Source organism: Microtus pennsylvanicus, chromosome 1 (assembly GCF_037038515.1).
Source record: "Microtus pennsylvanicus isolate mMicPen1 chromosome 1, mMicPen1.hap1, whole genome shotgun sequence".
NCBI lineage: Eukaryota > Metazoa > Chordata > Mammalia > Rodentia > Cricetidae > Microtus > Microtus pennsylvanicus.
The window spans coordinates 51512403-51633142 of NC_134579.1; the positions used below are offsets into that span (position 1 = coordinate 51512403).

The following is a 120740-nucleotide window of genomic DNA, read 5'->3' on the forward strand; positions in this document are numbered from 1 at the left end:
CCTTTGTGTATTTTAAGTAGCTAGGCCACATAGACAGAGCACAGAGGATTCTAAACCTCCAGGACTTCCTAGTGGACATCAAGTTGATCTGCACATGCATGACATAATGCTGATGGACTGGGAGCAGGAGCTGGCTGCTAGACTGGACGTGATGCTAAGAGGAATGCACCATGGAGGGAGTGAGGTTCCACTGTGAACATTCAGGTACCACTCACTTAAGGATCCAATAACCAGGAACGTGCTGGAACCATCCCCACCCCAAGCAAAAAAAATCTATTCATCATGTAGTACATGCATGTGTGTGTGTGTGTGTGCATGTGTGTGTGTGTGCATGTGTGTGTGCATATGTGTGTGTGTGTGTGTGCTAGCATGTATTGGGGCTTGCATGCGAATGTGGAGATCAGAGGTCAGTATGATGTGTTTGCCTCCATTGCTCTTCACTTTGTTCTCTCTCTCTCTCTCTCTCTCTCTCTCTCTCTCTCTGTCTATCTCTCTCTCTCTCTCTCTGTCTGTCTCTGAAGTTGGAACCCATGAGTTCTGATACTCTAGCTAGCCCATTTGATCCACGGATGCCCTGTCTCTGCTCCCATTGCTAGAATTACAAAAGGGCTACCATGCCCACACCTACTTGCCTTGCTTTTATAGGGATACTGAGGATTGGAACTTCTCACGTTAGTAAGGCAAGCATTTCCCACTAAGCCATCCCAGCTTCCCAGCTTCTGAAAACAACAAATTTCTGTATTTTATATCTCCTACACAGAGAAAGAAATAAGATATTTGGAAAATCTCTTTCACTTACAGAGACAGCACATTCCAAACTTAGGTATATTAATTTGGTGGGCATACAGGATGATGTGCAAGGCTTCCAGCTCTAAATGAGGTCATTAGACTGCCTGGCACCATAGAGACTGCTCTCTCCAGCCTACCTTCCTTTTGATTCTTCTCTTGGCATTAGTCTTATACCACGGTCTAACTACAATCCTAGTCTTTGCCAATTTCATTCCCATTTTCTATCTCAGGCATACAGCCTAATAAAATTCTTATGTGTCCTAATCCCATTTTTGGCCTCTGTTTCTTGGAGGACCCAAGCTAGCAGAAATACTTTAGAGAAAAAAAATCACCAAAGAAATAAGGAATTCACTGCTCATTTTTCAAAACAGGCAGCAGAGAAAACAAAAGCGGGAACAGGGAGTCACAGAAGGAAGTAAGGATGTTTGCATGGATGAAGAAAGATGATGACAAAATATGCGTACCAAATCCTTGAAGCATGATTAATAAACTCCGAGAGAAAAAGTAGACTCAACCTGAAGGTCAGAAAAGCAAAACGGCCAGACACCAGCTCTTACCTCGACCTCAGTCTGATATGGAGATCCTGCATCCAGGAATTTCAGAATAAGACTGTGTCTGAGAGCTGTCTCCTCCTGATTTATAATCCTCTCTAGGGCTGGGATTAAAGGTGTGTACCACTGGGATGAGAGACATAGACCACTCGGTTTCTATGGTAACTGGTGCGGTACTGGGATTAAAGGTGTGTGTTATCACTGCCTTGTCTGTAATGCTGACCAGTGGGGATGTTTTACTCTCTGATTTTTATTTTTAAAATACAAATGACTCCTATCACTAAATCATCTCTAATCTCAAGTGGATGGAAACTAGAGCCTTTGACGTGAGGGAGTGAACCATGAGCCCTGCCAGCATGATTTTAGTTGTGTCAACGACATAGCCAGACAATGCTGTGAGAGACGCCAAATCCAATCATCCACCATTGAACTATTACCAAGAATATGGCTCATCACAGCAGAAAAACTGTTAAATAAATATTTCATCCAGAAACTGGAGAGTGAGTGAAGGAAGTTAGTAGCTACCAGAGTTACATGTTGCAACCTTATGTTATAGAGATATATTTAACTTAATTTTATTTAAGCAACCTGAGGATCAAACCCATTTGAAGTCAATGTTGTCTAAAGATGATGGGCCCAATATCTCCTCTATCAAGGTAACTATAAGAAACATTCAGTGCATTGCTTTCATGTTAGAAAGAAATTCCCTGGTGAAACTCAGCAACCTCAAGTCTTGATTTTAGTCAGCAATAATAGAGCTACCAGCAAGTTCAGCTTGTCAGTTACTTGTTCCTTAATCCTGTTCATTATTTATTGATCCCGTAACCTCAGCTCATTTGAGATAATTAAGCAATTCCCTTAATAGAGAAGGTATACCAGGAGACTGGTTGAATGTATGCCTTAGGGAGGCTCATCCCAAAGGCCCTTTCTAAAGTCCAGAACCTGAATTAGAATTCACACTTTTTATTTCATCTTATGACTTCTACCCTCAGCTGTATGAGCTCTGAGCCTCACAAAGCCTGAATTTGTCCCTGGAGGCATATATAGCAAGCTAAGAATTTTGCTGTCCTGAATAGAGGGACCATTAAGCGATAGTAGCAAGTCCCCATTTGCATTCATTTGTAGGAAGATTACTTTGGGAACAGTGTAGACAAAAGACTGAAAGAGGACCAGATCTGGAGGGGAAAGCATAAGGAAGTCATCATTGTACTTCAAGTAAGAATAAAGACCTTTTTGCTTTTTATTCGAAAAAGGCAACGTCTCTGAGGGTTTCTGATATGACTTGAGAAAGCACTCCTCCCTCTACCTCATTTAGGAAGTGTTTTTCTTCCTGAAAGAACCTGAGCAGAGTAGAGAATCTTACAGTCAGTCTCTGCCTTCCAAAAGTGAAGTGTGAGGTTTCCGTGCTCAACACTGCACACCTTAAAGGAAGCAGTGTCTATCATAAGATGAACTGTCAGCTTAAAAATAGAAATAATAGAAAACGGGGAAATTTTCAGTGATCTCAAATGAGAGGTGGGTAGTATAAGCTATGTCTCTGGGTGGTAGATCCAGTATACTTATATTTAATCCAGTATAAGTATATTTACAGCATGTTTTAATATTCATAAATGTGACTTCATTTAACATCAAGAAGACAGAGGCCCAAAAAAGGATTTCTACCAGACATTTAATCTTATTTTACTTATTTATTATTTTCGAGACAGGATTTTATTGTGGAACAGCCTTGGCTGTTCTGGAACTAGCTCTGTAAACCAGGCTGGCCTTGAACTCACAGAGATCTGCCTGTCTCTGCCTTCTGAGTGCTGAAATTAAAGGCTCGCACCACCACCACCAGGCTTAATCTGTTTAATCTTGTTTTAAAATCATGAAGCAAAACAACCAAACAAAAAACAGTTTTACAGACCTCAGCCAAGAAATTCACCGAAGTTAACAAGAAGCTTGAATTCTTCAAATGAACCAAATAAATGTAAGCATTGCTCATTAATTTGGAAAAAAAGAAATGAACTGGTAGGTGTTCAGCTAGTTTTCACAAGTATGGGGTGAAGGAAAAGCCTTTTTGTTCCATGGGTGGGAGAGTTTTCCTGTCTTCCAGGGGCTTAGACAGCTGCACAGTCTATATACAACTCGCTGTATTCTTGCAAAAGTTTCTCTGCCTCCGATGTCAAGAGAAGTCTCATGCAGAGATATGAGTATGCCTCTGAAGCCTGCATTATAATTTTTAAGTCTGTGCTTGACATACAGAGCATGCCAAAGAAAAACTGCATGAAAATGACAAGTTGTTATGAAGTTGCAAGGAGAGATGGGAGTTTATTTTGCTTCCTGATGTGGGGCTATTTTGGAGAGAGTGCTTTAGAATATACTTGAATATACTTCGATTTGAATTCTCAGTGGCTAGATGAGAGATTCCTGTTGACTCTAGATTACAGAAATACCTGATTGAATATGACAGAGCCTTTACTGAAGTTTTCAAACACACACACACACGCACACACACACACACACACACACACACACACACACACCAACTCACAGCCCTGCTCACCTAAGCCAGGGGCTGGAGGGCAGCAGACCCCACACTGGGCACACAGAGCAGATCCAGGCACTTAGCTCTGAAGTTGGACTTCTAAGAATTTCCTCTCATTGTTCTCACCTTTTGAAAACAAGAAGGGACATTGAGACTCTTAATGGAGACCATATCACAAGACATAGAAGAAAAACGGAAGAGCAGCCAAGTCTTTTGGGAAGAGCTGAAAAAGAACCTGGCAGGAGAGCCTTTCCCCCAAAATTTGGCTTACTCATCCATGTTCTTCTATGCTTGCAATATTCAACTATATAGATCTCCAAAATAAAGAATGACTGCTGGGCACAGAGACCAGGTTCATGAATGTTTTTGTGTTTAATACCCAGTGCCTAATAGTGTAGTAAGGAGGCCGCTGGTTTATTCCCAGCTGCTAGCCCAGAAATAATCACACAGAAACTGTACTAATTAAATCACTGCTTGGCCCATTAGCTCTAGCTTCTTATTGGCTAACTCTTACATATTAATTTAACCCATTTATCTTAATCTGTGTATCGCCACGTGGCTGTGGCTTACTGGCTAAAGTTCCCAGTGTCTGTCTCCAACAGGCTTCATGGCTTCTCTCTGACCCTGCCCTTCTTTCTCCCAGCATTCAGTCTTCCATGCCAACCTAAGTTCTGCCCTGCTATAGGTCCAAAGCAGTTTCTTTATTCATTAATGGTAAACACAGCATACAGAGGGAAATCCCACATCATAATAGGTTATCAGTATTCAAATGAAAGAAAGCAACATTAGAAAAGCACTGTCTGTCCATGTAAAAAAGTAGCAGAATGCTGTATGTATGAATTTGGGCTTTCACACCCACATCTTCAAAATGAGAGACCATTCTTCCATTCTTGAAGTTAGCCATATAGATATTGAATAAAGTAATATCCACTAAAGATCAAGGAACAGAAATAAAGAACATAAATTCAACATTTTATTGCAATGTAACAGTTTAGGCAACAGATTCTAAAACCCAAGACAAGAGGCCAATGCTTGGTAAAACAGGCAATCAGAAAGACTAGCACACTGAGTACTGAGATGCAGGGTTAGACCATGAAGGTGTGTAATTCCACCTGAGATAGCATCTAGCAGACATTTTTATTACGCTCCAGGGAGCCCCATTAAAAGATGTTTCTACTATAGCATTTATTATTTACTCTCCAGCTTAAATTAATTCTTCCCAAAGACAAGTCAGTGTCCCAGGCTGTAAAGTAATTGGATCTTTTAAATCTGGCTCTTGAAAAATAAATGGGTTTCTATTTAACCTTCACTACTCTGACAAATCAGATCAATCACTCTAGTTAGCATCCAACATTTATCAAATCAAAGTGTTACTATCATATGTGGAAGAATAGAAGCCTCATCAGGAAACAAGGTGATTGTTGGAATATTTGGAGAGTGACTTGATTGCTCTTCCTCCTGTCTGCCAGTTTATACCTCATCTTTTTTTGTTATACACCTAAGAATACCTACTTTGGTGAGCATATATCCTTCCTCCTTCCTCCCTCCTTCCTTCGTTCCTACCTTCCTTCCTTCCTTCATTCCTCCCTCCCTCCTTCTTCCCTTCCTTCCTCCCTCCTTCCTTCCTCCTTCCTTTTTTTCTTATTTGAGACAGATTCTCATTGTGGTGCTCTGGTTGTCCTGAAATACAATATGGGGGACCAGGCTGATTTTTAATTCTCAGAGCTCTTTCTGCATCTGTATTTTGAATAAATAGAAATAAATTGTCAGCTGTTGGAACTGGAGTGATAGCTCAGTAGTTAAGAATATGTAGTGCTCTTACAGAGGAACTGAGTTTGGTTCCTAGTACCCATGAGTTCAGATGCCTTCTTCTGGGCACTGTGGGCATCTGCACTCAGACGTGCACATTTCCACATGCAAATATACATATCTGTTCATAATTAAAAACTAACATAAATCTTTAATGTCAACTGCTGTCTCAAAAGAATGACCTTCATTCACCGGGCCCATGTTGCCATTGCCCAGCTAGTAAACATTATGTGTTTTCAGCTGTTTTTTTTTTTTCCATCAACAAGCCATTCATAGGTGCTTGGAGAAGCTCAACACATTCAGTGGAACAGAGCCATAAGAGCTAACATTTTTTCTCCTACATGAGGAAACTTTGTAGTATTACCTATGTTCTGGAACATCTTACACCAGATAAAAAGTTCTTTTCCTACGATTTGATAACTATCATCCTTCCCACAACTCTAGTTGCCAACTGCCCCAGTTGAAGAACATGTTTACCCTAGCTAGGAAAGCTATCTTTGGAATCAATTTTCACCTTCCTGTATTTCCTTTTATACTTTGTTGCCAAGCACTAAAATGCATATTGCAAAGTCATCCATCTCCCTGAGAGTGTGAACAAGTGGGTCTCTGATTCTTGGGCCTTTTCTTCGACTCTTCTTCTTTGGTTTGTTTTGCCCTATCAACGCTTTTGTTTTACATTATTATATTTTATTTCATTATTATTCCTTAGAAGCCTATTTGTTTTCTAATGAGAGATAGGAAGAGGGTGGATGTGTATGGGAGGGAAGATGGAGAGGAACTGGGAGGAGTAGAGGGAGGGGAAACTGTAATCCGAATATATTATAAAATGTTCTATTGCTGTGAAGAGACACCATAACCATGGCAACTCTTATAGAAGGAAATATCTAACTGGGCCTTGTTTACAGCTCAGACAGAGGTTTAGTCCTTTGTCAACATGGTGGGAAGTGTGGCAACATGCAGGCAGACATGGCGCTGGAGAATAGCTGAGCGTTCTCCATGTGGATCCACAGAGAGAGAGAGAGAGAGAGAGAGAGAGAGAGAGAGAGAGACAGAGCGACAGAGAGACAGAGAGAGAGAGAGAGAGAGAGAGAGACAGAGAGACAGAGAGACAGAGAGAGACAGAGACAGAGAGACAGAGAGACAGAGAGACAGAGAGAGACAGAGAGAGAGAGTCTGGGCCTGGCCTGAGCATTTCAAATTGTGAAGCCTACCCCAGTGAAATACTTCCTTCACCAAGGTCCCACCTCCTAGTCCCTGTCAAGTAGCCACCATTTCCTAATAGGGCTATGGGGCTACTTGAATTTATGGCCTTATGGGGACCATTCTTATTAAAAACCACCACATATTATGTGAGAAAAAAACTATTTTCAATAAAAGGAAAAAAATCTAAAAATAAAAACTCATCCAAAACTCTACTCAACACACACACAAACATACACAAACACACATATACACACACATGTACACACACACACTTCTTAACTTCCTTAAATAGTCATTCCTATAACCTACACAACTGTTACATGCTCGACACTTCACATGTGTGGTTCATTTTTCCACAAGAAAATTAAATCACTGAACCCATCAAAGCGTTAAAGTATATAAAGCAGCTGGGTGATATTTATCCACCTTGAGAGTCAAAATTAGTTGACACAGTTAAGTGTAATCTTAATGGGGTTAGAAAAATTCCATTAGCAGAAAACAAGCGCAAAATAAAATAAGCCCAAGGGAACAGTTTATAAAATCACTTTCCTTCCTAACTCAGGGGAAAAGTGCACATTAGGGCTTGATGCTCGGGGTCTTATCTCTTCTACGCCCGACCCAGGACTCTCGGCACACTGAATGGGAAACTCTTTGGTCACAGGTTAAAATGACATTTATTTCCCAGATTAAGCATACTTAACTTATTAAAAGTTGTGACATTAAGTGGAAAAATGACAAAATTCAAGCTCATAGTAGTAATGGTTATGCTAAAATAATTACCTGTACGTGTTTAATATCTACCATATGGGATTTGGGTCTATTAGAAAAACAGACTTGTGATTAAAGTTTAACGAATACATTGTCTTAATCCATTCTGTGCTTCTGTAACAGAATCCTGAAATTAGGCAATTAAAATAAGTCTTACCGTTCTATAGACTAGAAAGCCCAAGACTGCAGGACCCATGCCTGAAAAAATCATTTGGGTGAACCAGCCCTTAGTGCAAAAGGGAAGAGCAAGAACATTGAAAATACACTGTAGATGAAGTGCAGAGGGAACCCTGCTTGTTCATCAGAATGGAGGGCTGCCTCCCCATCTAAACACCGCCTCCCTAGTGGCCCTACCACCCAATGGGTTTTCCCAAATGTCAAGTTTGCGACAGTGTTACACTAATAATCAAGTCTGCAACATGACATTGAGCATGCATATTCAAACCATAGCAGAAACAGAGCAATTTATTAAAAATCTTGCCTTTACACTGACATCTATAGCTGTGTGTTAGAATACTCAATAGAATTTATCCTCCTCCCTTCCTTTACTTTCAGACTGGGAAGAGTAATCCCTGCCTGGATTTTTTTTTTTTTTTTTGCCAGACACCATTAAAACAAATTCGACAGATTTGTGAGCAGTTTAAAAATCTGCATAGAAATATAAGCTGTAATTACTCCCTCATGCTTGCCTGCAACAAATCTACATTTGCAAACTGAATAAGATTTGAATAACAAACTAAAAACTTGAGAATAATGCTGTTCAAATTAGAGCTTTAAAACATTACTAAATCAAGACCCTTTAATAGTAGAAGTAGCCCCAGACATATCTTCTGAGCACAGAGGCCATTCTCAAGCGTTTGATTCTCACACTGATGTATAACATTCAGATCTTTACAAAATCAATGTAGCAAAATCAATTCTTGTATTGCAAAAATGCCCTGACTTTGCGAAGGTGAGTTTTTCTATTCTCAATAGTCCACTCACACAGGGCATTCATTAACCTTTGGCCTCCAGCACTTTAAAAGTCATTTGCAATATCAAACCTGCGTTTTTGAACAGTGGTTCTCTCCCAGAAGTGATTCCCCGCCCCCACTAAACACACACCATTAAAGGACATTTGACAATGTCTAAAGACATGTTTGGTCATCAAAACTGGTGTACGTGTTGCTGCAGTATAATGGGGTGGCAGTCAGGTAAGTTTTCAAGTCCACGGAACAGAACAGTTCCCACCCACATATGCAAACCAAGAAATCATCCCGTCTAAAATGCTAATTGTGCCAAGTCCAGGAGACCTGAATGTAGATCACACCTACAGTTCCCTAACATGTATTTGTAATGATCAATATGTGTGCTTTATAGAGCCGAAGCCACAGACATTATATGGGTCACAAACATCTTTCTTCTTTGGTTATTACCTAGTCTTATTTTATACCTTTGAAACTAAATTATCATGGGTTTGTCTTTTCAATTTTCATATTTATTTATTTTACAAACTCCTTCACTGAAGTAAGCAATCCTCTAAACCAGTGGTTCTTTCCTAACACTGCAATCTTTAATGCAATTCCTTTTGTTGTGGTGATCACCAACCAAAGAATATTTTTAATGCTATATCACAGGGGTAATTTTGCTACCATTATGAAATGTAAAGTCAGTATTTTTGGAGACAGAGGTTTGCCAAAGGGGTCAAGACCCACAGGCTGAGAACCATTGCTCTAAACACATCAGAAAAATTTTGCAGTGCTGTCTTCAGCACAAGTGGAATTTAAATGATGGGAATCAGAAATGGGATTGTTTCTATGTGCGTAGCCCATAGCCTCTTACCAGCTTGTGACTAGTTCACCTTTCCCGCCTCTTTTGTGTACTGAATTCCCTTGGAAAGTTGTGTCTATTCTCAGTCTATTTCCCAATACTCCTGTAATAAGTTTCACCTTTATTAGGCAATTTACTATATTCTATTGTAATTCCATCCTTATATTTCTCTAAAGTATACTTTCCTGTATAAAGCACCAAATCAGAAGTTTTTGAATGACCCGGAATTTATAAACTTTGCAATTATACTAATTTTTTCATTCATGAAAACTTTATTATATACTTAGATTTTGGTAAGGTTTAACAATTTTTTTCTCCAATAAATGGTAGACTCATTCCTAGACTTATGTGGTTTTGGAATTGACTTTATTGTGTGTTTTTCTGTCTCCAGGAGCTTTTCTTTAGTTTGGCGAGGATAGGTAGAAAACTCTGAGCCCTCCCAGTAGTTTCTTCCTAGACTCTGGATCCCTTTGCTGACGTCACCAGAGAGTCCAGCTGTAGTACACAGTGCCCTGGCTGTATGTTTTCATCATGTTTAGGGAGATCATTCTAACATTCACATTTGAATATGACCTTTTTTCTTTCTAGAATTTTCACAGCACTTACCAGACGGAAGGAATTTAAAAATTTCTACCCAGATACTGGTGTTGCATATTGATTGGTTTGAGTGGGTGGCACTCATAAAATATCAGATACACACTCTCTCTCTGACCTCAATTACGACTTAAAAGCAGATCTGAGGTTGCCCATGAGAAAGATTCCTTTCTGTACTAAGAGGAGAATGATGATTTTATTATTGGACATTAAAAGTTGCTGCTGAAATCAGTGTGTATAGAGAAACCTATGAAAACAACCTTTTCCTCCATTTTAAACAGACATTTTCTAGTCATTTTTCCTACAGTTTATCATACTTTAAATTCACTTTCCTTTGTCTTTCTTCTTTGCTACAAATGTATTATTCTTTGTGTTAATAAAAAAATCAGGGAGTGTATATGCTTTTGATCTTACCTAATTTTTTCTAAGCAGGATTCCATGAGCATTTGATGCTATTAAATAAAATGTGTGTGCTTCTCTTCTGTTAAGCCATTAGTATGTAATTTAATTTTCAGGCCTAATCACAGAACCCAAAAGGAGAAAAAAAAAGGAGGAGGAGGAGCAGAAAAGGAAGGAAGGAAATATTTTCAGTTTCAAAAAAATTGTATTTGATTAGTGTTTTTCTGACGTTTTAATATCTACAATGGGTGGAAATGAATGTATTAAAACCCAAAGGAGGTATTTTAGTTGGTCTCTGTTGCTGTAAGAGAATAGCTAAGATTAAGAAATTTATAAAGATATAAGATCCATTTGGGTCATGATTGTGGAGTCTGGGACATCCAGAAAGATGACGTAAACATTTAATAGCTTCTTGTGATAGTCTCACGTGTTGCCGACTCATGGCAGAAGACAGAAGTCAAATAGAGCATGTGCAAGGAGAGAAAACAGATCAAATCCCCACTATAGCTAATCTATGCCCATGATAAGACCATTATTACAGTCAGGAGGGCTCTTTCTTCAGGACCCAAACCCCTCCCAAACTGGCCAATTTAACAAAGAAATAGGTTTTTAAACCTTCCCAGTCTTGCAAGTCTTATTGCCTGTATTTGGAGGCTCATCAAGCAAGCCCCCCTCCTTTTTACTGTCAGGTTTGCTAAGCACCTTTCGGGAAAATCCATTTAGCTAAGACCAGCTTTGGCTGGGATTCTGCTTAGTTTTCCGAGATTAGCTTGTATGCAGACATGGAATGGCTTTTAAAAGTCTTATGAACTACTTCCAATCGTTTCAGAGATGGTTTGTGAGAAATAAAATCATCTGAAGGCTGCCACAAATAATGGTCTAAAGGGGCGTCAGGGTAAGTCTTTGTAGGAAGTACACACATCTGGCCATATTTCCTTCTCTTTAAGCTCTATCTAGCTCCTAAGTCAAAGAGTTAGTCTTGCAGAAAAAAAGCTATTAAAAATACAACGTGGAGCTTCCAAGTGACTTGAGATAAGTAGGAGAGGATTTGAAGGGAATTGCTCCATCAAGGAAAAGGCTGTTGGTTGTTGGCAACTATTGTAGATAAATAAGAAAATGTGAAAACATCTGGGCCTTTTAAAGATGAATCATATTACTGTGTTCTTTACTCTTTTTCTCCCATGGAAAACCATAATGTGTTGAAGAATTGGATTTTCTCTCTTTTTATTCTCTGTGTGCCAGAATTGGGGATAGTTTATACTTTGGTCTTTCTTTCCTTCTTCCTTCCTTCTTCCCCCTCTCCTTCCCTCCCTGTCTTTTTTCCTTTCTTTTTTTTCTTTCTTTCTTTCTTCCTTTCTTTCTCCGCATTAACAGTGGAAAACTGATTCTTTACCTGCTTGCCAGCAGGTAAAGTCAGGGAAGGAAATGGCTGGATTTTGGAAGAGTTATTATTTTTCCCCAAGTCAGGATATACACATTATTGAAACTCAGCAGGGAAGCAATGTTTGACAACTTCCCACTGTGCTGCATAACCTTCCAAGCATCCAAGCGTGTCAGAACATCTTATGCAGGCGGCATGTTCCAGGTGGACCCCCACCCCCTGGGTATGAAGCGCACATTCCCACTATTCGAGAGCCTTTCAAGAATCATTTAAAAGCTATGGGCTGCTTGTTAGTTAATGAAATACCCCAAAACATATATATGTCTAGATAATTATGGCTATTATTTTATTCCTAAAAAGTTTCACATTCACCTTGTAATCCTCTCAACTTCCACCTGTGGTCATTGGATGTGGATGTGTCTGGGGGTAATCACTGCTGTAGGACAGCAGAGAAAATGAGAGACTAATTTGACAGGGGGCTAGAGGCAGACTCAATTTTCCCATCTTTACTAATAGCAACGGGTTCATGACTTATAAACAATGTTATTTAAAAAGCAATTCTTAGCCTGTGGATTTGGTTCAGTGGGTAAATGCTGTGCTACAGGTGTGTTGACCTAAGTTCAGATTCCCAGAACCTGTATAAAAACAGACACTATAGTGGTCTGTAGTCCAACAATATGAGAGGCAGAAACAGTAGAATTCCCTAGAAACTTGCAGGCCCTATGCCGAAATTTGCTTAACAAGTGACCAGAGGCCCTGTCTCAAAGTGGGGGTTGAAGACTGAAAGTATAGGTTGTACTCTCTCTCACACATGAACACACACACATATTCATTGCACACATATTTATTACATGCATAGATAGATAGATAGCAGGTAGATAGACATACAGACAGATAGAAGATGTAAAGAAATGCAATTATCCAATTCTCTGTGGAATCCTCCCCTTTACTTTGTTTTCTACATAAATCAGTAGAATCATTTTTCATTTGGATACCTTTATTAGTATTAGACGAGGCTGATTAGAATGAAATGTATATTTTTCATTTTATCACAAAGCAAAGGTTTTACAAATATATTTCAGGTTTTAGTTATGCAAATAACGTGATTCTTCTACGTTCTTAAGAGTACGATACAAGATGTAATGATCCCTTAACAGTCACAGGATTAAACTCACAAATGTTTGTCTCTTGCTTCCGAGTTACCTTTTAAGAAGCGAGTGAGCATCTACTTTGCTTAACTTCTGACTTTAACTATTAGGAAAGCTGTCTGATGCACTGTTTTCTTAGAATTTGAAGGATAAGTCACACCCGTGCTCAGTTATGTCTCCTTTGTATTTTCTAGGTCAATACCTGCAGACAGAGTATCAAAAATGCCCTCATCAATCAATCCCAAGGGCTGCAGTGCAGACGTTCCTTTCCAGATAGTCTATTTTGTTGGACTTCACTTTTACTCAAAAACTTAGGTCGGTATGAGCTTGAAGCAGATGAATAAGCAGGGTGTGAGGGTGGTACAAATCCTTCCCCAAAACCCACTCTTCCCACTTCAACCTCCACGTGCCCTCCCCCGCTACCCCCTTCCAATTAACCACTTTCGTAACATTGAACATAGAGTCATAGTATGACCTCAAGTTTTATTTAGCTATTAAATCTAGCACTACCTAATAAACTATTAAGTTAGGAAATAGACAAAAGAAGTCTTGTGGTTGGAATTTCTGAGATGCCTTGAAACTAAGGACAGCGAGTTTCACAACTACGAAAACTGAGGATCAGTGGGCGAGTAGCCTTCACTACTGTGTTCCGCTTCGTGTCAGTCCTTGAACCCAGGTGACCAGATATCCACTCTCATTAATCAGCCCTGAGCAAAGCACCAGATCTTGCGCTTCCTCTAGGCTGCACTGAGCTTGCAGAGCTGAAAAGCCGCTGATCCTGTGCCTTTAAAGAGCGAGGGAGAGTCGCCAAAGAGGCGGAAGAGCTGTAGCCACGCCCTTTGGGCGGGGCCACCTCTCAGGATGGGGGCGGGCATAGAGCGACGTCATGTAAGAATTCAGTCTTGGTTGGCGAGAATTTAGAAAGGGAGGCTGGGCGTGAAGGAGGCGGGGTCTCGTTGCCCTGGTGACCGTCGGCCCTGCGGTCGCCAGGTAACGGTGGCGGCTGTGCGGGGTACGAGGTCCTGGCTGCAGAGGCCGCGAAGATCCTGGCCCGAGCCCACGCCGGGCGCTGTGGATCTGAGCTGCGATGGCTGCCGCGGCAGCGGTGATTCCGCCGTCGGGCTTGGAGGATGGGGTGTCTCGGGCTCGCGGGGAAGGCGCAGGGGAGGCGGTGGTGGAGCGCGGGCCCGGTGCGGCCTACCACATGTTCGTGGTGATGGAGGACCTGGTGGAGAAGCTGAAGCTACTCCGCTACGAGGAGGAGCTCCTCCGAAAGAGCAATCTGAAGCCCCCGTCCAGGTGCGTGCCTTGACCCCCCCGGTGTCCGGTGCTGCCCGGACCCAGGGGACTCCCCTCCGTGAGGTGAAGACCCTGGGCTCCGATCCGCACTTTCTCTACCTTCCTTGCTCAGGAAAGGAACTTCTGCACGGAGCGAGGTGAAGTTTCCAGACTTGGTCATTTTGTGGAGAAAGTAAACAAGTTTTGTAATGGCCTGGGGAAGACAGCCTGCCCATTCTTTAAAACATATACGCACCATAAACCAAACACAAATCTCGTTTTAAAAGTAATAAAATACCCACAGTAGAAAGGATAGAAAAACTAATCTCTAGAGACAAATGCCCTTATCATTGAGATCTCTCTCCAGTTTTTGTTTTCTTTTGCTAGACTTTGTAAACTAACAACTGTGGGTACTTATGATTTTGCTGAGGAGCACTTTTTATGTAGTAAACTTGAGGACTAATTACTGCGGTTCAAAAGACTTAATGCTTTTGCAGCAGCAATACTCTTAGAAACTGGAAAGCAGAGAAGGCAATTGAAATATAAAGTGTTGGAATGGTCCGCATTATAGAACCTAAAGTCCCGTGCTTGCTGTGGTAGAAAAAGTTGGGAATATCCGGAAGGCAGTGCCGTTAGTTGCCCAGAGTGAGAGGCAGCACCCTCTCATGTAATCATGATAGCTTAGTGATAACTGTGATTCATTGTTGTTCCTATAACGTTTGTATTTGCTTTATCCTGTAAGAAGCAAATACAAAGAATTATCTAGAGTACTTTCTTTTACTGTCTACAGGTAGGCTCAAATAAATTGCTCAGTCAGTTTTCAGATCTTGCTCTCTTTCCAGACACTCGTGTTGAAAGATACTTAGACTCTCCATGGTGCTAAGTTAGTCTGTAAAAGGAGAAAAGTTAGAGAAGAAAGTGCATCTTGATCCTGATCCCTGATAGAAGTTTTAGGATTGGATTGTTATTTAAAACGAATTGATCATAGTAATATAGATGGCTAACATTTTCGGTGTCGATAAAACTGTGTTAATGGTTTCCAAATGCATTTGTCAAACAAAAGGATTTTGGCCTTATGTTACTATTAATACTTTGCTGTACTGAACCTCAAGTTGTGAGTGAGGTACTTTGTACCATGGATTTGTGTGTGCGTATTTTATCCAGTGGTTGACGGTGTCACAACCTGCACGTCAGTATCACCTGGGACTGGAGAAAGACATTCCCCAGCACTTGTCCAGGTGTCCCTTTTCACAAGGTCTGGAGAACAACATCCCTCTGGGTGGTTCTGATGTGCCCTCATGCTTGGGAGCCAGCATCACAGACCCACAATACCTGTCAGGGTGTCCATCCCTCTGTCTGTGAGGCATGCCCATTGATAAGGAAAACACAGTTGTTAGTGGACAGAATTTTTTGTAAGCCTATTCCTGAAAAGACTTCGTGACCCTTTAAAATTTCCTAGGTTTCTATTTTCTTTTAGAACATTAATAATTTCTTGATGGAAAAAGTTTAGAAAAATAGAAGTATAGACCACTGATTTTTTTTCCATTGGTTATAATGGCTGTATATATGTATCAGTTTAATAGTGATAGCTGCACAAAGAAAGCAAAGCAGATCTCTGATTCAACTTTCTTGAGTAATGTTGTTTATACCTTTTATATCCTCTTCTATCCTCTATGGGTCTGTATAAATCATATCCTCACTGGAACATGTTCAGTACAATAAGGGGTATAACAAAGTTCAGCAGTTGTGATGCTGGGGGATGTGGCAAAGGTGCTTCATCCTTGCTGCACCCCTGGACCACCTAAGTTGGGAACTTTTGAAATGTACCTGTTACGTTCTGTACCTGAAGTTTTGATTATCCATGAATGGGGCAAGACCTGACTCTCACCATAGCAGTGCTTAGAATCCAGTTTGAGTCTGCAACAAAGATGAAAACAACTGTCTGACATAGCTGATAGGTCACAAACAGCATAAACACAGTACGTTATTAGTGGCTCTTAAATTCCAATATCCTCACAATCCAAAATTGTCATTTTTTAGGGGAACTCACTTATAATCAATCACCTAAGTTGAGTTTGACAAAAGCTTGATGTATTTATTCTCCAAAATATATTACCTTCCATGCCCTGGTTGGAAATATTTTGTATATTTTAGTGATTGCCCCTGATACTGATTTGAAACTTGGGGAGTTCAAGAGTGTTGATGAAGGCTGCTTGAGATGCAAATTTTGCAGCTCTGGACTCGACTGTGTTACTTATTCCTAGTTGGTTTGCTTTTTCTCACCCTTCCCCCCTCCGTTGCTTTGAAACAGACACTACTTTGCTCTGCCTACCAACCCAGGTGAGCAGTTCTACATGTTTTGCACTCTTGCTGCGTGGCTGATCAACAAAACAGGGCGTCCCTTTGAGCAGCCTCAAGAATACGACGATCCCAATGCAACTATCTCTAACATACTGTCTGAGCTTCGCGCATTTGTAAGTATTCTGAAGCTGTGGATTTCGATATTAGCATCAGTGACAGATGTTAGCCTTTTAGATGACTCTTCTGGAATAGCAGACAGACAGATAATAGTTGACTGATATATGGTGCTTTTTTAAATTTAAAGTAAGACCTTCTCAGTATGGTTGATATTACATATAACATGAATTTCACTTCTAAAAATGTTACTCTAGACTCTCTTTAGCTGAGAGTAATAACATTTGTCTTATTTATTTATTTATTTATGGCTCTCAGAAGTGAACAGTTATTTGATTGGTTAGTTCTTCCCCTCAAAGGGAAATTACGAATTGCTAAGCCAAACCCTGCACTTTGAAAGGATCTTGAATTTATTAGGTGTCCTAAGTTGTATTTTCATTTTTGACTTTTTCTGGAGAAAGGCAATGAGACATTTTGGTACAGGTTGCTAATTTTTAATAAATGAGTCACTGAGTCATTGTTTAAAAAATATATTTTGACATATGAGTAGTTTTACTGCTTTTTTATTATTAATTTGTATTTATGCTTTATGTAACTGCATTTTAATTTGGTACTTTGAACAATAAAATACCTGATTTTTCCTTTGTGTAACTGTATCAATGGATTGAAGAGTCTTAAGAAATGAATGTCAAAGAAGAAAAGCAACTACCTTTTTCTGAAATCATTGGAAAAGTGGAAAATTATACATGTGCTCAGTGATTCTTTGCTAACACAACCTTGACATCTAACAAATAATATCTTTATCTTTTCAGGGGAGGACTGCAGATTTTCCTCCTTCAAAATTAAAGGCTGGTTGTGGAGAACATGTATGCTATGTTCTTGACTGTTTAGCTGAGGAAGCATTAAAATATATTGGTTTCACTTGGAAAAGGTAACTATTACCTGACAGGAAGATATGCTATGTAATTACCATTTTTCTGAAGTGCAGAGCTGTTTAATTGAGCCGACAAGAGCTGACTGTTCTGAACTGACAGTGGTTCCGATTGTTAAGTCTAGACGAACATCAGGATGTCTTCCAAATCTATTCTGAAGTAATGTTGACCATCCCAGGGCCACTTCCCTGTTTGTAATTATTGAAGGTTTAACTATAACTGCGCACATCCTTGCCGATTTGGAAAAACTTTCTCAAATTCTCTTTATTTTGTTTATACCCACGACCATCGTGTGTGTTGATTTAACTAAAAGCCTCGTATTTAAATGGAAAAGGAAGTTTATATAGTAGCAAGTGTGCGATTTTCTTTTCTCTTTGCTTGGTGACTAGAATAACATTAAAGAAGCCACTTGACATCCTCTTGGACAGTGTCCATAGCTTTTCTCTGACCTGAAAGTACATTGTTTATATTTTGTGCTATTAATATAATTTATTTACCAGTGTAGATTTTGTTGTTACAGATCTTGCCAATCATTCATCATACGTATTCTGTGGTAATTAGCACAATATACAAAATATACTTAGTTTGTCATATATATTCAGTAAGTATTGATGAATGAATAAAATCAGAAACTATTGGTTTATATAGTGTATGATTAAAACATATACAGTTCATATTTTGAAAGTTTGGATTGTTGATAGGTTAGAACGTGAAAGACATGGTGCAAATAAAATATGACATAGTATTGGATTTATACTTGAACAAAATTCTGTATATAGAGAGGTATATATTACTCCATGTTAATATATTAATACATATGCAATTGCATTTAGGTGAAAATCTACTTCCTTTTAGGAAGTATTTTTAAAAACTTACAAAGATGTGTGTGTGTGCAGGAAAGATTATGCAGACTGAACAACTTGTATTTATGTATTTAGGAATATTTATACACACATACATACACATACACAAACAACAACAATAAAAGAAAAAGAAACCATGTATTTAAAAGAGAACAAGGGAGTAGGTATATGGGCGATTTTAGGGGGAAGAATGGGAGGGGGAAATGATGTAATTAATTTCAAAATTTAAAAAAATTTCCTTGATTTATGATACCATTGGATTGAAGTATATTAAATAACTGATATCCATTTACTTTAAATCTAAATTGTTATAGTTTCCTTTACATCAACCCAGACATGTCCATTCAGTACATTGTAAAGAATGACTCTGCAACGGCTAATACTGTTGGTTAGGTGTCAAAACAAGATAAATTACATATGGGCTGCCCTAGATTCTCAGTTACTAACTCCATAGCCCAGTATATCATTATTGCATTCCAAGCTATTACTGTCTCAGCCACTATTCAATTTGTACTTCCTTTGTCTCTAGTAAAATCTTTGTCTCGGCCTAAGAGTTATCACTTGGATAATTTGTAAGAATTATATATGCATGGAAGAAGAAAGGAGAAAGTTAAAAAGTAATAAAAATTGGAAACTACATCACCTCTGTAATACATAAACTACACAGAACATTATTATGAATGATTATTTTATACAAATGTGGAACTATTCTTAGAAGAACATTTTTGAGATAATTATCTAATTCTAACTAATAAAAAATTGGGAAGTTTATTGTACAAGATTGATTTGTTTAATAATACCTTCCTTGCTTCCTGTTCCATGTTAATTTTTATATTGTCTTAATAGGTTTGAAATACAGATTCTTAAAATTAGTTGACAAAATAAATGTGAATGCATCTGGGTGTTTTTAATGTGGAAATAAGTGAACCTTAAGGGAGAAATGGTTGTCCAATACTTAATGTTGGGAACACTAACTGGATTTTAGAAATAAGAATCAATCTTATTACCTATATAAAAATAAACTGCAGATTTCAGAGATGTGAATTGAAAAACAGAGCCGTAGGCACAGTGAGAGATCAGAGGGCTGTCAGAAGGTGTGGATCGAGAGAGCGCTGTAAATGTGTAATGTAAAGTCTAGGGTCTGGACAGGAAAACGCTGTCAAATCTATCCAGTAGTAATTATAACAGTCTTGACTATTCAGGATTCTAAGTAATGAAACTAGGCAACATCATAGATTGGGTGAACATTGATTTTCTTAATTTAGGGAAGACAAAGAGTATAAATGTGTGTCTCAGAAAAAAATGAATAATCAATTAGAATTATAAAGTTCTTGTTCCATCAGTCTCATGCTAAAGTAATTCAGTTATAAAACGCAATGATTTTTTTCATTTGTTTTATTGGCACAGATTATTTTACACATATTGGTGAACATATTGAAACAGAGATGCCATCCCTCACTATTCTTGGGAGTATAAATTAAGGTAGCATTTTCGAAGCCAATTTTGTCAGTACTCATCAAAACAATAACATGTACAAAGTTGTTGATGTAGCCATTCCACATGGACAAATCTATTTTAAAGATCTGTCTAGTAATAAATCTACAAATATGATTTTTGTAATATCATTTAACAAACAATAGAAACAATCCCAATGTTTTAGTCTTAGACTGATAGTTAAATCATAGTACTGCTGTTCATTGGAACATAATGCATATTATATTACATATTATATATAATCTATAATACATATTATATAGTGTGCATTTTATGTGTATATATATATGATAGCTAATAGCACATATATATATGTTTTGTATATGATAGCAGTATAATCAGAATCAACTTATTTTTGTCAGTGTGCTTTTTATGTTTAGAGATAGGTATCTTTGCTTTTTTTAACACTGAAAATTTCAGAAAGAAACAAAACATTGACTGGCCATTAGTGAAGGGAACAGAGCCTCATATGGAAGCATCTTTCCCATTCCTCATTAGACTTGTATTTTTACTGAATTATTTTTAAACATTCACTGTATCTTGGTATTTCAGGCCATCATACCCAGTGGAAGAATTAGAAGAAGAAACTGTCCCAGAAGATGATGCAGAATTAACATTAAGTAAAGTGGATGAAGAATTTGTGGTAAGTGTGGAGCTGAGCTGCCTAGCCTTGCCCATGGCGCCCTTTCCCTCTCCTCATTCCCTACTCCATTTTTCTGTAATGCATTTAGTTGTTCTACGTCCAGTGCCATTATCAATCCTTTAGGCCTTTGCTTAAGTTCATGTTCATGGTCGTGAGTCAGTTCTAGAAGAGTTTCTAAATCTGTTTTATATGTATATATATACATGTGTATGCATATACGTGTATATAAATCACTAATTATATGAACAGTGTTTTATTAACAACTGAGCCTGACCTTGAGAAACCATAACTAACAAAGAATCTAGAGCAGAAAGCTAACAGTTCATCTTGTGCTGAATGTGGTGGTGTACACCACATTTTAGGACGCAGAGATTAGAGAGTCCCCAGTTAAAAGCCTGTGTCTACTGCACAGCAAGTTTTGGGACTTAGGCCACATAGCAAGATAATATCATAACAAAACACATCATCTTCAGAATGCCCTAAGGATTTATAATTAGTGTACCTTCCTACAGTTACTATTTGTTTTTAAGGAATTCCTTTATTTTTATCAATTAGGGTGAATACTGCCGCTGAAATTTTGTTAAAATGCTTTTAAGTGACCAGTATTATTTAAGTTGTTTGGCTCCATCTACATATTTTCCATGTTTAATTTCCTATCCATGGTATGAAGCTAAATAATCAGTTCTCTACAGTAGTTGATGTAGTAAGACAATAGAAACCGAAAAGCATTTCTCAAAGTGATCCTTTCATAGAACTGGACGTGGGTTGAGCTGAATGTTTTAGAAGATATCCATGCAATCTGAACTGGACACATGGTGGGGGAAAGAGTTTATGTAGTATTTTGCTGTCACAAACCAATTCAAGATTTCATTTTTTTAATCAGAAGATAATCCACTCTATATTTTAACTTAAATAAACTAGTATAAACTATAAAGTTGCTAGTTGTTAGATTATCTAAATAGTAAAAGTTAACAAGTAGTCATAGAGTTAAATAGAGTTATATACAAATAGAATATTATGTAGATGGCATGTCTTAATTACAGACATTACTGATATGAGAATGACAATTTGTACTTCATTTTACAAAATTTGCTGGCATCATGACTGTAATTATGTAAGATATGTAAAAATACCAGTATATTAATGTTTGTTATAAACGGATAGAATAATTATGGATGATTCTGTTTAATATTTCTTTGTACTTTCAAGCTTTTTAATGTATATTTTATTAGAAGTATTAAGGCTACTTTTAACCATATCAAGATACATAACACTACGTGACTGTGCTGCTTTTTTAGCTCCCAAGGTTGAATCTCGCTGTAGCCAGGCTGGCCTAGAACACTCACCATGTAGTCCAGGCTGGTCTCTGCTTCTCAAGCTAGACCACTATAAAACTAGTCAGTTTAAAACAAATATTTTTTAATATGATAAAATTTGAAAATCAAGGCAAAAGAAAGCACAGCCATCAATTCTGCCTGTAGCTATGGAACTCCTGGTGTGTGTTTAACAGTCAGTAGCTGTGTTAAAGTGTGTTCTGAAGCTTGAAGGCAGGAAGGAACCAGGTGTGACCCAGCAACTGTCAGAAAAGCAGAGCTTCTAGGATCAGGTGGGGATGCTTCAGGTGAACTGGAAAGAGAATTTAGGCATTTAAAGAAGTTTAAACTATTGTTCAATAAGTTTTCCACTCAGGATCAGAATTAAAGTCCTTATATATTCTCAATTTTTCCCCATTTACTTGGGTATGTCCATGGTCTTTTTAATAACTAATAGAGTATCAATCTATACCTGCTTCTAATATGCCAACATTTAACTTCAAGGCTGTCATTCAAAAGTACTAGTCTCACTTTGCTCGCCCTCATGGCCCCAGATTGCCATTAGGGATTTGGTGTGTGTCAAGGTTTTAGTGTTTGACTACAGACTCTCTCAGGGATACTGTTGTGTAACTTTTCAAAATCTTAGCTAATTTTTTCTATGAATTTTTTAAAGGTCAAAGTGGAATTATTGTGTTTATGAAATTAGGGAAATAAACTAGACAAGATCCTCTTTATAGTATTCTCCCAAGCCAGGCGGTAAAGACCTCCCAGTATAAGACCAAACCACAGGCCTTCCTCGGAGGAACTTCCTCTGGAGCTTCTCGTTTGCTTTCTGTCCAGTCTCTGGATGTGTTCCTTTCTTTTCCTCCTCCTCCTCACATCACTCTGCTATTCCCTCTCTTCCTTCTCCTGTCATCTCCTGTCACTGTTGCTAAGGAAAACTGGCCTTGTGCTTGCAGAGCCCTGTAAGGGACCCACTGATGCTGTTGGCAGAGTTTTGGGTGGCTCAAGGATAGCGCAGATAACTTCTGACACGTCTGCTCTTGTCATCCGGAAAGTAGAGACCTGCATCTGGAAAGCGCCAAATCAAAATCAGCCACCCTGCTAATTAGTCCTTCAAAGTAATGATGACGTGGAGTCTCACTTTGTATGAGCATACCTTTCAGAACAAGCAGGAAGGGAATTAAGGTGCAAAGTTAAGCAAAGAAATGGTAGGAAATTTGCTTTCTGAATTCCTGAGATAAATCATGGAGAATCCTAACTTATTTTAAAAATTATTTTCTTCTGAGCCCATTTATGTTTGAATTCCTTTGGAATGTTCTCTTCATAATATTTAGTAAATTAGTTTATTTTCTGATTAGTCTAGATTCTCTAAGAAACTAGAACAGTAGGATTCATGCACACACACACACACACACACACACGCACGCACACACATACACACCTTTAGAGAAAGAAAAAAGTTCCCCTGGAGAGCTGGTAATTGGATTGGAACCAAAGCCTCACTCCCTCATACCATATGAGTATTCTCCCCTGAGCTGAGCTGGAACACCTTTTTGAGATCTGTTCTTTGTATTTTACCCAGGGTTAAGTGGACCTTGCTCACACTATAAAGTCTAGAAGGGCCTTAAACTTTGGATATTCCCACCTCAGCTTCCTGATTAACTAGAAGTGCAGTTATGCACTGCAAGCTTGGCTGGGAGAAAGTGTTTATGTGGAACTGAGTAACTCGGCTATGGGGTGTGAGAAGTCCCAAGGCCTGCTCTTGACAAGTTAGATCCAGGATAACTGATGGCCTAATTCCAGTGTGAATGTGAAGACCCCAGGGAGAGTGATGCCTCAGGTTTCCGTCTGGATCTTACACCCCAGACAGAAGGCCGATGCCCTGATTTAAAGCAAGGGGAGCATAAAGCCTGTTGGTGGCTTTTCCTCTTCAGACTTTGCAGGCTGGAGACACACCCACCTTGGAAAAGACAGCCCCTTCGCTCAACTCCATTGTTTCAAACATTTATTTCACCTAGAAGTATCCTCAAAGATGCTTTCTGAATAATATTTAATAAATTATTTCAGCATCAATGCCTAATCAAGTTGACACATAGAATTAGCTACTAGATTTCCATCCCTTGTCAACTTGCAGCCCTTTAAATCTCATTTTATCTCCAAATAAAGGCAGTAGCAGGAGCATAATTCTGCTTAACTATACCGCACACTTAAAGTATCTTATAGTTTATGAGAAAGGATAAGACAGAAATATATTTGCAAATAAATGTGGAAGAAATATGCATGACAGTGTGGTCCTTATTCCTACACGTAGTTACATAGTTAGCGACTTCTTAGAACCGCCTTCATTCACCATCAGTTCTCCACCCCTCTACCTTCAGCACTGCAGCTGACTGTGGTTGTTTACCCGGTAGTGATCCAAACCTTCATTCCTAAAGGGTCTGGGACATCAGAAGTCTTGTCTGGATTAGGTCATTATAGTTTCCCAGTGGCCCTAATTACTGGGCATGGCAGTGCTAAATGATAAACTGAAGGCTTGCCTGTGGTCCAGACACCCACCCCTCTGTCTTACCTCTGTTGTAATGGCAGCATAATTTCCCTTTGGCAGCCAGCACAGTAGTTCTTCCCATGGCTATTGATTCGGAAGTGTGGGGAGCCCTAAGCAGCCAAATAGTGTTCTTAGCATGCAGTTCAGTAGCGTCATCGTTGTATCTCCTAGTGGAGTTAAGACCTGTAGGCTAACGGAATCATTAAGTCACAGGAACCAGAGCAAAGATTTTCCTAGTAGCTAATTAGAAGTGATGGTGCTGCCAACATTTGCACTCCTTAATTCTCGAGCCGTCTGCTGGGTGATGGCGCATGCTGGTATCTAGTATTAAAGCTTTGTCCTTAGTGTTCAATGGAGTATACATGTCTGCTCATGTCCTATGTGAACAGTACTGATGAGGTCATGGTAAAGTACGGTGACCTTGTTTCTCCTAAGAGCACTGAGTCATTGGCATTTCAATGAATTACTCTTGTTAAGTAGTAGAAACACAAAATACACCTAAGTCACTTTTCAGAAGTATAAGTATTTACTTGTCTTGATATATAAACAAGTCAGTTTTGTCTGCACATCTTTGCCCCCATTATTCCCCATCTCAAGAAAAACAAATGTCAAGCCAGTGTATCAAGTGTGTCCATACTGTCTTGTGAGTTACTGGATTCTTTTCAGTTCTCCAAGGCTTAGGGCATAGTTCTCAAGTCTTACTTTAGTGGGACAGATCTAGGACTTTCATTCCAGCAAGTTCCCTGGCAATACCAAAGTTCCTGTTCTCAGAATCACATTTTGAGAACCACTGGCTCTCCTTTCTCAAGTCTGAAGACAAGGGCTCTTTGAACCCTCCCACTGCAGCTCTGAACACTCCTACCTGTAGAAATGTTTGCCAGCCCACACTCACTTTTGGCCTAGTTTGCTTGTATTTTTGTTTACAAGATCAGATGACTCAAAGATCGTTTTTTTGTTTTGTTTTGTTTTGTTTGGCATTACTGTGATGCCCAGTGTCCATAAGATTGAAATATTCTTGTTAGCTTACTTTTCCCTACTATGCCACTTGTCACCACAATGAATGACATTTGAAGAGAAGGAGATGCTTATGTTTTCTATGCTAATAGAACCCCCTGCTTATTTTCTTATATAGAGCATATTGTATCTCAAAGGGTCATTTCCTAACCACACCTCCACAACCAGCTGCTTTCAGATGAGGCCAGGTTGGGATCCCTCTGGATGTGAGGACCATACACCAAACATCAATATTATCCATTACCTTCACAAGCCTGAGCAGCCAGGATGCTCTTCACACAGTGAAAAGTGTATCTTCAATGCTGGAGAGATGGCTCACTGCTTAAAACTTGCTGTTCTTCCCAAAGACCCAACATCCAGCCTTCCCCTCTCTCCCGTGAGCCCCAGCACACATGTAGCACACAGAGGTACAGACAGAGACACAAACAGGTAAATGAAATATTTTTTCAAGCCCATCTATATGTAGTTAGTCCTTGAGACAAATGAAACTACCTGTGTCTTTCAGCCTTCGTTTTTTTTTTTTCATTTAAGTCTTGTTGCTCCAGTAAAATTTTCCACTGTTTCACTTCGACCTATTTTTCTCTTGTTTTTATGTTTATTCATGAATTGTAGCAATTACTCCTCCCCTCCCTCTTTCTTCCCTTCTTTCTTCACTGTCTGCAGAAACAGGTTCTTTTAAATGGCACCATCAAAACTTCAAAGAAATTATGGGCTGTTAATAATTTTGTGCCCTACTTTATGAATATTTATTAGGCTTTTAAATATGCTTTACTGAGTCAGTCATATTAAGCTTAGCTAGCTTAGAATATTATGTATTTACAAATATATATTTAACTTTTTATGAATTTAAAATTTTTATTTTTCAAAGGAAGAGGAGACAGATAATGAAGAAAACTTTATTGATCTCAACGTTTTAAAGGCCCAGACCTATCGATTGGTAAGTGTCATTGGCTAAACAAGGAATCGGCAAGCAATAAACAATACGTATTCTGCTGAAAATGTGAGAAGAAGTCATTTGCCAGACATTATTTTGTGTAATTCTTGCAAAGTAGCTACGAAAATTGTTTTCCTATATATATAATGCTATGCATAGGAAAATTATATAATATATGCATATATGTATATATACATGTACACAATTATATGTATACAATTATAGCAAGCATAAAAATCCAGAAAGGTGAGTAAGGCTGCTTCCTGCTTGTGGAAACCAACACAGTGCTTGTAGGGCAAACTGAAAATGTATTTGAAGGCATTTTTATTATGAAAAGCTGTAAATTTTTCTCTCTCAAGATATTATCCATTGAGATAGACCAGGAGTGGATGGTTTTCGTTTGTAGAAAAACACTTAAATTGTATTTCCATGAAGTAAAATAAATTCTATTATGTGGTCAAACATTGCTTTAAGACAGATTTTCCCTCTGTTTTGATTACAAAATTAATACAGTTGATGAGAGTATACATACTGCCAATGAGCTATTTTAAATGTACATGTGGCATTTTTGCATTTTATACATATATTACATTTCAATAAAGTATGTACCTATGTACCCTCAAAAATGTTTGTGTACAATATATTCTTACTTGCCCTCTATTTTCATGTCTGAGTCCTCAAAGCAAGTTTGGATCTAGTTCTAGTTTTATATGAAAACTTCCTCAAGCTACCACAAGATGTTTTGTTATTACTCACTATTTCCTGCATTAGTATTGCTGATTTTCAGTAGCTATCACCAGTGTGTGTGTGTGTGTGTGTGTGTGTGTGTATTAGTGTGTGTGAGCATGAGTGTGTATAACCATGTGTGTGTGTGCATGCCTGTGTGTGTGCACATATGTTTGTGTCCCAGCTTGAAATGGAATGGAATGTTGTGGCTCTCTTGACAAGAACTCAGTACTTTACTAGGATTTTAACCTTGGACAAATCTCCAAACTTGTTGGAAAATGTTAGTTAGCCCATTCATAAGACTTCTGTGAAGAAAATGGTTATAAACAGAGCATAAGAATGGCATCTATCATATAGTAAATGTTTATCACATGCTAGCTAAGAGCCAACCTTTCCCATGTTCTCATATGTCTGATTTATAAGTTCCTTCATGACAGGGATAATTGTCCCTTTTATATTTCTCAAGCCATAAAGCACAAAGTGCTGAATAAATAAATACATGTTCAATAAAGGAAAACATTTTAAACTTATTTTTATTTTTTAAGTAAAATATAATTATGTTATTTATCTCCACTTAACTTCCCTTCCTCAAACTCCTCCCATGTCTCTCCTCCTTAGCTACCTAAAAATCCCTGGTCTCCTCTTTTGTTGGTTGCTATTGTTACACACACACACACACACACACACACACACACACACACACACTTATGCATGAGCATAAATACAAACTTCTGAGTCATTGTTACCTGTATGTAAATTATTACAGGGATGACCACTTAGTTCTGAATAACCAATTAGGAGTCTCCTTCATGGGGAAAAGCTTCTCCTGCTTTCAGCATCCCTGAGATTAGTTCCTGTAGCTCTTTGTCTGGGGTGGAGGCTGTGAGATTCCCTTTCTGCCTTAGCAGATCTGTTGGTGTTGACCTTGTTTGGGTCTTGTTTAAGTAGCTTTATCATTGAAGTGTCATGGATGAAGTTTCCCTGTCACTTCTAGGAAACATAATCTCACTACAGATTTCTTGGTCCTCTGGCACTTCCAGAAGAGGTGCCTCCTCTTCGGCAGTGCTCCCTCAGTCCTAGGTGCAGGAGTTATGCTGTAGATGTATCCACAGGGGCTGATGCTCTGTGGCCAGCTGTTCTCTACATTTTGATTGGTTTTGGTATTCTGTAATGGTCTAGAGAGAGAGTAGGTTTAGTTAAGGAGATGCCGCCATATAAATGCCAAAGGAGACAGATGCCAGAACCTTACCAGTAGGTCACAGCCTTGTGGTGATACATAGATTAATAGAATGGGTTAATTTAATATGTAAGAGTTAGCTGAAAATACACCTAAGCTATTGGCCAAACAGTGTTGTAATTAATATTGTTACTGTGTGGTTATTTGGGTCTGGGCAGCCAGTAGACGAACGAGCAGTCTTCATCTACAATGGTTTCTGTTGTAAAGAACTTCTTTAGTGAGGGTTGGGAACTATATTTACATGTGGGTATAAGGATAAAAACTTAAAAAGCAGTTAGGATTTATGCTGGTTTAGTGACATAGCAGTAGTAGCTTCTCCTCTAATTTTGATGACTTTCTGGCCCCAGGTAATTTGCTAGGTTTCCAGGACCAGGAATCCTATTAGAGAGCTGTTGGTTACTGCCAAGGTATTGCAGTTTTAGGGAAACTTTGCCGTGTTGGTCAGTGTTGTGGTTCATAGGCTTCATATCTGGTTTCTTCCCTCCTTGGTAGTATAGCAAACATTCTTAATGTTATAGTTAGTCCCTCCTCCCTTTCTGTCTGTTTTGACATCCCTCCCTCTCCCTAATTAAAGCCCCCATTTCCCAATTTCCCTGTGAATGAATGTATTTTTATTGATTTTTTAAGATTATATAAAGTAATGTTAACATTTATGTTCAAATAAACTTATTTATATCTTACATTTTCAGATCCCTTTTTAGTATTCAAATTATTTTAATACTGTCTACTCTTTTGATGTATTTGTGTAGTATAAACATTAACATTTATAACTTCAAGGTATTCAAATTTTTAAAAGTTAATAAATTATACTACGAAGTTTAAAATATTTCTTCAAAGTCCAAGTCTTTTCCCCCTTCCACCACATAGGTTTGACAAAGTTTGAATATGATATGATTCCTACTTGGAGAAAGTACAATATGATGCTCGTATTCATTTGATGTATGTGCTGGAGATGATGAGGACACTGTCTTCTAAAATAAGGAAAATAAAGTAGAGATGGATCCACAGTTATTCTTAGAAGCTTGTGTTATTGATGTCTGTTGGGGTGAATAGTCTGTGAAGGTGGAGTTCCCTTTGAGCAAACAATGTGAGTGTTGAGAAGTACAAAAGTAGCCTCATTTGCTTCTACCACTAATTTAATTTGTCACTGAAGTCGGGCTATATGAAGAAGTGTTTTCTTCCTATATGTGTGCTTATAAATTATTTAAATATCAGCTCATTTGGCAAAGATTACATAATATATATCCTTTGGAATTAAAACTGTGACATTTTCATGGGGGGAAAAAGTCTGAACACCAGGTGTTTGTGGATGGTCAACCATGAAGTACTAATGAGACAGAAAAACCCTTTCATAGTTTGACAAACCTGGCAGGCTTATCATATTGCCCACTAAAGCCATCTGCCTGGGACAGCTGTGACAAACTCCAGCTTCTAATGGCATAGACTGTTCTTTCCCCAAGACAGAATTGCTGTGTAGGTTGGTAATATAGATTTAAGATCTTATGTTTAATATAGCAGGTGGGCTCGCAGCACAGCAGAAATACCCTTTCAGTAAGGTCGCTAGTCTACCAAGGAAACCAATGCACTGAGCATGTATGTGACTGCAAACCTGGGAAGGTGTTGGCTAAACCAAGCCGTCCTTTCCTGGGGCTTTAAAACAGTGGATGCTTCCAGCATCGTTCTCTGACCTCTCGCCTTCTCTCTCTCTCTCTCTCTCTCTCTCTCTCTCTCTCTCTCTCTCTCTCTCTGTATTCTACCAGTATTCTATTATACTAGTTACTGGCTTGTTATTATCTGTCTCATCTCGAGAATGCACACTCCTCTACAGTAGGAGCTCATTACTGCCCTTTAAAAAACGTGTGCCTGCTGTGTGGAAGCTGCTCAATAATCAATAATACTGAATGAACATGTGCTGAGTATATAATATATATGGAATGTTTTAGGCAAGGTGTAATTTAGACTTCATAGAGAAAAGATCTTCAATAGTAGTTGTTTCTTCTGTGTACCACGTATGAAATACAGGAAGAATATATATATACCAGAACCCTGAAAGTGTGCTAAGTAACACAATTCCAGGATTTAGAAAAAATGTCTTTTTTTCCCGAGTTTTGGTAAAGATGGAGCAAGAAGAAAAAAATGGCACATCACACGGGTCATGTTCTCAAGAAGAACTCAAGGAAGACAGAGGTTAGAGGCAAGGTGCTCATGTCATTGGAATGATGGAATGAAGGGCAGAGGGCAGAAAAGGGCAGAGAAAGGAGTCTGGTTGTGATACAGTGCAGACAACCTGGGGAGGGGCACTGGAACAAGCTCCTGCCTGGCTCAGTCCCTGGAGGCTGGCTGCCCTAGAAGGTGAGACAGCCTGGGGAGCAGACAGTAGGAGGCCATTTGCTGTTCACACTCCCTGCAGCTTGGTAGGCAGGTCCTTCCCTGAGAGTGGATCTGGTGACTGTCTCTTTAATGTCTTAGTATATTGAAGCCTGCACCTACCAACTTGAAGACTGTGGCATATGGAATTAGTGTTCTCAGCTGACTTTACTTGCAAAGAAATGCCTAAGCAAATCACAGCACAGCAGATAGCTCAAGCTCTGGAGAACACAAGGCCCTTCCTCTGGTGGTCAGTGCTGAGGGCTATGAAGATGGTTTGTTAGGGGGAGGCGTGCTGCTCAGAGCATTCATTAGATCTAAGACAATGTCTTTACAACCATTCTTATTGTTTGAGTTCCCATGCGACTTCCTTATCCCTGATTATGAGTTTGCCAAGCATCCCCTTGGCAAGCAGCCACAATTAATGAGAGATGCATGATTCCCCAAAGTTTCATCTGGATTTTGAGATAGCCTTTCTTAGAAAAACCTTATGAATTGATATTTGGCTTTGAGACTGGACCACAAATTTCCACATTCTCCAATTTCAGAGTGTTCTTGAAACTGGCGTCTAGCTAAGCTCCCCCAGAAGGAGGTCGCCAGTGCTGAGCTGAAGTCCTGGGGGCCAGGCAGGACCCACTGAAGGTCGTGTGTGCAGTAGCATAGCGTGTTCACTGATAAGAGCGGGCTTCAGGAGGGCAGGTTGTGGTGGCAAAGTGTCAGTGAGCTTTGCGGGCATTCTGTTTCCGCCTCACATTTGTCAGTTGGGAAAGCTACCAGCACATCCATGGTGGCCTTGCTGGCGCTCACATCCGTGCTGAAGCCTACAGAATCACAGCCACCCTGTTCAGTCTGCAGAATGTAGGCGTGTCACTTTCCCGCCCCTGTGGAAAAGAACTGCAGGGGCTGTGCATGCTCTGCCGAATTCTATTTTTAAATGCCCATCACTTCATTTCAAAACATTTTTTCAAACATGCCATAGATACTATTCTTCCTTGAGATGCTAAATTTGAGGTTTTAGAAACCCAGTCCTGAGTTATGCAGCATAGACGAAGTCTTTCAAAAGCCTTAAACACAATTGGCTTTTAATTACTTAGAAAAAGAAAAAAAATGAAAGAAAAAACTCATTGTAAAAAGGATGAGAGACTATTTAGCTTAAAAAGAAAAAGCTAAAGGGAAGTTTAAAAAAAAAAAGCCTGAGAATGCGAGCTTCACTGTAATGTTAGGCTGCCATCCAGGCAGGTCTGCTGTGCTGTAATCAAAGCAGGGACAGGGACAGGTTTGCCTGGTGAATGCCTTAAATGACTTGAATGCTATTTTACTTCACCTTATTTACTTCACCTGTTCTTTCTCAGCCAAAAGTCCTTTCTGAGTAGCAGGCGGAAGCTCTGTTGTAAACACTAGTGGTGTGGCGTGTGTGGGAGGCGGGGGGGAGGGGGGGATGCTGCTTTACTATACAACTTGCCTGCTAATCTACCATGGAGTCAGATCCTGGCTTGAAGGAGCCATTTCCGCCCTTTCCTAAACCATTGATGTGAATGGTAGGGCTGTCTGTGTTCCTGAGAGAAGTCTGTGGTTGGTAATTTGCCAGAGAAAGGATTAAAATGCCTCACATTTGACTGGGATGGGACTTGATGGCTAAGTAAATGCTTTTATTTCTCTAGCAGCTAACCTGTACCAGCCGTCAGTTTTACATCCATGGCAGAATAGGGAATGTGGGCTAGAGAAGAAAGCTCAGCCTCCCTCGGCTCCAAGAAGGCTCAAACGGCAGTTCTTGCTGGGTGTCAAAGACAGTGCGCTTGATCTTTCATTGGCTTCTGAATCTCCACTTGAATAGACATCCTTATTTCCACCTTGGTCCTTGCAGACTTAGCAAGAATAGGCAACAGGGAACAAGGACTTTTCAAGGTCCTTGCTCAGCTCCAAGTCCCAGCCTTAAAGGTAGATGCTATGACCAAAATAGCCTTTGATGGAAGTCCTGACGGTATGTTGCTAGCCACATGACCCTAAGCAAGTTAATTAACCTCTCCTTGATGCTGTTTCCTTATCTATAATGTGGGGACACAATTTCTCCCAGGCTGCTTTTGAGATTAATATAACCTAACTTGTGGACAGACGGCACCTGGCGTGGAGCTGGCACAGACCACATGTGTTTGCTGTATTTCTTAGTTTGTAAAAATGTTCACCTTTCCTCAAGGCTGGAACCGGTTTCCACATTTGTGTGCGCAGTTAGAAAACGAAAAAGGCATTACTCCCTTGATACAAACAGCTCTCTAGATTGCTGTCGTCTTTAGTAAGATTCCTGCATAGGGGACAGGCTATCAATAAGCTTGCATCTCAGTGTAAATTAGGAAACGCTGGTAATATCATAGCTTTACTTTCATAATCTGTCACATGGATTATTACTGGAGGCCCCTAGACTGCATTTTCTGTCATAGAGTCTCTCCTACAGAAATGATACAGGAGAATTTATTGAAAAATAATGTGTTTGTTTTTCAGGTATCATTTGTAAACTGTTCTCATATAAACGAAAGCATTATGTTTCCTGAATCAACAGTAGGAGTAAATATTTACTGTATAATTGAGTATTTTAGATGAATGCGGGTGTAGTCCTCTGTGCAGTGCCGCCAGCCCGTCTTCATGACTCACTCCTGAAAACAGTGGTGTATTGAGTTGCTGACTGATCTGTTTCCACCCCAGACACATATGTAGTCACCATGACATGTGGCTGCTACCTTTGAAGTGTGTCTCATTTTCAACCTCTCAGCTGTATTTCAGGGCCGTGTTCTCTCCCACCTGTCTGACCCCTAAGTCAGGTTTTAATGGTCTTCCACACTCCCTTCCACCGCTGCCCTTTTCCGAAATATTGTCACCCTGCTTAAACATTTGAACACCAGTGCATTACTTTTATAAGATATTCCACCTTAACTAACTTTTGAGGCTCTTTTTCTGCCTGTGAGTTTCTGTACATAGATTGTGAAACAATAAGATTTTGACCAGGCTTCAATTTACAGTTTAGTAACTAACTGTTGATGTACCTAACCTTGTTCTTTCATTCACAAACCTTTATGGGTTAAGTCCGTTCCCTCGTCTTTCCAAGTTTAGTTGTCTAACTAACACTCTTTCTCTATTCTCTGTTTCTCTGTGTGTGTGTACATGTGTATGTTATGTTGTGTGAGTGTGTGCTGTGTATGTGTGTATGTGTGGCTTTGTATGGGGTTGGTGAGTGAATGAGTGGTGCATATGTGTGTGTGCATGTTGTGTGTGTATGTATATGTGATTGTGTGTGTGCATGTGTGTGAGTGGGAGGGATGAGTGGTGTGTTTGTGCATGTGTATGTGTGTGGAGTCTGTGTGCATGTTGTGAGTGTGAGTCTGAGTGAGTGGGTGAGTAGTATGGGTGTGTGTGTGTGTGTGTGTGGGTGTGTGTGTTTACCTTTAACTGTGGAGGATAACCTAGGCTGTTATTCTTTAGAAACTATCCATCTTGGGTTTTGAGATAACATCTCTTGTTGTTTACTCAGGAGTAAGCTGGGTGGGCTGGCCAGTGAGGCCCTAGGAGGCACACACAGGTCCAGCCCAGGCCCCCATGCCTGACTTTTGTTATCTGGCTTCTAGGGGTTAAACTTGGGCTCTGTGCTTTTGAGTCAAGCACTTTACAGACTGAACCACATCCCACCCTTCCAAGTCACCCTTCTGTTTTTGTAGTTTATTTAAATGTCTTTATCTCTCCTGATAAGTTGAGCTCAGATTCTCCCTCCGGAGTGACACTTCTCCTTAGCACTCCATCTCAGTCAGCCCTGTGGCCCACAAACCCACAACACGTAGATCTTTCTGAAACACAACTAGGAGATTCTGCAAGAAGGTTCTCGTTTTACTCATTGTTCCCAGACTAGCACAGTATGTAAATATTTATCTGCTATGTGAATGAAGTCATCAGACCTTCCTTGTAATTCTGCCTCTTCTCTGGCCCAAAGAACAAAATTCATATACTGTGACCTAGATTTTCAGTGCTCTTCTCTCTAAGCCCCTTGCCACTCTTCTCATTGTGATTTTTTTACAGGCTGTGTTCATTCCTATTTCAGCATTCTGGCTTAAGCTATTTCCACAATTGTAAACACCTGACTTTCTCTCTCCTCTGCTGTCTATATCTTCCTAAGGATAAATTTAAATCTCACTATTGCCATAAAACATACTTCCTCCTTTCTCAGTTAAACCCTGAGTTTCTCAGTTAGAGCCTGTCCTATCTATATTCCATCTTATTTCTAAAGTTAGTTAAACTTATATTTGTAACTGCTTATATTTTACTCCTACCCCCAACAGGCACCTTCATACACACACACACACACACACACACACACACACACACACACACACACGGTATGGAGAGGATACTAATGTAGTCACACACGTTTGAAAGCTGAGGAGGGAATTGCCTTACCTTGAATAAAAAGAAATTGTGTGTGTGTTAGGGGTGAGGGAGAGACAAGGTTATATACATGATCAGTTGCCAAATTTGCAAATTGAAGCCTAACCAAAACTTTATTGTTGCCACAATCTATGTACATGGATGTATAGGCAGAAAAGATGCTTCAATTTTTATTATTTAAAAAGCGAATGTTTCCTGTAAACTAGAGCACAAAATAGTACTGTAGGGAAAATGCAAAAATCTCTCCACATCTCAGCACTAAACATAAACATTCTACCTGTATTCTCTTGTTGCCCTCAGCTTATGTAAGATCCTGCTATTTCAGAATCTACTGAAGGGTGTATATAATTGTTCGTGTTTTTTATGTAAGTTAGGTTGATTATGACTGGCATAGAGGGTGGGTATGGCTGGTGTAGAAATAAAACAATAGACTACTTTAGGATTCATGAAATAATCCAAATATGTGGCAAAATCAATATATGAAATGATGTCGTTCGGTGACAAAAGTTGAACTTTTTGGTTAAGGGGTGGTGGCATATCAAGCTGTTAATGTGGAGAAAAAGCTAGATTCTTCCCTCATTTATTATGTCCATGTAAACTCATGTGGATCAACAGGTGGAAAAAAGAACAAAAGCAATAAATAGAAACATGAATGACAGTGTTAAATGGGTATAGTTAGACATGATAATACATGATATGAAAAACAAAGCATAAAATAAAGAAATTTTCATGTATAAAATCTCATATTTTATAATAAGGAGCAGTGGGGAGGGGTTGGCAGAAACTTAAAACACAAGTGGTAAGAGATGAGATTTGAGGTCACCATTGTGTCATGTACAATGTACCATGGTGACTCTCAAGATGGTGTTGTTTCCTGCACAGAGTCTCAGGACTATTTCACTTCTTTTTTGTTTTGGACAAAGAGTCATATAGACCAGGCTGGCCTGGAACTTGCTCTGTAGCACAGGCTGTTTGGGTTGCCAGCCTGAGTACTGAGATTGCAGTCGTGTTACCACACCTGGCTGGGACTATTTAATCTTGGCAGTAAATGCCATTTGAAGTTTATCTTGGTAGGTGTATGAATTGAACTCTTCAGATGAATTTAAGTTTCTTCATAAGATTATTATATGTTTATAAGTATGCGTACATGTTACATAACCATTTTTATTTGGAGAACACACACATGTACATATGCAGTCTCTTTAGGTGTATATGCTGTCATGTGTTAACTGTCTTGTCTTACTAATATGACCTGGGAGAGAGAGACGACTTTCTGACACACGCTCTGTGCACACTATTAACATTTCACGTTTGATCTCTGAACTGGCTTTGATCTTGTCCCCACTATTTGATCCCAAGGTTACTTTATGGGATGGTTTGGACTATTATCTTCATTTCTTCCTTTCACAGCGAGGATCACCTCCTTTTCATCCATCCCCCTTTTACCCAAGACCAAATTCACTCCCATTAGCTGACCTCAAATGCTTTATAAGAAGCTGTAAACCCCTTGCAGGCAGGAATTAAAGCCTTTTATCTTCCCAAACCGTGTACAGTACCTGGATTCTGGCCTCAGATCTTCTAAGAATTTAACAGATGAATTATTGGTGAAGCTAATTATGGAAGGAAAGCTGCTGGATAGCCTTGTCTCCCTAGTGTCTAGTTGTCCCTTCTACAGCAGTAACTGAAAAATGCAGTTTCCTGAGAGCCAAGCATGACCTCAGTCAATACGGCTCCAGAGAAGGACCCAAGATTTTGATCATATCAAAGAAGCAGTCTTGTCTTTTACTAATAGCCACACATAAATTACCATGTGTTAAATGAAAAGAAGTGATTTTCTCCAAGCGTTCTAATCAACTGAGGCACAGGATAGAATTTTACCTGACTTACTGTTAGTTAATGTGTGCAGTTCACAGATGTTAAGAGATGTTGAATGGAGAATAAGGTTATGAAGTAAACAAGCAAATGTGCAAGCAGGAGCTGAGTGAGTTCGTGCTACTCTCCAAGCCTGAGCTGCTCTCGTTCTCAAGCTACCTTCTCTTCTCAGCAACTGGGCTGTTTCTCAGTATATTAAATATGGCCAGAGTGAGGAAAAAGGCTGAGTTCCTATATTAAATTATCTTTAGACATTGACAGTGAGAGTTAGCAAATTAGTGCAGAAGAGAACTAAATAAGCCAGGAATAGTGAGCACAACTTTTTAAGAGGGCCAATTTTTTTTGAAGAGTAAGATTGGATATTTATTTACTGGATTATAGCAGGGGAAGGGAGAAGGGGAGAAGAGCAGAGAGACAGAGAGAGAGAGACAGAGACAAAGAGAGGAGAGACAGAAGCTGCCTCTTTGAGAAGGAGACAGAAAAGGAAGAGCTAAAAGGGCCAATGTTAAAGTTCATGTTTTAACATGTACTGGGGTATCCTAAAGCAGCATTTAGTCTTCATCCTACAAGTAAGAGCACTGTATGAGAATAAAAGTAAGTATATTCACAGACAGTATATTCACAGATGGAGATGATATACCCCTAACTAAAGAAAGTTCAGCCAGTGGTCCTTTCTTCCCAACTTTGGCAATTCTAGAAGTCACCCCTTGAAAGGCAGACAAGGAGAAGTGGCAGGAATGAGGGAATGAGGTTGGATAGCACCAGCTCTGGCTTTAATCTACCACATGTGGCTTCACTTAATCTAAATAATAGCTCCATAATTTAATTTTTTTATATCAGTGACCACAACATCTACATTCTATTAAGAACCAGTCTAACTTGCTACTGAGATGTGTCCTCTTTGGTTCGGTCTGGTTTTGTGGGACTGCAATGTGGGGCCCTTAACCCTGGCAGGAGCTGCCTGTGTAGCCCACCCACCCAAGCTTCACATAGTTAAGGATTATATATTACGTTACTCAGTGCACACAGCCTCACTTCCACCAACCCTGCCACTCTAGCCTGTTTGGTGCAAGTGAACTAGTCAGAATTTGGGCTTGTGTGAGCCAGGGCAAGTAGCCAGATGTGCTAGTGAGTGTGTACCATGCTGCTCTCCCCAGAGCATGCCTGTTGTGAGTGCCAGTGCAAACCAAATGAGAGAGAACCTTTCCCTGCCATGACCATGCTCCCATAGACTCCTCATGTGTCTGCCTTGTGAACACTGCAGCCCTCTCCAGTTCCCAGCTGTGCCACCCTGTGTTTAGTTATAGACCATATAGTAGTCTTTTAAGTGCTCAAAACGAGGGGTCCAGTGTTTAAATGGGCACTGTGGTACCTGAGGTTCAATCTTGAGTTATTTTCACTTTGATGTCCACGTTTTACTGTGACAAATACTTATACTTTAAAAAAAGTACTTTATTGTTTAAAAAACAATCATTTTGAGGCCTTCTAAATAGAATAGATCTGAATAAATGCAAAATATACATAATAAAGTATGTATGCACACATTAGTTATCCATCCTCAGATAGTGGGGATAGGAGTGTGAAGCAGTATGTGCTCTCTTGAGTCTATCAGGACTTGCTAATAGGTAGGGGATGTAAAGCTGTTTCAGCAGTGCTGCAGTCCCGTGAGTGACATCAGTTACTAGAGACCTCAGGCTTCCACAGAAATGCAAACCACTGTAGGTAGACATTGAAGAGATGTCTTTCAACGGCCTACAATTCACATTGTAACTTCACTGTGTTATTTACATCGTTTCTAAAGTTTTATGTTTGTATAGTGTTTATTGTTGAATTTTATATTACAGATCATTTCAAATGTAACAAAATTAGAATTAGATATGGCCCCTTATGCACCATTGCCTTTTTTAAAGTTGTTAATATTTTTTTCAGTGATGTTTTACCTATGCTTACTTTTTTTTTTGTCCCAAAATATTTTCAGGTGAATTTCAAACATCATTCAACTCATCTCTAAAACCTTGGCATATATTCTAACTAGGAAGGTTTGTTTTTAATATTATCAGCACACAAAGCTGTACCCCTAGAATTAATCATTTTCTAACATCCAGCAATTTCTGATATTTTGACTGTCTTAACCCTATCACTTCGTGGTGAGAGGGGTGGGGCTCAATCAGTAAAATGCTTTTTATGCAGACATGAAAAAAGCAAGGTGCTGCAGTTCACATCTGTAACTCCGGCACCGAGGAGCAGAGGCACACATGATATCAGAGGCTGCTCATTCATTTCTGACCACTCTGACTTGAAGTAATCACACACAAACTATATTATTTGAATCACTGCTTGACCAATCACTTAAGTATATTGTTGCTTCTTGTATTTTAAATCAACCCATTTTTATTATTTTATATTTTACCACGAGGCTTGTGGCCTACTGGCAAGGTTCCTGCTGATGGCTCACATCTTTCTCCTCTGGCGGCTACATAGCACCTCACTTACTCCATCTTCTCTCTCTCTCTCTCTCTCTCTCTCTCTCTCTCCATACACATATACGTGTGTGTGTGTGTGTGTGTGTGTGTGTGTGTGTGTGTGTGTGTAATGTAATGATCAGGTATGTTGGCAAGCCCCTAGAACCCTAGTACTAGAGGGTAGAAACATAGTTTCTGACAGCTCCCTGGCCAGCTAGCCTAGAAAAAAAAAATCAGGTGCTCCAGGTTCAATGAAAGTCATGTCTCACAAAAAAAAAAGGAAGGAAGGAAGGAAGGAAGGAAGGAAGGAAGGAAGGAAGGAAGGAAGGAAGGAAGGAAGGAAGGAAGGAAAAGGAAAAGGAAGAGAAAGAAGAAAGCAATGGCATAAGATACCTCATTTTAAGCCCTGACCTTTACTTATGCACTTAAGTAGCAGGCATACACTCACCACACACACACACACACACACACACACACATACACTCCCCACACACATACATATTCACAATCACTTGGGTGCAAAAACCATATTTTTAAATTAAAATAAAATATTTTGCATATTATTTTTAATTAGAATTCATATAAGGTTCATGTACTTAATTCTTATGCTTCCTGTATCTTTTATCATATATAACTATTTAATTTTTCTTTAAAATCACTTATCAAGGAGTTTAAAGAAGAAAATCTGCCTTCAAAATTAATGCTTTGGGCTTTGTTTTTAAATCATTAAAGTGTAAATTCTCTACAACCTTAGATCCTGATATCTAATGCTAAAATATGAAAGGCTGAGAAAGCAGAGGGGGAGAGAGTCACCTTTGTTATTCAAGGTCAGAAGCCACAGGCCCCTACCCTTTGGAGTTCAAGCACGTCTACTTCATGTCACATTTTAGAGTGCCCTGTACTTCGACTTAGCCAAAACATTAGTCTAGTTATGAATATATAGTTTGTAAATAATAAACACTTTGGGTCTGAAATTGTATCTCTTTTTTATTTCCTATTTTGGCTTTGTGTTTCTGTATCACAAATCCCCCTAACATTTCCTTACCAAACCTGAGTATTTGTATTTCTTTACTGATAGCAGTTAGAATTCCTAAATGGCATGTCCATTTGGTAAAATCATCATAGAGTTCCATCCAATATTTCCAAAGCATTATCCATTATGAAATGTTCGATATTCACCTCATTTTAAAATACTTCTTTTGCTATTCTACCAAATTTTCTTGCAACCTGGGTAGGACGAGAGAAAAGAATTTCTACTGCACTGTAATTTTAACACTACTATCCTCGATTTAAATTGTGCAGTGCTGCTTAAATGCCTCAAGATTTTTCCAGTTCTTTTTATAAACTCCAAATCTTGTGATATCTTTCCTTTCTTAGGACACAAACGAGTCTGCCAAACAAGAAGATATTTTGGAATCTACGACAGATGCTGCGGAATGGAGTCTAGAAGTGGAGCGTGTACTACCGCAGCTCAAAGTCACGATCAGGACCGACAATAAGGTACCAGAGAGAGCACAGTTGCTCCAAGAAACCACCTCATAAGGTGCTTTTAGGTTGAGAACACCCACGATTTTAAGAATGGGACAAGAGGGGCGTTGGGTTAGTATCCAACCGGCCGGCCTGTGATTTTCCTGTCTCAGCAGCTCCAATGTTGAAATTATAGGCATGTGCCTCCTTGCCTAGTCTGCTCTTGTCTTAACAAGAGTTTAACAAATTATTGAATGAATACTGTAATACAGTCAAAGGAGCAAGAAAAATCTGTGGAAGGATTTGGAACATATGCTATTTCACTTGGATTGAAGGACTTTTGTCAGTAACTTTAATGTAATTTGTTGAAAATTGTACTCTCTTGAGGTGAACTGGAATTCTGTGGTGATACCAGTTGATTAGAGTGAAAGAGGTTTTAGAACTTGCTGCCTAGCTCAGTTTCGTGTAACGTGGATGTTGTCTTTGATAATCTGTACTGCACTTTGTGAGACTGGAAGTTAAAGCCGGGGCGAAGTTTCAGCCTGTATTCCTAGCACTCAGCTGGTTAAGGCAAGGGGATCATGAATTCTAGGTCAGTATTAAGAAGACAAGAAATATATAGTAAGACATGGGTTGGATAATTGAGCAAGGAAGCTGATTCTGAATCAAGGTACTGCTTTGTTTTTCTTTTTTATTTACGGCACTGTAAGTAATTATTTTAAAGCAAGAAATTCTCATGAACATTACTAATAATCTCTGCAAGAAGTACTAAAGAGACAGCTGGGCTGGATAATGAGACCTGGAGAGGGATTTTCATCCATGGGGCTAAACATAAACTCAGAATTCATGAACAAAGTTCTATGGAAGATCATTACTGAAAACCATGGTTTTATGTCTATGCTCAAAGTAGACACTCTACAAAGATTGATGTCTTGAGAATCGTAGAATATTCTTCCTTTACAAATCTCAGAACCCTTAAGAAATAGCCTAGGCTGCTATAACATCCGGCAGCAGGGTGAGGCTACAAGAGTTATTCAGCAGTGAAATGTACACAAGTCTACCATGATTAGTGCAAGAATCCTGCAGCCTTGTCGCTCTGCTGACCCAGTCATTGTGGAGAACAGTAAGTGTGCAGCCATACTGGAGGTGAATGCTTTGTTCTCATCGCATGTGCAAATTATCTACTATTAAGATTTTTTTCTCGGATTAGATCTCTGCTAGAAATCAGGCTTTTCAAAAAGAAGTAATGTGTTTCCTTTTTTTTATAAAAGCATGCCATTTCTAGGTTTTATTTTTATTTTGTGAGAACAAACTTTCTTTTTGAAATTAAAAGTCACTATTGTTGTGATTCTAGATATAATAACATGTTAAAATAATTGTGTGGCTGAGAACAGTTTAATCCCAGAAGAAAGCAAATTTAACTTGTTTGCTTTCATTCTAAGTATACTCTTAGAGCCAGACTTGTCATTTAGAACCTAATGGGTTTCTGTTTGTGTTTTAACTGCAGTCATTGCCTTCCGCACACTAGAATCAACCAAGAAAGACACTCTTGCTTGGCAGAAGTAAGTGCAGTTCAGATTCTACAGTAGACCAACTCAGAATCCTGGATTTGCCAAGAATCAGTGCCCTTCTGACTTGGGAAATAATTAACTGATTTAAAATTGGACACTGACTCCCACTGCATGCCACCAGCTTAGTCTCATGGAAACTGACTGTGGCAAATTATTTATACAGTCATGTATGTAAGCAACATCCCCAAGAGCAGATGTTTTGATTTCTCAGAATTTTTTTAGGATATGAGGATATTACTTTGAATATTAATTTTTATGATTAAAATATACTGATAAATCCATAATTGATTGCTTTGTCAGAATTATTTTTTTCTTTTTTTTTCCTTTTTCCCATTCAAAAATTTACACCTCCTCCCCTCCTCCCATTCCACCCTCCCCTGCTTCCCCACTTACCCTCCTCCCTCCCCTTCCCTCCTTAAGAGAGGGCAGGGAATCCTGCCCTGTGGGAAGTCCAAGGCCCTCTCCCCTCCATCCAGATCTGGGAAACTGCATCCAAATAGACTAGACTCCCAAAAAGCCAGTACATGCAGTACAAACAGGTCCCTGTGCCATTATCAATGGCATCTCAATTCACCCCCACTTTCAGCCACATTCAGAGATTCCAGTTTGATCACATGCTTGTTCAGTCCTGGTCCAGCTGGATTTGGTGAACTCCCATCAGATCAGGCACACTGTCTCAGTGGGTGGACCAACCTCTCATGGTCCTGAATTCCTTGGTCATCTTCTCCCTCCTTCTGCTCTTCAAATGGACTTTGGGAACTCAGTTCATTGCTCTGATGAGGGTCTCTGTCTCTGTTTCCATCTGTCACCAGATGAAGAGTCTATGGTGATATTCAAGATAATCATCAATGTGATAGTGGGGCAAGGCCAGCTCAGGCACCCTCTCCTCTGCTGCCCAAGGACCTAGCTGGGGACATCCCTCTAGAGCCAGGTCTCTTGCCAATCCTAAAATGGCTCCCTTAATGTAGATATCTTCTTCCCTGCTCCTATATCTGCCCTTCCTCCATCTCCACCCTCCCACTCCCCCAAACACTCCCCAGTCTTTCCCTTATCTTTTCTTTCTCCCACTCTCCCCTTCTCCAACCCCACCCCTACCCTCACCCCCATGCTCCCAACTTTTGCCCTGCAATCTTGTTTGTTTCCAATTTCCGGGAGTATCTATATATGTTTTTCTTTGGGTTCACCATGTTATATGGCTTCTCTAGGCTGTGAACTATAGGCTTAATGTCCTTTCTTTATGGCTAGAGTCCACTAATGAGTGAGTATATACCACATTCATATTTTTGGGTCTGGGTTATCTCACTCAGGATAGTGTTTTCTATTTCCATCCATTTGCATGCAAAATTCAAGATGACATTGTTTTTTATTGCTGAGTAGTACTCTGACGTGTAGATGTGCCACACTTTATCCATTCTTCCATTGAGGAGCATCTAGGTTGTTTCCAGGTTCTGGCTATTACAAATGGTTCTGCTATGAACATAGTTGAACAAATGCTTTTGTAGTATGAGTGGGCATCTCTTGGGTCTATTCCCAAGAGTGGTATTGCTGGATCCTGAGGTAGATTGATTCCCAACTTCCTGAGAAACCACCACACTGATTTCCAAAGTGGTTGCACAAGTTTGCATTCCCACCAGCAATGGATGAGTGTTCCCCTTACTTCACATCCTCTCCAGTGTAGGCTATCATTAGTGTTTTTGATTTTAGCCATTCTGTCAGGTGTAAGATGGTATCTCAAAGATGTTTTGACTTGCATTTCCCTGATCGCTAAGGAGGTTGAGCATAACTTAAGTGTCTTTTGGCCATTTGAACTTCTTCTGTTGAGAATTCTCTGTTCAGTTCAGTACCCCATTTTTTTAAATTGAGTTAATTAGAATTTTAATGTCTAGTTTCTTGAGTTCTTTATACTTTTTGGAGATCAGACCTTTGTCTGATGCGGGGTTGGTGAAGATCTTCTCCCATTCAGTAGGATGCCTTTTTGTCTTAATGACAGTGTCCTTTGCTTTACAGAACCTTCTCAGTTTCAGGAGGTCCCATTTATTCATTGTTGCTCTTATTGTCTGTGCTACTGGGGTTATACGTAGGACGTGGTCTCCTATTCCCATGTGTTGCAGTCTACTTCCTGCTTTCTCTTCTATCAGTTCAGTGTGTTGCATTTATATGGAGATCTTTAATCCATTTGAACTTGAGTTTTGTGCATGGTAATAGATATGGATCTATTTTCATTTTTCTACAGGTTGACATCTAGTTATGCCAGCACCATTTGTTAAAGATGCTTTCTTTCTTCCATTGCATAATTTTAGCTCCTTTGTCGAAAATCAGGTGCTCATAGGTTTGTCGGTTAATATCTGGGTCTTCGATTTGATTACATTAGTCGACGTCTCTGTTTTTATTCCAACACCAAGCTGTTTTCATTACTGTAGCTCTGTAATAGAGTTTGAAGTCAGGAATGGTAATGCTTCCAGAAGTTCCTTTATTGTATAGGTTTTTTTGGCTAACCTGGGTTTTTTGTTTTTCCATATAAAGTTGATTATTGTTCTCTCAAGGTCTGTGAAGAAAAAAATTTTTGGAATTTTGATGGGGATTGCATTGAATTTATAGATTGCCTTTGGTAGAATTGCCATTTTTACTATGTTGATCCTACCCATCCAAGAGCATGGGAGATCCTTCCATTTTCTGGTGTCCTCTTCCATTTCTTTCTTCAAAGCCTTAAAGTTCTTGTCAAATAGATCTTCGCTTACTTGGTTAGTGTTACCCCAAGATACTTTATGCTATTTTGGCTATCGTGAAAGGTAAAGTTTCTCTTAATTCCCTCTCTGCTTCTCTATCCTTTGTGTATAGGAGGGCTACTGATATTTTTTTTAGTTGATCTTGTATCCTGCCACATCACTGAAGTATTTATCAGCTGTAGGAGTTCTTTGGTAGAGTTTTTGTGGTCACTGATGTACACTATCATATTATCTGCAAATAACGAAGTTTGACTTCTTCCTTTCCCATTCGAATCCCCTTGATATCCTTATGTTGTCTTATTGCTACTGCTAGAACTTCAAGCACTATGTTGAAAAGATATGGTGAGAGTGGACAACCTTGTCTTGTTCCTGATTTTAGTGGAATGGCTTTGAGTTTTTCTCCATTTAATTTGATGTTAGCTGTTGGCTTGTTGTGTATTGCTTTTATTATATTTAGATATGATTCTTGTATCCCTAACCTCTCTAAGATCATTATCATAAAGGTGTGTTGAATTTTGTCAAATGCTTTTCAGCATCTAATGAAATGGTCATATGGTTTTTTCTTTCAGTTTATTTATATGATGAATTACATTGATAGATTTTTGTATGTTGAACCAGCCCTGCGTCTCTGGGATAAAGCCTACTTGATCATAATGGATAATTTTTTGGATTTGTTCTTGAATTCAGTTTACCAGTATTTTATTGAGAATTTTTGCATCAATGTTCATGAGTGAGATTGTTCTGTAATTCTCTTTCTTGGTTGAGTCTTTGTGTGGCTTTGGTATCAGGGTAACTGTAGCTTCATAAAAAGAGTTTGGCAATGACTCTTCTGTTTCTATTATGTGAAACACATTAAGGAGTATAGGTATCAGCTCTTCTTGGAAGTTCTGTAAAATTCTGCATTAAAACCATCTGATCCTGGGCTTTTTTTGGTTGGGAGGTTTTTTATAACAGCTTCTATTTCCTCACAACTTATAGGTCTATTTAAATTATTCACCTGGTCGTGATTCAATTTTGGCATATGGTATTTATCTAAAAACAAGTCCATTTCTTTTACATTTTCCAACTTTGTGACATATAGAGTTTTGTAGTAAGACCTAATGATTTTCTGAATTTCTTTAGTGTCTGTTGTTATGTCTCCCTTTTCATTTCTGATCTTGTTGATTTACATGTTTTCTCTCTGCCTTTGAATTAGTTTGGATAGGGGTTTGTCAGTCTTGTTGATTTTCTCAAAGAACCAGCTCTTTGTTTCATTGATTCTTTGGATTGTTTTCTGTGTTTCTATTTTGTTGATTTCAGGCCTCAGTTTGATTATTTCCAGTCTTCTACTCCTCCTGGGTGAGTATGCTTCTTTTTTTTTCTAGAGCTTTCAGCTGTGCTGTTAAGTCTCTAATGTGAGCTTTCTCCATTTTTTTAATGTGGGCACGTAGTGCTATGAACTTTCCTCCTAGCACTGCTTTCATAGTGTCCCATAAGTTTGGATATGTTGTGTCTTTGTTTTCATTGAATTCAAGGAAGACTTTAATTTCTTTCATAATGTTACGTTTAAAGTCTATTTCTTCTATTTCTTCTGGATTAGGGTGTTCAAGTCTTCCTTTAGTATGTTCATTGGATTCTGGTATTATCATGTTTCTTTTCAGATTGCTGGAAGAATTCTTGCATTGGCGCCTGCCCTTCTCTTCCTTCAAATGCTGTTAGGAGAGTCTTGGAGGCTTGGTCTGATCTTTGCTGTGGCTAACTGTATACTTGGGGGTTTTTCTTGGTCTGCCCACTCTTAGGTCCCCTCATTACTGGAGTTGGCTCTCAGATCCTCTCCATCCTGAAGTAGGCTGTGGTGGTGGATCTAAGGACCCCGCAGATGGAAAGAAGTGCTTGGGGGGCAAGCTGGGATGGGATAAGTAGAAAAAGGCAGTAGCTGGAAAAAAGCCCCACTAAATGGCCAGAAATTTTAGGGGATTGGAGGCTGCCTGTGCTCCCTTCCCATGGCGTCCAGCCGGCCGGTTGGGCACACACTCACCCTTCCAGATGGATCTTCTGGTACAGGATCAGGGCCACTTGCTGGCCAGGGACCTTGCAGACAAAAGGGTGGGTTTGCTAGGTGCAGGCTCAGAGGAACAAAGAAACTCCTGCAGAAGTTGCACTCACCTCAGCCACCTTTGTCAGAATTCTTTTCTGGGACATTTGATCCTTATAGCTAGTGCTTCACAGCAGCTTTTCTCTGAGCCTTTCAGATGTGCCAAAGGGAGAGCATAGCACTTGCATCAATATGTTTGTACCTTAAGAAAATGAGATTTTACAATGACTTAAAAGCCTTAAGAATCTAGTGAATAGAAAATGGGTTATTGTTTTTCAAAAATTAAAAAAAATCAAAAGTAACTTAGATATATATGAGGTGTCCTCTCAGACCCCTTGTCATTGACAGTTGCTGCAGCTTCAGGGCATGTCCTCCTTTGCCCTCACTCTTGACCCTGTCCAGATCACAGTCTTTATTTGGCCAATAACCTTTCACTCAGCACAGGCTACTTGGGGCATTTAGAAACCATTTTTATTTCATTTCATGTCTGAGGGAAGAAAAAAGAAATTAAATATTTGGTGAGTCAATGTTTTACTGGTTATGTATTAATATTTGAATAGCTTAGAGATTCTGGGAGGCATATAATAAAGGGTCTCATTATTTAAACTCATTATAAATTTATTTTAAATGACCTTACATTAGTAGTAAATAAGTCTCATATTTGTCTGCCACAGGATAATTTTTTTTTACTTTTCCTCTCAAGCTAAGTTTATTGCTTCTATGCTTTCTTGCAGAGAATTAAAAAGAAAACAAGAAGGGACTCTTTTAGTTTGGGAATATGCTTTTTACATATTGCATTTGTGTCCACCAGATTCCATCATATGCCAATATTTTCCTTTGTATCCTTTCCATTATGATGCAATTGGTTCTTTTTGCCAAAGTAGCATGTATCTGTTATATTGCACTACTTGCTACTGTTGCCTGTTCCCAAAGAATAGAAACTAATTTTAATATTAGCAGAAACAAAATAGAATTAGGAGAAGAAGTATGTGCCAAAAATACAAATAATGTGGTAGTCGGCTGAAGACTGAGGTCTTGCTGGATGCTAAGCTGAATAAAATTAAAAAGCTTCAGGACAGAAAAGGAAGAAGTCAGAGGAAGAAACAGCCTAAAGGATTAGAAGAAGAAAAAAAACGGCCAGGAAAGAAATATCCAACCTATAGGATTGGAAAAGATATATCTAACACAGAATTATTATCTAACATCTCTTTAAAAAAAAAACTCAAAACCTTGCCAAAGAAAACATCCAGTCAACAAATGTGCTAATGAGACAGACAGTTCCTCAGACAGGAAGTACAAATGGCCAATAAGCATGCAAAGTAAAAAAAAAAACTACAACATTCTCAGTTATCAGAGAAAAGCAAATTAAATCAGCATTAAAATTCTGTCTCATCCTAGTGAGAATGGCTATCATTAGGAAAACAATAACAAACACTAGCAAGGCTGGGCCCTGGTAGGGACCCTTATTTACTGCTGATGGAAATATAAACAGATGAAACATTATGGAACTCAGCGTCAAAGTTCCTCAAGACAAGCTTTAATTAGTAATGCCAACTATACAGTTCCTGGCATATTCCCGAAGGACACTAGGTCAGCATACCACAGAGACACTTGCACATCCATGTGCATCACAGCGCTTTTCACTTATACAGGTTCTAGAAACAGCCTAGATGTGCCTCAACAAATGAATTAGTCAAGAAAATGTATAAATGTGTAATAGAGTTTTCTTCAGCAGTAAACAAGTAAATTATATCATTGGCAGGAAAATGGATGCTACAGGAGATCGTTATATTATGGAAAATAGAAAATAGTAACTCAGATGAATATTGCATGGTAGAATATGGATACATAAAATTGTATTATGCTTGCTAGTTTTATATCAACTTGACACAAGCTAGAGTCATCTGAGAGGAGAGAGCTCAATTGAGAAATTGTTTCCATACTATCAAGCTGTAAGCAAGCCTATAGGGCATTTTTCTGAATGATTCATGGGAATGGGGTCCAACCCATTGTTGTGGAGGCAGCCCTGGGCTGATGGCCCTGGTTTCTAAAGAAGGCAGGTTGAGCAAGTCATGAGGAGCAAGCCAGAAAGCAGTACCGCAAGCCAGTAAACAGCCTTCGTAGTGGCTTCTGCATCAACTCCTTCCTCCAGGTCCCTGCCACCTTTGAGTTCCTGTTCTAATTTCCTTTGAAGACAAATAGTGCTGTGGAAGTATAAACCAAATAAACCCTTTCCTCCCATGTTGCTTTGGACATGGCGTTTTATCACAACAATAGAAAACTCCAAGACACACATGTGCATGTGCACACACACACACACACATGACTATATATTTTTTTCCTATAGCATGTATATATGGAAGTTGCAGAGACATTGTCTGAGGGAAGGAAGGAAATTAGAAGGAGGGAGGGGTCAAGTCTCCATGCCACAGCATGTATAGCTAGAACAGTATCTAGGCCACAACATACTTTCAGTCAGAAGAGTCTCTAGGCCTCAGCATGTGTAGTCAACAGTCTTAGGCTACAATATGTACAGTCAGAACAGCCTTAGACATAGCATGTACAGTCAGAATAGCCTTAGACAACAGCATGAACAGCCAGAACAGCCTTAGACAACAGCATGTCCAGTCAGAACAGTCTTAGACAACAGCATGTCCAGTCAGAACAGTCTTAGGCTGCAGCATGTCCAGTCAGAACAGTCTTAGACAACAGCATGTACAATCAGAACAGTCTTAGACAACAGCATGTCCAGTCAGAACAGTCTTAGGCTGCAGCATGTCCAGTCAGAACAGTCTTAGGCTGCAGCATGTCCAGTCAGAACAGTCTTAGACAACAGCATGTCCAGTCAGAACAGTCTTAGACAACAGCATGTACAATCAGAACAGTCTTAGGCTGCAGCATGTACAATCAGAACAGTCTTAGACAACAGCATGTACAATCAGAACAGTCTTAGACAACAGCATGTACAATCAGAACAGTCTTAGGCTGCAGCATGTACAATCAGAACAGTCTTAGACAACAGCATGTACAATCAGAACAGTCTTAGACAACAGCATGTACAATCAGAACAGTCTTAGGCTGCAGCATGTACAATCAGAACAGTCTTAGGCTGCAGCATGTACAGTCAGAACAGTCTTAGGCTGCAGCATGTACAGTCAGAACAGTCTTAGACAACAGCATGTACAGTCAGAACAGTCTTAGGCTGCAGCATGTACAGTCAGAACAGTCTTAGCTGCAGCATTGCAGTCAGAACACTCTTAGCTGCAGCATGTTCAATCAGAATAGTCTCTATTTTGAAGCTAATTTACTTCAGAATCTTTCTATGAATATTATTCATGATAATTATTAAAGGAAATTTTTTCCTAAGTAACTGAATCATTTCCAAAAGTATAACAATTTTTTAAAAATTTTAAGTGTCTCAGTTGACAAGGTCCTGAGATATTCCAAAGAATTCTGCATGCCCAGCACTTCTGAGACGTGAATAAATGTTTGTTTAGATTTTCATCGTCTGTGTTACTGATGACTTGATAACTTTGAATCTCTAGAGTATTCTATTTTCTTTAGAGATCTCTCTCTCCTCTTTTTTTCCTCCTATTCAGATGGGACCAACCAGGGCTCTTTTTTTCTGAGCTCACTATATCAAGGGGCTCAGCCACCATCTCTTACTTACATTTGACAGAGCCTCAAAGGCTGATAGGGAGGTTTAAAATATTCTGTTATCAGAACAAATGGACACTTCAGGGACTGGGAATCTGTAGTACAGTAAGATCTGAAGCAGGCATCCCACACAATCGGTTGTGTAGGGCAGTGTCTTAATAAGGGTTCCCTGTGGCTGTGATAAAGTACCCTGAGGAAAGCTCCTTAAGGAAGAAAAGGCTTTTTTTTTTCTTTTGACTCACAGTTCAGGAGTGCAGTGCATATTGGGAAGAGTCAAAGCAGCAGGAACTTGAAGTTGCTGGCCACACTTCATTGACAGCCAAGAAGCAGAGAAAAATGGATGAAGGAAGGCTGCTGCTCAGCTTTCTTTCTTCCCTTCCACAGTTAAGGATCCTAGCCAGGGAGTGGCACAACCTACTGTGAGCTTGTCTTCTCACCTCAATTGACGTGATCAATATAGTCACCCACAGTTACCCAGATGACCGCCTCCTGATGATTCCACAGTCTTACAAATTGACAAGTGATACTCACCATCGCAGGGAGGACGTGGCTTTGTCTGCAGGCTAGTTCCAAATTGGAAGGGCTTGACCTAGGACTGGGAGGGGCTAATTACTACAAAGTCCATGACTTAGTTTCTTGGACCAGATGCTGTACCGGGTGGATTAGAATTCTGGCTTGGTGTGTCTTGGCATTGTCGTTGCCTATTTGTGTACTAGTTGACCTAAGGGAAAATGACTTCTAATGGTGTTTTGTTTTCTTTACTACAGTAGAAACCAAGTGATAAGTCTGGAGTGTAGCCTCCAGCCCCTGGCATCCATCCCAGCCTCCCTGACCTGGGAGTTGCTTTGGTCTCGACTCCAAATCCCAGTATGCCAGAGATCAGGACCTCTCCCACAGGGTATTTAAGTGGGCTCCCAGAGGAGAAACACATGGTTCTGGGTTTGCATGCGCTTGGTCACCCGAGAGTGCTGTACTTAATAAAATGATGGGCATTTTGATTTTGATCTAACCTAATTGGATTTCTTTGCGCCAACGGAGCTGCCCTGTCTTATTATTTTTTCTTAACACCAAGTAAATACTACTAATATTTATTCTTATTCCTCAAAAATGAGGAAAAACAGGAAGTGTGAAATCAGTTTTCAACTAAATTTTAACATAGGCTTTTTTCTTCAATTATGCAGTTCTTATTTCTAAAAGATTGTACATTACGATGATTTAATATTAGGTATTTAATGGAATGAACAAATGTTCTAATATGCTTCAATGCCCCATGGATATAGTAATTAAAAATTTGATTAATGTCTTAAATAGATTTTTTCCAAATTATAATTAAATGTTTCCTGCTTTGTTTTTCTAAGAGATAGTTGGGTAGGTACCTCCTTCCTTTTGCCAAAATGTCTCAAGTAATTATGTAAATCTTCAGATTCATTACAAGGAATTTAGATGAAGTGATTATTTTTGAATGCTTTGGAAGTATTACAACATATATTTCTAATTATTTTAAAGCTCTGATTCACTGAACTGTTTTTATAGACCTTCCTGTCCTGCGGCATCTGACTTTGCTGAACTGTCATCAGAAGAACCTTAAATTTTAAGTTTCAACTCCACACAATTGAATTTTGTTTTGAAGTAAATAAAGCACCCAGGTGTTGCCTTAGGTGACTACAGCGGGAGACCTTTTGGGAAGAGTCATTGTAATAGGATAAAACCACTGCAATAGTTTTGAGCCTTTGGGCTCCTCCATCACCATGAGAGCTAAGAACCTAAGAGGGAGAAGAGGGCCTTCATTAATCAGCAGGTAGAATTCCATTTAAATGAACCTGGAGGGACTACAGAATTACTATATTAGATCTCAGTCTCTTCAAATCGGAAGCTAAGTCCTGCAGAAAGTTACAGGGGGAGGCTCTTTCTTTTTATTATTGCAGACAAATCTGTACCTGGGAGGAACTGAGAGCATGTCTCTCATTCCAAAGCAATAGAGAAACTAGCTTTCTTGGCTTTATGCCTATCAGCATTTGTATACAGCGTGAGACGGTGTTAGCAAAGGTTAACTTTTCTAAATATTTATGTATTGTTATAGTTTGGGAATGGGAACATTTCTTAAGACTTATTCTTTCATTTTGGGTGGGAAATAGTGATAGGATTCTTGCATCCAGAAGCCAAGAGATATAATGTATTCTGTGGGCTAGAATACAGGAATGGATTTCATCCATGTACGTGATCATTATTAACACAGGATTCTGTCTGATATTTGCATAGTGCAGAAACTGCATTTATAATTCTTAGAGATTTTTCTGGTAGGCCTTCTATTAAAAAATATTCATGTAATTTAAAGAAAAATAAGACACCCAATTTTAAAAGTCAGCTTTAGCAATTATAGCAACAAATGTAAATACAGGTGGCAATAAGTTGATCTCCATGAGGCTCCATGCAGGAGTAATAGCTCCAATTACTGTCACAAATGTTTGTAATTGTATCTATTGCCGCCAGACAATAAATGCTTTTTAATATAACAGGGCCATAAATGTACATGGTGCTGTTGTTTAAACAAAATACCATTTTCAGTAAATTTATCCTTGAAACACCTGCTATAATCAAAAAGAGGTGAATGCTATCAAAATAAACTGCCTAAATTAACTAGACACACATACATTTTTAGAACAGCCGGCATGATTACTCAGCTGCCACATCATCTCAGAACGAGGGAAAATACTCGCTGATGGACTTTTATAGCAAGCATTCTTCAAAAGAGATTGCACAAAGCAGCTATTCTTTGGGACTGATGTATTATTTCAAGCAAGATATGATTTTGTGCACTGGAAGTTGTATTTGCAAGGTCAGCTGTTTGATTTGGGTTTTGTGTTTGCTTTGTTGCATATCATCATGGATAGATACCACGTGGTGGAAAAGGTTTATTGTGCTTAAAATTGTACAGCATAATACAGCAAAGGAGTGGAGACAAAGCCAGTCTCCCCGATCAACCACAAGATCCTAAGTTGTTCTGTCTTTGCCTTGCTTAATGCTCTGGATATTGTTTGTTTAAGCATGGCTGCTGATGCCTGCCTTTCTGTTTACCTTGAATGTGATAAATGTTTAAACGGGACCAGGTAAAGGTCCCATGTATCACAAATTAAAATAAAGTCAGAATAGTTTTGCCTTAGTGACCACCATTAGCTGTAACTAAAGAGCATCAGCAGTGATGGCATTACAAAGAAATAACCAGTGAAAACTGCATGCTCCGTTAGTACTGCAGCGGCAAGAGACTAATGCCTCGCTGCCCACAGACCTCAGAAAGACACCTGTGATTGAGAGCAGTGAATTAATATATATTGATTATAATTAAAATGTCTAGACTGCCTAAATATTTCATTATTGCAAAGTATGATTTAATGTTTCCCTTGAATTGCTTGATATAAAATATGAATTGAAGCAGAAACCATTTGTCACATGGACATCCTCAAAATGTAGTTTTTATTGGCTTGACTCATTTTTCCTAATCAGCCTGTTGGAGTCATTCTCACTATTACTATGTTTTATTTAAAATTTCTTAATATTTGAACAAAATTTTATCCCCATGGTTTTTATTTCATTATTTTTGCCTGTTTTTTTTTATACCAAAGAAATTATTTCTGTTTCTTGGTTCTTTGAAAATATAGAAGATAACTATTTTTTGTTTGTTTCCTGGAAGGATGTTGAATGTTGGTCTGAGATCTAAGTTTTGATTGGCAGACTCTTTAACTTGGGTGGAACTGTTGTTAGAGCCTTGATGCAAATGGAGTCCCCTGGGAAGAGGGACTCAAGGGATGGCCCAGATGAGTTTGGTCTGCGGCCAAATCTCAGAATGAGGGAAAATTGTTTTGACTTGTTGGTTGATTTGGGAGGGCCCAACCCTCTATGGGCAGTGGCACTCTTGGGAAGGCTGTCCCGGGTTGTGAAAGAAAGCTATCTGAACACAAACCAGAGAGAATAATTCAATAAGCAGCCTTTCTCCATGGTTTCAGCGTCAGTTCCTGTGTGGGCTCCTGTCCTGACTTCTGTCTCTGATGAATCCTGGAAGTGTAGCATGAAATGAACACTTTCCTCCCCTAGGTTACTGTTGGTTGATATTTATCCCAGCAGGCACCCAAACGGGAATGAGTGGCAAGCTTAATCACCAGTTCTCCACAGTAGTTACTCAGCATCTCATGAGATCAGTTCTTATTGCTAACCTGACCTGTGAGTGTTTTCCCTGGGAGATCTCGACTCTGGGCATTTCTTTCTGATGCCTGGAGGCCCTCAGCAAGGTGTGCACAATCATAGAAAAGAAGTGCAGCCTGGAATCGCCATGAATAACAAGTTTCAGTTAGCACATGAAGGCTCTTCAGTGGCAGGTGGTATTCGGTAAAGATAACCACTGCGCCAGTTAGAGGTGTTATTATTTAACAGACAGGATTTTACCTTCAGAACTCTGGATCTCCAGTTTGATTTCGATTATATGTGGGTGTAAGGATACCTGTGCTCATTCTGAAAGCCAGGCTTTGCCACTGTGTACATGCTTGAGGGTTCTCTGCATTGAGGAGAATAGCCAGAAAAGACGAATTTTCACAAACAGCAGTACTAGTGGTGATTACTCCCACACCCCTGAAACAAAGCAGCTACAACACACACTACATATATGTACAGCAGCTGTCTCCATGTCCATAGAGTTGTGTTCAGAGGTCCCCAGTGGGCGCTTGTACTGGCCACAGGTCTGAAGGCAGCGAAAACAGCCAGCCATGGATTAAAACCATGAGGCCAAAGAAAGCTTTCTCCCTTAAGTTGATTTTTCTTGAGTCATTTGTCAAATTGATGAGGAGCTGACTAATGCAATGGCTCACTCCACTTAACATAATGTCCTCTGTTTCATCAAAATTACAGCGGCTGCCAACCCCATTCCTGTTCGTGCCACCAAGCATTCTGTTGTAATTATGCACATTTTCTTTATGCATTGCTCCACCTCTGGACTTCCCACCACGTGCCCCTTTCAACTTCACGCCCTCTTTTTTTGTTTAATAACTCACTGAGTCCAACCAGTGCTGAGTTCTATGCACTCAGTTGTAGACGGTCACTGAAGCACGATCCACCTGCTGTGGACCACACCCCGAAAGAAAACCGACTCTCCTTTTTTCAGATGCCATCAACTGTCACTATCTGCTCGCTTGGCTAGGGGTAGAGGCTTCCTTGTCCCCCCCTACCCATGTCAGGATGCTGACTGCCTTGACTCTGTGCAGCTCTTGTTTAGACAACCACTGCTGCCGTGTGTGCCCACACTACCAGGAGCACTCATGCCACCGTGTGCATTCAGAGGTCAAAGGACAACTTTATGAAGTTGGTTTTCTCTATCCACTCTTAAGTCAATTCCAGAAATCAAACTTTGGTCACCAGATTTGTCTTATAAAAAGGAACTCTACCCACTAAGCCATCTTGCTGGTTTGATGGATTTCATTTGATCATGGTGAATGTGTGTGCGTGTGTGTGTGTGTGTACATATGTACATGCAAACATACATGAGACAGTAACTTTCTCTAAACCTGGAGTTCATTATTTCAGCTAACCTGGCTGCCAGCAAGCCCCTGTGATCTCCCTGTCTCTACTCCCACCCCTGCAGCCCCAACACTGGAGTTAGAGATCAGTGCCTACGTGCACAACATTGGGTGATGATCCGAACTCAGACCCTCATGCTTGCATAGCAAGCACTTTTCCATTGAGCCATCTCCCCAACCTATTATACTTTATTTTATTGAGACCTCTTTATATTTGCTAAATTTCTTCCTCAGATTTAAGTTCTTTTCTTTATTTTATTAAACTTTTCAAATTTCTTATATTTCCTTAAGCTTCCTTTAAAGTCATCCTTTAAAATTTTTTTTCAAACAACTTGTCTATTCCCTCTTCTAGCTAGGGTCCATAGCTAGAAAGTTACTATGTTTCTTTGAAGGTATGATTTAACCTTTCTTTTTCATACTATACATGTTATTTGTGCATCCGATCTGTTGACCCTGTCAACTCATATGAAGGCTTTTATAGATAAAGGCTTTCTCTTGGCAGCATGTCCTATGGTATCAGTTATATATGGTACACTGACGTGTGTCACAGATAGACATGGTAGTACAATCACTATATATATGTTTCAGCTGTAATAAGTGTCGGCAATGCCCCAGCTGCAGGAGTCTGTGCTATTGCCTGTCCAGCTAAGATGCAGCTGTTTGGAGTGGAGCAGGTCGCTAGTGGTCTCATAATGATACACATCAGTGGAGCTGGGGTTGCCATCACTTTGTGAAGGATGCACAGAGGAAGGGGATGTATAGGCAAGTTCAGGTAGGCATGATACAGTAGGTTCAAGAGCAAAGATGGGACACCTATAAGATTAATGTATGCATGCAGAATGGAGGATCAGGCCATTCTGGTGATCCTCAGTAGATAGTATTCCTGGCAGCAGGAACAAGGTGTTTATCAGTGTTTATACGCCCCATAGTCCGGACCACACTAGTGACCTAAAGGGGCTGGGTGTCTGCTGTTTCTCAAGCGCTGCACCTTTTGCAAAGATTAGTGGGGTTGTACTTGCTGCCCAGTACCTGAGTCTAGCTCAGCGTCAAAGGTGCTGACGTCCCAGAAAGGTTCAATGTAGAAAAGCTTGAGAAGACACATAGTCTAAACTTTTCTCCAGGCTGTTGAAGGAGCTTGTGTTCTCCAGCTGCTCCCTAAACTGTGCTAGCACTTGAAGGATAAATGCAAGTTTCTCAATTAGCAAATGTCTCAAGAGTCCACGGTATTAGTAGGAAATTATATTGACCCCCTGTGAACCCAGTTTTGTCGAGTGAAGTTCCTCTGGGTTCGGGATATATTAGGCTAGGAAACAGGGTGACTGATATGTATTCTGTCCCTTTCTCTCTAAGACCACATCTTTGACACATCCCTATGGAACTTCAACAACCTTCCTCACATTCTTGTTGAACAACAGACTTTTTTCGGTCCTTTTTGTGTTGAGGACACATTTTTGAAATTTCAAGTTTGAAATAAGAAATTTGCTCCTAACTTGCTGTGTCATCCTTCCTTTTAAGTGCTGATTGTTAGTGTGAAATCAACCTTATATTCTGAAATAAATCCAAATACAAATTCATTTTGAGCATGTTAAGTTATTGCCTTTTTATCTTTTTTCATTACTATGTTTGGTTTGGTAATATTTTGTTTAGTATATTTATAACTCTTTTATAAAAGGTTCAAATGGTATTTATTGATCTGTGACTTGATGTTGCTTGGTTGGTTGCTTTTGGCTTTTCATACCCTTGTCAAGTTTTAATGTAATGCTATATGGGCCTCATAAAACAAATTGACTCTGTTTCTTTCTTGCTCGCTCCCTCCTCTCCCCCTCCTCCTTTCCCTTCCTTTCTCCCTCCCACTTTCCACCCCTTTTTTTTCTACCCTGCAATACACTTTATACATGATTGTTATTTCCTTTTTAATTAAATGTTTGGGAAAATTCACTGTTCAAGCCATCTTGGTCTAGATATTTCCTAATAAGAATGTTTTTAATTATATTTGTTGATTCTGTGAACATTTTAAATTCATTTTGGACAGTTACTATATAGATTAACTCTTGTAAATTTTCAAATATTAAAAACCGTGCTAACTTTGCCTTTACTAACAGAAGCATGCTAGCCAGCTTGTAGAGAGAAGGCTCCTTTGGGCAACAGTCGGTGACGTCTTCTGGCCTTGTTGCTGTGGGGCAGCAGCAGATCATGCTTTACATTTGTTGTAAAGTTTGGGAGAGAGAAGTTGTTGAGATCCCACCGCCCTTTTCGAGAGCCCAGAGATCTCTCACATGCCCCACTTAAAGCTTCTACCCCCTCTGATGCCTGCTAGCTATCAAGCCCCACGACTTGCGACTTCAGAGGCTATGAAGATTCAAGTTTTGCCACAAATAAGAGTAAAGTCATGCTTACCCATTGTCCTCTTCACATCTGGACTCACATTTAGTGCATTTCATTGGGATATTTATGTGATGAAAATCCACATAGCTTTGCCCTAGATGATGAATTTGCCTGTGTGACTCGGGGCTTCTACTTTAAAGTAGCTAAGCCTTTCTTATCTGCATCTTAGGAGAATCTCTAGACAAAATATATATACCGAGATTCCAGCAGTTCTTGGCATAATGCTTACATCTATAAAATACAATGCTTGTTAGCACTATAGTTGTCTTCATTAGAGTTAGAGAGACTGTAGAGCCATATGACTGTAGAGATCCTAATCTACACTAAAGCAAAGATGCAGCAGAAAGACTTCTGACTAGCCAAAATGCATGTGCACCCATATGTTATGTGTGTGTTTGTGTATATATATATGTGTGTGTGTGTGTTTGTGTGTATACATGAACTATATATGTAATGTAGATATGTATGTGTCTATGCATGTGTCTACATGCATTATATATTTTTGTGTATGCATGTGTATACATACGTGTACATGTTTACTAAAGCTCATTTATTGTAGGAAAGTACTGTAATCTGTCTTTGAAACTTGTTTATTTTGTTTTAAAGATAGTCCTAGCAGGGTTATCTAGTTTGTTCATCTGGAGCAGACTAGAAGCAATAAGATTCCCCAGTGTCCATACTTTAGCCAAACAACAGAAAAATGATTTCATTCAGTGTACATGTTTGAATAGGGAGTTCTCATAACCTCTGTTTTTCTTACTGAAATTGGGGGACAGGATAAAAAAATGAAAGTGACTGCTTGATATAAAAGAAAATCTGTGACAGAAAAGCACATTTGGTTTCCTTTTCAATTAATGATAAACTAAAAATCAAACAACCTCAGTTTGTTTCCCAGCCTGTGAGCTGGAATGCAGGATTACTTCCTTCATACACTGCAGTAACTATGAAAACTTCTAGAGGAATTCTGAACTGAAACCAAGCCTTAATGGGGAAAATGAGATAACTATCTAAAATAGAACCTATAAGAGCTAATATGCCCTTTTGATATTTATTAAAATGCAACTGCAAAGCCTCATTGAATTGAGATTTCACTGGTAATTGTCAGTAGTGGATCTAAGACACAGACAGTAAGAACAGAAGAGAAAGGGGACACAGGGAATTACAAAGGTGACATGGTTGCCCTCTTTCTGCTTTGAGGGAGAAGCAAAAGCTTCCAGTAGATCCTATGAACTAGTAGGTTCTTGTGTGTGGTGCCATGGGTTTTCCATTAGCCTGGAACACATCCCAGCACACAGACTTTAACTCTGTGTCTGTCCATGAGCACGGAAGCTCATGCCTGAGTTAAGATGGAAGGGAGAGGCTGACATTTTACAAGTTATATGTTAATGGTACTTAATGCACGGACGTACAATGACCATAACTCATGGTATTATTCTTGCATCCCTTGCCCCATAGTTTCAGAGAGAAGCTTTTAGCCATTCAGTTGGAACCACAACTCACCCATCCCCCCAAAAATGAAAAAGACACTAAACTAAACCTCTGATTACAAAGGAGACCAGTCAGATGATGTTCTGCTGAACTGCAACTCAGAGAACCATGTAGCCTTCAGTCACCTAACAGCCGCAGCCAGACCACGTCCATTTTGATTGTATGCTGTACTGTGAATCACCAGCTAGAGCTACTTCTTCACAACTCTCTACTTTCTGAAAGGGAGAGATTCGGAATAAATTAATTCAATGCCAAAGAATTTAGAGTGGGGGGAAAGGATATGGTTATAATACCTTTGTTATTTACCCTCACGAGTGATAGAATTATATGAGATTTTGTGTGAGGTGATTTTGAAAAACAAGAAGCCTAAGGAATTGGGACTATGGATGAGTGGTTGAGTCCCCAGCATGCCCAAGGCCCAGGGCTCAATCATAAACACTGTGAATAGAAGTGAGTCTAAGGAAGTTATTTGCTGGGTCATTACTGCTCTCCATTCCACTGAGAGAGAAAGTTTGTAAAATTAGGTGAGACACTGATCTTCAGCAGACAGGATAAATGTCTGAAGAACACTAAAATGTCTTTTAGATGCCTGGAGGAGGAGGGTCTACTTGTTCATCGCGGCCGCCCGGCTAACTTAGTCCCAAAATAACCACACAGAAACCGTATTCATTAAATCTCTGTTTGGCCCATTAACTTTAGCTTCTTATTGGCTAACTCTTACATCTTAATTTAGCCCATTTCTAGTAATCTGTGTATCGCCATGTGGCAGTAGTTTACAGGGTAAAATTCCTAGCGTCTATCTCCCATGGCTCCGTAGTAGCTCCCTGACTCTGCTTTCTTCCACCCAGAATTTAATTCCATCTTCCCCACCTACCTAAGTTCTGCCCTATCAACAGGCCAAGGCAGTTTCTTTTTTCATTAATGAAAGCATCACACAGAAGGACCTCCTACACCAGATGCCTCAGAGCACATAGGATACTGGCCAGTAGACTCCAGTAGCACACAGTGCTCACTGGACACATAACAATAAGAGGCCGTAGTTCAACCTTGTAAACTCCTCAGCAGTCTGTTTTATCACAAAGATGTATATGATGTATAAAAGTCCACAGGTTTGGAAACACATATGCTAGACATAACACTGACACCTAGTTTGTCTCAGTATAAATTGTATATGTAGTTTTATCCTCTGCAATGAACAACCTCTAAACCACAGTGCCTTACAATAACCGCAGCACATTATTGTGACTCGAGAAAACTTTTACTGCAGCTTAATTCTAGTGGCACCCAATGCTTCTCAGTCCCAAGCTCAGGCTAAAAATGAATGGAAGGAGTGAGAGTATGAGCAAGGAATTCAAGACCATGGGGGGCTCATCCACTGAGACAGTTTGCTTGAGCTAATGGGAGCTCACCAACTCCAACTGGACTGGGAGTGAACGAGCATGGGAACAACCAAGCCCCTCTGAAGGGGGTTGACAGCTGGGAAAGACTGGGGGGCCACTGATAGTGAACACTGGGATGTGTCTCTACTGCAGATACCAGCTTCATGGGATCCTGTTCTCTTTGGATGTAAACCTTGCTCAACCTAGATGTAGTAGGGAGGGCCTTGGACTTTCCACAGGGTGGGTTGCATGGTACTCCCTTAGGGTTTGAGGGGTGGGGGAAGGGTCTGTGGAGGGAGAAGGAGGGGACTGGGAGTAGGGGAGGAAGTAGGAATTTGGATTGGTATTTTTTTAAGTAATAATAAAAAAGAAAGAAAGGGGAAAAAAGCATCAGAGTAAGACAGCCTCCCTATCTCAAGTGAAAGATAGGACAAAGGCACTCTTAGATGGACACCTCTTCCAACTTCTATACAGTCCACCATTCCACTGAAAAAGAATCACACAGCCAAGACCACCAGGGGAGCAGGGAAGTCCATTCCTCCAGTTAGTAGCCAGCAAGTTTCACTAAACTGTATTAGGAAGGAAGAAATGGATCAGAAAGGATGACAGTATCTACTTATCTCTCCAAACCTTTGTGTTTCAAATATGTAAAGTTACATTAAAGTGGCTGTAACTTAATGCGTCCTCCACCAATGTTTGAATTGCTAGCACTGTTGAATAGTTCCTTTTAGAGTTACTTATTTCTAGGATCCAGGTAGGCTTCAAGTCCTTACATATCATTAAAACCCATCACTCCTTCATTCTTACCACACAAACCTTTGTAAAGCTTTTAACCATCTCAGTTGCCCGCCCTCAAATGTATGCCTTTCTCCTTTTATATTCATCTTTTTAAAATGTCACAGTTATAGTCACATTTATTTCCCATTATAACTATGTTAAAACCTTAAAACCTTTTCAGGAACTTCTTAGACAACTAAGAGATTATTTTTCTTTATTTTTCCTGTGATAATTAATGTGATAAAATTTGGTAAAAAGCTTAGAAAAATTAAAGAATAAAATAAAACTTATTCTATAATTATAAAATATAAATTATATATAAACTATAATTATAAAGAATAATTATAAAAATTGTTCTATATTCAAACCTATGTGTTAATGTAAATACATACAAGCACATTTATAATATACATATATATTAAATATATATAATACTAACTTTTAATAATTTAAATGCCTAGTGTTTGGGAACTGTATTTTCTATTATCTGTATGCTATTAAACATACATTTTTGCTGATCATTAAATAAAAAAGAACTTAGCGTTTAACACATTATGTATGTAATGCAACACATATATATGTAATGCAAAATACAGAGTTTCAAATCTCAAAAATAAAACCAGCCATTTTTCTGGTTTGAGTTTGGAGCACCCTGAAGTTACCTGTGTGTTTCTCTGTATCTCTTCCTTCCCCATCCATTATAACTACCATCCCCAAGTCTGTGGACTTGTTCTTAGCTTCCTTCCTTGTTTTTCTGGGTATTTTTACCTGTGTGTATCTCTGAACAGTGTATTGCTGAGTTCTGCTTAGCTTTGAAGTTTTTAAGAATCATTTTATACCGTGTGAATTGTTTAAAATGGTAGAATGAATTATACAAAATTAGGAATATTATTTTCTGGTGCTTTAACAGAAAACATGTGCATGAACCTATGTGTATTTCCAATTTGTGGTAGGAATACTTTCTGGAGTTACAGTTTCTGGATTAAAAGATAAGAATATTTTAAAGGTTTGTTTGTTTTCGTTAAAAGCAGTGTTCATCAGGAGATGTGTCCTTGGATATTTTAATAAGATATTTATTTGGATTTTTCTGGAAGATAATTCTAAATCATGACTAGTGTTGTGCTTTAATTGCCTATAAAAATTAGAGAAATTTAGTAAGTCCAAACCCAATTCCTTGCCATTTTTGGCTACCCCACTCTGTCCTGTTCTTGCTACATGTTGCACTGGTCCCTATTCCATTTATCTGTCAATCTAGAACCCAGCAAGATTATCTTTTTCCTCCTCACCTCCATTCCAGCCACCCCATCCTCACACTTCCCCAGGTAAGGATGCTCTGACTGTCGTGACTCCGCAGATCTTTTGGATGTATCCAGCTCTTCCTTTCAGACCTGTGTGAGCTGGATCACTGCACAGCCTCCTTACTGGTCTCCTCCCAGTCTTCAGAATCTTGTTTTTCTAGTGGGTCCTTATTCAAAGCCCAGGCTTGACTTGAAAATTCAAACCGACATTTAAGAACAGGTCACTGTCCACGTGGTTCTTACTTATTAAGAACAAAGCTCTGGAGCAATTTACTCAACCTCTTCAGTTTGATTTCTTGATGATCAATCCTTTCTACCTCCCACTCCAGAATTTTGTGTTTTAGACTTGAGCCAGCCTACACTGATATGTTCCTTTTGTTTTTCTTGTTTGTGTTTCTCATTCATCCTAACCTCTTCTCTTGTATATCCCATTGAGATGTTTCTTAGGCTCCATAAGATCTCTAGCTCCAGAGTTTTATATCAATGTAAGTTATCATAATTAACATAGAGAGTCAAGTGTTGTTGCCACTCTCAAGCCATTTTGAATGGCAATGCTTGCAGTATATTTGTGCATATAATTCTGAACAGAAAAATGAGACCATAAAATATCTTATATGTTTCCATTATAATAAATAAGGACCATGTGTGATAGATAAAAGTGCATGTGTGTGTGTGTGTGTTTCTGTATACATTTATTTGTATACAAAGACAGAAATAGAGTGATAGGTGGAGAGAAAGACATGTAAATATTTAATCTTTGTATTCATTAAGACTTCTAAAAGCATTTTTAGAGCCAAGGTATATGAATAATTTGGGAACGTGTTAGATCATAGTTTCTCTTTTAAATTGTTGTTTGTTCTTTGATAATTTCATATAATGTGTTTTAATTATATTTACTCCCTCCCAAACTCCTCCCAGACCCACCCCCTTCAAGTCTAATTTGCGCTGCCATTGTTGTAATGAATAATGCTGCTCATCAGGTGCATTCTTCTCTGAGGAGGTGTCATCTGAACTGACTGAGCTCCCAGCTCCTGCTCCTGCACCCACTTCTCCAGTGCTGGCTGCTGAGTGGGAAGGGCCTTGTCCTTTACCAGATAGCACAGTCAGACTTGGGTGAGAAAGAGGTCTTTGAGGCATAAAATGAAAATGTTGAGCTACCTAATTGATAAGTGGGTAAGGAGATAACCTTGAAGGACCTTTCCAGCCTTTGTATTTTAAGATGTTTTGTTAATGAGGCAGAAAGATCCAGGAAAGGACAGTGCTTGTTTGTGCTGTTTTTCAGTCCTCACTAGGGTCAGGTGACAGTTTTTGTCCCCTTACCCCTGAACTGGCAGTATGTGTCAAGCAGGAAGTTACACTGCTATGGAAGTGTTCTCCACCGTGCCCTCTTCTGTAGCCAGGCCACTACTTGTTATTCTGTGAGGTTGTGAGTGTGAGATTAGACGCTTTTTGAGGTTCCCTGAAGCTTAAATATAAGTTGATATTTGGTTCGCTTGAAGTGCCAAAACATTTGTACACCCTGTTGCTATGGGCGTGTTTTAAAGTGGAAAAGTCAGTGCAGTGAACTATTCACAAGTTTTTCTTCAGGAAATTCTGTGGCTCGCACAAACAAGCCTGTCAGTTTATGCAAACAGACTTATGGGATTGAGAATAGCCATCATTTACTTCAGTTTACCTCTCCTGATTGGTATGTCTGAAGTCATTTAAAGTGTTTCCTTATAATGATATAAACTGAAGTGTTTTAGGGGATTACACGGCTGACATCAATTTACAATAAGGCCTGTAGCATTAGGCTCCAGCAATCAGTATAGACTTCCTTTATTAAGGGCGATATTCAGAAGTCTTCCTGAAGAAAAAGCTTATTTTCATTTTCAGGAGACAAACTAATCTTTGATACATGATATTTGAGGAAAGAGTTGAAAGTTGCTTCTGGCAAACATAATCGTTAGTGCTTAAGCAAGTATTTCTTTGCTAATAATTAGATTTTCTTTCATTTTGATAGATAGTCATAAATATTAACCACCAGCAGTGCAGGAATAATTTATATTCAAATTATCAGATATCACTATGTGAACACATAAAATAATTTACATTTACTTAGGACATTTTCTCCAAAAGTGCCCCCCACGTGCTTCTTTCCATTCTTGATTGCGAATTGTATATAGGACTCTGCCACCCGAAATAGGACAGCTACCGAGTAGTGAGGATAAAGAACACAACTTCACAACAGACCGGGCAAAGGAGAAAGTGTGGTCTCTTTCACTTTGTTTCTATGTGTGCTTGTACTAATAGGACTGGAGGGTCCATGTTGACCAAATGCACCAGCACAAAAGTGGAATTGAATCAGCTCTAAAGGAAACCAAGGTATGTGAATCACTTCAGACAAACCAACATGATTTACTCATCTAGATCTACTGTGGTAGAGTTTGAAAGGAGAGCAGATACAATCCTCATCTCTCAGGGGGTGATTAATTATATATACCACATCACATCTTCACGACCCTAGTGCTTACACCAAATAAATCAAGCTACTTATGTAAAAACTATGGTCAGTCATGGTAGTATGCTCCTGTAATCCATTTGTATTTATACACACACACAGACAGACAGACAGATAGATAGCACATGTTGCACATATATATCTAATAGATGTTTTAGACACATATCTGTCTTTCTCCTGATTCCCAATATTGCATGCACTTTAGACTGACAATGGCTGGGACTTGTAGCTCTCCCAGGCTTGTTGACCTGGCAGAAGTAGGATCTTCAGAGAATGCCACAAAGACGCAAGCTCAAGTGCAAAGCTGTGGATCCCAGGCTAGACCAGGTCCAGATCTGGGACTCTACTTCTAGCTGCAATATTCACATCAGCTTTGAACTGTGACTTCATAAAGCCATATTATCCCTTGGCTACTTTGATTTTGAAGTTTATATGCAACTTATTATAATGACATAAGCTTCAGGTGTTTTGGTGTCCATGAGGGCAAGAGGTGACTGACACTGCCAGGCTCTTCTTTTCTGGAGACAGGGTCCCCGGGGCAGGTTCCCTTGCTTCAGCGTCCAGGGTGCTTGGATTACAGAACTGAACCAACATATCTGGCTTCTTAAAAAATAAAAACAGTGTGATTGAAGTGTTTCTAATCATACATTGTTTGCTGCCGAAGCTTCAAACTGTCGTCTTCTGCACACACGATTGATCATTTGTGGAGTGGGTTAAAGAATAGTTAAATTGTTTTAATGAGTTTTGTAAAACGTATTTGTTCCTTTATCTAATAAAAACCCATGGAATTTCTAGGGATTTTTGGATAAGCTCCATAATGAAATTAGTCGAACTCTCGAAAAGATTGGTAGCCGAGAAAAGTACATCAACAATCAACTTGAGCACTTGGTTCAAGAATATCGTGGGGCTCAGGCCCAGCTGAGTGAGGTAACTTAAAAATGCTTTTCAAGGATTTATTCAAAATCATGACCCTAATCCCTAAAACAACGTATTTTGTTTATAAATTGTGAAACGGGAAAGGGGGAGAGCTTGAGGTGGATATGATCTAAATACATTTTAAACAAGCGTGAAGGGATCAAAGAATATATAATGTTTAAAATTCTTCATCAACAGAAATATATGCATTCTGCCCACTTGAAGCTAAGGGGATGGGGGTGGGAGAACTCTCGGTTTCATATGTGATAGAAAGGATTATTCCCCAAGGAGTCCCTAAACATACTTCTTCATTTTATTTAGATAAATATAGGTTTGCTGCTGGTGATCATGGCTTAGAACTAAGAGAGAGAGAGAGAGAGAGAGAGAGAGAGAGAGAGAGAGAGAGAGAGAGAGAGAGAGAGAGAGTCAGGATGCTATGTTTCATTTCGAAGTCTGTCGCTAATTCACTGTGAAAGGAAGAGAAAGAATAGTATGCATTGCATGTGTCAGAGGGAAGGAACAGCCCTTGCACAATGGCGTTCAGCTACATACTAAGGAACATGAAAGCAAGATGAATTCAGAGACAATTTTATTTACTTGTTTGTTTGATTTTTCAAAACAGGGTTTCTCTGTGTAGCTCTGAAGACTATCCTGGAACTTACTCTGTAGCCTAGATTGGCCTTGAACTCACAGAGATCCGCCAGTGTCTGCCTCCCAAGTGCTGGGATTAAAGGCATGCACCACCACCGCCCAGCAAGAGACAAACAATTTAATTAATCAAATGAAATCCGTTTTTCATTCTTTCAATGTTTTAGAATTTTGTTCAAAAAATAAAATCCCAAACCCCTAGTTTCTGCTGTGGAAATCCCATAGCTTTCTTTGGGAATGTATAAGAACAATCCCGTATGTCCTGATGCTAAGATAGTCTAGTAAGAATACATGCAAATCGGGGTTCAGCAGGGTGGGGACTGGGAGAAGGTAATGAAGGTAAAAAAAATGATCAGAATACATTGTATATACACTTATGAAATTGTCAGTGGATGATCATTTTAAAGAATTACTGTAGAAAAATAATGAAAATAAGTTTGAGATAACTCGTGTCTTCAGAAGTTCCCAAAGACCAAGTCAAAAATAATTTACACTTTTTATTATATTCTCTTTGAATCTATTATTCCCATATACACATGAATTCATGAGCATTTTTACTTTAAAAATGTCCTCTGGTTAAAGGCACTGTGTAGCTAACACTAATATTGAATAATTGATTGCTAGATTAGTTCCTGAGAACATATTCTAGTTGGCTGCACCGTCATCCACTTTATTAATCCTTATTAATTGCTGAACTTCATACTCTACTTTGATTGATTTTTTTTTCTAGAACTAATTTTCTCTTGCATAGCACACCAATTAGATTGACCGAGAGTCACCCTCCCAGAGTGTTTAGGAAGGGTGGAGGACAGTTTTTATTGTCAACTGTGCCATGCAGGTTGCATGGAAAGGCTGCAGTAGTTCGTCATTTTATAGTGCTTCACTTAAATGCATGGCGCCTATTAATAAGGACATGAAATGGCTACAGTTAAATGTCACTTTCATAAATGTGTTCACAAATAAGGAGGTATCATAAAATGCCGTGCAGAAACCACACACACACACACAGAGGTCATATTTAAGTAATCTACTCCTGCTCGGGATTTGTCACTAAACACAGTGTTCTCCTCCTCAGGCAAGAGAGCGCTACCAGCAGGGAAATGGTGGAGTAACGGAGAGGACCCGCCTCCTGTCTGAGGTACAAACCAGCACGTTGATGCACTGCTCACCTGTCAGCTGGGCCCCAGGCAGCCGAGCCCTCCCCTGACTGAATGCTGCTGACTGCAGTGAACCCCCCTCCCAACGTCCAGCCATCAGCTTTAGGAGTTCACTAACGAGTGAACCAATTATCCTTCTCTTGTTCTTTTAAGGCGTCTAAAGTTGTTGAATTAAATTAATCATTAAACTTGCTCTTATTATTAGTGCATTGATAACCTTCCTAATCTTTATTTAACGTAGTAATTAATACTAGAAGAGCGGGGAAAGCACGAGGGAGGAGTCTGCAGCCAGTGTTAATGTGACTCTTGGATGGACAGCGCATTGTTGGCCATTACTGTTAGTGGTGTGTGGTCCAGAGGACACCTCTGTCTACACCTGAGGGACTTCTAAAATATTTGCAGCGTGGCTGCATTTCTTCCTTGGTCTTAGCAGAGAAGAGGGAGCTGATATATATTCTCATTTTACACGGGAGATGATGGGTAAAGACAACGTTGTCAGGAGCCAGTGTGAGACTGAGATGTGAGACTGTCTATAGTTACAAGGCAGCACGATTTTCATAAGTTCTGGTGTAGAAATTAAGTTACTCTTATGAAGAGTGTTTCAGAAATATTTATTTCAAAATATACCATTAGAAATATTTAGACTCTAGTCCCGTTGTGTTTCTAAGCAAATAAAACATTCCTCGGAAAGAAAGTGCTCACTAATGGGGGGTAAATGAACACTTGAAGGGCGTCCAGGGACCACTTAGTCCTCTGGAGTCGGTAGTTGTCCCCAGTTGTGATGTTTCAGGTGCCTGGAAGAAATTAATTTGCTTTGCCGGGATGAGCACTTTATTCCCTGGGAAGACTTTACTCACCGGCACGATGGAGATAAAGCCGACTAGGTTACAGTAATTACAGCCGAGCCCTAGATTATGTAAAAACAACCTCTCACGGTTTAGAGATTATATTTTCTATATAATTTTAGAGATTAAACTGCTGACATAGAATTTTGCCCGCAGAGGCTACAATGGTGTAATCTTGATACCAAGAGCAGATTAATCTGAAATCTTTATGATAGCGCTCATGTCTCTTAGAGTTCAGAGTTCCTGGTTTAGAGAAAGCGATAGAGCATTTTTGTATCTCATCATAGGATATAAGCGTTTTCTTACTGGTCTAGACAAGTAAAGGTGACATGGTCTCCAGATAAACAGATATACTGTTAAGAAAGACCCTAGAAAGCCAAGGTTCTAGTCACATTGTATTTACTAGTAAGCATCTTTTGGAGCGCGGCATGGGAAATGCTAGTGATAATTGCACAGTTTGAGGGCTTCATACTGCAAACAACTTGATTTTCATTCTATAATATCGCAGCATGAAGAAGCTAATGTGAAAGTAATTTGCGGGTGTTTTATAAGCCGTTCTTTAAAAATGAAAAGCTTTGTGTATCTGCATACATTGTCTTTATTGAATAGTCTTAATGTTTTATTTCCTTAGATCTAAATTGATTTTCCTCAATACGGCGTTCAAAAAATTTCAAGGTTCATTAAAATTTAGCATTCACAGGACTTGTTTTTTCTTCCAATGAAAGGTCACAGAAGAATTAGAGAAGGTGAAGCAGGAAATGGAAGAGAAAGGCAGCAGCATGACAGACGGCAGTGAGTACTCTCCTCGGGGCTGGACCCAGGCAGTGAGTACTCTCCTCGGGGCTGGACCCAGGCAGCGCTTCCCGGAGGCCTTTGCACAGCAGTGCCGGTCGGCTGGCGTCTCTGTGTGTGAGCAGCGCGGCTCCACTAGCCTGCAGCCTCCGTTCTGTCTCAGACGCCACGATGGGAGGAGAGAGCCAACTCCTGAAATCTGTTCTCTGACCCGCATGCATCCATGCACATGTGTGCACATGCACACCTGCACACACGCACACGCAGATCTAAAATAGTCCGTTTTTTCTTGTTTTAAGAGAGATGCGTGGCACAAAAATGATGTCTGATGCTCAAAATACTAAGTTCATTATCAATCAACTGAGAAAAAATATTTTCACTCTAATTTAGATTTTATTGATCCAAGCCAATGACTCAAAGATCGAGTGGGAAATATTTAAGTATTGCTTTCTTCTAACAGAGTTTTAAAATATATTACTTTGTTTTCATCATTTTATGCACAAAAAGACCTTAAGATTATCCCAAATGACACCAGGATAGTGATGGGATGACTCTAGAGGCTTCCCCCTCCTTCTTGGAAGTCCTGACAGAGCAGGGCTCAAATAGAGAAGAATTAATCTCTCCGTAATTATCCTCCATTACAGACTGTTTAGATTGACCCAGGCCAGTGGCCATCGCCCCAGACATTTTATGTCAGAAAGTTTGTCTAGGGTCCTGATGCTCCGCAGGCTGGGAATCAAGCAAGATGTGGGGATTTTCTGGCAGTGTTTTCAACTGGCTCGTTGTTTGTATCTCAACTGTATCTTTCTTCTCCCCTAACTATTCTGTTCCCTGTTCCTGTAGAAAAACCATGTTGAACACCTCCTTAAATACCCACTTAGCACTTCTTTTCCTAGAAAAAGTTAGAAAATTCAGCCTCAGTACATCAAATATTGAACCAGTTCCCATTCTAAAAGCCTCAGGTGTTTAAAATACCAGTGCAAATCTGTGTGAATGTCAGCGAGTCACTGGCTGCGTTTTTAACCCTATTTCTGGCTTGAGACAAAGTGGGGAAAATGTCAGGCAATTCTCTAACAAACTGATACTCCAAGTGAACATTTTTATTCTGTGCTGTTTTTATCCCCAGCTCCTTTGGTGAAGATTAAGCAGAGCCTAACCAAACTGAAGCAAGAGACTGTTCAGATGGACATTAGGATCGGTGTTGTGGAGCACACGCTGCTGCAGTCCAAGCTGAAGGAGAAGAGCAATATGACTCGAGACATGCATGCGGCTGCTACCCCAGAGTCAGCGATAGGCTTCTATTAAAACATGCGGGCTTTCATGCTTCTGATTGTTTTTTATATGAAATGATTTTTTAATGTTGCATGGATTTCCAATTTATACCTCTCAAGCATGTTCAGTGGGTATTTTTGCACAGGTATTGTATCATGGTGATTATGATGGCTAAAGCCTTTACAATGAATATAGTATTTAAAATAAAGTACTTAAAAATTCTCCGGTTCAGAGTCGCTTTCACTGTCATTGCCCGTGTCCTTCTGCTCGTGTGGCTCATTATCTTCCCATTCCTTGTGTGTATGACCGTGTGTCATATGTGTGCTGCTGCTGGCGCAGGCCTGGCGCGTCTGGTGACCTCCAGAGCTGCTCTCCTTCCACAGTGCCTATCTATTAGAGGAGCTGAGACGAGGTGGTGGAATTCTTCATAGGGAGCCGAACTTCCCTTGCCGCAGCTCTACAGTTTCATTATCACCTTCTTAACTTGAAAATAAACAAAGCCAAAAAATAAAGCCAGTGTCCATGTTGACATGTACAACCTATTACTTTTCTTTGATTAAGTAATAGTTCCACCATATTTGACTGAGCTTCTGGACTAAAGAGAAGATGAGTGTGCCTGTGTCTACATCCTGCTGTTTTGTGTAGAGTCAGCTATGCTAAGCAGCGTTCTGTGGAACCGCCATAATGGACTTCGTGATCAGCATCTGGTACCGACACTATTTTTTTAGGAAACTTTCTCAGCAATTTTCTAGGCCTGAATTTATAAATCGGCCAATAAGCAATATTGAAGAGCAGCTTTTAGGGGCTGGGGGCGGGCCGTAGCTCAGATTACAAGAGTTCTCATCTATGAGGCACAGAGCCCTGGGTTTGATCCTTAGCATTATATGAACCAGTCGGTGACTCACATCTACAATGTAGCACTCAAGAGGGAGGCACAAGTTCAAACTCATAGACCTTCAAGATGACTCAGTAGGTAAAAGCATTGCTGCCAAGCCTGCTAACTGGAATTTTATTCTCAGGTTCCAAAAGTTGTCCAGTTGTCCTCTAACCTCCACACGAACACCATGGTGCACATGGCTGCACACATGGACGCACAGAAAGAAAGGAGGGAAAGAAGGAAGGAAGGAAGGAAGGAAGGAAGGAAGGAAGGAAGGAAGGAAGGAAGGAAGGAAGGAAGAAAGGAAGGAAGGAAAGAAAACTTTAAAAGTTCAAGATCATCTTATTTTTTGGTTTGGGGGGGGTTTGTTTTTTTGTTTGTTTTTTGAGCATGTCCTGGAACTAGCTCTTGTAGACCAAGCTGGTCTCGAACTCACAGAGATCCGTCTGACTATTCCTCCCAAGTACTGGGATTAAAGGCATGTGCTACCACCTCCTGACTAAGGTTATCTTAGACTACCTTAGTCAGGGTTTGAGGCCAGCCAGGTATGCATGAGATCCTAAACTAAAGAGCAGTCTTTCACCTGGGGGAGAAAAACAGATGAGAGGATCACAAAGCAAGAAATGGTCTCATTATTTTTAAGAAGCAACAAGCACTGGTAGTAATTTTGATTTAAAAATAGTTTAGAACAACATATTAAAATATCATTTTTAATCCTAATACCTTTCTCCCCTAAATTTTTGTCTCAACACTTACTTTCTAGACAAATACCCCAACACACACACATATACCAGCACATCTTATGTGTTCACTAAAACTCTCTAAGTTTGAATAAGAGAAAATTGATATCTATTATAAACTACCACCCAAGAGGATGCCAATCAACACGATGGCAAATAAGAGAGCTTATTTGATTTGTAAAGAGGACTAACCCACAGTGGGAAGATAGGCACTGAAAATCTAGAATCCTCCAGCCATGTGCTTAGTGGAGGAGCCTAGAGGGAAGACAGGCACTATGAAAATCTAGAATCCTCCAATCCTGTGCTCAGTGGAGGAGCCTAGTGGAAAATGGGAAGCATAGCAGTTGGCCCTGGGAACTTCCTTGCCTAGATTCTGTCTTAGTTGTGTATTCCAGAGGTCAACGTTAGGTACCTGGGTATCTACCTCGTGGGTCTCCACCTTCATTTTGAGACAAAGTCTCTCACTGAACCTGGATGTCACCAATAGCCTGTCTAACAAGTGAGCCCCAGGGATCTTCCTGTCTCCTCTGTCTCAGCGCTGGATTTGCAGACACATTGGGCCACACCAGACTTTGTGTTAGGTGCTAGGGATGTTCATGCTGGCACAAGCAGTTTACCCACAGAACTATCTCCCCAACCCCCGTTTCCCACTTACGTACTCTGCAAGGGTCTGGAGGCAGTGACTGACCAACTACAAGGATGTGTAATAGCTAGATGTCAGACCTTGATATCTAAATTTTCTACTTAGAAAAAAAATAAAAATAAAACCAGTCCTTTTAGAAAACTGATTCCCAAACAAGGAAGGAAAGCATTTATGTGCCAAGAATATCTGTCTCTGCTGTAAACGAAAGTCCTCAAAGAATGATGGGGAAATGTCCAATGGACAGCCAGATTCAGAGGAAGCTTCAGCATCATAGTGATGAATTAGAACTTCAGAATAACCACCGGCCATACAGATAAAAATAGATGAGGGGTAAATGAGGAGATGGGAATGCACTCCTTACAATAGAACGGCTGATGTGTGAAATGAATGCTGGGTGTAGAAAAATACCAGCTGGCAGCTACCACGGGAGCTAATTGGGGTGAGAATCATCAATGAGTGCTGAATCTACTAGGTGGAAGTTTGACCAGAAATGGAGTGACCGCATGGTTTCAATGTAGGAAAGATAAGACGCAAAGAAAGCCTGTCAGTTTTTCACTAGAAAATCTGCTGCGCACCACTTACATGAAGTTGATCAAAAGTGAGCATCACCAGCCATGGGCAGATACCATTTTCCACCTGGAGAGAGCGTACATTCGTGTGGGTCCTACTGGGAATGCATAACCTGAATCTACTAACGGAATGTCAGACAATGTCAGACAATGGAGAGACTTGTACAAAATGGCCTGGATGCTTCAAAGATGGTTAGGTGAGGAGAGATAATGACCAAGGAACTGTTCCTTATGAAAGGCATGATGACAACTGGATGTAACCGCAGTTCTGGACTGGACCCTGGTCCAGGAAGTATATAGGGATCATAGCTACAAAGGATATTTTGACAAAACAGAAAAAAAAATTAGTAAGGTCTGTAGATTAAATAATCGCATCTCAATTTCTTGAGTTTGGATTATTTGAACTGTGGCTATTGAAAAGAATTTATGCATAATAATACACTATGATTTAGGTATAAAGGGTCATGGCAGCAACTTAAATGGCTTCGGGAATGAAAGGGTGTGTGTGTGTGTATGTGTGTGTGTGTGTGTGTGTTGTTGTTGTTGTTGTTAAGCATGTACACAGAAAGATGAAGTGATAAATCGTGATATAATATTTAAGTCCCAATTACCTTGATTTGATTTTGGTGCACATTGTATTCATGTGTTGAAATCAGAAATCACACACTGTACCCCATTAATATATGCAACTACCTTGCTAATTTAAAAAACAACAACAACAACAAACCAGCAGTAAAAATGCTTCTTTCCTGAAACTTTGGATTCTGTTCCTCGAGTCTTCCCAGCAGGTGCCTAAGATTGTTCTGAATTTCAAAGACTCACTGTGACATGATATTGTTAACTAATCATTAAAGGCTTTCATTAAAAACAATGGAAATTATGATAAATTGTTAACATCTTGAGAATCTGGGGAGGGAGATGTAGAAATCAGACTCTTTCAACTTTCTTACAAATCTGAAGTAGTAGTTCTTACAGGTGATACAGGCTTCAGGCAACTTGGCAGCCTCTCCAGCATTCAAATGCCCAATGTATTAAAACAGTGCGGCCTTCCATTGAAATTCTGTAGTTCACTGAGTGAAACAAAGTTAAGTTGTATTTGCCACTGGCCAAGCAGAACAAAGACTTGATCACTTCAAATAAGGTTTTTTCCTCTTCTGTCCTCTTCCTTAAATTTTCCAGTAGTGCTTAGTTAGTATTATTATTATTATATAGTTTTTTAATAGTGTCAGAACATCTTTCATAAGAATTCACAGAGAATGAGCCTGTGTTAATAGGTGTGGTAACTGTATGCAATCTTGTTCCATGTTCCATCCCTTCATTGGTTCCAATAGCTCGTGTGAGAAGATGAGACACCTGTGGATTTGACTCAGAGCTCCCAGCCTGGATGATGCAAATATTCCATGCTCCCCATTAGAAACAGCACAGAGATGTAGGGAATATGCTGGCCAATTTAAGATTACAAGGCCCAATGTTGTTCTTAAAACTTTGTGTACAAGTAAGAAAGGTCTTCAGGAGACAGTGGTATAATTCAGTGGCAAAACGCAAGGATATTATGCATAAGGCCATCGACTGAAGTCCTAAAATTCCACCTTCCATTTTATATTTTTTAAAACAATATTATAATAGAATTTTAGAAGCCAGATATGTGGCCCTGTTTGTGGTCAAGTTGCAATGATTATCATAGCTTCATTTAAAAAAAAAAATCACGTTTTTTTATAACAACCAAACTACAAACCTTAAGCAGTTTATTATGGCTTTAAATTAAAAATTTACTCTTAGGTGAGTAAAAATGATTTGAATTCCTGTTTTTACAAGCTGTTTTTCATCACTTAAAATGCAGGAGAGGAGAGCATTGATGAGCATGCTCATATTAACATGTCTAAGTAATGTCTCAAGGATTCAAGTTCTGTGATTGTGTGCTTCTCATTCAGACACAAAATTCCAACCTGATTTGCTGCCTCATGACTAGCACCTTATTTCAGGCCTGGGCTGTCCCCTTTAGTCTCTGTCCTTATCCTAGGTAGGACACTGACATTCAAACTGGCCATCAGACAACTGCACCCTACAACCATCGCTACTGCACCCTACAACCACCACTGCCCAAACTTTGCTCTGAGAAGTTCTTGGATGTCTTCTGAGCCCTGTATGACTCAGCAGTCACTGCCCAGCTACTACTCAGACCCTGCCCTGCAGACCGTTCTCCTTAACAAGCTAGAAAGTCCTCATGTTGCCTGTGTGTCAAAATCAAGTGAGCAGCTTAATCAAAACTCCTATGTGTCCCCATCCCTAGATAAGGAACTGTTGGAAATTGTTAGCTTCTAGGAGGGAGTTGTGGCTTGCATGAGGATGACCTATATAGGCTCCCACATTTGATTGCTTGGGGCTATTAGCAGGTGGTCTGTCCCTGGTCATAACTAACCATTCCAGTTGGCTCTCTTTGTCTTCTGGTGGTTGTCTCAGCTACTGTTTCAGTGCTGGGCCTATCTCCTGCTTCCCTGTTCCCTGCCATGATGGTCAGCAACTCACTCTCTGGAACTGTAACTCCCAATAAATTCTTCTATAAGTTGCCTTGGTTATGGTGTATCTTCACAGCCATAGAAAAGTAACTAAGACAGAGGAGAAGCTCCAGTTTTCTTCAAAGGCATGACCCTTATGGGTCTGTCATGTTCTAGGAGAATTTGGGCAACACAAATTGGGCTCAGTGGGTTTAAAAAGAAACGAAGTTGGCTAAGGAGGTGGAGCTGGATCTGGGAGGAATTCGGGGAGAAGTGTGATAAAAATAATTATATGAAAGTCTCAAAGAACTAGTAAGACTATTTTAACAGATACCTGAGTCCCCTTCTCAATTTGCACCTCTTAGCAATGGGTGTGGTTTTTTTATTCGATACACAATTATCTAAAGAATCACCCATCGAACGATTTTTTTTCCTCCTGGGTAAGAGTAAGCAAAACATTTCAGTGTGAGGAGACCTTTAAATAGGACCTGAAGTCATTTTTCTTAAAACATATCCTATGGGTTGCCTTAGTATTAGCCCCACCGTGGGGCATGAGTAGCATAGAAAGATAATACACAATGGTAAAAATGAAAGAGAGAGAAAGAAAAGAAAAAAAAAAGAAAAGAAACAGAAACCGGCTGCCCATTTAGAAACCAAAGGCTGTCACTATCTTCATTGTTGCCAAATAGCTCTCCCAACGTCGCCCCCCCCAGGAGAATTTTGGGTCCACATCTCCTCCCTCTGCCATCCCCACTCTTCATCAAGATCATGCATCCCATTTGCCCTCGTGCCCCTTAGTCACCTTTCCTGCTGTCTCTCAAAAGCTTATGCGCAGGACACTGCCTCAGAGATTCAACCAACCAGATTCCAGTTCCAAGTTTGCTAGGAAGAAAAATATTTTTTATATTCCCAACACTTCTATCATCAAATATCTGGACGTTTTCACACCCACAGCTCAATTTTCTAAAATCTAATTGGTGTCCAGCAACTCGACCCTGACACTACCTCTAGAAAGCGGCTCAGTCCTGTGAGTCGGCCCCCAGGGCAGGCACCAGCCTAGAGTCCTGGCCTCCTGCACTTCTTCTGTCTTGCACATGGTCACTTGCCCTTCTACCATGTTGTGACTCGGCATAAAGGCTCTTGTCAGATAACAGTGTGATGGATGTTCCTTAGACTGCTTAGTCAGAACCATGAGCCTAAAGAGCTCCTATTGTTTCTCAGTTATCCAGGCCATCCATTTGCATAATTCTGTTACCGCAACAGAAAACACACCAAAACAGTAAAGTACACCGACCGGGTAGATTATAAGAAAGGGTGTAAATCCTTCTGCTGTCCATAGACACACCTAGCATTTCCCTGTGTCCCCTGACTTGAAAGACTCTGAACCCCTGTAGTTTTTGGTAGAGGTTTCATTATGTATGCTCCAAAACCTCAAAGTTTCAGGAAATTGCCAACCATTTGGAAACTCGCGCCAGGAATTACAGGCAACAGTCAAATTTATTTCTTCTCATCTCACAATATCTCCACCAAGAACTTTCTGCTCTGCTTTTTGAGCCCTCACTGGTGGTCAGTTTTCTCCTGCAAGGGAGTAGAGATATATATTCATTCGTGTCCAGCTACTTTTCTGTAAGCAAAAGCTTCTACACGGGACACTACACCATGGGTTGAGATGTGTTAGTTCAGGCACAAAGCATTCCTAAAGTGACTGGGAGAACTGGGATAGCCCAAAGGCTCATAGTCCCCATACTGCACGATTTCCAATCTTTTTCGGTTGTGTGCATTAACTTGTGGTCTTCTGGAGTCAGCTCCTCCCATCTCTGAAGTTAGCTGTTGGCTGTTTACAAATTTCAAGAGCTGGGTAACAGTTAACCACTTAACCACCGGCCCATTACCAGTGTTTATACCATGGAAAAAGAAAATAGCTACAAATCAGAGCTTTAGAAAAACAGCCAGTTTACTTACAGACCACTGACAACAAGCAATACAATATTCCATAAGCCAGACCTAAACACAGGAAATACATAGCAGTATGGTTGCACCATATTTTAGGGTAAATTATTACAGTATTGGTTGAATTAGGTCAGATTTGTAAATTGTTTTAAAAGCTCATTAAGTCTACATAAAGCCATTCTGTGTGTCAGATGTGTATCCCCTGAACCATTCTATTGATAATACTTCAAGGCCTTTCCTAACTATCACCTTTTACTGCTTCTCAAACCAATGGGTTAAAACAGTCCAGACATTCTCCTATGCGATAGGCTCAAAGATCGTGCTTGTACATACTAAAATACTGTAGAATGCACAGCTAGTCCAATTATTTGACTATAAAGAAACTAATTTAGCTCACTGCATCATTGATCCATTTAATTGCACAGCAGTTTCCTATTGATAATAGGAAATGTCCCTGACCCAACCGTCCTGAAAAAGGAAATGTCCTCTTTTCTATAACCACACATTTAAAAAAGGACTCTGTCTTATGTATGATGACTAAAAAGCATCATAGTCAGGGTTTACTCAGTATTTCTTATTTTTCCTCATCCATTTGTCTTGCATATAACCTGATTTCTCATGTGCTTTCTGGACTCTGTATGTCATTAAGGATGAGCCCCTGCTTATGCTCAGCACTGGACGTTTTAGTTCAGGTAGACAGTGTGATGAATTCAAGCCATCCTATTCATTCTGCCCTTGGGAAGCATTCAGCAATCTTCCAGCATCACAGAGGTTGCTGGTGACCTAGAAAAACTACCGTCAGTTGTATTTCTAGCCTCTCGGTTTAGGCAGCTGCTGTTTCGTACATATATGTGAGGCAGAGTCAATAAACATTTGACAGATAACCACTTTGCTATGATACACTATGAGGTATTAAGGGAACCGGATACAAATGAAGCATAATCATTTCCTTCAACAGCTCACAGTCCGATGGGAAAGATACATACACATAATTAAAATGTTTATAATAGTAAGTTTCATGATAGAGAGATAAACAGTAGTTGGAACCGGGGTGAGGAAAAACCATTCTAAATTTAAGAAAACAAAAAAATATTCACAGAATTAGCCTTGAAAGATGGTAAGATTCCACTAGCAGGGAAAAACAGACATGCCATGCAGACAAGACATGAAGTCGTGAAGGTGTGGGTAGACACAGTGGAGTCACAGGGTGAGTGCTAACCGGACATTAGAAGAAAAAGGAGATGAAAAGAAGGGTACTTGGAGGCCAGGAAACCCAGCAGAAAAAGCTTACAAAGGAAATGGACGCTGAATAATAAATCATGATCTGATGGGAGAGCTGCATGCAGCAGAACACGGTTGAAGATGTGCAGACACGAGGCTTCTAGAGAAGAAGTTCCAGGAAGTGGGACCAGCATGAGAGAAGATACAAGAAGAGAACAGTGATGATTGCGCTGTACTGTGCTAGCCATGGTATTGTTATACCTTGGATTTTAAAAGTCTTCTGAAAGCTGTGTGCTAAATGCTCGAGCCTCAAGCTGGAGAGATGACTCACTGGAGTAATAGCGCTTGCTGCTGAGCCTGGCCACTTGAGTTCAATCATGAGGACCCATGTGGTAAAGGGAAAGAACCAATTCCTCTGACCTCCACCTTCAAGCTGTAGCACAAGTTGACATCTCCCATCCTCCCCCCCCCCAACACACACATATGCAAACAGAGAGATGGAGAGAGAGACAAAGAAAATGCACAAATACAATCTTTCTAAAGAAATAAAAGCTTGGTCTAAACATGACACCTCTATTGGAAGATGCAAGACTCCAGAAGATGGGACCCAACTGGAGATATAAGCGTAATGGAGTAATGGAGGTTCAACTTCTGAAGACTGTAGTCATCCCTGGCTCTGGCTTTCTCTCTCTCTCTCTCTCTCTCTCTCTCTCTCTCTCTCTCTCTCTCTCTCCATCTTTCTCTGTGTGTCTGTCTCTCTGTCTCACTTTCTCTCCTCTCCCTCTTGTGCTTTCTTTTTCCCTCTCTCCCTCTCCTCCTCTCTCTTTCAAGGGCACAGTGAAGCTTTTCCCATAACCCCTTCTCCACCATGACATCCATACACATCTCAGGCTCAGAGCAACAGAATCAAACAACCACAGACCTCTGAAACCAAGCAAAAATAAATTTTCTTGCCTGTAAGCTGCTTTTCACGGGTATTTTGTCACAATAATGAAAAGCTGACTGACACATCTACAGTCTCACATTTTATTGTGTAACCAAGGGAGGTGTCATTTCCATTTGCACATATGAAGAAGATCCAGAGACGCTAAGCTAAATACCAAAGGATGTAAGCCCATCATGCCGTGTCTGTGATACGTGAGGACAAGAATAACTCCAGTTGTTTACAATGGAAAAGGATTTTTCAAGTTATAATTACCCTTCATTGAATGAATACTGTCTTACAAGGACCTTTAGACATGTATTCAACCATCACAATAATCATGGGGGGGGGGCAAATTAGACATCAGAAATGTCAAAATTAGAAAATCTTCCCACACAGAAAAAGCAGGGAGATTGGTGATGGGAGAAAAGAATGAAGAATACCATTGATTATGATTGTGCAGAGAAGTATCAAATGAGGAGCAGCCAAGAACTTTTGAAAGAGACAAATGACTACACTTGTATTCTATAGCCACTGCCATCGGCTCTTCTTATGTAAAGCCCACAGCACAGGGAGTTCCAGCAAATAGAAACCTTGTTGAACACACTAATATCTGGATATTTGCCAGGGGGTGGTGGCACACGCCTTTGATTCCAGTACTCAGGAGGCAGAGGCAGGCTGATCTCTGTGAGTTCAAGGCCAGCCTGGTCTACAGAGTGAGTTCCAGGACAGGCTTCAAAGCTACAAAGAAACCTTGTCTTAAAAAACAAAAACAACAACAACAAAAAATATCCAGGATATTTGATGTGAGAAGGGAGACCCTATTCAATGTGAATGCTACTGAAGTCTATTGAAAGCATCCAAGTGGATATAATTTTAAAAAAGAAAGAAAAAGACAACTGCAGATACCGTCTATCAAAGGTTGGTGTGGGACATTTTAACATGAGAGATCGTAGGACAACTTGACTACAAAGTAAAACGGAATATGAGAACTTGGGCCAAGCTTCCATTTCTTTAGATGAGGCTGACAGACCAAGAACCAATCTGCCCACGGCTGTCATGATTAGCTCCAGAATCAAGACCCGGCAGTGCCGGAATCTGAATCAAGGGCTAATGACCCAGGAATCAGAGTTGGCGCGGCACAAAACGCAGACCTTAAGGTAATGCCAGCACACAGAAGGAAAGCGAGATGCGCCTTTTTCAGGCCCAGGGCTGGTAGGAAAACGGGAGGTAAGTAGGGGTTAGGGTGGGTCTGATCCCCTCGTTACTAATTTGTGCACAGCCCTCAGAAACCATTTGTCAGCCAGGAGCTTCCCCAGGGATGGAGCTGACCTAAAAGTGCTACCTTTGGTAATAGTCTGACCTCTTGATTGAAATAGATGCAGCTTAGTCAGATCTCACTGGGGCTGGCTCCAATACTCACCACTTGCCCACGAGCAATTAAACCCCACGCATGCGGGTGGTGGCTGAGTGTGGCAGGGGTTGGCCAGACTTTATGACTTAGAACAGAGCCAGGGCTAGAGTCTGATTGTCCTGCCTAGAAACTGCGTCTTGAGCTGAGTGAAACTGCTCAAAAAAATGCACAAGGCCAAGAGCTGGCAATCCCTGCTCTTAAAGACGGGCGCGGCGTGGGAGCAAAGGGCTGGATGTTGGCAGACAAAGAGAAGAGAATATGGCTTCCTAAGCTGGCCTTGTCTTCTCCTCTCATCTCCCAGGTAGCACATTATGAGTTTCAGCCTTAGCTGGTAATTGGAATGAATCTTCTAAAGGAAAACCCCTTCGATGTGAGACAAGAGTCATGCTGCCTCATTACAGGGAAGTCACAAGGGAAAATGTACACAGTTGTACCTTTGACTTGTGTTCCTTGGAACCACCTCCAGTGCTGGGGCCCTCGTCCCCCTTCCCTGAGGTTACACATCTTACTCACTGTGGTTTATTAGTCCTTTGATCTTATCATCAAACAGAAATAGGCCTGATTTAACTGGGTGTGGGTGATTTCTACATACCCCAAGAGAAAAAGAAAAGAATCAAGTCTTTGGTTTCCAAATCAGTTTTTAGCGTACAATGGAAAGATGTTCTTTGTCTCTGCCCTTTCATGGGTGAGAAAATTGAGGCAATCAGGGGAACTGAAATGCCTTCTTCAGTTTCCTTCCTGTTGCTTAGCGTTCAGGAACATTTCATGGAGGGAAAGAAACAAGACAATGAATCATTTAGGGCTACTTATTCTTCTAATGCTGGAACAAACCAGTTCTCCAGAATCGTTTTGGGAGAGGTCTGTTGCTTAGCTGTCTTACCTCCACAGGGCCATCGTCCAACTACAAAGGTGGTAATAACCATCCTGTTAGTTTCCCCCATTGCTAGAAGTAGCTTGGTGCTTGTGATTATAGGGGCGTTCATGAGTCCTGCTTCACGGTCCCACCTTTTTGACAATCTAGCCTGTATAGTTTATAGTAACCATATATGTTTGCAAAAATGCACACAGCCTTCAGAGTACTTCAGAGTATCCATTAGACACATTAACTCCCTGTAGTCAAGGAATCCAGGATAAAGGACGAACCACGGAGAAGCTAAAGCATTTCTGAAATAACCTCTCTTGTCTACCAGTCCCTAGAAAGGGACAGGCTTTTGCACAATGACCCAGAAGGCCTCCACTTTGTCCCTGGAGGTCACATGAAGCTCCTGGAAAGAAATGAGAGAAGCAGGTAGAGTTAGTGCCACCCTTGGTGCTTAGTGGCAACCCAGGTCCCATGCTACCTTCTCTCCACCACCACAAGGTCCCCCAAGAAAGCCGCTTCAGCTTGCTACACATGACTGTCTGTGGTGCCCAGGCACTTGTACACACACCCTAATATTCAGAAAAGGAAAACCTCCCATTCAAATCCAGATCTGAGCAAGCAGGGCAACGCTCTGCACTGTACTTCAGTCCTCCCCACTCCCTACTGTCTCCTGGAAATGAAGCAGTGCCATTCTGAGCACTAAGCACAATGAAAGCGAATCATAACAGTGCTGCCTTTACCTGCTTTCCTCTTCTGCATTCGCTGCCTGGCACCTGTAGGCGTTTGAGTGCAATCTGGGGAATTCTCACTTGCCTACTTGATTATAAACTCCACCACAACTACCAGATTACCAGCCCCCGTTCAGCCAGTCACTGAAGTTTTTTTTTAAAAAAGTAGATCCATAGGTTGTTTTCCTATTATGTTTTACTAGAAACATGGTACCAGGCTCCTGAGAGCATCCAAGAGATGCTCATGGTACTATTTCCGGGGCAAGGAATACATTCAGGAAAGACTTGAGCCTTGCACTGGGTCCTTCGACATTTCCTAACTCTTTCAGGTGAGAGAGCTCCCTTCCTATCCCAGGTCATTTTGAACCAACTGAATACACTTTTTCACTTTCTCCAGAGATTTTTAGACAGGACCTCACTATGTAACCCAGGCTGGCCTGAAATCACTATGTAGATCTGGCTGGCCTTGAACTCACAGAGATCTACCTGCTCCTACCTCCCCGGTGCTGGGTTAAAGGCATGCATGCAACACCATGCCTGACTCTGAGTATACGTTCTATTGTTGTTGATTGCGGCTGTTGAATTATTGGTATCCTTATACTTTGTATTCATATTGCATTTTATACGTATATTTATGTATAGATAAGCACATATGATATCTATACATTAAAGTGAAAATATAATAATTAAAATAGTCTAATTGAAGGCTGGGAGTTTTGGACTAAACATGTAGACTCTGTTTCACAACATCTCAATTTTCTTTACAATTTGAGAAAATATTCTATGTAGACAATAATAACCTTAAATTTTAATTGATTTTCTGCTGAACATATTTGTGTAATAAAGTTACTCCTCATTGATCCGTGAGATGCGAGAGGCATGCTCTGTGTTTCTGTTTGAGTCATTGATCTGATTCACTGAGAAAGGAACCAGGACCCTTCTCAAGTCCATTCAGTTGGTTGGGGTGGAGTCAGACAAGAGTAACTTCCCAGCCTGACAGACCCTGGCTCTTCCGGAGACTGATGTATCCACCAGAATTGAGGGAGCATTTAAAAAATGTCTGAGTGAATCAACGCCACAGTTTCTGGAAGTGGGCACTTGAGAAACTAGAGCAGAATATTAAAAACATATGTGCACTCTATTGGAAAGTTCACAGATGTTGTGGTGGAGGAAGAGGCTTCGAGCAGCTGTCAAGGTAGTCTATAATGAAAAATGGCCATGGTTGGAACGTATTCCTTTATCTCAGTAATTCTATAACCCAGTTTTATCAAGAAATTCAGGCCTGAGGAGCTCCATCGCTATTTGAAGCATCTGTGATTAATATTCACCACCACACCCTGCAAGGGCGTGGGCGTGTGCCTCTATCTTCCCATTTCACTTGCAAACACGGCTTGAAAGAAGCATAGCATGTGTGTCTGGCTGGCTTACAATTCTAAGCCTTTTGTTTTTAAGCACTGTCACCCATGTCTGATTCGGCTTTGCTCTCCCTTGCAAGAAGAAATGCTGAGATAAAATGAAGAGGAAACTGTCATTTCAGGCTGATGTCCCCAGAGTGAGAATCTGATCAAAATAATAAGCTCAAAGCCTCAAGCTATGATGGGGATGAAAGGCTATGATGAAGGAAGGTGGACTAAGGAAACATTACGGATTGGCCTGGGTACCCAAATGCCTTTGTAAGCATTAGAATCACAGATGTGTAATGTTAGACAGTGGCATTAAAACCTAAACCACCGTGTGCAAAGTCAGCTTAGTAATCCAAGCAGGGACCACCCAGGAGCTGGGCTTTCAGGTTTGATTTCTGCTGTTATCATTGGACATGATCTTGAGTATCCTGGCAGCCACTTCCCCAACTCCAACATATCACAGTCTTTCCTATGAGAAGTGTCATGCAAGATAAATCTCTGTCTATCTGATTCAGACCCTTACCACTGGCATTTGAAACATTTGTAGAAGGGCATGGCTTCTAAAAACCTAGTTTTGTAGTTGTAAGAACTTTACTTCACTGATCCAGGCACCGCAAAAGTATTTATGGCAGTGATGTTTGTAACGGCAAAAACTTAGGAACAAACCAAGGGTTCATGAATAAGAAATCAACTGGGCAGAGTGTGGGACATCCATATGATGGAATACAAACCAGTTCTTAAATGTGTGTGTGTGTGTGTGTGTGTGTGTGTGTGTGTGTGTGTGTGTAATATGAATGTGATCTTTTTATACACATCCGAGTGATCTCCAGGATAGTAAGCCAATGAAGGAACATGAGCATCTTCAAGTACAGCTACACTCACATGAGAGCTGTGGGGGAACATTTCCAATCATTCACACCACCTTACTGACATCTACAACTGAGGAGATGTTCTACTAATGGGGATACAACAGCAAGGAAAAAATGGACCAGATTTCCCGACCCTCAAGAAACAAGTACACATTTGTTCTGTAAGTAGCTCTAATATCTTAGAGAAGTCACAAGACACCTGTAACAGTGATTCCTCCTAGGAGAAGCAGAGACTAAGCCTATATTGGAATTTTATATCTTTAAAATAATTAGGGCAAGATGTTATTGGAGGCTGCTTGTTCGTTCCCGTCCACTTAAACCAGAAATAACATAGAAGCTGTATTAATTAAAACACGGCTTGGCCTATTAGCTTAGGCATATTTCTAGCTAGCTCTTTATATCCTAAACTAGCCCATCTCCATTAATCTGTGCATCACCACGAGGTCGTGGCCTACTGGCAAAGTTTTGGCAGGCTCCAGCAGAGGTGTCTGTCTGCCTCTAAGGGCAGCAACATGTCTTCTCCCTGACTCTGCCTGCTCTCTCTATTTATCTCTTTCAGTATGGCTTTCCTTTGTTAAGCCATTGGCCAAAAACGGTTGTTTTATTAACCAATGGCAATAAAACATGTTCACAGCATACATCACCTCCTACATCACTAAGGAAAATACAAATTAAAAAATGAATAAATCATAGGAAGTATTTTCTCTCATTCACTTTCTCATTAATTTTCTAATTAATATGGGGTTCCACTCACTAGTTTGTCCAAATTTGTCTTGATTTTTTAAATTATTTTAAGATTCTATTATGACTATACCATTTCCACCTTCCCCTTCTTTCCTCCAACTCCTCCCATGTAACCCTCTTTCCTCTCTTTTAAACTCGTGACCTCCTTTTACTTTAATTTTTGTTATACGTGCACATGAAAATTGTAGGTCTATGTCTGTGTGTCTGTGTGTCTGTGTTTATGGTCCTAAATTGTTTTTGTTTGTTTGTTTTTAACTCTTTGGGGGCCCACCACCCAGATCCCAAATGAATACATAGAAGCTTAGTCAGTACGTTTTACCTCTGGGCCTTCTGCCTTGCTTTATTCCACATTTCTTTCTTTCCTTCTTACTCTGTGACTGACCGAGTGGCTCGGTGGCTGGCCCCTGGCACCTTCCTCTCCTTCTCCTTTTCTTGCTCCTCCTCCCTTTCCTAAATTTCTCCTTCTATCTGCATGCCATCCCTGCTTATCTTTTCTCCTGCCTTGCTATTGGCCATTCAGCTATTTATTAGGCCAATCAGATGTTTTAGAGAGGCAAAGTAACACAGCTTTACAGAGTTAGACAAATGCACCATAAAAGAATACACCACATCTTTGCATCATTAAGCAACTATTACACAGCATAAACAAATGCAACTTATCTTAAACTAGTATTCCATATCATTCAACCTGCTCAGTCCTTATAATGTTACTCATGTATGTGTTCAGGGCTGACCATGTGGTATTATTGGAAAGGTAATTGATGTGCTCTTTACTGAGAAAGACTATTCCTCCCACTCTGAGCATTCCTTGACTTCCAGTAGTTCTTTGTCTAGGTTTGAGGTCTTGTGAGCTTTCCCTCATTCAAACTAGCAAGTCTGTTGGTGCCATCTTTGTTCAGGTCATGTTCAGACATCTATGTTGAGTCTTTGGAGGTGTAGCTTCTCTGACGTTTCTAGAAGGCACAATGTCATAGCAAACTCCTGGATTCTCTGGTTCTTACAGTCTTTCTTCCAACCTTAACAATTAGAGAAATCCAAATCAACACAACTTGAGATTGCATCTTACACCAATCAAAATGGTTCTGAAGTTCAACAAAACAACACCAAATGACAGAGAGGACAGGGCAGGAAGGGAATCCTCATTCATTATTGGTGGAATTGCAAACTAGTACAGCCACTCTCTAGAAATGAATGCGAAGAACCTTCAAACAGCTAAAACTAAGTCTACCAACAGATAGAACAGATAGACCACTCTGGCTTATATCCAAAGGACTCAGCATCCTACTTCACAGGTACTTACTCGGCCACGTTTGTTATTCTATTCACAATAGCTAGGAAATAAAAACATCCTAAATGTCCTTCAAACAATGATGGAATAATGCAAACATGCTACATATACACAATAGAATACTATTCAGCTGTAAATAAAGATAAAACCCTGAATTTCACCTGTAAATGAATGGAACTGACAAAGATCATACTGAGTTAACCCAGAACCCAAAAGACAAGCATGACAAACATTTGAGTTAACCCCAAACCCAAAGATGTTCTTCATACCTGAGGTTCCTAGCTCCAAATTCTCAGAAGTGATTATATTACCTGAAATAACTGAAGAAACCAGGGGAGAAAAGGGGATCTTTGGAGGGGGGAGCAATAAAAAGAGAGAATATCGGGGTATAAGTGACCGGAGAGACCAATGGAAAACAAGGGAACAAAAATTAGGAAGAGAGGAAGGAGATAATTGGAAAGGAGAGAGGAGGGCAAAACAACACTGAGCTTGTCTGAAAAAGTCATAAGGAACCATTACTATGAGTTATCTACCTAGACATGCCTGTGATACCTGTAAATCTGTATATATGTATACCTGTACACATATACACATACATATACTTATACTTATACTTATACATATAGTTTAAGTCAACGTTTCCCATCTGGGCTGATCTGGATTCACATTAAGCGCTACGCCCTATTAGCATAGTTTTTCTATGTGTCTCCCTGTGGGGATTAAATAAAGTAGGATTCTTCTTGTTTACCCCTTTAGAATTGATTTCAAAAACCCCTTTTCATTTAATAGGCTGAGATCCACTGAACATATGCCTTTTTGCTGCTCTCAACCCATGCGTTTTTTTTTATAATGCTTAGTATAATTTCCCCTTTGATTCCTGTCACTGGAGAATTTTGATTCCTGATGACACATGCCTTATTTCCATTATGCTAGCAACACAAACTGATTTAAGTAAAAGTCCTCTACTTGTGACAAAGACGACTTGGACTCTGTGCCTCTCTCCATTGAACCACCAGCAACTATCCTCAGCTCCCCTATCTCACAGCTTCATTTTCTCCATAAATCTTTATCTCTCAGAAAATATCTATAAAGCAGTCCTTCTAACTTGAGATTTCCTCTTACTGAATTCTTACAGGTAAGTCCTCTCCTCCATTTCTCCATCTTCCTTCTCTCTCCCAGTTTCTGGACAGGCTTGTGTTCTTTTTACATCTGCAACTGAGAATGATATCGTGTCTAAATATTCTTGAGTAACGTACTCCAGCCCAGCTCTTAGGCATAGCACGGTGGGCTAGGGTTAGGGTCATTCCTCCCTTTCCTCACCTATGCTTATACTTGCCAAACTAAAAGATGTTTATCACCTTCTGCCCTTCTACAGTGTCTAAAACTGTGTGAGTCCATCTATATCTGTGATAGATGGCAAGCTGTTATTATTAAAAGTGGACTGTTCTCTCTTGGCCTCTAGCAAGCATAGCCTCCTACATGCCACCTCTGGAGGAGTCTTGGGTCTCATACTAGTTTGGAGACATTTCTACATCCATTACAGACGACACCATCAAGTTCTACCCACATCCCCTGAGATGGTTTCCTGTGGTGACCAACTCTTCCATTTGCCCAGGATTCTGAGTTTCCAAAAAAATGATATTTGGAGCTAAATGTGAACACTGTAAAGATGATCAGTATATATTACCCATCCAGCCTCACCATTTCTATATCGACTGCCTAGGGTATATATCCATCCCCAAAGCCTGTCACCTGTCCCCTTGTCAGAGGGCTTCCTTCCTACTTTTCAACACGTGTACTTCCTCCTCAAAGAACAAGAAGTGAGAGTCTATGCCTCTCTCAGATAGCCCTTAGCCAATGACTGAAGGGTAAGGGAGTTTGGGTTCGCCAGAGTCTTTGACCTAGATGGGGACAAGGGAAACATGGCTAATACTGTCTCGAAGGTTCCCCGAAGGATTCAGACAAACCTGTCCTCCCCAGATTTTCACTAGATACTAAATTTTCACTTTTTTTTTTCACATGCCGTTGTCACTCTTCTCCCATACTGCTTCAAGTTTCCTCCAAAAATAATCTTCAAATAACCGCTTCCTGTTTTTAGAACCAGCCACTGAAACTGAAACTGTTCCCAAAACAATCATTATTTGACCTTTCATAATTAAGGGTATTGACTGCACTGGATGGGATGGTTCTTCTGTGCTACCTGATGACAGCTGGAATTGTGAACATCTGGAGGCTCAGCTGAGCTAGGATCTCTAAGACATCTTATGACAGAATGTTCATGCACTTGAAGCCCTTAACAGTTCTGTTTATTCTTAGAGTTCTCTCATGTAGCTGTGTCAGATAGAAGTGAGGTTACAGACATCTAAGAGACTAACCCTAGGTTGCTATGAAAACAGGTCTTTATTCATTTTTCAAGCAGTTGCAAGACTTCTTATTTCTTGAGGAACCACAAACTGGGTGTTTTGAAGCAATGGGTGGCTACTCTCTCAGTTCTGAAAGCCAGAAGTCCAAACTTGAGGTGTGTTTCTGAGAACTCTAGCTAAAAAATTTTCCCCTGCTCTTGGCTGCCAGGATCTGTGCACAGCTGTGATGTTTCTTGGCTTAAAACTGTGTCACTGCAGTGTCTGTCTCTGACACCACAGACCTTCTCCTTATTGGTCTTGATATTGACTTCTGAGAAGGAAGCCAGACATTGGATTTGGGTACAGCTAACCCACTTGGACTTCATTTTAACTTTATTAACTTATTTAGAAACCCCTAATTCCTAACACAGTTTTATGAATAGGTTCTTGATGGGCAGGTATTTGAAGAGGATGCTATTCAACTGGGTACACCTACATGGACTTGGACAGTCAGTTCTAGGTTTTTTGAAGCACCAAAGTGGAAACTACCAGGCCTTCTAAAGACTTGTCAAGGGCTCAGAATGTGTCTATCATTATACAACATGATGAGGTTACCATGACAATAGCATAGGCAGCACACTGGAACTTGAGACAATATCATTAAACATGCCTTGTGCCTGGACCTCTTTACATGACTTTGGGACACTGTAGAAAGAATAATGGACTATGTTTGGCACCTAGACTTTAGCTTTGCTTTGGGTTCCAGACATAATAATAGATGGTGCATTGTTCTCCTTGCTTGATCATGTTCCTGGACCTCTATGTCTTCAGATACAAAATGAAAGATGTGAACTAAACCATCTGAGATTCACCCAACTCCTGATGCGTCTACTTTTTACATAGATTTTTCCCTTTGCTCAAACATCTTCATTAAGTCTTGGGAAATCTAATGCTAGCATTTGGTATGCTTGAGACAGAGGGGAGACAAAAAATTCAAAGCCAATCTGGGACACATAGTGACGCTCTATCTCAGAAAAAAAAATAGATACAAGCAAACAAAATATCATTGGAAGTATTTAATACTTCTAGAAGATTAAGGAGAGAATGGGAGCTTTAAAATAGGGGGAAAAAATTAATGAAGTTCCTAGGTAGTTTCAAAATGTCTCTCTCCTTCCCTCTCTATTTTTGTGAATTTCAACTGTGACAGTTCCTCAAATTATTAACAGACATCTGCTCGATGTGTGGCTTCCATCTCAACTGACCCATTTGGCAGGAGTGACGGGCTGCAAGTTGTGATCTGGGCTGACATCATATGATTTGTTTTTGTCCTTTCAATCACTAGCATACACCTGTTATATAGAACAGCAGGTGCTGGTGGGCAGATGTTCCTGGGAATCAGAGCAAAAACAGGTAGCTGCTCCTCTGTGTGTCTAAAACATAATGATACCTATTAATTAATATGCCTTCTTAGGAAGGTCTTAGATGTCAGCCAGGATAGGACACGTGTGTGCCAAGCAAGGAAGCTGAAAGCAAAATAGAGAAGAGAGGTTTTGTTTCTGTCTTTTCATTTTGTTTTGCTTTTAGATTATGTGTTAACATTGTTTTGAATAAAAACTTTCACTGTGGCAATGTTGGTTCAAGCTGCAATAAAGGAACCATGTGTATCAAAGGGGTGGGCTGAAGGCAAATGCAGATTTCAGAACGCTTTCAGAGAAGAGGAACTCATAGGTCATTTCCCCAACGTAGCCAGATAAGGATCATTCTTACTAATGCCCCTCCCTTCCGTGTAATTCTATTACTCCGCGCTTTCTTCAAGGTCTCTTGGATTTCAGGTCGGACATTCACACGCTCAGGAATTAACCCAGCAGGCAGGATCACCACCAACAGTATCAAGCCCACCTTTCCCCATTCTCAGCAAAGCTGCAGAGACACAAACCCCAAGAGTAAAACCAGAAGAGAATCTTAAAAATCTCTCCAGCCAAGTAGGTCCCAACATGAAGGCAGCAAACTGGGAATCCGGTGGTGGTGACCCAGGCCAGCTGCTTCATGCTGCCACATGCTGAAGGCCATTGAGAAAATAAAAAGGGGTTAGGAGCCTTTTGGAGGGTTATTCTTCAGTGAGATATTTAGAGTATGTTTCAAAGGTCAAAAGGGAAATTTTTGACCCAGAAAAAAAAAAGTTAAATTCCTTGAAATTGAGTATTGTTACCATTGTTTAAAGACAAAAACTCCACTCCAGGGGTCCTAGCAGCTTAGGTTCAGCCACTCATCTTACCCACCAATTAAAGAGACAAGCAGCAGTGAGAGATGGAGAAAGAAGGGCTATTTAATGTGCTCACACTGGATGATGTGGATAAAACGGTCCTGTGACCCCAATTCCATCTTTGAGCTACTGACATGAGCTTCAGGTTTAAAAAGAGGAAGAATCATGTCAGAACAAGAGGCATGTTTAGTAACAGACTCGTGGTCAAAGCACGTTCTGGTTGATTATTAATTCAGTTCTTGTTCAGCAGTGTGGTCCTGAAGAAGGCTTTATTTTATTACTTGAGGATTATATTTATTTCCATGACATGACTGTTCTTTCTGAATGAATGTCTAGACATCTGCTGTTCCTGGAATCCATGATAGCTGTCAGTTTAGACAAAGAGCAGAAGTTTCCAGGCGTATTTGTTGGGGTTCTGGAATAAGTGAGTGATGATGCTTAGGCGTCTAGATCATACCACCAAATGGAAGATGGCTTCCTTTGCTGATAGAGGAATACTTAATTAAGAAGACTGGGAAGACAGGCTGAGGCAGGGAATTACACATTCAAGGCCAGCCTGAACTACAGGGCAAGGTACCAAGGCATCAAACCAAAAAAAAAAAAAAAAAAAAAAACCAACAACAACAACAAAAAAACCAAAGAGAGAAGTGCATTTGGAGAGAGGAATAGACCATCACTTTAATGTGTGTTTAGTTTAAACTGTCCCTGAGATATTGGAGCGCAGGTTTTTGGAGGTAACTGAAACTTGTAAGCCCTCCATGTTTTGAAGGTACTTGGACTCTCAAGTGTGACTGAAATCACCTCATGATCTCTACACAAGTGAGTAAGTGAGTGGCAGCGTGGTACACTGGTTCAAAGCATAGAATCCAAACTAGGCCCCTTGTGTTTGTGTCTACCATTGCTACTTATTTTTTTAAGATTTATTTATTATATGCACACAGTGTTATGCCTGCTTGTATGCCTGCAGGTCAGATGAGAGCACCAGATCTCATTACAGATGGTTGTGAGCCACCATGTGGTTGCTGGGAATTGAACTCAGGACTTTTGGAAGAGAAGGCAGTGCTCTTAACTGCTGTGCCATCTCTCCATCCCCCATTGCTACTTATTGCCATGTGACCAGGAAAAAAAAACTACTAAAAAATCCTAAATTAAATTTCTTTTATCTACAAAAAAGAAACACGCATTCACTCCTGCTCTCTAATAGTACTGGGAGCTCTAAATGGTTCAATTCGTTTAAGCTTTTAGCTCGGTTCTGAGTATCTGGTAACTATCAATTACTCAAGAGGAGCAGACCTCTGCTTTCAGAGAGCACACAGTAAGTATGACCCAAGGCCAAGACTGAGGAGACACAATGTTTCATAGTTAGCTCAAGAAGGATTGATGTATGCTAAATTGCATCTATAAGCAAGAAGTTGTAGTGTGCACGGTAAAGTAAGCACAGATAACAATGACTTATTATACGTTTCAAAAATCTAGAAGAAAGGAGTTTGAAAGTTTTCATCATAAACAAATGACAAATGTTTGGGAAGATAGGTATATCTGAAATGGTTTGAACATTATATAATGTATAAATGCATGAAAATATTACCTGGTACCTTATAAATAGTTCTTTTTCAATGTATCCATTAACAAATTTTAAGTGACCTATATTATATAAATTCTGTTATAACAGTATGAAATTTTAAGTGGCCTATATTGTATTACTGTATACTGTTATAACAGTATGAAATGTTTATATTTATACCTTGTTCTTATATGTTATCTTTAAAGGTGTATATTCTGTTTCTGGTTGTGTTGTGTCAACTAAGAAGTTTTTACTTGATCTAAAACCCAGCTGAAGGAGAAATTTAGACTGTTTTAGAAATGAAATGTTTATTGAGATGTTGATAATGATGGGTAGTCATGTCTTATTATCAACAGTAGCCTAGTCAGATGTGGTATCTGGAGAGGGAGAGAGGGAGAGAGAGAGAGAGAGACAGAGAGAGACAGAGAGAGACAGAGACAGAGAGACAGAGAGAGAGAGACAGAGAGAGAGAGAGAGAGAATTCAGAATGACAAGAAAACTTAATTAAAATGGAATTTGGATTGGCATCAAATATATAGCAATAGAATTGGCATTGATAAACAAAGTGCTGATATTAAGCTCATGCTCCTTGAAGTCTTTTCCCATTATTAAGAGAGCTTTTATTTTTCCCGTTAGATTGATGGATTGCTGAAGGGAGCAAAAAGTGAATCTGTCCTGGTAAGCAAAACTCATTTTACTGCATGTGAGTTTCTTTGGGTTGGTTCCGATGCTGAGACACTCAACGGTTGACTGTTGAGTGGTCTCTAGCGTAGGTCATTACCAAAGGCAAGCATGGGGTGAAGAGTACTTGTTTAAAGGCAAAAACTGTGTCACCTGGAATACAACAAAGATCTTGAACATTTAAGGAAAAACCACTGCTAAGTTGTTTTTTTTCCCCCTGAGTGGTAATGCTTTGCTGAAAGGTCTTCAGGCTGGCACTGTCTGCTTACTTATTGATTGCCTGGTTCCCACTGCGCCAACCATATTGTGGCCACATAGAACGCTGTAAGATGCAGCTCTTTCATTTCCTTAATTAGGACAATCTAATGTATTAAAGTCAGGCAGCTAACAAAAAGCAGGGTTTTCCACACCCACCCACAAGAGTCCACACTAACTATCCCTTTTTCCTCATTCCCAATCTCCTTGCTGCCCTGCTTCTCTTCAGGAAGAAATCCTTGCTTCTGTTGAAATTTGGTGGCGGGGGAAAATCACGCATCCAATCATCATGTCCCTTACAGCTATGGACCTGGCGAAAGGGAAAGGCAGAGGAACAAGGCAAATACCAGCTTTACCAGTTTCGAAGCTGGATTGGATAACACAGTGTGCGGTCCAAATACAGGGTCAGCTGGGCAAATTTTAGTGCAAGTCTCTTCCTTAAACCACACAGGAAAATCAGCTGAACCCCAATTTCTTCTGCTGCACATCAATATCTAAACACTTCAAAAACACTCCTAGTCACCTAAGTACAAGTGGAAAAGCAAAGTCAAGAGATGAAGCTAGAGCAAGCTGACCATGGGCAACTTGAGACAGGCTTGGAAACTTCTACGAGACCCCAGGAACAAAACTAAACCCAACAATGCCTCCCCTAGGAAAGAAATGAGTTACTTGGGAAAGGCAACCCTGTGTTATCCAAGAAGGGCCCTGATGATATGGCCTGCCTATGGAGACAGTCTTATATTGTGTCAACAGAAACAACATACTGCTTTTATTTTCTTCTCTTTAATAGCAACCACTGTTTATAGCAGGATATGTGGGATGACCTAGAATTCTACAATGGGCAAGATTTTACTGAAGTAATGTGTAATTTTTTTTAGGGTCATTGTTTTGGTGGTGTTAACCTTCCTTTTCTTTGGGAAACAAAGGGTTTCTAGAGACTGACTAATTCCACCTCTTTGTGGAGCTGATGCAGTTTGCTGTAAATGTGTTTTGCTCTGCAGACAATAGTGCTGTGATGGAATGGTTAGTCAGAGAGTCTGTGCAGAAACGAATAAATCACACACCTGTTAAATCATGTGCTGAGCAGAATAAAGAGTTTGTGATCAGTTTTTTTTTTCTTAAGCAAAATGTCTCATCTCTCCATTTGCCACTTCTAAACACTTTCTCAGTGCAATGTCTTGGGCATCTCCTCTTTGAGGGAAGCTCAAAGGACTTCATAGTGTCCACACAGATGCACTCTTTTTCCTGTTCATCATCATCTTGATCGTCATGATGAGGTAGCATCATGTGATATAGCCCTGGCTAGCCTGGTTCGTGCTATGTATCCAAGGGTGAGATCAAATCTGTGGTAATCCTGTCTCAGTCTTCCACGTGCCGGAATTGTTTGCATGCGCCAACATGCCCGGCCCATGCATAGGAATTCTAAATTGTTGGTCCCCAGCAATCCTAAGAGTTGCAAGTAAGAATGCTGGTTTGTCCTAGAAGCACATCAAATGATAACAATGTTCTGTGTAAGCGAAAGATGGAAGAGTAGGAGTAACAGGATCTATCTGTAGTGAGACCTGAAGCATGCCACTCACCAGGGAAAATAGGCCATGGAAGGTCATGAGGTACGCTGCACTGGACGAACACACCAAATCCTTGATGCCCTAGACTCCAGTTCAAGAACACTGACGTGGCTAACCTCTCGAGGCCAGGAATGCAGACATTCTATCCGCCAGCCCAGAGCAGTCTCAGAAGTATGTCATGAAGTTGTTGGGGATAGAACTACCTTAGCTTCTGGGTTCTCGAGTATATCTTACAATTTTAAAAACAATGTTCTCATCTAAAATTGAGACATGTAGACCACAATGAAAACATTGCATCATTACCCAAGGAAAACAATGAATAAACCCTTGAATGCTGGCGATGAGACTCAGTAGTAGAATTCCTGCCTAGCATGTGTTGGGGCCAGCATTCTAGTCTCCAGTACCACCAGAAAAAAAAGTATTTACTCTTTACCTGCTTTGTGTCTGTTACGTCCCAAAATCTAAATGGAAAAAAAAAAAAAAGACGAGGTCCCCATAGCCCGCCTGCAGCAAGCAGGGTGGGCCCTTTGTCTGCGAGTGAACCAAGCAGCACGGAGTTTCGATCAGGGCACCTAGTGAGACATCATTGTGCTTACATCCAGATCCCCCCACCCTCTGTTTCTCTCCCCCCTCCCTTCCCTGGTGGCAGAGCGCCTAGTGCTCAGCCTGCTTGGGCGCTGGGTCCTAACCCCAAGCGTAGGGTAAAGGGGAGCTCGGGGGCTTCTTTGTCCCCATAGCCCGCCTGCAGCAAGCAGGGTGGGCCCTTTGTCTGCGAGCGAACCAAGCAGCACGGAGTTTCGATCAGGGCACCTAGTGAGACATCATTGTGGTGAGTGAGTGCTGCAGCACCCGGGAACAGCCCGCCTACACTTCCTGATCAACCTACAGGGCTACACTGCCCGGTACCTCCTCTCTCTTCCTATCCCATCCAGCTTACATCCAGATCCCCCCACCCTCTGTTTCTCTCCCCCCTCCCTTCCCTGGTGGCAGAGCGCCTAGTGCTCAGCCTGCTTGGGCGCTGGGTCCTAACCCCAAGCGTAGGGTAAAGGGGAGCTCGGGGGCTTCTTTGTCCCCATAGCCCACCTGCAGCAAGCAGGGTGGGCCCTTTGTCTGCGAGTGAACCAAGCAGCACGGAGTTTCGATCAGGGCACCTAGTGAGACATCATTGTGGTGAGTGAGTGCTGTGGCACCCGGGAACAGCCCGCCTACACTTCCTGATCAACCTACAGGGCTACACTGCCCGGTTCCTCCTCTCTCTTCCTATCCCATCCAGCTTACATCCAGATCCCCCTACCCTCTGTCTCCCTCCATCCCTCCCTTCTTGGGGCAGAGTGCCTCCCTGTTCAGCCTGCCTGGGCGCTGGGACTGAACCCGAAGGTGAGTGCAAAGGGGAAGGTGGTAGCTCCTTTGTCTCCATAACCTGCCTGCAGCAATAGGGTGGGCCTTTGTTTGCAAGCTAACCAAGCAGCAGGGAGATCGGAACTGGACTCCAGGAGAAACATCACGGGGGAGTGACATCACTTGGAAGGTACATCAGTTGGCAAGAAGACCTGATCCTGTAAAAGAAGATCCATAGGAGAATATTGGAAGGAAGAGATGGGGAGACGCCAATGCAAGAATTCACCCAACAATCTGAAAAACAACACGAAACCACCAGAAGCCAGCGACCTCACAACAGGAGGACATGAACACCTTAATCATGAAGAAGGAGAAAAAACTGACTTCATGACAGGGATTGACACCCTTAAACAGCATATAAAAAAACGCCCTTATAGAAATGGATGAGAAGTATAACAGAAAGTTCGAGGAATTGAGTAAATCAGTGAATGATACCCTAGGAAAGCAAGGAAAAACAATCAAGCAGATAATGGAAACAGTTCATGATTTGAAAAATGAAATGGAGGCAAAGAAGAAAACACAAACAGAGGGCCGGCTGGACATGGAAAATCTAGGTAAACGAATAGAGACTACAGAAACAAGCATAACCAGCAGAATACAAGAGATAGAAGAAAGAATCTCAGAGTCTGAGGATAACATAGAGAAAATAAACGCACTGATCAAAGAAAACAGCAAGTCCAACAAACTCTCATCACAAAACATTCAGGAAATATGGGACACAATAAAAAGACCAAACCTAAGAATTATTGGAGTAGAAGAAGGAGAAGAAGTGCAGCTCAACGGTCCAGAAAATATACTTAACAAAATTATAGAAGAAAACTTTCCCAACCTGAAGAAGGATGTACCTATGAAGGTTCAAGAGGCATACAGAACCCCAAATAGGCTGGATCAAAAAAAAACATCCCCTCGCCATATAATAATCAAAACACAAAATATACAGAATAAAGAAAGAATATTAAGAGCCGCAAAGGAAAAAGGCCAACTTACTTATAAAGGTAAACCTATTAGACTTACACCTGACTTCTCTATGGAAACCATGAAAGCCAGAAGGTCCTGGATAGATGTACTGCAAAAACTAAGAGACCATGGATGCAAGCCCAGACTACTATATCCAGCCAAGCTTTCGTTCACCATAAATGGAGAAAACAAAATTTTCCAGGATAAAAACAAATTTAAGCAATACGTAGCCACAAATCCAGCCTTACAGAAAATAATAGAAGGAAAATCACTAACCAAGGAGTCCAACAGAGACCTCAATAACTCAGACATCTAGAGACCCTTCACCAGCGCAACTCAAAGAAGGGAAACACACAAACCCTACTACTTAAAAAGTGACCGGAGTTAACAACCACTGGTCATTAATATCACTTAATGTCAATGGACTCAACTCACCTATAAAAAGGCACAGGCTAAGAGACTGGATACGAAAACAGGATCCAACATTCTGCTGTCTACAAGAAACACACCTCAACCACAAAGACAGGCACCTACTCAGAGTAAAGGGCTGGGAAAAGGCTTATCAAGCAAATGGACCTAAGAAACAAGCAGGTGTGGCCATACTAATTTCTAACAAAGTTGACTTCAAACTTAAATCAATCAAAAGAGATGGAGAGGGACATTTTATACTCATAACAGGAAAAATTCATCAGGAAGAAATCTCAATCCTGAATATCTATGCCCCTAATATAAAAGCACCCACGTATGTAAAAGAAACATTGCTAAAATTCAAGGCAGCCATCAAACCGCACACACTAATAGTAGGAGACCTCAACACTCCTCTTTCACCAATGGACAGGTCAATCAGACAGAAACCTAACAGAGAAATTAGAGAATTAATGGAGGTAATGAAGCAAATGGACTTAACAGACATCTATAGAACATTCCACCCAAATAGGAAAGAATATACCTTTTTCTCTGCAGCTCATGGAACCTTCTCGAAAATTGACCACATACTTGGTAACAAAGCTAACTTACACAGCTACAAAAAAATATTACTAACCACCTGTGTCTTATCAGACCACCATGGATTAAAGTTAGAATTCAACAACAATGCTACCCCCAGAAAGCCTACAAACTCATGGAAACTGAACAGTCAACTACTGAACCATACCTGGATTAAGGAGGAAATAAAGAAAGAAATTAAAGTCTTCCTTGAATTCAATGAAAATAAAGAAACAACATACTCGAACTTATGGGACACTATGAAAGCAGTCCTGAGAGGAAAGTTCATAGCACTAAGTGCCCACTTAAAGAAAACAGAGAAAGCACATATTGGAGACTTAACAGCCCACCTGAAAGCTCTAGAAAAAAAAGAAGCAGACTCACCTAGGAGGAGTAGAAGACTGGAAATAATCAAACTGAGGGCTGAAATCAACAAAATAGAAACACAAAAAACAATCCAAAGAATCAATGAATCAAGAAGCTGGTTCCTGGAAAAAATCAACAAGATTGACAAACCCCTATCCAAACTAATCAAACGGCAGAGAGAAAATTTGCAAATTAATAAGATCAGAAATGAAAGGGGGGTCATAACCACAAACACAGAGGAAATTCAGAGAGTCATTAGATCTTACTACAAAAGCTTGTATGCCACTAAACTGGAAAATGTAAAAGAAATGGACACTTTCTTAGATAAATACGATTTACCAAAATTAAATCAGGACCAGGTGAACAAGCTAAACAGACCTGTCAGTCGCGAAGAACTAGAAGCTGTTATCAAAAACCTCCCTACCAAAAAAAGCCCAGGGCCAGATGGTTTCAATGCGGAATTCTACCAGAACTTCCAAGAAGACCTAATACCTATACTCCTCAATGTATTCCACAATATAGAAACAGAAGGGTCATTACCAAATTCCTTTTATGAAGCTACAGTTACTCTGATACCAAAACCACACAAAGACTCAACCAGGAAAGAGAATTACAGGCCGATCTCACTCATGAATATCGACGCAAAAATCCTCAACAAAATACTGGCAAACCGAATCCAAGAACACATCCGAAAAATTATCCATTATGATCAAGTAGGCTTCATTCCTGAGATGCAGGGCTGGTTCAACATACGAAAATCTATCAATGTAATCCATCATATAAATAAACTGAAAGAAAAAAACCATATGATCATTTCATTAGATGCTGAAAAAGCATTTGACAAAATTCAACATCCATTTATGTTAAAAGTCTTGGAGAGATTAGGGATACAAGGGTCATACCTAAATATAATAAAAGCTATATACAGCAAGCCGACAGCTAACATCAAATTAAATGGAGAGAAACTCAAAGCCATCCCGCTTAACTCAGGAACACGACAAGGCTGCCCACTTTCGCCATACCTCTTCAATATAGTGCTGGAAGTTCTAGCAATAGCAATAAGACAGCATAATGGGATCAAGGGGATTCGAATTGGAAATGAAGAAGTTAAACTTTCGTTATTCGCAGATGATATGATAGTGTACATAAGCGACCCCCAAAATTCCACCAAAGAACTTTTACAGCTGATAAACAGCTTTAGTAATGTGGCAGGATACAAGATCAACTCCAAAAAATCAGTCGCCCTCCTATACTCAAAGGATATGGAAGCAGAGAGGGAAATCAGAGAAGCTTCTCCATTCACGATAGCCACAAACAGCATAAAATATCTTGGGGTAAATCTAACCAAGGAAGTGAAAGATCTATTTGACAAGAACTTTAAGGCATTGAAGAAAGAAATTGAAGAGGATACCAAAAAATGGATGGACATCCCTTGCTCTTGGATTGGGAGGATCAACATAGTAAAAATGGCAATTCTACCAAAGGCAATTTATAGATTCAATGCAATCCCCATCAAGATCCCATCAAAATTCTTCACAGATCTGGAGAGGACAATAATCAACTTTATATGGAAAAACAAAAAACCCAGGATAGCCAAAACCATCCTATACAATAAAGGATCTTCTGGAGGCATTACCATCCCTGACTTCAAACTCTATTACAGAGCTACAGTAATGAAAACAGGGTGGTACTGGCATAAAAACAGAGAAGTCGACCAATGGAATCGTACAGAAGACCCGGACTTTATCCCACAAACCTATGAACACCTCATTTTCGATAAAGGAGCTAAAAGTTTACATTGGAAGAAAGAAAGCATCTTCAACAAATGGTGCTGGCACAACTGGATGTCAACCTGTAGAAGAATGAAAATAGACCCATATCTATCACCGTGCACAAAACTCAAGTCCAAATGGATTAAAGACCTCAATATCAGCCCGAAAACACTGAATCTGATAGAAGAGAAAGTGGGCAATACCCTACAACAGATGGGCACAGGCGATCGCTTCTTAGGTATAACCCCAGAAGCACAGACATTAAGGGCAACATTGAATAAATGGGACCTACTAAAACTGAGAAGCTTCTGTAAAGCAAAGGACACTGTCACTAAGACACAAAGGCAACCTACTGACTGGGAGAAGATCTTCACCAACCCCACAACAGACAAAGGTCTGATCTCCAAAATATATAGAGAACTCAAGAAACTAGACTTTAAAAGGCTAATTAACCCAATTAAAAAATGGGGCGCTGAACTGAACAGAGAATTCTCAACAGAAGAAGTTCAAATGGCCAAAAGACACTTAAGGTCATGCTCAACCTCCTTAGCGATCAGGGAAATGCAAATCAAAACAACTTTGAGATATCATCTTACACCTGTAAGATTGGCTAAAGTCAAAAACACCAAGGATAGCCTTTGCTGGAGAGGCTGTGGAGAAAGGGGTACCCTCATCCATTGCTGGTGGGAATGCAATCTTGTGCAACCACTGTGGAAGTCAGTGTTTCGGTTTCTCCGGAAATTCGGGATCAACCTACCCCTGGACCCAGCAATACCACTCTTGGGAATTTACCCAAGAGATGCTCTATCACATGTCAAAAGCATTTGTTCAACTATGTTCATAGCAGTATTATTTGTAATAGCCAGAACCTGGAAACAACCTAGATGCCCTTCAATGGAAGAATGGATGAAGAAAGTATGGAATATATACACACTAGAGTACTACGCTGCGGTAAAAAACAATGACTTCTCGAATTTTGCATGCAAATGGATGGAAATAGAAAACACTATCCTGAGTGAGGTATCCCAGGCCCAAAAAGACGAACATGGGATGTACTCACTCATAATTGGTTTCTAGCCATAAATAGGGTTCACGGAGTCTACAATAGGCGAATCTAAAGAAGCTAAGTAAGAAGGTGAACCCAAGGAAAAACATATAGTTATCCTCTTGGATAAGGGAAGTAGACAAAATTGCCGGGGGGGAAAGTGGGATCTTGGGGGTGGGGTGGGATGGGGGTTAGGGGAGATGGGGAGAGAAAAGGTAGAAGGGTAGGAGGGTGGACTTGGGGAAACAGGAGGATCGGGATAAAGGAAGGTTGGATAGGGGAGCACGGAACCACAATTCTTAGTTAAGGGACCCACTTTAGGGTGGGCAGGAGACTTGACCCTAGAGGGGCTCCCAGGTGCCCAAGCTGAGGTCCCCAGTTAGTTCCCTGGGCAGCTGAGGATAGGGAACCTGAAATGACCCTACCCTAGAGCAATACTGACGAATATATTGCATATCATCCTAGAACTTGCATCTGGCAATGGATGGAGATAGAGACAGAGACCCACACTGGAGCACTAGACTGAGCTCCCAAGGTCCCAATGAGGAGCAGAAGGAGTGAGAACATGAGCAAAGATGTCGGGACCACGAGGAGTGCACCCACCCACTGAGACAGTGGAGATGATCTACTGGGAGCTCACCAAGGCCAGCTGGACTGTTACCAGAAAAAGCATGGGATAAAACTGGACTCTCAGAACATGGCGAACAATGAGGGCTGATGAGATGCCAAGGACAATGGCATGCGGTTTTGATCCTACGCAATGTGCTGGCTTGGTGGGAGCCTAGCCAGTCTGGATGTTCACCTTCCTAGATATGGATGGAGGGGGGAGGACCTAGGACGTACCACAGGGCAGGGAACCCTGACAGCTCTTTGGACTGGAAAGGGAGGGGGAGAGGAGTGGGGGGAAGGGGAGAGGGGTGGGAGGAGGGGGAGAAGAGTGGGAGGAGGGGGAGAAGAGTGGGAGGAGGGGGAGGGAAATGGGAGGCTGGTGGGAGGAGGTGGAAATTTGTTTTTTTTTCTTTTCTTTATCCTACTTTTATCAATAAAAAAAAAATCAAAAAAAAAAAAAAAAAAGACGAAAGCTCTGAAACCACACTGTGTAACTTAAAAATTCATGCTCTAAATTCTAGTAATTTTTCACCGTCAAATCAATTAACCTGAATTTGTTTACTAATTCTAATGACATGGACATGAAATTACCCGAGAGTAAGATGACTCTTGGGGGAAACTGTGTGTGTGTGTGTGTGTGTGTGTGTGTGTGTGTGTGTGTGTGTCTTAGTTACCATTTCCATTGTTGTGTTAAAACACCACTAACTTAAGCACCTTGGCAAAGCACCTTGGGGAGGAAAGGGTTTATTTTGTTTGTACTTCCACACCACAGCCCCACATCAAGGGAAGTCAGGGACTGAAGTCAGGAGCTGACACTTGCAGTTTGTTCCTTGGGGCCTACTTAGCCTGCTTTCTTATATTCCCCGCTCCTCCAAGACCACAGTTCATGGGCTGGACACACAGGGTGGTTTGTGCCCTCCCACATCAATCACTAATTAAGAAAATGCCCTACAAGCTCATTTACAGACCGATCTTAGGAAGACATTTTCTCAATGGAGGTTTCTTCCTCTCAGATGAATGTAGCGTATGTCAAGTTGACGTAAAACTAGCCCACACAGTGCGTGTGTGTGTGTGTGTGTGTGTGTGTGTGTAACATGTAACAGATTGAAGGAAAGCTGTTTTATGTACTATGTTATTTGTGGTATACCACTTCTGGAGATAGTTATCAACTGAAGCACTGAAAAAAAAAGCCAAAAAAGAAGATAGAGATAGGAAGATGGTGGAGGGGGAATAAAAAACAAAAGAAAAAACAAGGTGGGGACTGAGTCCATTTTCTTAACCTTAACCACAGATATACTGCTGAACTACACGTTATAGAGAGTGACACTCTAGCACGAACCGCAAACTTCCCCACCAGGGACTCGAGAAGACTCCATGGGAGCATTTACTAGTGTCTTCTCTGGCAAGGGACAAGCTTTCCTTTCCTTCTCGTAGTGACCCAGCAGAGCCTTCCCTGCGTGCTTGGGGAGGCTGAGTTCCCATCCACTCATTTTCTGGTTCACTTCCTCCAAGCTCGCTTAGCTCTCTGAGCTCCCATCACTGTTGTTCGGGTGGATCCATTCCTATAGTACACTGAGCCAAAGCATCTAGGTTTTGTTTACTTAAGATACCTCTGAAATATTTCTCTGCCCTCCCCACCAAGCTTGTGCTATGATTGTGGCCACAGGGAGATTTTGTTTTTATTTTTGTTCCTGTTTTATGCCCCATTTTGGTAGAAGGTGTTATTTCAGCTTAAAACACACAGATTCTATCACTGGATAAAACACCGACACCAAAACTCTTGAGGAATATTTTCTGTGCATTAAAGGTATTTATGAGCTGAGCCCAACAAGATCATGTTCCTTAACCATTTACCTCTAGCGCTGAAGGGGCTTCTAAAGCCCTTAACGGGATCTTGAAATCTGTTATTTTCAAGTGGTATTTTCAGAACTTCATCAGCAGGACTTTTGAGGCTTATAAAATAGCTAAGTAGGGGGCATCAGGAAATGCCATCTGGCCTTAAAATACCACCTTGTTTTCCCCGAACCCATCACTTTCCTATCGTTCCTGAGATCTTCAACTTTAGTCATGTGTTCTGCAAAGGTATTTGTTAAGATCCTCCAACGATTCAATCAAAGAGCTGGGCAGCAGGCATTAGTATAATGGTATGTGTGTATGATTACACATGAGGCTCCACACAGGGCTCGGAGCTGAACTGGAAGAGGGGACAGTTACACAAGTGATCCCATTGATGAGTATCAAGTGTCCGACAAGAAACACACACACACACACATGGGGAGCCTTAGTGGCAGCCTCTAACTCAGGAGATAAGGAGGAACTGGAGAAGCTTCCTAGGGGAACAAATATTCTTATCAATCTCATCATGGATTTATTTACTTTTGAAAAAAATAAACACCATTTGCCAGAAATGCTATTAGAGCTAGGAATTCTAGAAATATCAGCACAGGTTAATGTCCCTAAGCCAAAGCCCTGGGTAAATAAATATTAGAATCATTACAGTTTAGATGGCAGCAAGAGAGATCAAATCAAGGGCTCTGTTTAAAGGTCAGAGAGCATTTCTGTGGGTGAGTTTACATCTAGAGAGATGGGGTGCCTGGTGCCAAACACTGAGACAACATGCAGGCTGCAGCAGCAATTTTACCTCCGTTACAGTTTTGCCTGAAGCCTGCTCTAATCTTGAGCACTTACACTCCCACTCAGCAGAGAAAGTGTGCAGCTTGGTTCCCGTAGTGGAAGTGAAGTGTAAGAGGGAAATGGCTTTCAAAAATCTGAATCAGTGTCTATAGTTGTTGTGTGCCATGATAAGTTTGCCTGAGAATTTTCCCATTCCATCGTCCAAGATTGACTTTTGAACCCCTCCTTATTGTATCCTTTGTGTAACTGGAAACAGCATAAAAACTAGTTATCCTTTGCTTGACAGGAGTGTGTGCAGCATCTGTGTCCTGATTCCCACAATGCTTCAGAAGAACCTGTAAATGAATCTTCTATTTATTATCTACAAGCTTTCAACTAAACATCACCCCAGTGTAATTATATAGGCACTCAGAGATGTAATATAAAACCTCTAACCCTAATCTTAACCTGTGTCTTTTTTTTGATCCAGTTCGGAACGCTTGTGGAATGATTGACTACAAAGGTGCCCTCTATTAAGCAAGCTCTGGAAGGTGTTTGCATGTGGAATGAAAGGTGTTCACAAACTATTTGTACTAGAAATTCTGCTCCTACTTGGCCTCCTGCTGTGAGCGAGTCTATTCTTCTGTGAATCAGGACCCTCTCTCTCCCTTCTTCCAGGAAATCCTGCTTAAAGTTGACAATTCTGTCGCACTATGAAGATCTGTTTATCATGCCTCGATGCGGAATTGTGGGAAGATTTCAATATTACTTTACAGTTTGGATGGCACTTACTTTAACTCAACAATAAGCTTGTGAAATTAGAAGATGAGGTACCGATGCTGTTCTGTTTACCAACTTTCACCTGTAGATAGATTTTTTTTAAAAAAAAATAAAACTGACTCTATCTGTTTTATTTACATGGGCCAGCAATGGTGCTGGAATCTATATTGCTGCTTTTTGTATTGTTCACTGTGAATACACTCCTTACATTTGAAAACCTTGTTCGAGAAAATTTTTCCAAGCGTTATTAATTACATCCGGGCCAATAAGCCCAAGAGTAGGGAGATGTTAAAGGTCCTTGCTGAATACACAATTACCATGGAAAACAAAGAAAGGATTTAAAACTGGAAGTGATAGGCTGGGGAGATGGCTTAGTGAGTTAACAATGATCGCAGTGCAAGAGTGAGGATATGAGTTCAAATACACAGACCCCACGGAAAGCCAGGAGTGGTAGCAAACATCCTCCATCCTAATACACCTACAGAGGGATGGAGGGGGCCAAATCTCTGGAAGCTTGCAGGCCTGCCAGCTGGTATTTACAGTAGGGAACAACAAAAAAGAGAGAGCCTGTCTCATACAAGGGGAAGAGGATACGGGGGAAAGTTGTTCGCTAGCCTCTACTGGCATGCCATGCCCCCTCTCACACATACAGTTAAAAATGGTGGAAAAAGAGGTGTTTCCTGTGAACATAGAATGAACTATCTGGGAGTATTCTGAGATGCTGAGAGACAAAAAGCAAGGCACCCAACACCCCAACAGGCCATGCCAGAGTTAATGGATATTACTAGCCAGAGGACAGTAGTAGGACAAAATGGAAGACCTTTGGACAGTTGTGTATCTTGACACTTACTGGGAACCAGCTTCAAATGAATTCCAGGAGGGCTTAATCCCTAAGGAAGGCAATCATCTGCCTCCGTAAATTTCCATTAGGGACAAATGAGAATGATTTGGAGCTTGGGGGTTGTCATGCATATTCAAAGCAATAGACTTTTGCTGCCTTCAATATGCTAAGTTTTGTTCTATATCCTCTAGACACACATGGTACAGAATATATATGAACAAGAGTAAGAGCTTTGAGAACTGATTTCAGGCTCCTGGTACTGGAATTACATTTAAGGGAACCAACTGGGTAACTTGGAAATTTTCAACAAATGGCTCCACCTACAACCTAGTTTTAAATAAACAGATTTTTGTATTAGTAGTCTGACCTGATAAGGAAATTGGCCTACAAAGAACTTCAGGGGATTTCCTCAGTAATCAGAGGTAGAATAAAGACTCAATTCAAACCAAAGCTTTCTTCAAATACATTCTGGTTATTTATGATGTGTGTGCACCCAAAGCTCTCTCTCTCTCTCTCTCTCTCTCTCTCTCTCTCTCTCTCACACACACACAAACACACACTGTCCTTTCTTCAACTCTATGAAGCAAATGTCAGAGACAATGTCTTGAGCTTTCCTTTGGAGGATGAAGAGCTTTTCTCAGTTGTTCCCTATGTGTAGCTAAAGATTAAGATGTCTAAAATGTGTATGATAACAGAATTTCCACAGGATTTAGTACTATAGTCTACAGAAAAAAAATCCCATAGCCCCAGAGGGCTGTATGTGACTCATTTAAAGACCTGGAAATGCTTTGGAATGTCTGTAAGCTGTAGTAAACATGCTGTATATTTAGAGTGTTGTCATGTGTGGGATGAATTCAATTTCTGCTATTTTAAGCATAACACATTATTAATTCATCTCTTAAATTCTCTTCTAGTTTGTGACATATTGTTTTGGTAAGTTACATGAAGAATTGTAACATACTAACAATATTTGGGCTTAAAACTTCCCAAATGATTAGATTTTAAAACATAGCTGTACTGAAAGTCAAATAGATAATTTTATTAAAACACCTACCCTTGCCCAATAATTTCCAATAATAAATGCATAGAAACATGTATCTCTATCTAGTTAACTTTTTAATCAGAAAGCAGGAATTAGTAAAAGAATGAACAGAGAATATTTTCTACCCTTGCTCAAAAGCATCTGAGGGTCATTTACATTCTGGAATATAATTACATCTGTCTTCTACTTCTAAGCACCTTCATGTACCAGTTAACTTCCAAAAACTATTCCTAACATTTTCTATAGCAGTGTCTCTTACAGAGAGTGTAAACAAAATGAGAATTTTATTAATTTTTAAAGTCAGGACAGTTATGTGATCCTGTTATGGTTCATGAGACCTAAATGGAAGGTCTTTGGGTAGGCTGAATTCTTCTAGCTCTGGAAGAAATATCTGGAATACTATTCAACTATAAAAGATACAATAAATGAGTTGTAAGGATTTGTAATTAGAAGCCTGAACCTTTAAGTTTTTGTCCACTATGGTCAATGACTTTTAAAGGTTTTAGGGTCCAGACACATCTAGCTGATAGTTATGTGTGCATGAGTAGGAAATCTGGCCATTGGCTTTCCATATGATCCTTATTATAGAATTGTTTCTAGAGAAAGTTGTTCTGGCTCCAAACAGATATACGGTTCTCTCCAAAAAAAGAAAACATAAACTTCTAATTGTTGAACAAACTAAAGTGTTCATTTTCATTATATCTCGCCCAAGCTTAAATCTTTCCTAATGCCCCGCCCCTCTCTCTCTCTCTCACACACACAGACACAAACACACACATATACACACACTCTGTCTCTGTCTCTCTCTGTCTCTATCTCTCTCACATGCACACATACTCTGTCGCTCTCTTACACACACACACACACACACACATCTGCCCAAAGGCCTATACTTGCCCCTTTTGACTAGTGTTAGGATGATAAATTGGTTTCATCTCAGGTGTCAGCACTGATAGATGGGACGTGGCTGTCTGGATCCCTGTGTTGAGAATAATTTCGAGGCCGACAACCCAACTTATAAGGAAGAGTGTTGTGATCAATTGGATATGAAAAACGGAGTGATGCATTTGTGTTTTGTAACAATTGGCCTGGTCCAGCCTATTCAAGTTTAATTGCTCAACCTGATGTAATCTTTTTTCCTCTGTTAACCCTGCAGGTGGGAATCTAGTGTCTTCAAACTGGGACATTTGGTCCCTATGTGGTATCCAGTTTACAAACTAGGAAGTAATGATAAGCTGTCCAAAACAATATCCGGCTGACATATTTAAGTTAAAATTGTAGAGAAAATGTCATGGTTTGAGATAACACTTCTATTCTGTGATGCCACCTGCCCCTCCCTTCAAGGAAACTTACCATTCATTTCAAAAAGGGCAACTAGATGATGACCCAGCAGAGGACCCAATTTAGTTCCTAGAATCAAGACCAGAGAGCATACAACATACAACCTCCTGTAACTTCAGCTCCAGGTGAATCCAATGCCTTTGGCTCCCTTAACGCCTGCATTCACGCTCATACGCATGCATACACATACACTTACCCCCCCCACACACACACACAAAATTTAGAAAGGAAAGAAGGAATGATGGATGGACAGACAGAAGGACAGAAGAAAGGAAGGAGAGAAGAGAGAGAGGGAGGGAGGGAAAGAGAAGAAAAAGAGAGAGAAAGAAAGACACCTCGCTAGTTCTGGCCTCCAACCACAGTGCTAGAGAATCTACCTCAGCTCTCACAAGAAGGCTATGGGATCTAGAAGACCCAACACTGGCTGACAGCAATAGGCACTCATGCCATGGCCTTTCTATCTACTCAGCTGCAGACAACTTTTCTCAGGGACTCTTAGTATAATGATTAATATCTCATCAGAACAGTATCATAATCCACAGTATTCTTAGATCAGTGCCACTTCCTTCTACTTCTTCTATAATCGAGAGGTAATTGACAGGTTAGCATCTCTGTCCACCTCCCTCCCTCCCTATGGTGGCTCACACGTGTGAGCCTCTCTTCCACAGACACTCCTACTCCATCCGGGTTTCTGATTTTTGGAGAGTCCAGACTAGTACACACATTTTTTTTTGCTTTAGTTTAGATCGGAAACACCCCCTGATGCCCCTTCTTGTTTTAAGATGTTGGTCTCCAAAACTGGGTATAGTGAAACTTTAAGGACTGGCTCTGGAGGGAGATTGTAGGACATTGATTGTCCTCTCCTTCCCTTCAGTTCCTGGCCCCACACTGTGAACAACTTTGCTACTCCATAGACTCCCCACTGTGAATGCTGCCTCATCAGGGGCCCAGAGGCAACAGAACCAGTGAAGCCTGAACAGACCTTCCAAGCTAAGAGACAAAACAACTCCCCTCTCTCTCTCTCTCCCTTCCCACTATCCTCCACCCACCACTTGGTTTTTCCCAGACATGGTATCTCTGTGACTTTGGAGCCTGTCCTGGAACTCACTCTGTAAACTAGGCTGGACTCACAAAAATCCACCTGTCTCTGCTTCTTGTGCTGGGATTAAAGCATGCGCCAGGACCGCCTAGCCAAATCCTTCCTTTTTCTAAGGAAGCCGTGTCTTCTTATCTTGGGCATTTTGTTACAGTAACAGAAAGTCTCCTTAGATCTACAAAGCTTTTATATCAAACATACAGCGTGCAAAAAGAGGCTGAGTGCTAAGTCAGCTCTGATATTAGAGAATATTGATTAAATCCCAGGCATTTCTCATAGAGTGGCGTGGAACCAGCACCCTCAGCTTTAAAATGAGAAACTTACCAGCGACATTTGATGGAACTCTCTAAGGATTAAGAGGGATAATATGCATGAAATTGATTTCTAACTATTAAGCATAATATATTAAATTTAGTTATTAGTACTGCTACTGTTTCAAGTAATTTCCTATGAGTGTGTACGTGTGTGGTGTGTGTGTGCTTGTATCTTTGCATGTGTAAGTGTATGCGCACATGGTTGCATGTGAGCTTGTGTATGAGGGTCAGAGGTCAACTTTAAGTGCCATTTCTCAGGAGCCACCCATCCTGTTTGGTGAGACAGAGTATCTCACTGGCTTGTGGCTTGCCGATTCCACTAGGCTGTCTGATCTGTGACTTCTGTCTCCGCTCTCCAGTGTGGGGATTAAAAGTGTTCCTCATCGTGCCTACCTTTTTAATATGGGTTTGAGGGATGGCAATTGGGTCCCTATGTGGCAAGGACTTTACAGGCTGGACTGTCTCCCCAGCTCTTTCCAAGAATTTCCTAATGCAGCTTCTCCAGCAGACCATTTAAATTCCTTTTCAAACGTGTGCTCAGGCCTCTCCAAGGTACTGAGATAGATGGGGTAACAAGGAGGAAAGGAGTCCAGCTCTAATGGAGCTTACATTTCCTAAATTAACCAAGCAAACATGAGTTGGCTAATGTTTACTAGTAGGTTAAACATAGCCCATTAACAGACAGCCTTAGTCCTGGCTTCCTTCAACGCCTCTAAGCCTCTAATAGTAGCTGCATGGCTTCATTCCAAGATTTCTAACTGCCGAGCTTTCCAGCTGAACGGCCTTATCTTTCCGTTGGTCCCACTATCCCCAATGCTGTGACTCATGGCGGAGGTTAACAGCCCCTGCCGTAGATCCTTCTCACACCCTGCTCATGTGGCCCAGCTACTGCTAGCTTTACCCTGGCCCTCCCCCTTGCCTGAATGCTTGCTCCATCTCACCTCCCTACCCTCTACCTCTCTTGGCTTCCTTTTGGCTTTTCTCCTTGGCCATCACCTTCCTTAGAGGACATTCGCTCTGCATGTTCCGGGGGGCATCTATGCCTTTGCACAGAAGATGAATTTTTGTGGCAGCAATAACAGGAAGAGCCTCTACCCAGGAAACAAGGCCTCCGGCACTAACATTTTCTGCCTACTGTAGCCTTGGGAACTGATTCGCGTCTCAGAGACACTCAGATTAACTGGGGTTTTAGCAAAGCAGACTCAGATACGCCATCTTTTACTGGCTGTGGTCCCCGTTCACTAGGAAGATGGCCAGAATATACTAAACTGAGCAGACTACTCCAGTCTATCCCAGAAAAGACTCCCCCCAGGCCTGATTTACCATTTAAACAACAGATTGATTTGTCTTTGACCTAATGTCTAGTAGCCTGAAGATCACCGACTGTCAGATACTATTTTTTATCATGTTCTACAACTAGAAACAAATATATAATCATACAAACATATACAATATACATATTTATAAGCATTTAAATATTTGCATTCCTAAAACAAAAGTTGCACAGAAAATTTTCCCTTATTATATGCAAGACTCCCATTTTTAATTCATTTTAACATATTCTACTTGGCGTGATTAAAACACTAGTTTTGATCTAGCGATGTTTTGCCTTTTGTGAATGTGTGTGCCATTTCCAACCAATACGATAAATAAAGACTGTGTGTCCCTATTTGAATGTTTTACAATGTATAAAATAAAACTCAGAGGATTACAAAGGGAGTAGATTATAGTAAAACTCAGTTCTTTTCCTGGGCCTGAGGGAATGGGTGAGTGTCAGCCCTCAGGTTAAGAACCACTGTGTGAGCAATTCACTTTCGCGGCCACTTACAGTGCCCTAACCTAGAGTCTGGATAAGTTGCCTATAAATAAAACCTCAGAACACTTCGTGGCAATTAAGTATTTCAGATGCTGATCCACTTGTCATGATTCTAACACTTCCCTCCCCCTCCTACCTACTCACTCACCCAGATACACAGGTGCACATACGTCACAACCCCCCCCCCCCCCGCAATCAAAACACACTAGCACACATTCACACACACTTTCAGGTCTGCTGTCGTGGAGAGGGCGGCATAAGGCCCTAGTCCATCCCATCCAACCCCTTCTCTGCCCTTAGTCATGCTCCCTGACTTCCCTCAGTGCCAGCTCCTCAGACTCCCTCCTTCAGGGCTTATTATCTCTGTAGGACAGCGCTCACCACCCTGGCTTTTCTTAGCTTCCTCCGAAGCATTAGGAATTGATAGCTGTCATCTGCCTCAGGAATAATGGTGGGGACTGGTGGCAGCTCAGCCCAGAGTCTTTGACCTTTATTTTCTCAGGCTTCAGTGAACCTTCAGCGGCAGGTGTTTTCCTTTGATAGGCAGCTTCTGCCTCCCACCAGACGACAGTTTCTCCATGTGTCATGCCCAGGCTACAGCGGAAGCTCTGGCTTGGCCCACCGTGGCCATGCTGAACATGCTGTGTCCCCAAGATGGAGCAGCTTAGCCAAGGGTTGTGGGAGGAAATACAGTCACTGTCACAACTGAATTATGTGGGTTCTCCCCCAAGGGTTTGCTACAGCAATTTCCTGCTGCCAGAGCAAAGGAAATTGTTTACGCCTTTGCACATAGGAAGAGGAAGGCTCTCGGAACAGATTCCAGGTAACGCAAGCTGGTAGGAAGTCTCTTTCTTGTGAGTCATGCTATGGCTAAATTGGATGCTCTCCCAATGATAGGTTAGAACCTTGACCTCCAGTGTTTCAGAATGCAATTGAAATCAACCCTGTTGTCCTCTTGATTTTGGCTTTCTAACCTCCAGATTGTGAGCAGTCGCTCAGTCTGTGATGTCTGACTCTGATGTAAAAGTGGGGGTGCAGAATGGTGTCCCCGTGTCTGCACACAAAGCAGTTGCAAATGACAGCTATGCTTGCCTCCTGCTGCTCTAAGGGACCAGGTTCTGTGCTCATAGTCAACACAGGAAGGGGTGGAAGAAGAGTTGCATCACTTCCCTCCAGCACGGAAGGCACTTGGACTGCTCTAGAACGGACTCTATTGCTAGAACTCCCAGAACAGAAACAGAAATATAAATATAGATATTTGCATTCTAACCAATAGCTTTAAAGATGAGATGTCTTGGCTTTGACCTCAATGACAGCCTCTAACCATGTTATACATGTTATACAGTTAGAAGCTCAGATGTAGCCTAGGACTTCAGATGGGTTCAGTCATATCATTTCATACAGGAAGCAAGACCCTGAGACCTTGAGAAGGGGCGGACTTGCTCAAGGTCACAGAGCAGGAAAAATGTCCCACCCTCTGAAACACTTCACCGCCTCATTGAGTCTCCAGCACCACAGGCTGCAAGCTGTAGGACCCATACATGGTAAGCTTCATAGGAACAGACCATCCAAAGGAAGCTCTTAACATTCCAGCCATTATCACCTGCCAGTGTAGGGCCAGCCAAGATAAGCTTAATAGAGGCTTGAGTCTCAGTAGTTTACTCTGAGGCAATACCTGGTTGCAGGAAGGACCACAAACTGAAATTACTCAAGCATCAGTCAGGAACAGACCATCCAAAGGAAATTCCTAACATTCCAAATGTTGTAGATGGGACCACCTGCCAACACACACCCACTGCCTTTCACCAGGACACCCCTAGACAAATGTCAACCAATCAGAATTGAACCCATCACCCCAAATTCTGCTCATGTAACTTTTCTGGGCTTTGCCTTTAAATAGTGCTCTCTAGAAGGGTGGGGGACCTCCTCTTGCTGCTGTGCTGACGAGGTCCCTGTAGGCTTGTACTGATGCAAGGTAATTAACCTTGCTTTTGCGTTTTGGTGAGTAGATCTCTCTGGTGGTCTTTTGGGGTCCCCCAAGGAGAGGGCAAAACACTCCAACCCACTAGGTTTTCCACTACCCAGGAAATGGCAGCAATTCTTCATACCTCCTCAAGGTCATTGCAAGTTGGGCTTATAATCATTTATATTTATTTCAGCAATATGGAGGCATGGGAACACAAGGCTCCTGCCTCTCTGTAATATTGCATAATCAGCTTGATCAATTTTGAGTTGCTCCAGTTTCACTATTTAAATGGTTTCACAGTTCATCCATAAAACAGAATTCAGAAGCTGTAAGCACTATGGTATGCACATGGCAAATTATTAACAATCCTTTGCCTCAGTTTTCCCTTACTTAAAGTAGGCATTTATACTCCCTTAAGATTATATGAAATAATGCATAGAAAAGGTTTAATAGCCATAACAACTCAATAGATGTGAATGAGTCTTATTCTAGTTACAAGTAAGAAAATGTAACGCAATAGTGGTCTTATAAATGTTTTCATGGAAATGTAAAAGAATTATTATTATAACTCTAATAACTACAAGATGGGAAAACAGAAATCTTGGACTCTGAATTGAGAAATCTAATAATCAAATACAACCCTGCCATGAAGGCATCTGTGACTTGGGAAAAGGGTTAACCTTTCTGGGTCTCAGTGCTTTAATAACCAGCTCTAATGCTAAATTCCCAATGAGAGAGAGAAAAACACCCTAAGAAAGTACAGCGCACAGCTTGACCTACTCAGGAAACATTCCCACCTGACTGAGAGCTTTTGTCCTTTCTGAAGTAAGGGAGATGCTTCCTTGGTCAATATCCACAAGAAAAACAACTTCTCGGCCTTTGCTGTTAAGCACCCAATCCCCAAGGCAAGAATTATCCCAGCCTTTCCCTCAGGGGAGCCAGACTGCACAGATTTTAGCTGGAGAAGGGAGCAGATGAACAATGAACGTCAGAGCCATTAGTTTTGGCAATTAGGCAGGCAATTAGTTCTGCTGCATGTAGAATGGGAGGGGAAGGTAAATCAGAGCTCAGAGGTGACAGGAAATGTGAGTGGGCTTCAGGCTCCAGCAAGGCCCAGGTGAAAGGCCTCACAACTCCCCAGGGTATTTCCCCTCCCACTGCTGGGACCACAGGAAGAGGTGGCTTTCCAGGAGCGCGAAAACTGCTCTGGGCTTTCAGCCTCCCCGTTCTAATTCCCTCCCTGAAGGCCCCACATTCTCAATGTTTTCTCCAGCAGAGGTCCTGTTGCTTTCTCCCCAGGAATCCTATCTGCAGTGTTGAAATTCTGAGATGCAATTTCCTGGGGACTCTCTCAGCAAAGAGAGAGTTTGTTGTTTTCTAAGCTTGGGAAAGTCTCCTCTAAGGGCCAATTAATTTCTCACTCATCTAGGGGAGGAGGAGATCTGATATCACATAATTTTATGATATAGTGAGGGGCACTAAAACAGTTCTTAAAAGGCAAAGTCCTGGGCTTGGGGACCGACTGTGCGTCTTACAAAGCCCGGGTGTTTGGTTTCACCAGCTCCCAATGGGAGTAATGGGAGAGGCATGGCGATTGCCTCACTTCCTCCCAGCATTCTGTTCTGTCTACTCCACCCACCTAAGGGCTGGCCTATCAAATGGGCCAAGGCAGTTTCTTTATTAACCAATGAAAGTAACTCCTCCATCACATAACCTGGCAAAATGTGTGGTGCTTCAATAGGTCTTGTCGATTCCAATTTGGGGAGCGTATATATTAAAAACTATGTTTATCTGAAATTCAAATTTATTTGGTCAACTTCTATTTTTTGTTGCTAAATCTGGCAGTCTTGGATGTTAACAATCTCCTTCTCAGAATGTAAAAACACCACACAACATGACTAACAAAAAATTAAAGGTGGGGACCCTAATATCCCTGTCTTTCTCCTTTCCTAGGCTATTATCCTCTAATTTGGTTAAGGTTACTCTACTGAGTCCAGAGGTTCAGAGTAACACTAATGGCAGCTGGCTGGTTTTCACAAAAGGAAAATTTGTCAATGAGTTGCCTGCAGCCAGGATTCTAGGCTAGAGACTTCTGGAACCAAGGCAAAAGTTACAAAAGAATGTCTGGACATGATGTCACTGTGCTGTTCACCCCTTTCTAAGCCAGTGTTTCCAGCTGTTTTTCTTGTGACTAAGAATTCCAGACCTCTTAGAAGGTCAGGGAAATCAGGGAATGTGGAGAGATAGGAAACACTGGCCACAGTAGCGTTTTGTCCAGCAGACAGCGATTCTTAGGAGAAGCCGGGGTGGGAGCCAGTTCATTTGTGCATAGCTGGTGTTCCCGTGACCCACCTAACCAAAGTCACCTTCAGAGTTTGCGAGACACCATGCTGAACCAATTATAGGAATCCTCGTTAAGAAAAGAAGATGCAGAATTACAAATACAAAATTAGACATGAAACTGAATATTTACTTAGAATGAGAAATTCTATCATGACAAATTACAGGAGTGCTGGAGAATTAGGCCCCTTTCTTCCAAACATCCCTCCAAGTGATTTGCTAGAAATGCTGACACAGAAATGTTTGCTGATTATAACCCGGCTTCGTCTCCCCACCTGGAGCCTTAGCAACCCAGGCCCTCACACCAACCACCCTGCACAGGAAGGGGCCTGCCACCTACACCTCAGCAGTGCCACCCTAGATCTCCTCTAGCACTTATCTGAATACCTTTACCATGTTTGTTATACAAGCAGCATTGTAGGAATGTGGGCAGAAAACAAAAGGCCGAGGGGATTCTCACACCTCTGCCATCTCAACCAACCATCTGCCTCTTCCCTCTAGGTTCTTTTCCGTTTTCACTCCCTGTATTCCCATGATGCCTCCCTGTATTCCTGCTTTCATAACATAATAACTGCAAGCTGGGTGATTTATGGACAATAGGAAATACGGCAGTAGAAGGTGGGACGTCCAGGAACGGGTATGTCATCTGGTTGTTCTCTGTGTATGTCCTAACACAGTGGCAAGGCAAGTGAATGCAGTAGAGTTGGGGGAAGACCTTTCCTTTCATCAAAAGCCCGTTCCCACACTAACAGTTTTAACGCACTCATGAAAGACCGTGGGACCTAATCATGTCTTAAAGCTGATACCCCTGACCACTGACTCCAAGAGCATCACCCATCAGCATGCATTTGGGATGGATGCTGAAACTACAGTATACCAATGGCTACCTGTTAGGGTGTTTTCCAGTTAGCTTGGTATCATTTTCCTGTGTTTCTCCATACCCTCCGTCATGGTGACATTTCAGGGCTGGATGACTATTCCCTGCCTGTCATTGTTGAGAAATCAGAAAAATATGAACTTGGTAAAAGGAAATTGAATTTTAGGCTACTGTGAACAGTTTAAGCTTAAAACACACACACACACTCACACACACACGCAAGCGCAGGTGCACATGCTTTTTGAAAAGACTCTAGCAACATTGTAACTCACACAGGAGTAAATAATTTGTCAGTTTTAAGAGAAAAATCACTTCAACCATTTAGTAGGTGTGGGCAGAAAAAGAAACTACCAGCAGGCTGGCGTTCCGCTTTTCAACTGATTTCTTCAGTGAAGTGATTCCAAATCTGTTGATCATGGCCCTCCTCAGGAGGCGAAAGACTGGAATAAACAGGTTGCCATGTGACTGGATTATGGGTGGACAATGTTTTCTCTTAAGAAGCGTTTCCTGATGGAAAGGATTCCTAGTGGAGCTACACCACACAGTTCTACAGTAATAATTTAATTGCATTGAATGGTGCGCACGTTCCCCCAGAAGGCAGTATGAGGACCCTCTCTGAGAACGTGCTAACAAAACATTTCAACAGTGCTCAGTAGCTTTCCCTTCCTGGGTGAAAATTAGGAGTCGAGTACACTGTGATTCATAACTTCACAGAACAGTTCCTGTGGGTGGACACCTGTCACTCATGCCCCCCTGACAAGCCTAAGGCTACACCCTCTTACCTTTTCCTTTCTGAACTTCTCCATGGGGTGCAGCAGCTGAACCACCCTGTGCAATTTTGACTTTTAAAATCTCCAGTGTAAAGATCTAGAGCAGGGGTGGGAAAAATCAAACGAAAGCTCCCTTTTCAGATTCCACGCTGAGTGTGGGAAATGCCTCTCCTGTGGCTTGGAACCGGCTCCACAGCCCATCGGATTGGTAAGAAAAGGTGATTATGGCTCATCACAATTCACTTACCGCAGCGGACCAAGATGGATATGAGCTACTCGAATCACGGTTAAGGCAATTTTAGAATGAGCCTTCGCATTAATGGCCATGACTCATCGTATTCTGTGGTTCCTAATGTATCAAAGGTTGTCGAAAACGTCCCCTCTCTGCATCTCTCATGTTCT

At 40.6% G+C, this 120740-nt stretch overlaps 1 protein-coding gene across 2 annotated transcripts; it reads left to right on the plus strand.

Moving 5' to 3' along the window:
- The first annotated feature begins 13929 nt into the window (after nt 1-13929).
- Nucleotides 13930-72234, plus strand: Ift57 (intraflagellar transport 57). 2 transcript variants are annotated; one of them, XM_075964097.1, is made up of 11 exons: nt 13930-14277; nt 16568-16730; nt 17484-17602; nt 20513-20603; nt 26347-26415; nt 40879-41001; nt 66177-66248; nt 67180-67311; nt 69023-69085; nt 70675-70741; nt 71868-72234. In XM_075964097.1, exons 1-11 carry the CDS (start codon nt 14066-14068, stop codon nt 72044-72046), a joined length of 1290 nt encoding a protein of 429 aa, XP_075820212.1. In that variant the 5' UTR covers nt 13930-14065; the 3' UTR covers nt 72047-72234. The 2 variants fall into 2 exon arrangements, with proteins under 2 accessions (XP_075820212.1, XP_075820221.1); XM_075964106.1 differs by lacking the exon at nt 70675-70741 and having other exon boundaries at nt 71868-72029.
- Nucleotides 72235-120740: the final 48506 nt, after the last annotated feature.

Bases quoted from the DNA above. Each gene is read 5' to 3' on its own strand.
- Ift57 (XM_075964097.1), top strand. From the start codon at position 14,066: ATGGCTGCCGCGGCAGCGGTGATTCCGCCGTCGGGCTTGGAGGATGGG. The intron at 17,603-20,512 runs GTAACTATTACC...TTGGTATTTCAG, and splicing joins ATTGGTTTCACTTGGAAAAG to GCCATCATACCCAGTGGAAG. The intron at 26,416-40,878 runs GTAAGTGTCATT...TTCCTTTCTTAG, and splicing joins AGGCCCAGACCTATCGATTG to GACACAAACGAGTCTGCCAA.